Source organism: Tamandua tetradactyla, chromosome 12 (assembly GCF_023851605.1).
Source record: "Tamandua tetradactyla isolate mTamTet1 chromosome 12, mTamTet1.pri, whole genome shotgun sequence".
Taxonomy (NCBI): domain Eukaryota; kingdom Metazoa; phylum Chordata; class Mammalia; order Pilosa; family Myrmecophagidae; genus Tamandua; species Tamandua tetradactyla.
Window position 1 is genome coordinate 72,439,627 of NC_135338.1, and position 142,776 is coordinate 72,582,402.

Sequence of the window (142,776 nt, forward strand, 5' to 3'; positions counted from 1 at the left end):
AAGCAGGTGGATATTTCTTAGCAAGAATGAATGCTTTTATTTAACTTCACCATTTGGAGAATTTCTGATATTCTTGCAAGCAGTGGGGACAACCAAATAAATAAGCCGAGCCCTTGATCCTGGGGTTCACGCCTTTGAAACTTATTCCTGCAGAGGATAAGCTAACCCTACTTAAAATTAGGCCCACGAGTCACCCCCAGAGAACCTCTTTTGTTGCTTAGATGTGGCCTCTTTCTCTAAGCCAACTCAGCAGGTGGGCTCACTGCCCTCCCTCCTACATAGAACATGACTCCCAGGGGTATAAATCTCCCTGGTAATGTGGGACAGAAATCCTGGGATGAGCCAGGACCTGGTATCAAGGGATTGAGAAAGCCTTCTTGACCAAAAAGGGAAGGGAGATGAGACACAATACAGTGTCACTGGCTGAGAGATTTCAGACAGAGTTGAGAGGTTATCCTTGAGATTATTCTTATGCATTATATAGATATCTATTTTTAGTTTATGGTATATTGGAGTGGCTGGACGGAAGTACCTGAAACTGTTGAGCTGTGTTCCAGTAGCCTTGATTCTTGAAGATGATTGTATAAAGATATAACTTTTACAATGTGACTGTGTGATTGTGAAAACCTTGTGTCTGATGCTCCTTTTATCCAGGGTATGGACAGAGGAGTAAAATAATAAGTAAATAATAAGGGGAGATAACAGGTAAAGATTGCATAGATTGAAATACTGTGGGTCAATGAGAGGGAGGGGTAAGGGGTAAAGGATGCATGAGGTGTTTTTTTTTAATTTCTTTTTTCTGGAATGATACCAATGTTCTAAAAATGATCATGGTGAAGAATACGCAACAATGTGATGATATTGTGAGCCTTTGACTGTATAATATGGTTGCACTGTAAGTGTGTGGACATTTCTCAATAAAAATATTTTTAATAAAATAGAATGAATGCCTTTGTGAGGCTGCACAAATTCACTGGAACTTTGTGTTGGGGCAAACCGTGGGAGACCAGCAGTTTAAACAAGATATGCATAACACAGAAGACCAGGCCAGGCAGTTAGGACAGCCTGCCCCCTTCTCTTACTCACGGGTAAACTTGATACAAACAGTCTAGAGAGTAGTTTAGCAAAATATATCAAGATCTTAAAACGGTTCACATCCTTTGCAACATATATCTTAAGGAAACAATCCCAAGTAGAGAAAGAATCAAAATGCACAAAGATGTTCATTATGCTGAAAAATGTGAAGCCAATTAAGCATCCAGCAATAAGCGACTGGTTAAGTAAACCATTCCACGTTTTGTTAATGGAATGTAAAACATTATGCAAGATTTTAAAAGAAGTCCACACAAAGTACAATAACACAGGAAAATACATATGTTTAATAGCAGGGAAAAAAATCAGGACTCTAATCCTTTGCTCACTCTCAACATTTCATTAAATTAACAGTAAAGGGAGAAATGTATAAATGTATGAAATCACAAGCCCGAAGTGATCTATGACATCAGGAGATACGAGATTTCCACAAATGCCTGGAATTCGGAAAGCAGAGGGACGGCGGTAATGACGAATCCGAGTGGATGGGGAATGACGTCACTGAAGCGCTGGCAGAAGGGAGACCAATGGGAAGCAAGCTGTTTTATCCTCAAGAATCCCTGAAAGGTTCCTTGCTTGAAGGTTCCGCGAGTCTGCCAGAGTCCGTGGTGACCTGCCGGGCTGAAGGCAGTGCAGTTGGTTGAAAAGCTGCACATGGAGCAGGTGAGGGTGGTCCTCACCATGCCCTCAGACAGCATCACAGTGGTGTCAGACCTCAACTGCAATGTGAGGAAGTGTGACACGGTGGCAACAATGCTGTCCAGTGCAGAGAGAAGCAGTATTTCCAACATAAAATTCTATACCCAGCCTGATGATTGATCGGTGTAATGGTGGAATAAATATATTTTCAGACATGCAAAAAGCTGACCTCTTTTATATCTCTTCTTAGGAAATTACGGCAGGATGTGCTTCAGCCAAACAAAAGAATGAACCAATAAAGAGGAATCCATGTGATATAGGAAATAGGGGATCCCACTCAAGAAACTGTCCAAATTTCAGATAACTGCTGTTCACTTGACCCAGAGAGCAAGCAATCCAAATGGGGGCTGTTGGGGGTGGGGGTGGGGGGTGAGACTAGAGATGGAGATGAAATTTGTATATTATCTAGTATGTTGGTTCTAGCTTTTAGAAAATAATACTGATTGGTATTTGACAGTTCTGTTGGGTCACAGAGAACCAAGCAAAGGGACTATTCATGCCAAGGGAAAAAAAAAACTGTAAGAAGAATGTAATCATAGTACCTGACTCATAGGGAACAGCATTTTCATAGCTATAATAATGTGACCACAGACCAAAACATGATATAAAATAGTAGGATAATGAGAGAAGGAGAAATGGGGGAGTAGGGGACAGCGGGCTTGTGAAAGAGCTAAATCCTCAACTACCAAAAGAAGAAGTTAAGAGAAAATGGGGGGAACACAGCATAGCAAATTTTTAGAAGTACATGGAGATACATCATCAAAGTAGCAGCTAATGGATGAGAATTGCTTCTTCTGGGGGGTAGGGAGGGCTGAAGAATAGTGGAGCAGAAGACAACTGCTTTGCACATGGAGACTTCTAATATTATTTGATTTCTTAGAATTATGTGCACAATTTATTTTGGAAAGAGTAAAAGTTAATGTTTAAAACCTCATCCCAATTTGATCATAACTGTCAGCTCCACTGATGACTTTTCAAGGCAAGCTGACCCAGCCCCATATCACACCCCACGTAGCTCCTAAAAACAAGTAGCAAACACCATGGTTAATTTCTGGCAGTTTCCAAAGATATGACACTCTGTTTGCTCCCAAACGGATTGTCCTCACCCCTGGATCCCAGCTCCAAAGAGGACACTTTCTTTTTTTTGAGGGGGGGTGGCAATGGCTTTTTTCTTCTTTTTTCTATTATATAATATAACATATACACAAAGCAAAGAAAGAAAAGCTCCAAAATTTTCAGAGTACTCTTCAACAAGCAGTCATAGGACAGAGCCCAGAGTTTGTCATAGGCTGCCATACTTTTCCCGTCTAGCTGCATGGAGAATATAGGATGACACCTCTGTTTTTGCCTCAGACTTTCTGCCGTTTCAGAGATGCTCTTGATTTGTCGGATTCAGCACTTCAATGAAAGTTTTCCTTCCTTTTCCCCTTCATTCCCCATTGCTTGGGGTAAGGGCTTCCTACCCCAGCCCTGGGCTCCCGGCAACCATCTGTACACCTTGTGACCCTGCCCCGGGCCACAGTTGATCAAACAAGGGTGAACACCTGATGCAAGCAAAGCCAATCCAGTTCTCTCCCTGGGATATTCCTAATTGAGACTGAGAGGCAGCCAGACAGCTGGACTGTATTATTGAGTAGCAGAACACAGGAGCTGTGGGCTGGGAGATCTCCAACCCTATGGGCACGGACGGCAGAGACAGTCGGTCTGGAGAGAAGGAGAAAGACTCTGAAAGACTCTGATAAGCTGGGAGGAGCAGACACAAGGGACAGTATAGCCTCAGGTTTCTCTCAGAAACACAGAGAGAATCTAGGTTCTGGAATTGCCCTTTCCAAGGCCTTGAATTCTTTGAGCAGCTCCATTTCCTTATGAGAAAGTCCACTTTTCTGATGAAGCTACCTGGAGTTGGTTTCTGTCACTTACAGCCCAAAAAATCTTAGGTAAAAACCAACCCAGCCCAGCAGCTTGATGGACCCTTTGAATAGGGAGAGAGAGAGAGTGGGAAGTGGACACTGGACTTTTGGGGGGCCCCAGCATCTATTCCTTCTTCCCAAGAGCCTCCAGTTTCCTTTGGGTCAGGCATCTCCCCTCTCAGTGCAGAGCCTTGGCTTATGGTAGACTCAGGAGGCCTGCATTTCAATGGAAACGTAACCAGGGCCCCAGAAGCTCCTTCTGGGGGAATCTTTCCCCCTCTGTCCTGGTTTGGCCAGGGGATATACACCCAGGACTTTCTCCTGGGACTCTGAATCTTGACAAGAAGCACAGAAAGAGGTAGGGCTGCAGCTCCTTCAGTCTAGCTGGAGTGATCAGCCGGGGAGACCCCACAAGAGTTTCTGTTCCTGGAGTTCTCTGCAGTCATCCTGATATCGTCAGTTCACAGTTTGGTTTTCGTCCTTCTTTCCACGCTGGGGCCTCCTCCAAGTTCTTCCAGTAAGCTCCCCTTTTTCTTTGAGTTAGCCAAACTTGATTTCTGTTGCATGCAACCCAAGAACCCCTACTGAGCCTGGAGGGGAGAGTCCAAGAGGAGGTCGGGCTGCCCCCACACTTCTGGCAGCTCCCAAGACCACACCTCATTTGTGGGAACCGCTGGAGATGGTTCTCAACAGTGGCAGTGGCAAGGGAATCTTGTTTGGTTCGCAGGCAACGGAGGCTTTCTCAGCAGAGAAACAAGTGACTGTTAGCACATGTCCTGGATGGACTGACTCTCTAGAGCGGAGGTCGGGACCTTAAAAAAGAGGGACTAGAGATCTGATAACTTTGCTGGCAGGTCCTGGGGTTAGCAGTTTATTGTGTTCTGTGTGACTGTGACCTGATTTTACCACCAGGCTGGTGAGGCCTGCAAAGCAAAGACCACAGAGAGCAAGGAAGTTGGCTAGAGGAAGATTATATAGTGGAAAAAGATTGGCGGGAAATGAAGCAGTCTTTGTTTTCTCCCTTTTTTTCTTAGACTTCCCTATCCTTCATAACTCGCACTCTCATTGCAGTGACCGCCACACTCTCTCCCCTACAGGCAATCCCTGTTAACAACTTCGCGTGTGTCCTTACATGTTTCTTTTGCATACTTGCATAATCCTATGCAGCCCTATATCTGCAAGGACCTAAATACACACAACACAAGGCAGGACATTTTTGTTACTGTTATACACACTTTTCTGCATCTCACTTGCCTCTTAAAGACCACCCCTTCCACCCCAGAGTCAACCGGTACAGTGCCAAATCATTACTTTTATGGCAGTAGAATAGTCTGTGGTGACTGTAGCATCACTTATGTGTTGCGTGTGTACGCGTATGTGCACGCACAAGCATGCCACTCACACGATGCTGTAGTAGACATCCTTGTACTTACATGTTTCCTAATAGGGCTCTTTTATTTCTTTGGGTTAGATTCCCAGGAGTGAGGTTATTGGTCTGAAGGTTGTTGTGCATTTTTCTTGTTTTTAATAGATGCTGCTAGATTGCTTTCCACAGAGGCTGTAACACTTGCATTTCCCCCAAGTCTAAGAGGGTACATTTTCCCATAGCCCCATAGCAGAGAATATTCCAAAATATTAACAGTAGCAGTGATTGGATGTTCAGACCATGGCTGATTTTCTCCTCTTTGTTTTCTTCTAATTTTATTTTCCAGTGTTTTCCCTTTTACAATGAGGAAGGTTGCAATATATTCTCTTTTAACCAGCCCTGCCCCATGCTCAGATAGGGAGTCAACACAGCCTGTGGGTCTGGGGTCCCTGTGCAGTCTGTCCCCAAGCACCGGGCTTCTGAGCATCCCTCATGAGCCTGTCATCTCATCCCAGCAAGTGGGGGGCCCCAGAGGCTTCGGCACGGTATCCACAGATCATAAATTTCCTAGGCCAGTCCGCCGAGGCTGCCCATGGGGAAGGCACATATTGTTCTGGTGGAAAACCTTAATAGACTCAGAAGCAGACAGATCTGAGTTGAATCAGATTTTCTAGCTGGGGCTTTACCAAGTTAATTAACATCTCTGAACCTCAGCGTTGTCTATAAAATGGGATAATAGGGCAGGCCATGGTAGCAGGCAGAGTTCTCACCTGCCATGCCAGAGACCTGGGATCAATTCCCAGTGCCTGCCCATGCCAAAAAAAAGGAATAATAATGCAGCTACATCAAAAGGTTGTTAAGGGAAAAGTGCTTAATATTTATAAATGCTTCCAAAAGCTCTAGCTCATGATATACACAGTAACACTTTGTTAAATAGCACCTGCCTCATATGGCCACCATGAGACAATGTGCACCAAGGAGCTTTTCTCAGCACACAATTGGGAATCTGCAAATGCATGGTATAGGCCTTGAGCAAAATGCTCCAAGGGCTCAGTGCCCCTCCCCCAGGTTCCCTTAGCCCAGAACCCACTGTGCTCAGATGCCACTGCACCCATGTCTGGTTTTAATGTTTTCCTCTCTGCTCTTCTAGTGCCCTGGACCAGGGGCAGCTTCATGGGCTACACCCAGAAAGGACCTGTACTTGTTTGCATGTTCTGCTGCTGCCATCCTGAAATTGTTGAACAAAGGGGCCCTGTGTTTCCATTTTGCCTTGACCCTGCAAATTCTGAACCTATTTTGCCCCTCACAATGTCTGGCATTAAGTGAGCCCGCAGTATACGTATGTTAAAATGAGGTGAACCAAATAATAAATAAGATCCTGCTTCTGCCCCCTAAATGTGCATGATTTCACCGGGAAGGCAGCTAAAGGGACTTGAAAGTGAGCTAAAACCTCACCTGCAGCAGCAGTGGCTGTAAGCCTGAGCTCAGAGCCCAGCAGGAATGCTGGTCAAATTCCTTAGCCTCTCAGGGCCTCAGCTTCCTCCTCTGTAAGCCAGTGCTCAGACCACCGGTTCGGCCAGTCTCAAGATTTCCACAGTGGGCTTTCGGCAGGGAGAGGGGTGAGAGTGGGGGCAAAGAGGTGAGATTTGCGGGGAAAGGGCCGTATCCTTCTCAGTTGCATTTTGGAGCCTGGGCTTGGGCAATAAGCAACCCCGGGTTCTGAGGTTGGTTCATGAAAGGCCCCATTTTCCAGTCTCTTGGGTCCTCTGGTACACCTACATTGGCCTTACTGGGAGTACATACTTGGGGCTCTGGCATGGGTCCCCGCACCCCAAGATAGGGGGTCCTCTTGGTGGCAGGCACACAGTCTTTCCTACTCACAGAGCCTGACCAGCATAGTGAGGTGGAGAGATATTGCAGGCAGGGCCTTAGAGTGGCCACAGGGCAGCATTAGCAAATCTACAGACCCAGGAATTCCCCTGAGATGACTCTAGTCTGACCTTCCACCCTTATGTCCTGGGAGCATAATTCTCCCCAGCCTCACTGGTCCTTCAAGGCCCTTTCCCTTCTTCTTTCCTCTCCTTCTTTCAGCCTAGACAGGGCCCCTCTCCCACAGGCCTCAGAGGCATGTGACATCAGGGTGGGAGTGGTGGCGGTGATGGCACTGGATCCACAGTTGCCAGCTTGAGTTTGGCAGAAAGCAGCAGAATCTCCAAGTGATTTCCAACATTTCACAACCCCCAGTGGGCAGTGGATGGAGGCGGCCTAAGGGTATATCAACTGAAGAATGGAAGGAGGAACCGTGGTGTACAGACCCAATGGACGACCCAGGGCTGCAAGAGGGAATGAAGTTGTGAGGCTCGTAACTAGGTGAATGACACTTGAAGACAATGTTGAATGAAATGCCAGAAACAAGAAGACATATTGTTGGGCCTTACTCATATAGACGAACTATAATATACAAACTCAGGGAATTGAAGTTGAGAGCATGGGTTATCAAATTGGGGCCTATTGTAAAGGGTCCTAGCTCATAAGTTCTTACAGCAGTCACAACTATTCCAGAGTTGTAACTGTTATTTCTAAACTCTGAGATGCTGAGCTCTCTATGTATAACCTGGCCTTTCCCTGGAACTTTGGGTAGTTGTGTGACATCTGAGACTCAGAGTTAGAACTCTGAAGCTATGAAAGGCAGCATTACCCCATATAGCAACTGTTTAAAAAGTTGAAAAAGTGATCTGACTTCAACTAGAGATATGAATGAAGTTGATCTGGATAGGACTAAGGTAAATCAGAGCACAGGGTAAAAGACGATAGGAAAAAATGGTCAGTTTATTCGAATACCAAAATTACATGGAACCTTAAATAGAGAAAGAGATCTTGTTGGTTTGCATAGGTTAGTGTGATGCCCCAATACATCCCAGAGTAATTTGGGCAGAGAATAAAAAAGTATTTGCCAAGTCCCCTTGGGGAACTGGGGAGAAAGGAGGAAACATTAAACTTCCCTATCTGGGGAATTCCTGATATTCTCACAAGCAGTGGGGACAAACAATTTAATAGGCTGAGCCATCGATCTTGGGACTTGTTTCTATAAAACTTATTCCTACAAAGGAGAAGCTAAACCTATTTATAATTATGCCTAAGACTCACCCCCAGAGAACCTCTTTTGTTGCTCAGATGTGGCCTCTCTCTCTAAGCCAACTCTGCAGGTGAACTCATTGCCCTCCATCCTCTGTGGGACATGACTCCCAGGGTTGTAAACTTCCCTGGCACCTTGGGAGAGGACTCCCAGGATGAGCCTGGACCTGGCATCAAGGGATTCAGAAAGGCTTCTTGACCAAAAGGGGAAGAAAAAAATGAGACAAAAGAAAGTTTCAGTGGCTGAGATATTTCAAACAGAGTTGAGAAGCTATACTGGAAGTTATTCTTATGCATTATATAGATTTCCCTTTTAGTTTATGGTGTATTGGAGTGACTAGAGGGAAGTACCTGAAGTTATTGTATCCCAGTAGCCACGATTCTAGAAGATAATTGTATAACTCTATAGCTTTTACAATGTGATTGCATAATTGTGAAAACCTTGTGTCTGATACTTCCTTTATCCAGAGTATGGACAAATTATTTAAAAATAAGGACAGTTAATAAATAAATAATGGCGGGTAAGGGGTGAAGAAAAATTGTGTAGATTGCAATACTAGTTGGTCAATGACAGGGAAGGGTAAAAAGTATGGGATGTATGGAGTTTTTTATTTTTTTCTTTTTCTGGAGTGATAAAAATATTCTAGGAATAATCATAGTGATGAATGCACAACTATGTGATGATATTGTGAGCCACTGATTGTATACTTTGGATGGATTGTATTAAAGATATCTCAATTAAAATATTTAAAAAAAAAAAAACCTCGCAGGAATTCCAGGTTGACTTAGACTAAGACCTCATCAACTAGAACTTCAAAGACCAAGTTTTTGGGTGAAATCGTCTGATTGCATGGGCAGCCAAGGGCACTGTGAACTGCTCAGGATCTCGGAACAGGAACTTAGAGAGCTTACTGATAGAAAAAAAAAAAAGGTGGAAAATGAATTCTTTTTTTTCAATGCAGTTTGGCAGATACAATCTTTCACCTCAGAGGGTCCATTGTGGATAAAATAACAATAATATAAGGAGTTTTTGCTGATGAATACCTTGGAATAGATTGGCCTGAGCAATTCTGCTAAGAAAAGTTAGGATTTCGTTGTGCCCCTTTCTTGGGTCCCTCCCCCCTCCCCCCTAGCTTCCGACCCCATCATTACTTCCACGAATCCCTCCATCTTCCCCTCTTCTCCTTGAATCCTCCCTAGACAGGCCCTTGTTTTCCCTCAGAGCTAGAGCTCCCTAGGCTTTCCCCCTTAGGACAGGAGGGACTTGACTGTTAGGTGGTGCCTAGAAGTGACACCTGCCCCCCTCCCCCACGAATCTCCCCACAGGGGCGCCCTGAGGACAAGCAGTTTACTAAACTCAAGGGTGAGCAGGGAACTCGCATCCCGGATACAAATGAAATTTATGAATCGTGGATATCATAGGACACTGTTTTCATTTGACTTCATTCACCACTTCCTTCCTTCATATTAATTTCTCCCAACAGCCCACTTATCTTCCCTCTTGGAGCCCTGCCCACCATTACTTTCCCTGATATGTGGTATCTCTAACAGGCTAAAGCACTCAATGCTGCGATTTCTTTAGAGTTTGCCCACTCAAGCACTCACAAGTTACTCTCTGTGGCTAATCAAACGTCAAAACAACCTCCCCCCAGCAATTCGGAGGAGTTGGTGGCAGGCAGCGAGACTGAATTCCGAAGAATTGCATTCCTGGCAGCAGTGGGCAGTTTGCTTTTCCTGAGAAGCAACTGCTCTGTGGTTGCTGGGGCTTGGAATTTTTTCCTTTTTCTTTTGAAGGCAAAGAGATGGTCAGCTGGGCGGTGGTTAAATTTTTTTCTGTAACAAAATGTTGCAAGGCCTGTGAATCACAGCAGCAGCAACAGCCATTAAAGGGGAGAGACTGCCTCTAGGAGCTGGTCTCACTTCTGCCTCAAGAGAACCTTGGACAAGTCACAGCCACTCTGAACTTCTGTTTCCTCTTCTGGAATATGAAATAATTGGGTTAAATGGTCCCTCAGGTCCTTGAACCAGAGGGTGATTCGAACTTACACTGCACTTTATAGTTAGGTAACATTTCCACACTTGTTTTCTTCATTTGATGTTCACAATAACCCCATGAGTGAGCCAGAAGAGGGATTATTATCTCTATTTTATGGCAGTGAAATGGCTTGCCTGTGGTTACACATCCTGCATGTGATGGGGCTGAGCCTTCTTTATGGGCTGGTCGCCTCTTCCTGGTCCAGACTTGCCTCACCTCCTCATGTGAACAGAGCAGACTCTGCAATCTAAACCACCCCCTTTGTCTCCACATGAGAGCTTTTGTACACATCAGAGTTCAGGGACCATCCCATCCACCTCATTTTCTGCTGAAAAAAATACTGTGTCCCAGAGAAGAAGTGAAGGGGCCTCCCCAAGACCATACTGCTAAGTGTCCCACAATCTCCTGACATGTAACCCAGAGCTCCCCTTACAGGACACCTGCATCTCGGGCCTGTGCCAAGGACACATCTGAGAGCCCACAACCACCTCGCCAACCCTCGCCCTGCCTGCCATGGCACCTGGAAATGGCCCCTGGCCCTGTCTTGGGGACTGATATGCCGAGAGAGGTCACGGCAGGATAATTGGGCCCTGCTTCCCACCCCTCACTCTTCCATGTCTCTAACCCTCCATGGCTGCGGCAGCACAGCTCATCCTCGAGGAGCTCCAAGCTCTCCGAAGGCTGCAGAGGTCCAGCTCCTCCCTGCCCCAGCCTTCCCAGACTTCAGTGCCAGTGGTTTGCTCTGCTGCCACCTCCAGGCTCACCATGCAGGTCCAGCTGGCCGCAGGGCCTTAGCACGCCCTCTCTCCTCTGTCTACCTGGCAACCACCAACTCTTTTCTCAAGACTTAGCTCGGTTGTCTTCTCTCCCCAACACCTCTCTGCAGAGATAGACTCCTCCTTTTCCTATTCCCTTGATCCCTTGATAAACCTCTGTAAGAGCCGGAGGGCTCAAATATGGAGGCTGTACTTTTACCTACAAACTCTGGGAAGGCAGGGACTGGGCTTTACTACTTGGTCTCTTCAGTGCTGGGACCCCCAAGGTCAGGCTCAGTGAGGGAGAGAAGGAGGAAAGAAGGGAGGGAGGGGGTGAAGGCAGCAGGCAACTCTTACGTCCTGATAAAGGGCACAGGTCCTGGGGTCAGGCCGATCTGCACTGAAATCTGGCCCCATCATGTATCAATGTGTGATCAGAACCTCTCTGAACTTCAGTTTCCTCCTCTGCACAGTTGGGTGAGGAATGTTATGAGGATTAAAGGGGAGACACCACGGAAAGCGCCTGACACATCCATCGCACACGGTAACCGGCAGCTCATTACTACTGGGGAATTCCCTGCTGAGGTTCCATCATGAGCTCACAAGAAAGCCCCAGGGTCTCCACATGGTTTGCAGGAAGTATCCACAGGAGTCGGCCACCGCCTTCTCTGCCCTCCTGTCTTCTCCAGCCCCAGTCGGAAAACCCCTTTGTCAGGTCGCCCCAGACACAACGAAGCTGTTTTCCTTTCCCTTGTTTACACGGGGAAGACCTGGCTGCCAGGGCTGGGGCTGGGCCTCCCACTCCTTTAAGTGCAAACACTGGGTTGTGTATTTTGGGCCCCTCTGAAGGGCTGGTTCTGGTGAAATACCAGGTTTTGAAATACCTCACTCCTTGTTTGCATTCGGAAGCCCGCACACGGAAGGTCTCTCAAGGCCTGTGCTGTGGGAATGCAACATCCCTTGTTCTGTGGCCTAGGCCTGCAGGGTGGCCCGAGGTGGGAGAGGGGACCCCTACCCTTGCTGGGGAGAGGAGACAGGGGCACTTGGAGCTGCACCCAGGTGACGAGAGCTGAGTGCACGGAGAGCTCGGCCAGAGCCTGGGGTGAAAAATGAGCTGCCTCTGGTCAGATCTGCACAAACACTGGCCCCCAGCCATTCCCAGCCCCTGCCCTCCTCCATATGCCCCCACCCCCCCCCCCTTCTGCACCCAGGAGCATATGTAAAATTCTTGTCCTGCCAAGAGTCAGGCTGAGAGGATCAGACAGACCCGTTTTTGAGCTGCACCCTCTAAGAAGACGCTGTCTAGCCCAGCACTGGAGGCAGAGCTAGAGGGACTAGAGGGAGTTGGCTGGGCTGACCTCACGGACTCCGTGGGTTTCCGTGGTGGGGAGATGGCTTGATCTGTTCCTCTAGGGAAGAAGCCTCATGTCCCCAGTGGTCATTTGGGCCAGGTGCATCACACACCTGTTCACCTTTAACCTCGCAGCAGCCTCCTAAGGCGGGTGGTGCCAGGTTCCCACCACAGATGAAGAAACCGATGCTAGATCAGATTGGGCTCCTTGCCCCCTGCTGGAAGCTCCTTGAGGGCAGGGACTGGCTTGGAGGAGGGCACCGGGGCATGGGCAGGGGCTTAGAGAGAAGGTGGCTTGGAGGAAGTGGCTGTATGAGTTTTCTAGGACTGTCATAGCAACTTACCACAAACTAGGTGGCCTACAACAACAGAGATGTATTCTTTCATAGTTCTGTAGGCTAGAAGTCCAAATCAAAATGTTCTCCAAAGGCTCCAAGAGGAGAATGCTTCCTGGCTTCTTCCAGATCTTAGTAGCCCCAGGCATTCCTTGGCTTCGGCAGCACGGATGGCCTCAGCCTCTGCCTCCCTCCTCGCGGGCCTCGTCTCTCTGGCTCTGTGTCTAAATCTCTCTCACTTTTTTCTTATAAAGACACCAATCACTGGACTCCAGAGACTACTTTAAATCTGGGATGCTCTCATCTTGAGATCCTTACATCAGCAAAGACCCGAGTTCTAAATAAGGTCATATTCTGAAGTTTTGGGGTACCACTATTCAACCCACTCCACTGGTACAAAAGCAGCAAAGCGAGGCTATTTGAGTCAAGTTCAGAGGCTGGTGAGAAGTCCAGTTTGGCCAGCGAGGAAAGAGATGGGGGAGATGAGGGCTGGCAGAAGGGCTGGCAGAAGCCGACCATCCAAGACCCTCTGTCCCATCCCTCCTTATTTATCATCTTGGGGTTGCTGTGTCCAGAGACCACCTGAGAAATAGACACCCAGCAAATAATGTCTATGCAGCTTAGGTGTCTGTGCAGAGGGAGGCCCCGAGGGTCGGGAGATGGCCCCCACCCCCTCAGGGAGCACGTACAGGACTAGTGACAAGGCAGAGATGCAAATTAATTTCATGCAGCCTCCAAGGTTCTATGCCATGGAGACAGATTCCAAAGCTTATGCCCCAAAGCTCCCATGCATTTCCCACAGAAAGGCCATCTTTCCAGGCCTCCGCTCAGCACTTGTTTACTCTCAGTTTGCATATATAATCTCAACCAGCTGAGAGGCCTGGTTTTCCAGCCCCAGGCAGATTGGTAGCTTTGGTCAGAATGGGGTGGCCCAATCACAGGCAGGCACAGAGGCAGCGGGGAGGAGGCGCTGCTGGAGACCATCTAAAGAAAGAGATGGAACAGCCAAAACCAAGGAGATGAGAGCACTCAAGATGGATTGCCCACCAGAGCTGCCTTACAAAAGAGGGCTCCGGGACCAGCAGCTGGGTACCCTGGTTCTGCCATGGTCTGGGTAAGTGAGGGTGGGTAACTTACCCAGTTACCCTGTTACCTTTCCTTACCCAGTTACCTTTCCTGTTCCTCTGAGGCTCAGTTTCCCCATTTGAAAAGTGGGCCTGAGACCACCAGAGAGTGACAAAAATGAAAGGAGATGGGATAGGTGAGCCACCGACAGAGCATCTGTCAGAGGCGTCCCTTAGATCATAATCCTGCTCTTGGCATTATTTTTATGACAGAGGGACAACTCATACCCTAGAAGAGTAGTTCTCAGATGTTTCTAGACATTGGAATCACCTGAGGAGCTCCAAAAACCACTAGGCTCGGGTCTACTCCCAGAGGTTCTGGCTTAGAAGGCTGAGGATTTTTTAAAGCTCTCCAATTGATTCAGCTGTGCAGCTGGGACTGCCGACCACGGCCCGAGCAGCAGCAGTGCCCTATCCCAGTCCAGGGGCAGGCGGGGGGATCCCACCCTTCAGAATCGCAGAGAAGGGGCTCAGTCTCTGTCTGGGTACCTAGGAGCTGAAAGGAGAAGAACATATTTGAGAAAGCCTTCTGTCGAAGCAGTTAATATTTTTAAGCTTTGGCTCTTAAGGGAACCAAGTTCAATTATCTGGAAAACTCGCTTATGCAGAACTCCTCATTCCCAGGCGGCACTGGCTAAATGAGGTGTTACAATTATACAGATTGTCAAATTAGAGTCTTTGAGATTCTTCACCCAGAGCAAAAAAAAAGTGGCCCAGGGGTGTGGACTTGAAGCACATACTCACCACCCCAACTCCTTAGACAGCCAGGCCCTGGTAAGGGCTTCACCTGGGAAAGGGCTCCCTGGGGCTGTGAGGGGATTTTGCTTTGAGCCCTGGCCAGCCAGAGCTACAGGCCAGCCCCACCCCCACTCCACCCCCACCCCATCCCCACCCCGCCCTGTGGTCTTGGGTCCTTGGGACTACTGAGCCCGTTTCCTCACGAAACAGCAAGCACCCCCTTCTCCCACATCAAATAACCACATCCTGAAACACTGGGAAAACCACCCTCCCCATCCATCTTGCAGAGCGCCTGCCTCCATGTGAGTATTTTAAATGGCTTCTTTCATAAAGAATAAAAAATTGAGGGTTTGTTTCTTTCTTTTTTAGCCTATTTTTCACCAGAAGGGTAAGAAGAAGAAAACAAAAGCTGCTTTGATTATTAAAATCTCATTTGGTTCTTCAGGACCCCACGCAACCAAAACCCAGATAGGGAACATTTATCTGTGAATACTTGTGACCCAAATAAGGGAGAGAGAATGGAAAGAAAGGGCCATTTCCCAGGATCCTTCGCGGCTGTCATTGTTGGTTACTTGTTGGTTTGTGTGTTTGTTGCTTGTCTCCCCCACTGGAACAGAAGCCCCGGGACAGAAGGAACTTTGTCCATTTTTGTTCATTGCTCTAACTCCAAAACCCGGAAGAGTACTTGGCCTATCGTAGGCCTGCAATAAATATTTGTGAATAAAAACAATTCTTAAATTGGCCCTGGCATCCATTAGTTTTGAATCAAAGTTCTGGAATCATTAATTAATTAAAACAATTCCTTTTACAACATGTATCAAATATCTCCTACCTGCAGGCACTTTGTTAGATACCAAGAGGCTAAAATGATTATCAAAAACAGCCCCTACTTCCATACAGAACAAAGGATGAGGCAGAAACAGAAACGGAAGAATGACTACAAGCACATTTTGTACATGTATATACAAATACATAAACTGAATAAACAGAATTTTTCACAAGATGGAGCATGGCTCCAGCATCGGGAGGAATGAATTTGGTGGAGGGGATCAAAGGGCTTTTGTGAAGAGCTCACCTCTTTGAGGATAAGGAGGGTGTCCATGGTGGAGAAGGGCGGAAACTGGTGGGACAGAAGGACAAAGGCAGAGACAGGGGTGGGAGTGGGGGGTCGTTTAAGGGAACAGGAGCAGTTTAGGGAGCCTAGAATGTCATGGACAAGGACACGGAGAGTCGCCTATGAAGGGTGGGGGTTGGGGGGTGGAAGTGGATATTTCCTTTAGGCCAAGGGGAGCCAAGGCAGGTGACTGAGGAGAGCAGCGTCTGGGGAAGATCATCCTTCTAGCAGTGTAGGAAGCCAAAGTCAAGAGGGTAACTTCCCAAAGGGTCCAGGCGGAGCTTTTGGCATGGCTTGAGAGAGAATGGAAAGAGCCCGGGCTCTAGGCTGCCCCAGGAATGAGCCACGACAGGGGGCGGTAAGGAGGACGCAGGTATTAGGGATAGTGGGAATGCCAGACCCCAAGACAGGGGAGCTAACTGAGACAACGGGGCAGAGTTGGGGATCTGAGGTTGGGGCACTCTGGGTGGATACGGCAAGAAGGGAGAAATTCAAGGGAGAGATCCGGGGTTGGCAGTAGAGATGGGAAAAGGGGAAGGTATGGGAGGTGAGGTCACCTGGGGGAGAATGGTGACAATGAGGAGGAAAATAGGTGAGGATAGAACTCAGGGGCTTTGTGATGGAGATTCTCAATCCTGGTCACACATTGGATTCATCTAGAGAGCTTTACAATCATGCAAATGAACCCAGGACTCCATTCCACAGGTGTCTGTTTCACCTGGGCCAAAATAGGTTACCAGCTGTTCTAGTTTGCTAGCTGCCAGAATGCAATATACCAGAAACAGAATGGTTTTTAAAAAGGGGAAATTAATAAGTTGCTAGTTTACAGTACTAAGGCCCTAAAAATGTCCCAATTAAAGCGTCTATACAAATGCCCAAGTTAAGGCATCCAGGGAAAGATACCTTGGTTCAAGAAGGCCAGTGACATTCAGCGTTTCTCTCTCAGCTGGAAGGGCACATGGTGAACATGGCAGCATCTACTAGCTTCCTCTCCAGGCCTCTTGCTTCCTGACACTCCCCAGGAGGCGTTTTCCTTCTTCATCTCCAAAGGTTGCTGGCTGGTGGTCTCTGTGGTTTTCTCATCCTTTTGTCATAGTCCTGTGACTCTCTCCCCATTCTCAAAAAGGGAAGTCTCACCAAAATATCTCCTCTTTTATAGGATTCCAGTAAACTAATCAAGACCCATGTAGAAGGGGTGGAGACACATCTCCATCTAATCAAGCTTAATACCCACAAATGATTGAGTCACATCTCCGTGGAGACAACCTAATCAAGTTTTCGACCTATAGCACTGAATAGGGATTAGAAAGAACAGTTGCTCCCACAAGATTGATTAGGATTAAAACATGCTTTTCTAGGGTACATAAATCCTTTCAAACTGACACATAAGCATTGGAGTCTTTTTTGGGGGGGGGGATTGGGGGTGTGCATAGTCTGGGAATGGAACCTGGGTCTTCCTCATGGAAGACAAGCATTCTACCACTGAACCACCCCAGCACTGGGATGTTTTAAAACCCATGGTTCTCAAACTTGGCTGGTCATTGGAATCACCTGAGAGGGTTCAAAACCTTCTGATGCCTGGACCCCATGCCCAGAGATTCTAATTGAATTGGTAAGGCCTGGGCATCAGGAGATTTAAAGACTCCGTAAGGAATCTCATGCACAGTCAGAACTGAGATGCCCTGCTCTATGGGTGTATGACGGAATGCGAGTCAATGAGGAGAAAAGGAGAAGCAGCAGATCCCACAGCCTTGGAAGCCCAGGGAAGGGGCCAAGTACTGCATGAGACAAGAGGGGGCTGGCACTCAGAGGTTCAAACAGGTTCATAGCAGCCACTTGTGGAATCTCTTCCCCAACTCTGCACTCAGTGACTTCACGTTAGCAGCTTGAAATCAGCCATGGTGAGAATATGTATGCCACAGAAACCAGCAAATGCCACATATCAGGATAGAAATCTATTCACCCCCTTGAAGAACCAGTGGTTGGACATTTGCCAGCACCTACTGTCTTCAGGTTTGGCCATCAGCTAGGCAGAGTCCTGAGCTGGGGTAAGCTGAATGGAAGTCAGCCAGAAGGTAAAGGCTTCCACTGGTAACTGTAAAGGCAGCCCAGAGTATGGGACAAGGGATTACCATTTGAGGTCAGATCCATGCATCTTCTATTCTGAGACAAGCTCCATCCCAAAGGCCTCATAATTCCCAAACTGGAAATGTTTCTCCCGTGCCCTGAGCTCCAGGCCTTTGCTTCCCTCCATCCAAGAGACATTCCTGCCTCTGGCCCCCTGCTGCCCGCCAGGTGGTCCCTGCTCTGGAGGGTCCTGGAGGGACCACAGAAGCTCTAAAATCTTGCCTCAGCCCTCAAGAACCCTGTCTCACTGGAGAGAGAAGGTGCTGAAGGCAAAAAGTTAAATGTTCATGAAAGATGTGGATGGCACAATAAGTCAGAAATAAGAGCATATCACAACCTAGAACTGTCAAAGAGATGTGCCAACACAGGATGACAGCCAGCATGGAGTTGCCCCCTCAGGCTAAAGGTCAGGAAGGGCCCTTATTTTAGTTTCTCCAGCTGCTAAAACAAACACCATGCAGTGAGATGGCTAAACAACAGGAATTTATTAGCTCTAGGTTTCAGAAGCTAGAAGGCTTGCTTCCTCTCAGAGTTGGCCTCTTCTGGCTGGTTGGCAGTCTTTGGGGTTGCTTGACTTTTCCATCACATGGCAACGCATCTGGCAATGTCTTCATTCTCTTCCAGGTACTGTTGACTTTCAGCTTCTGGCTGTTCCCCATGTCTTCTCTTTCCAAGTCCAATCTCCTTTGCTTTTAAGGATTTCAGCCATATTGGCTTAAGGCCCACTCTCATTCAGTCTGGACACACCTTAACTAATAACGTCTTCAAAAGTCCTGTTTATAGATGGGTTCGCACCACAGGGTCAGGGATTAGGAGCTGAAGCTTCCTTTTGCAGAGCAGATGAATCAATCCCCAACAGCCCTGAAGAACTGGTGATGCTTAGCCAAGGAGCAGGTTAGTATGGCAAGCAGCAGAAGACGTTTGCTGCTCACTCATCCATGGTTGTCTCATAAGGGTGTGGACTGGGTTCCACAATTTTTGAATTCCCCAAAAGATGTTTCTAGGTTGATTTATACTTTAAAGATAGGAAAATCTTCCAATTAATTCACTTATATTTTCAGACTCCGATCACCTAAGTGCTTCAGGTGAGAGGTACTACTTCTCCTCCGATCCTTTTATGCACTTCCCCTGCTAGGAGTCCCTGGTAGAACTTCTGGAACATGGTCTAGTGAAAAGCCAGGGTTTTAGTTCCCTTGGTTGCTCAAGCAAATACCATGCAATGGGTTGGCCTAGAAAATGGGAATTTATCAGTTTACAGTTTTGAGGTGAGGAAAAAATCCAAATCAAGGTATCTGTCTGCACTTCATGCTGCTTTTAAAGACTCCAGTAATAGGACTAAGTCCCATCCTGATTGAGTTGGGTTGCACCTTGACTGAAGTAACCACATCCAAATGTCCTACTTATACAATGGGTTCCTACCCATTAGGACCCGTTAGGACCATTTGATGGATTAAGCTTAAAAGCATGTTTTTTCGTGGGGTACAATACAGTTCCAAATCACCATAGCCAGCATGCTTGAAGAGCTTCTGCTAAACCCCTACCCAGCCCTACCCAAATCCACCTCTCTCTATCTCCCATATACTTTTTTTCATATGGGCAGGCACTGGGAATCGAACCCAGGTCTCTGGCATGGCAGGCAAGAACTCTGCCACTGAGCCACCATTGCTCTCCCATACACATTTTTAAAAAATATTTTTATTGATAAAAGTTAAGAAACATACAAACATTCCATATATGGTATAGAATCAATGGGTCACAATGTCATCACATAATTGTGTATTTATTACCACGATCATTTTTTTGAACATTTGCATCACTCTAGAAAAAGAAAAAAGAAAAAACTCATACATGCCATACCCCTTTCCCCCCCTCCCATTGACCACAAATATTCTCATTTACCCAATTTATTTTAACCTTTGTTCCCCTATTATTTATTTCTATCCACATTTTTTACTCATCTGTCCATATCCTAGATAAAGGAGCATCAGATACAAGGTTTTCACAATCACACAGTCATATTGTAAAAGCTATGTCATTATACAATCATCTTCAAGAAACAAGGCTACTGGGAGATTCAGAGAGATTCAGAGAGAGCAACACTACAAAGCAGAGAGTCCACCAGCCAGCGATCTTTGGAGATGAAGAAGGAAGATGCCTCCCGGGGAGCTTCATGAAATAGGAAGCCAGGAGAGAAAGCGAGGAGATGATGCCGTGTTCACCATGTGCCCTTCCAGCTGAGAGAGAAACCTTGAACTTCATCGGCCTTCTTGAACCAAGGTATCTTTCCCTGGATGCCTTTGATTGGACATTTCTATAGACTATTTTAATTGGGACATTTTCTCGGCCTTAGAACGATGAAGAAACCTGGTCTCAGGGAACATATTTGAGTCATCAAGAATGTGAGCCGCTTTCAGTCACATTCACCTACGTGTGTCTTGGAGCAACTAGAAGAAAAAATGAAAAATTGTGGAACTGTAACCCATACCGAACTCTAAAATTGGTTGTATAACTACTTGTTAAAATGTACTTGGACATTTATTACTTTTTTGTAAATATGTTATTTTTCACAATAAAAAAAAGTTAAAAAAAAAAAAGAAAGAAACAAGGCTACTGGCACACAGCTCTACAGTTTCGGGCACTTTCCTCTAGTCACTCCAATATACCATAACTAAAAAGGAGATATCTATATAATGCTTAAGAATAACCTCCAGAATAACCTCTCAATTCTGAATATTTTGGCCACTGACACTTTATTTTTTTTCTCATTTCTCTCTTCTCCTTTTTGGTCAAGAAGGTTTTCTCAATTCCTTGATGCTGGGTCATGGCTCATCCCAGGATTTCTGTCCCACCTTGCCAGGGAGATTAACACCCCTGGGAGTCATGTCCCACATAGAGAGAGAGGGCAGTGAATTCACTTGTGTTGGCTCAGAGAAAGAGGCCACATCTGAGCAACAAAAGAGGTTCTCTGGGGAGACTCTTGGGCTTAATTTTAAGGTGGCTTAGGCTATCCTTTGCAGGAATGTTTCATGGGGGCAAATCCCAAGATCGAGGGCTCAGCCTATTTATTTGGTTGTCCTCACTGCTTGCGAGAATATCAGGAATTCTCCATATGGGGAAGTTAAATATTTCCCCCTTTCTCCCCATTCCCCCAAGGGGACTTTGCAAATACTTCTTTTTTCATTGTCCAAATCAGTCTGGAATTTATCGGGACATCACACTAACCTGGACAAACCAACAAAATCTCATGCCCTATTCAAGATTCCATGTGCTTATATCTCCCATACACATTTAGCTTTGATCAACAATTCCAGCTCCTTGCAAACCCCTGGCCGGACAATGACTCCAGTTGACTTCCAGACAGGTCCATCTGAAGCACTTGCACAGGAGCTATAATGACTGACACCACTTTTAACAAGGGGCATTGATAACTTGGAATGGAACCAGGAGTGAGTAATCAAGCTATAATCCAAAGCCAGGTCATCAGGAAGGCTTTTTTTATGTGTTTATTTTGCATCCCCTGATGTTAGAAACTGGCTGTACTTCTTTCTCTGGCCCTGAGATTCAAGACATCTATGAAGTGTGGTCTCAAAAAAGACCACACTGAGACGTAAACAACCCATAACTCTGAGATTCAGCATCTAGGGCTGGGAAGGAAATTTAACCTGGACCAATGCCTTGTTAAGCTAAAGAGAAAAACATATTAGGTGTAATATCAGGCAATGCCAAGCTGAATGAAGAATAAGGAATTATAGACCACAAGGCCAGGTTCTGTGCTGGGAGCTTTACCTTTGCCATCTCATTTAATTCCTTTTCAGGGGGCTACTAGATTTTCCCCATGAATTTTCCTGGGGCAGGGTAGGGCTCAGGGTAGGAGCAGGGCAATGAATCTTTTTAAATATGCATTTCAGTACTCTCCCCTCCTTTTACATTATGAAAGAGAATGCCACACCTGAGCCGACTTGCAGACAGATAAAATAGAGGGTGAACTCACTTCCATCAGGGAAGGATCCCTTGTGTTGCAAAAAGATCGTGGCTCCTTTAGGTAGCATCTTCTCAAGTGTTTGTTTACAGATCATCAAATACTTAACAGAGGGAGAGACTAAAAGCTGAAGCGTTCCAAGCCACTGCTGGTTAAGTATCAATCAGAAATTAAGACAGAACAAGACTGAAATTAGAACAATTCTTTTTCAGGACAGGTTCGTGTCCATTTTTTTTTTTTTTTTAATTTGCATGACAGGAAGCTAAGCGACGAAAGCATGTGGTTAAATGCAGGACACCTGGAGACCTTGTCTCTCGGAAGGGTATGACGCTCCTCATCTTATAAGCAGGGAACCAAGGGCTCTTAGAGAGGCTGTCAGTATCCCAGAGTCACAGGGCTGCTAAGTGCGAGCATGCAGAGAGCCAGGCTTTGATCCCAAGTGAGTTGACTCCAAATGTAAGTGCCCACAACCACAATACACACTATTGTGGGTCATGAGTGCAGGCGGAGGGCTTTTGGAGACATGGTCAATGACCACACTTTACCATACACTCAAATCCTACTCTGTTCATGTAGCTGGTAGACAGCTAGAGTAGTGGTGGATGTGGGGTCAGGCCAACGCAGTTCACACTTAGTGACCATTTACAGGGTGCCAGGCACGGTTCTAGGTTTACACTGCTCTCCTTTATGTTTATCATGTAATCGTCACCACAACCAAGTGAAGTAGATACCATCATGACCCCACTTCATTGATGAGAAAACTGATACCTAGAATGGTTAAGTACCTTGTCCAAGACATCTGGATAGTCCGTGCTGCACCCAGCTTACAGATCCAGTTTGATTCCAGAAGCCACATGCTTAACCTCTGCCCCTCCCATCCCAGCTGCAGGAGTGGAGGGCCAGCTTGCTCTCCTTGCTGCAGACTGGGCTCAGACTTCTCTTTGGGTTCCCAGATTCTGCTCTAAAGACTGAAGACAAGGAGATGAGCTTTGGGTCCAGCCCTCTCTAAGTACAGAGTCAGTTTTCCCTTGCGGTTCAGGAGTCAAAAGGGTTAACTTTCAGTTTATTCCCTTTCCAAAGGAAATTAAGCAGAGGCCCTATTTGGGAATAGGTCCTGTGCCTGAGTCACTTTGGCACTCAATTGCTTATTATTTAATTGCTGTATTGGGGAGCACAAAGTGATCTACTGCAAAGTTATTAGCAAATTCCAGTTTTAAGGAAATAATTACTGAATTCTCCCTCCCTGGGTTGAGTAATTCCTTCCAAGATGCTCAGTGACATTAAGCATTTTCACTAGGACCACTAGAAGCTCTGCAATATGCAAATAAAGTAACTCTGTAATTATCAATAAAATGCTTACTGAAGTGACAAATTTTTACTCAGCAGTGATTTGGGGAGAAAAAATGGCATCATTTGTTTCTTAAGGATCCTTTAACCTTTTTAGTTGGCATTCATTTTCTTGCTGTTTTATGGTCATTTAAAAAGACGGTGGAGCCAACAGGCCTCCCATGATGAGAAGACCCTCCTGAGATTTCCCCCTGCAACCAGCCTTGCTCCTTCTGGGGAGATATGGACAGTCCACTCTAGGTGCTGGGGAATTATGGGCACACAGCAGACTTGCCATAAAGGTCTCTGTGAGTGCTGGGAGTTTGGCTCTCTATTGGGCTCAGAACTGATCTTTCCAGATGCACAAATAGAGAGTAACCTCTCAGGCAGACAAAGCTGCTAGAATGATCCTTCTGAAACCCAGGTATGACTGTGTTGCCCCCTATTTTCAAACACTTCCTTTGGGCTCCAGTTAACAGCATGAAGTCCCAGTCTTTACCTGGCCCTCAGGGCCTTTCACAGTTAATCAGTCAGGGCATCTGGCACAATAAGGGCTCCAGCCACCTCTTCTGCAGGTTTATCCATGCTTCCCCATGCAATCTTGGCTTCTTCACCTGTAAAATCTGTATCAGTCAGTATCAGCTAAGTTATAAACAGTAACAAGCAGATCTAAAATCTCAGAACTTAATACAATCAAAACATTTATTTCTTGCTCATCTTACACATCCATCATGGGTCAACAGAGGAGTTCTGTTTATTGCCCTGGCTTTGTGAAGCAGGCTAAAGAAGCAGTCATCTTCTCAAACATTGCTGGACTGTCACTGTGCTGGAGAGAAAATGTAATGCTCTCCAAGGTGGAATGACATGTTGCTTCCTCTCAGAACTGATTGGCCAGAAATACTCACATGGCCCCACCCAACCACAAGGAGGTCAGGAAGTGAAACTCTACTTTGTACTCAGAAGGAAGAGAAGCAGAAATTCCTGATGACAATGCTAATGACTACCCAAATGCAGATTTTAAAAATCATGCAAGAATTCCCTCCCTCAGAAGGTTACTGTGAAGCCAGAAGGCTTGTAGAGAGCTTAGTATAGTGCCCAGCACATGGTAGGTGTCTAGCAAATGTGCATAATACATGCTCATCGGGTGAAGGTCACAGTATAACCTGCTGTGAGCCATAGAGCCAGTCTCTTCCCCAACCTCTCTCCTCCTTCCCTCCCCCTCTTTCTCTTTCTCTCTCCTGCAATTTGTGGTGCTCAGAGAAAGTCTTCAGTGAAGGGGTAACAAGTGTACTGAGTTTTTGTGAAGCTACAGCGTCAGAAAATGACACTCCAGGAGGAGAAATCGCTTGAGTAAAGCCAAGTGAGTCTGGAAAGTAAGATGTGCATGGAGAATACTGCAGAGACAGATTTCACCAGAGTATACTTTTTCAGGAATAGCCCTAAATTCAACAGAGGCATTTCCTCAAAAAATAATAAAAGGGCTTCGTTCTGAAACCCGAGTTAACAGAAACAATTTGCAATTCAGGAAAATTCCTTCGACATGTCCTGCATCTAATTCTTGGCTTGGAATATGTCACTGGGAAATAAGGTTGGGGTTAGATGATCAGAAACTCAGATTCCAACTGAGAATGTAGGCCTCCTGGCTCCAGCTCCAGAAGCCTCTCCATGGCCCCAGGAAAATCTCCATGCAGTGGTTGCCCTGTTTTGTTTTGTTTTGTTTTTTACGTTCTTGTTATTGCCAAAGGCTCCACTTCTGTGTGACCACATTTGCCCCTGGGATAAGTCTTTTTCTTATATTTGCATTGGTAACTGCTCAAAGTTCCACTGAGGCCTTGGAAACATGCCACCCAGATCCTCTCACACTGGCCCAATTGTTTGTGGGAAAGACTTCCCTTTTGAACTCTGGACCTTCTAGAGGAAACGGTTTCAATAGGAATAACACCAAACTCTCCTGGCCTCACAAGCTGGGCATCTGGATGGGGCTTCCAAGATATATGATTCTTTTGAAGAAAACAAATTCAATCGGTAACTGTGTTCCCCCATTTAATTTCTCATTCTACCATTGTCACTAACTTGATTCCTGACCCAGAGTGGGTCTCTGCCCTCGCTGGGCTCCCTTAGAAATCTGTAACACAATGGACTTGACCCACCTGGCCAACCCCGCCCTATGCCCTGGTCACTTCCATGGAGGAATGGGGGCCTTGCCTTGCTCCCAAGCCTGGCATAGAACAGATAGTCAAACTGTTCATTGGTTAAGAGATGACTATAAGATTTCTACTGGTGTTGATTTTCTGAGGAACCAGGACTTTTAATGTTCAATTGGTCCCACATACCTCCTGAACCTGGCTGGAGAGCTGAGAAAATATTCTCTCTCTCTCTCTCTCTCTCTCTCTCTCTCTCTCTCTCTCTCTCTCTCTCTGTTACCCACCTTTACAGATGAGGACAGAGGCACAGAGAGCAAGTGAGCTGAGCACAGTGATCCAGCATCATGGGGCATATAGTGCAGACTTGAACGTGGATGAATAATCATTTGCACAGTCAAAAGCTGTGTATTGGGAACTGATATCTGGACACCAGGGATATAAGAGTGAAGAGGACAGATGTGTTTCCTTCTTTTTAGAGCTAACATTCTTGTAGACAGACAACAAGCCAGAAAAAGGTGAATGAACAAATAAATATCACCATGTGTGATCAGAACTATGAAGAAAATATGATCAAAACTAAAGAGGAGATAGTTCAAGAAAAACTTCTCTGTGGAGGTGATGCTCAAGTCAAGCCTGGAAAGAAGAGTAAAGAGTTGGTGTCTTCTCCATTGCTCTTGGCCACCTCACCACCAATTCTCACTCAAGTGTAAATGATCAACTGCAGGCCTGAGCCTGGAAGCCGGATTTGTAAGTGGGAGGGAAGAGGGGATCTGAGGGCAGTGAGGAGACCCTAAGAGAGCTGGAGAGAGACGTACCAGGGAAGACAAAGGCTTGGAAAAGCAGAGGAGCCTTGCAGAGGCAAGATGTGGGTTGCACATCTCAAGGACTTTGCTGAAAACAGAAAGCCAGGCTCGGAGGCCTGGGGAGAGACATTCATGAGTGAAAAGGAAGGATGCGTGCCTGAGCCTCTCCAGAGACAGGCAGTGACTTGAGGCTATCAAAGCAGAAAATGAAAATCATCTGTCCCCAAGACGGGGGGTGACACAGGAGGAAGAAATCATTCCGAACCAGAGCAGAGAGAGGAAGCAACACACGGCCGGTCCCGTGAGAAGGGCAGATACCGCTGCTTCCCTTCTCACACCGGTCCCGCCTTAGCTGGTCCTGGGCACCTCCCCATCCTGTGTCCCACATTCTCCTCGGCTCGGAGGAGAATCAAAAGAAATGAGCCACATAGCAGGTGGGGTCAAGTGGGGGGCCACAGATAAGGCCTCTCTGAGGAAGCCCCACTTGAACTGAAACCTGAGGTTAAAAAGTGAGGGACAATTGTTCCTGGCAAAAGAAATAGCCTGTGCAGTGGTGTGCTGTAAGTTTCTCATAACTGAGTCTGAGGAGAAGGGGATGGTTGGTGGCGTTTGCCAGTTTCTATGGTATAAAGACTCTCCTGTGGCCTAGTGTCACTGAATGGGGGCAATGACAAGCTGGGGGAGCCAGCTCCAGCCCATTGCTGGATGTGTAAGGCCTGGGGCAGGCAGGTACCTGGCTGGTCGGAAGAACAGAGGGGCAGCCACTATGATAGGAGCCCAGCGAGGGTACCCGGGGAGGTTGCTGGGGTGGCAGGACCCCTGTAGTCCTCAGAGGGGTGGGTGGACCTTAGCCAGCAAGCAGCATGTGCATATTGTGACTGCAGGTCTCTGTTTCATCTTTCTGTTACCCTCAGAGCTCTGCAAGGTTTCATCCTGGGCTCAGAGTTCCTGGTGTTCAATAAAAGGAGAGAATTAATTCATTAGATCCTTGCAGGAGTAGTTGTGGCTTTTCAGCTGGTGAGTGGGGGGCAGGCGCTCTGTAACCAGAGATGGGATGCCCCTGTCTCCCACCCAGACCACGTACAAGCTGTTCTCCCATCGCTCCCTGCCTGGGAGGCACAGCTCAGCCACAGAGCTGGGTGAGGGTGTGGGTGGGAATTGGAGGGGCTTGGATCCCACCTTATGCCCTCCTAAGTTCTGGTCTTGGGTGCTCTCAGATTCTCTCTGCACCCATGGGGCATCTATCCTGTCCATTTTAAAGAAGGCTAGAGTAAGTGGAGGTGGGTCAGGTGATAAGAGGTTGTGAGCCGTCCCCAGCTTCAACCACCTAGTAATATCAACCATGCATGGGAAAGGGGAGGTGGAGGCTGGAAAGGGCAGGACTACTGGGGAGCAGTGGGGCCTTAGAGGCCAGGGGCCTTCCCTCCTCACCCTTCATCCTCACCCCAGACCTGCCATCCTGCACCTAGGCTATCCTAATCCTTGACAGTCCATTCTGGGAGATAAAGAAGAGGCTAGAGAGCGGGGGTGGGGGGGGGGGGTGGGGGGGGTGGAGGCTGCTGGAGAGCCTTCCCCAGGAATTAGGGAACTTAGTCCAGCCAAACTGCTCACCAGCTGAGAGGCCAGTCAGTGCCTCTGTAGGGCCCCACTCTCATCAGTACAGCAAAAGGGGTTGTGCAATGAGCTAGTAAGTTCCTTCACCTTTAGTCTGCTTAGATTCTAAGAAAGTCATGCCCCAGTGACAAAGTCCTCCAACTGGGGCAGTTTAGCAAGAGAATCTTCCGTAAAGTGATGGTTCCAGACCAGAGTCAGGGAAACCTGTAAGGTCTTCCCATCTCCAAGATTCTAAATCTTAATTTTCATCTGTATTTACTTTGGGGTATGTTTGTTTCTTAATTCTGAGCTCATTTTTTCATTATTAAAGCAAGTGCTTATTGTACATAAATCATACTGATAGTGGAGATGAAAATATTCCTGATACTATTACCCTAGAGATGTTAGCAAAATGACAAGAGTCATACCAGCCCCATCTGTGATGGTTTGAAGCAGTATGTACCCCAGAAAGACATGTTCTTAAATTTCATCCATTCCTATGTCTGTGGACCCATTGCTAAGTAGGACATTTGGATGAGGCTATGTCAGTTCAGGTGTGGCCCACCTCGTTTATGATGGGTCTTAATCCTTTTACTGGAGTCCTTTACAAGAGAATAAATACAGAGAAAGAGAGAGAATAGCTACAGAAGCAAGACGCTGAAAGCAATGGAACCCAGAAGAGAAGGGAGAGACCAGCAGACACTGCCATGTGCCTTACCATGTGGCAGAGGAGCCAAGGATTACCAGCAGTCAGTCTTCAGGAAGAAAGCATCACCTTTACGTTTAAACTGTAAGCTAATAAATTCTCATTGTTGGGCTATGGTGGCTCAGCAGACAAGAAGACTTGCCTGCCATGCCAGAGGACCCAGGTTCAATTCCCGGTGCCTGCCCATGTTAAAAAAAAAATTCTCATTGTTTAAGCCAACACATTTCATGGTATCTGCTTTAAGCAGCCTAGGAAAGTAAAACACCATCTGTGGAAGACTTGCTATGTTCTGGGTGCTCAACAATCATCTTGATTACCCCACCACAGAACTCAGTGGGGTGGAGGCAAATAAAAATTATTATCCCCATTTTATAGATGTTAAAAGTAAGGCTCAGTGGATTAAATATTTGTTCAGTAATTGAGTAATGGAATCAGTAATCAAACTCAGCAGCCCTTTGGTCCCAAAGTTCTTGTTCTGAATCTTGGTTTTCATCTGTATTTGCTTTCCTGGACCATGTTTGTTTCTTAATTCTGAGCTCATTTTTTTTTCATTATCAAAGCAAGCACTTATTGTACATAAATCATACTGATAGTGGAGATGAAAATATTGTTCTGAACCATGCTGTTTAAGACTGTGCTGTTTTTATCTTCAGTCTCCCCAGTCCATTAATGTCCTGCCTGCCCCTGCACACACACACACACACACACACACACACACACACACACACACACACACACACACACACACACACTACCTCCCCAGGCCCTCTTGGATTTCTATCATCTCATTTCATCCCCAGGATCTCCCTGGGAGATAGGTGTGTAAGGCACCCTTACAGGAGAAAGTAAGACTCTGAGAGGTTAAGTGACATCCCAAAGTCACAAGTCTGTCAATGTATGGTCCCAGATGAGCTGCTTATGAGGGAGTCACACCGTGTGCTGCCAGACACCATAGTCCAGCTCTTTACACTACTCAAGTGACCTCAGAAAAGCCGTCCCAGCCACCTTGCTGGGATCCTACCTTGCTTCCCCTGCCCCACACTCTTCCTGCCAGAGGTGTCATTCTAAAACACCAATCCAGCCATGTCCCTTCCCACTGACAATCATCCTGTGGCCTCCGTCTGTCCTCAAGACCAAAATTTCCTGGCATAGCACACCAGGCCACCAGTTCCTGGTCTCTTCTGCCCTTGTGCCTAGCTCCCCACCCCTTCTCCACTCGCACCCATCTCGGCCACACCGAATCACCTATGTCAGATCTTTCTGAAGGTTCCAGGACTCTTCCCAAATTGTCCTCAACCTGGCACACCTGTCCCATCCTTCCTCACCTGCCAGCTCCACCTGAGCTGCAGTGGCACAATGAAAAGCTGGCTTTTATGGAGCTTAGACTTTGCATCGGGGCAATGCAAATAAATAAACACTTTATTTGCTTTTTATTAACATTTCATAACACTCTGGTGATAAGCATCATTAACCCCATTTTACAGTACAGTAAGCTGAGACTTAAGACACGTTAAGAAACTTGGCTGAGGGCACACATGAGTAATGGCAGAGGTGGGTTTTGAAACATGGTTTATCTAACTCCATGTGCCACTGACTCCAGATTGCTCCATAACCCCCATGCATTTCTCTCTGATCACAACTCGTGGTGCTACACAATGCCCCGACCCACTCCCCACTCCACTGAATGCAAACTGTGTCTCTTGTACTTCTCTGCTCCCCACAAATACACATAATAAGTCCTCAATAAGTATCCGTTGAAATGAAAAATACAAATAGATGATCACATATCTCAGATTTTCCAGGGGCACCTTAAATTTCATTTCATTTTATTCTTTGCAACAAAGGTGACTTAAGAAGAACACAACTAAATGAAGACCAGAAATGTCTGTGTAAGGCTTTCCATACTAAAACATCTCACAAGCTCATTAAAAAAAAAAAAAAAAGATTTTCCCAGATACTGACTCCTGCTTTGTGACTCCAAATACACAGTTGCTGGAAGCCCGGTGAGAGGGATGCAGGCGGGTTATCAGACCTTGTCGCTTTATGAAACCACAGCAAAGTCCTTTTCTTCCACGGGGCCTTGGTGTTCCTTTGTAAAACAAATACTAGGGGTTCGACTAACTGGTCTCCAAGTTCTTTCAAGGAAGAGTGTTCTAGGCTTAGACTAGAGATATGAATAAGCTAATCTGGAAAGACTAAAGTAAATTTGAATACAGGGTAAAAGATGAGATGGTCCATATTTTAAAACTTCAAATTCTGTGTGAGATCAATGGAATAGATATTTATTTGGTGGAAAATTTACATTTAGGGTAGCACATCATCTAATTTAACTTGTATGGTCAGTTTATCTGAGCACCATAATTTCATGGAATCTTGAATAGGGCATGAGATCTTCTTGGTTTGTACAGGTTAATGTGATGCTCCAATATATTCCAGAGTAATTGGGCATGGAATAAAAAAGTATCTGCAAGGTCCACTTGGGGAACTGGGGAGAAAGGAGGAAATATTCAGCTTCCCCAACTGAGGAATTTCTGATATTCCTTGCAAGCAGTGGGGACAAAAGATTCAAGAGGCTGAGCCCTCAATCTTGCAGTTCACCTCTATAAAACTTATTCCTGCAAAGAAGAAGCTGAGCCTATTGATAATTTGCCTAAGTGTCGCCCCCAGAGAACCTCTTTTGTTGCTCAGATGTGGCCTCTCTCTCTAAGCCAAGTCCACAGATGAACTCACTGCCCTTTCCACTATGTGGGACATGACTCCCAGGGGTATAAATCATGGAACAGGACTCCTAGGATGAGCTGGGGCTGGCATCATGGGACAAAGAAAGAGGAAGAGAGAAATGAAACAAAATAAAGTTTCAGTGGCTGAGAGATTTCAAACAGAGTTGAAGGGTTATCCTGGAGGTTATCCTTATGCATTATGTGGATTCCCTTTTTAGTTTATGGTGCACTGGAGTGGCTAGATGGAAATACCTGAAACTGTTGAACTGTGTTCCAGTAGCCTTGATTCTTGAAAATGATTATATAACTATAATCATTTTACAATGTGACCGTGTGATTGTGAAAACCTTATGTCTTATGCTCCTTTTAACCAGGGTATGTTTAGATGAGTTAAAAAATGAGGACAGCTAGAATGGTCATAGCCCAAATTCCCCTAAAGATTGGGAGAAGGATCAAAGGAGAAGGAGGAGTTATAACAGAGATGACAGGATTTAACAAATGAATATGACTGCTGAATTATATCTCCTTTAGTCTCCAGTGTCTTGGAGTAGCTAGAAGGAAAAACCTGAAACTGTGGAACTGTAACCCATACTAAACTATGAAATCTGTTCTATAGCTACTGGTCATAATGTACTTTGAAATTTATTGCTTTTTTGTATATATGTTAAATTTCACAATTAAGCAAATGTTAAAAATAATAATAATTAGGGAGTGTATAAGGGGAAAAAATTGGGTAGATTGAAATATTAGTGGTCCATGAGAGGGAGGGTTAAGGGGCATGGGATGTATGGGGTTTCTCTTTTGTCTTTTTGTTTATTTCTCTGGACTGATGCAAATGTTCTAAAAATGATCGTGGTGATGAAAACACAACTGTGTGATGATATTGGGAGCCATTGACTGTACACTTTGGATGGACTGTATGTGTGTGTCGTTAGCTCAATAAAAATATTTTTTTTTAAATACTGCTCTAGGATTCCACATCAGATGGAGTCACCCACCCACCACCCCCCTGGGGAAAGCAGAGGCTTAGTCAGCTGTGCAGGGACAAGGCCAGGGGTCTGCAAGCTGAGGTCCCACCTGTAGAACAGGTCCCAGGCTGCAGACACGAGAGGGAGGGCAGGAGCACCCTTCCCTACTTTCACTGGAGATGGCCCTTTGCACCTACTATTTCTCTAGACTGCTCATTTAAAAACATTAATAATAAAAATGTTCAACAATCCCTCTGTAGAAAAAAATCAAAAAAATGTTCAACAAGCACTTATCATGTGCCAGGCATGAGGTGAAGTGTTCTTAAAAGGTTGATTTAATTCTTACCCAGCCTGATGATATGGAACTATTATCGTCCACATTGTATAGATTCAATTCCATTCACAAGTATCTATAGTGTGTGTGCCCCATGTCAAGGCACTGTTTTAGGCACTTGGGCTGCAGCAGTGAGCAAAGAGATAGACAAGAGTCCTTGGTCTCATGGAGCTGACACTCCAGGGCAGGAGACAGACAGCAAGCAACACACACGAGTTCTATGGTTTGTTTGAAGGTGAAAAATGCCAGGAAGAAAGGAAAGTGGCACTGGGAGTAGAGTGGGGGTAGCCTGCAGTATTAAATAGGGCAGCCAGGGTAGATCTTGAGAAGGTAAAGTTATTTTTTTAGGCTGTGTGGTGGGGGTCGCATTTCATTCTCTCCCATGTGAGCATCCCACTATCGCAGCACCGTTTGTTGATGTGTTTGTTTGTTAAGTGCACGGGCCAGGATTTGGACTGGCAGGCAAGCATTCTACCACTGAGCCACCCGTGCGCCCGAGGGTAAGGTTCTTCACTGAAAGTTGAGGAAGAAGAGAAACTTAGCCAAGCGGATTTACGGGAAAAGGACCTTCGGGCAGAGGGGACAGCCAGAGTGAAGGTCCAGAGGAGGGAGAGTGTCTGGAGTGGCCGGGAGAGCAGGACAGAGAGGCAAAGGGGACCGATCATGGAGGGCCAGTGAAAGTAGGGCTCGGGCTACTTGCAAAGAAATAGGGAGGCAGGGAAAGGTTTTGAGCAAAGGGGTGACCTGGTGGTAGCAGTAGAAAGGGTGAGAAGGGGTAGGTTTTGGGATCCTCCGGGAAGGTAGAGCCATCCTAATTTCCTGAGGAACCTGGTGTTTGCTTTCAAGATTTGGGATGGAAGCCCTCACTCTGTTCCTATCCTCCGGGGGCCTCGTAGGTAACCCATGGGAGGTGGGAGAGGCCACTTCAGCCTCTTTCCCAGTTAGACTGGCTGATGCCGTGGCCACCCAGAAGTGGAAAGCACCTGCTAAACTCTCCTTTCCCCAGTTGCCCCATTCCTAGTTCCTCTTGGTGTTATGCGAATGGCACCATGGTGGTAGCTCCCACTGCGCCCCCGGAAGCTGACCTCCCTGTCACCCGGCGCAGCATGCCAGCGAGGAGGAAGTGGGCAGGACTGGAAGGACAACTTCTGCCCTAGCATGCCCATCCCTACCTGGACCAAGGTGGGGGTGGGGGGCCAGGCCCGGGGAAGGGGTTTCTCTCAACATTATCGAAAGCCATTAGACATTATTAATCAAGTTACCCACTCCTTGATATTTAAAAAAAAAAATCTCTGCTTCAGCTACATTTAATTCAGCATTTAATGAGCTCCTGCAGAGTGTGTCCGCACTGAGCTGGGCGGAGTTCACACATCAGATCCTAAGACCACACCCCCTGCCTTTGCTGGAAGCAGCTCTGGCTTTTCGATGACAAGATGTGGGGATCGGAGCCCTGCCCTCTGCGGTTACCAGCTCCTGGACCGTGGGCGCTCCAGGTAATCCCCCAGGTCTCTATTGCATCATATCTAAAATAGGAACAGTGGCGTCTATCCGAGAGGATAAGGGAATATGAGTGTGGCAACTACTTCATAAACTGTAAAATGCTGCATAAAGGTCAGATGAACACTCACTGTGTAGCCGGAGAGACCCACAGGAACCCAGAGGGCAGGACACCCTGCGGTGAAGACATCAGACACAAGTAAGGGTGTCCCGGGCCCAGAGGGGGAAGTGATTCATTCTGACCAAAGGGGACAGGGAAAGCTTCACAGAAGAAAGGGCCTTCAAGAATGGTTGGAATCTCATTAGCTCAAGAAAAGAAGAAAGGGCGTTCGTGGTAAAAGGAGCAGGGGGTAGAGACCTGGGCTGTGAAAGTACCCAGCAGATGGCTACAGGAAGCCATGGAAGGGCTGTGAGCAGGGGAGCAGCGCAACCACATTCGCCTTAGCCGTCACCCTGGTTACTAGTGAAGGGTGGACTGGAATTGCTGCGGTCCAGCTGAACAATACTGACGCTTCAGCCAGCTGTACTCTCCAGAGGAAGGGTCCCCCACAGTCCGGGTTTGCACTGGGAAAGGCAGATGGAAGTGGGAAGCTGGTGAGGGTGAGAGTCTGGACCAGGCTGAGCCAGCTGGCTGCCCACACACCCTCCCCTGCAAAACTCCCTCCGCCCCCTCCAGTCCCCAGCCCCTGGGAGCCCGGAGACCTGTTTGTTTTCCTTGTAAAGAGGGGAGCCTTGCCCTTTGTGAAATTTCTGCTTGGGAAGGAGTGAAATGTCTACTTGTGCTGCAGCCTGGATTTCCAGCTATTGACACAGACTCTGACAATGAAAGCAAAGGCCAAGAGAGAGGGAGACAAGGTGGCTGATTAAAATGTTCTTCCCCGGGGTTGTTCAGCCCTGCCCTGGGAAGGCTGCCTGGAAAACCTGGGGTGGAAACCTCTCCTCCAGAGCTGCAAGCCCAGTTAGAGTCGGTGCTTTGAAAATGGTTGAGAAGTTTCTGCATTCTCCCCCACCAGCTAGTCCAGCTCCCGCATCCACTGCTTTTATCATTTTACTCCCCCACTTAATAGCCTGGGTGACTTATATGACCCTAACTTCTTCTAAGTTGAGCTTCCTGTCTCTAAAGTGGTGGCAATGACACTACCTACTTCATGGGGTTTATTTTAGGTCAAGTTCCCCCAAAGAACAGACTGAGATAGTACAGGTTTGCCAGGTTAAAGTACAGGAAACCCAATTAAATTTGCATTTCAGATAACAAATAATTTTTAAATACAAGTATGTCCCATGCAATGTTCGAATATATTTGAGTGTCCTTTATTTTAATTTGCTAAATTTGGCAGCCCTAAGATGGAAAATGTTCACATGCAGGTGGTTTATTGAGATGCTCTCTCAGGGTCAATAGCTGTCTGGGGGTGAAGGAAGGAGGATGGGACAGAGAGAGGCGGTGAACTGTGATGTAATTGCAACAAAGGCATCGGTCTATCCCGGGGAGAGCTGTGAAGCTGGGGCGGCCTTTCAGAGTTGCCTCAGCCTGAGACAAGGCGGGCACCAGGACTTTTTACCCCCATATCCCACCAGTCACTGGACATCAGCTTTCTCCCCGAAGGGGTAAGATTGCTCTCCTCTGCTAAGGGAAGTCCTAGAAGTGGGACTCAGCTCAGTGCTGTTGGCTTCCAGTTCTCTCTGCAGCTGGTGCATGGGACTCCAATCCTGAGGGGGTCTGGGCAGCAGCACACCACAGCAACCTGTTACACAGTTTGATTAGTCAATTGTGCAAACGGTTTAGCACGTGTCTGACAGTAGTCAGTGATGTGGATATCTCTAGAATAAAAGCCAGGTCACTTAGCCTGGCCCTTGAGGCCATCAATCATCCAGCTTCAAGTTTTCTATATGGCTGGTCTCCCTCAGCTTCTTTTGTGGAAAACTTTTAAAAACCAGACTTGTTGATAACTCATCTGGGAGAGGGTCCATGTTTGCACTTTCCCTCGCTGTGTGAACCAAATCTGTTGCGGCCTTCGATTCTGTTGGTCCTGATTGACCATCAAGCATGAGATTGAGTCCCAAGCCCAGACTCCTAACCACGGTCATGTGACTGGGTATTTCCTCTGTCCGCATCTGCCTCATGCCCCTCTTAGTTGGGGAGCTGCAGTTAATTAGGTTGTGGAGGGCATACTTGTCACTGGTGAAAAGGGGGTCCCTGCATGCTGGTTGTGGGGGCAGCCGAGCTCTGATTCCCGGCATCTCTGGGTTTGGTCTCCAGGCTATGGGCAAGTGTTTGGCCCTTGCTGGCTCTGGATAAGCAACCCTCCCACCCACCTACATACACACACACGCATTTGTGTCCCATGGAAAATCCCCCTGTCTCTTCCTTCTGTAAGGGCTCCAAAGGACTTCTAATCAATGCTGTCTTTCAGCTCTTAGTCCTCAGATTCCCTTTTTTCCATGTGTCCTATTGAACTGCAACATTTTTAAGTGCTGGGAACAGAGAATGGCTGGCTCTGGGCAGAAAAGGATCTGAGTTTGGATTTAGATAAAGGAGCTGATAGTCTGAACACATTGAAACAAAGCAGCTGATGCATCCTCTTTAATTTAGAATCATTAATGGTCACCGAATGCTTGCTGTGTTACTGGGTTATCCACTTAATCACAACAACCCTATAAGGAAGACGCTATTATTATGCCCATTTTACAGATGAGGAAACTGAGGATTAGCAAGAACAAGTATCTTGGCCAAGGTCCCACAGCATAAAAGTAGAACAGTCAGGGTTCCAACCCACGTTTGTCCACTAACAGAGCTTAGCTCTAAGTAACCAAATGTGCCCTTTGCTAAGCTGCATAGATCCATCCATTTGTGCACACACCTGATGGCCCTGAGTCATCGCTATTTTCCATATCACCATTCTTATGAAACAGGTAAACAGCAATGAAAGATAATGCGATGCATAATGCAAGCAAATGCCAAATCTGGCTGAGATTTGTACAGCAGGGAGATTTGCTAGAAGGAGGAATGTATCTGTTAAGGTTCAGGGACAGGGAACTATTTTAAATAGGCACACTCTAATAGAAAGAATTAATACCTTAGACACCACTGGCAGGGCTTGAGAAGTACACTGCAGGCTGCACCTCCTGCAACCACCCCTATAACTCCGCAGAACTTATCTACCAGAGAATCTGCCTCTTCTGGCAGGTAGGAGGATGGGGGAACAGAAAACCACCTCTAGAGCCCCTGACTTCAAGAACCCCTGCTGTTGCAAGATTCAGAGAGCAGGGAGCTGCTGTCACCCTTTCTGTTTTAGTTTGTTAAAGCTGCCAGAATGCAATATACCAGTAACAGAATGGTTTTTAAAAGGGGAGTTTATTAAGCTCCAAGTTTACAGTTCTAAGGCTGTGAAAATGTCCAAATTAAGGCATCCAGAGACAGATAGGGAAGATGAAGTTTGGGATTTCTCTCTCAGCTGGGAAGGCACATGGCGACGTCTGCTAACCTGGCGTTTTCTTTGTGCATCTCCAAAGGTCTCTGGCTGTGTGGGTTCTACAGCTTTTTCCAAAATCGTTCATTCTTAAAGGACTCCAGTAAGCAACCCACCTTGAATGGGTAGAAACACTTCTCCATGGAAACCACCTAATCAAAAAGTATCACCCACAATTGGGTGGGTCACATATCCATGGAAACAATCAAAAGATTCCCACCCAGCAGTATTGAAGAAAATTAAAGAACATGGCTTTTCTGGGGTACACAACAATTTCAAACCAGCACACCTCCCCACCACAAGCGTGCAACACACACATACACACACACACACACAATTTATGGTTGATATTTATGAAACTAGTGACAAGACCCTGGAACACTGGTGCAGAAAATCCCACTATCTCCACAAACATGCCCACTACTCAGAAATGGCCAGGTTAGCCAGAAGATGGTCTCTGCCTTACTGCTGCTTTCCACTCTTGCTCAGGGGCATCTAATCCTGAAGCTGTAGTCTCATCCAGAACCCTAGCAGCAAGTGAGTCTAAAGGTGTACTGCATAGTTGTCCAGGGGCTGCAGTAAAGGAAGGTACCCAGAAAGAAGGCTCAAATGGATAATGAGTGCTGATAGGGCAAGGTAATAAGTTATATGATGTATGGAAAGAGCCAGTTTCAGTTTCCTCATCTGTAAATTAGGGCCATTGAAACCTAACTTACATGTGATGATTAGATGAGATCCTATGTATGTAAGTGTTCCTTAACCTCAGCAAAATTAACAATTTAGGCTACATAATTATTTGTTGTGAGGGCTGTGCTGTGCATAATAGGATATTAAGCTGTATCCCTGTCTTCTACCCATGAGTCGCCATTACCCTTCTCCATCCCCCCTTAACCAAGTGTGATAACCAAAAATGTCTCCAGATACTGTCCAATGTCCCCTTGGGATCAAAATCACCCCCAGCTGAGAACCAATGGCCTAGCAGAGAGCAGGGCATTATTTTAATGGGACCTTCCAGGCATGAAGGAATGATGGATTGGTTGAGGCTGGGTGGTGTTGGGTAGGGTAGTGCAATGGTTATAGGCATAGACTCTGCAGCTGGACAAGACTGGTGTGATCTGTCTATCGTATGGGAGCTGTATGCCCTTGGGCAGGTCACGCCATCCCTCTGGGTCTCCATCTCTATCTCTATAAAAGGGGGACTGCCTCATAATAACTTCCAGCTTTCCCCTTCTGGGCTGCCTGGCCATTTCCCATTCAGCTCAGTAGTTCTAGTGTCAGGAGACCTGAGTTTGAGTCTGCCATCCCCCACCAACCGGTCCTGGGGGTGTAGTGAGGCACACAACCTCTCGAGTTTCACTTTCTTCTTAGACCATTTCTGCCTTGCACAAACAAATGGAATGTTGAGTTAGAGCCAAAGGACTTCCAAAGCGTCAAGTCAACACAAGGCCTTTTGATAAAAGACATCATCACGTGGAATTGCTGCAGCCCTTCTCCTTAAGCAGCGGAAAATCCTATAGTCACAGCTGAGAATTGTAATTCAGTAGTTTTAAAACTTCTTTTAAGTCCCAGAACCCTCCAAAATTTAGATAAAAATTGGAGCTATTCTGGTTGAAGTGATCCCTGCAGCCACTCTCTCTACTTCCCCTTCCCTGCCCTACTCCATCAGCTTCTGAAGGTCCAAGGCCCCTTTGAAGCATAACTTGACTACCAGACTGGTTTATGGAGAGAGCTCTTCTAAAATGTCAGAAGGCCTAATTCTGGTCGGACTGGGGACGAGCCACATAACTCTCTCTAGTCTGCGGTTTCTGTGTCCATCAAATGGACATCATTTCCCTGCTTTACATGCTGTGTCTTGCTTGTGTCTCCATAGGTATGACAACTATTTTAAGCTATGAACAGAAGACAGAAGCAAGGCCGTGTTTGCTCATACATGGCTTCATTCTGCAGATGATCAGCACTGGGTTAGTAGTCAAACAAAAAGGTGGCCTTTTAGCCTTCAAAATGAGGTTTTTTTTGTATTCTACTCCAACATCGAAATCTCAGGTGGCGTATATGCTTTATTTTCTCATTTCTTAGCATTAAAGTCCCCTAGCCCTCCTTCCGCCCACCATCTCCCCATGTTTCCAGAACCCTAGTGTCGGCCTGCAGCCAGAACTTCAGTCTTCATTACCTTCTCTTCTCTGCCTCCCAACTTTGCTCCAGCCCATCCTTCTCTGGCTGTACCTAGTACTAGGCCATGCCCCTCCCCAACAGACGCCATGCCATCCAAATTCTGTTCAGCCTACCACCTCTTAGAGCTGCGCAAAAGACTGCTTTCGTGACTATTTTCCAGTGCAATGCATGCTCCTAGAGGGTCTAGGCCCGTTGTTCCTATGTGTAGGAGCTGTCAGGGAATCCAGGACCTTGTCTAGAGCTAGCAGACCATAGATAGGTGTTATTTGAATGAATATTTAACTGCTAATTTATAGGGCAACCTTTAAAATGGCTTAAACTCTACACAAGGTAGGATCTCAAAGCTGGTGGATTTTTATTACTTTCTAATTGGGGAGGGAGCAGAGGATAGGGAAAGGAGAGTGAACTTTGGACACAGAGCTTCTTCCCTCCTGCCCACATGACATTTTCCTTCTTACATTCCAGTTTGCTCATCTGTAAATTAGGGCCATTGAAACCTAACTTACTTGTGATGATTAGACGAGATCCTATGTATGTAACCATTCCTTAACCTCAGCAAAATTAACATTTTAGGCTACATAATTATTTGTTGCGAGGGCTGTGCTGTGCGTAATAGGATATTAAACTGTATCCCTGTCTTCTACCCGTGAGTCGCCATTACCCTTCTCCCCCCCTCCCCTTAACCAGGTGTGATAACCAAAAATGTCTCCAGATATTGTCCAATGTCCCCTTGGGATCAAAATCACCCCCAGCTGAGAACCACCAGTAAATGTGAACACACTTGATCAGCTATCAGACTTTTCACTGTTATTGCACGTATGTGAGAAATGCCTATTTATAAATTCATTTATTGAAAAGACACAAAGCTGAGAGCAGATTTGGAAGTGAAAAATCAAGGCTGTCAGGTAAATATCCCCTCCCTTTCCCTTTCCCCCAGACCCAGAATCACCATCTCAGATCAGGTGTGCCTGGCCTGGGCACTGACTTATTCACCAGCTGACACAGAGTGCTCCCCTCCACTGGCCTGAATTAATTCACATAGCGTGGGCCTCCACCCTTGCAAAGTTAGATGCATTAATACCGCCAAAATATTTCTTAATCTCCTAAGCCTCTGCTTTGAATCCTTAAAAAGGAAATAAAGAAACTGCACAAATCTCTTAATTAGGACGCCCAATCACTTCAATAAATATTTACCCGGTTCAGGCATGAGGCATAGAAACCCTGCACCATTAGTCAATAGAGGTCAGCAGAGTGCACTTTGGGAGCAGCGGGATGCATTCAGCCTGGCTCTGGAGGGGGTGTGGGGAGAATATTTCTAGTTGTATGCATCTGCTAAAGGCAGATGAACAAACATATTCCATGACTTCTCCTCGTATATCTGCCACCCACAAAGTTCCAGGTGGACACGATGGGCTCACTGGAAATCATAGCCTAGTGGTCTGGCTTCCATAGCTTTCTATGGAGAGTCAGTGCGGTATCCTCTGCCAGCTGGGCCACCAAGCAAACCTAACTCTCCCTAGAATTCTCACAGGCCTCATGCTTGGCACCTTTGGCCCCATCTGGGGCTATCTTTCTCCTTCTCCACTCAGCCTCACCAAGAGCCACCCTTTCTGGGCAGCTCCCCTGATTCATCTCCCCTGCCATCCCTTCTACCCTATCCTGCTTCCCTGAGCAGAATCTATTCAGTTCTTAGGGCTTACACACAACCTGAAATTGTAGGCTATCTGGTCTTGTGTACATCCTGAAGTTGAGAGCTTCCCTTAGATTTTATTACTTACAAAGTGATCTTGCACAGAGCAGACTGTCTGTGAATTCTCTTAGGTAAGCAACCAGGTGTCATTACCCCATTTACAGACCTGGAAAACCATGAGACTGGCCCGGTATCTCACAGAGCCTCAGCCCTCCTGAGGCCCAGGATGGTGCAGCCACAACTCTGACAAGTGGATTCTTCTACCCTGAGCTTCTGGGGCGGTTCAGGGAAGGTGGGTCCCCTGGAGTGTGAAGTGGCCTCAGAGGTACCCTTCATTGGAGCCTGAAACAGGAGTGAGGATGAGGGCAGGGGTCTTGGGAAAGCAAGTTCTTAGCTCCTTTCTTCAGAAAGTAAAAGCACTCTTGGCAGGTGGCAAAACAAATAAATGAAACAAGGAAGCAGAAAGTACCCTGGTGCAGGCTGATGGGAAAGGAGTGGGTTTGGTTAGTATTTGCTCATTCACGAGCCCCTTTGTTCACTGGAACTTTTATCCATCCTTCTGAGATAAGCCCACGTTCCATCTTCCAGGAATCCCCCTCAAGAAGCCCCTTCTCACAACTCCTGTCCTCCCTCAGAACCAGACTGCTTTATGCACTCCTCAGGGCTTGTCTTCTCAGAAACTCTAGCAGGTCACTGTCTCCACTCACCTCCACATTCCCCCAGAGCTTAGCTTTTAATTTTAATTGCCCCCTCTCCTGCCCTTTCTTCCTCTTCCCTGCACCCCCCCCCCCCAAACACCCTTGGACAACAGGGATGTCCAAGGTTTTCTGAAGATGTTAATAAAGAACGGGAACTCCAAAGAAGGAGGGGAAGACCAGGTGACCTCAGGAGGGCTTTCCAGGGAGCTCAGAGTGGGGTTGCTAGGTGTTCCCACTTGGGCCTTGCCGAAGTTTGACTGCATATGTATAGAATAAGGTTGAGGCTACAGCCTGGTTCTCTGCCCTTTAGGACTAGCTTATCAGGCCCTCCTTGCCTCTGCAGGTACCCAGAAAATGTGAGAGGATTTGAATCACCTGGATGGTCGACAGCGTCACCATGGCCACCGGGGCAAACTGTTATTGATCACTTAATGTGCTAGGTTCTGTACTAAGTACATTGCATGCATTATCTCCATCGATCTTCACACCAGTCCTCTGAGGTAGACAGGATTGTTATCTCTACTTTTCAGATGAGGAAATGAAGGTTTAGCCAGATTAACTAAATCTCCCACAGGTCGCACAGCTTGAACCCAGTCAGAAAACTGGAAGGGGAGCTGAAAGATCCTGAGAGGTTCCTCCACCTCCCAGAGCCTTAGTCCCCTTCACTGAAATGAGGTGGCTCGGGATGAGCCCTCTATAGGCTCCTTCTGGGATTTCCTGGTACTTTCTAGCTTCCCATGGTCTGCGCTGTGCTATGAGCTGTCACCAACACTCCAAGAAAAGCCCAGCTGGTCGAGGCACCAGGTGTGCTGGCTAAAAGCATGGACTCTGGAGCCTCGTTGCCTGCGTTCAAATTCTCCAACAGCCACTGAAGTGACCCTAGGCGAGGCACGGTGCCACCATATGCCAGGTACCCCAACTGTAAAGTTGGGGTGATACTGATAGCACCTGCCTCATTCATTGTATGAGGGTGAAATATGTTAATATTGCCAAGTACTCAGAATGGTGTTGGGCACAGGATAAGCACTAGGTAAGAGTTTGTTAAATAAATAAAATCCCCCTCCCTCTTACTCTGTGGTGAGGTGCTTGCTGATAGAGAGGAGGCTGGGGTGGGGGTGGGGATTTTTTCCTCTTTGGACAGTCCCAACAAGAGGCTTCCGAAAATTCAAAGCCAGTGGAGGCTCTCAGGGAAGGGATGACAGGGAGAGAGTTTCTCAACCCACCCAAGGCATTGATCAGTTCCTCAAATACAAGGCCACAGCCTGGTGGCTCGCCTGAGTCAGACACCTTTAATTTCTGAGAAACCGTATATTTCTGTCTGAAGCGCTCAACAATTATTTTTACAGAACCAGAAAAGCAGTTCTTTCGGGCTGGCAGACAGCTGCCCACCAATAACCCTGCAATCCAAATTGAGGAGGAGGACCCTCCGCTCCGGAAATCCAGGCCAGGCTTTGTGTCTCACTCGGGTGACTTTTTTTTTTTAATGTGCCAGGAATTCCTCTCCCACGTGGGGTGGACTCCGAGGTACTCAATTAAGCAGCCAATGAAAAGTCAGCTCTTCGGTAGCAAATGACCCTGACACTTCTTGTAACATAAACAGTTGAAACGTTTCCAATTAGAACTGGAGACAGAGACGTTTGAACTCTTTCTCTCTACTCCCCCCCACCTTTAAAAATAATTGTCAAGCGCTTTGGACAGGGTTTTGTATACATGCTTTTAATTTTCTTTTTCTCGAACATAAAATAAATTTCTTTTTCCTCCTTCTTTTTCTTGATTTGTGGGGTGGCCTGGGTTTGAGAAGCAGAGTCATGGAGAGCCAAAAGGGGTGCTGGCCTGCTTACTAACTTCCCGCCTTCCTTCCCGCTCAGGGTTCAGGCAGCCCCGGGGTGACGTGGGGTGCAGAGAGAGTGGGAGCCAGAGTCGGCCGACCCGGGCCTGTAAAAAGCCTCCGAAAGGGCTGGCAATGAATGAATGTATGTATGTATGAGTGAATGAATGAATGAATGCCTTACCTTCAGAATATGATCCCAGGGAACCAGCTCGCGCAAGCACAGAGGGTGCAAAGCTTGGCTGTCGAGCCGGCTGCCCTGGATTCAAATCCTAACCTGTCCAGCTTGGGGCAAATTACTGAGCTTTCTCATGGTCTCTTTCTTACTCCATGAAATAATGGCCACCAGCCTGGCCGCTTCCCTCGTGAGTGAAGTGAAGATAAAGAGAATAGCAGTGCCTGCCTTCCTTGCTTTGTACCTAGTAAGCGCTTGAACGCTGTTCATTATCTCTTCGGGCTCGGTGGCGTAATCCTCCAGGCTGGCCCGAGAAGGCGGCGCTCTGCAAAAACACGTCCATTACGCAGTTGTCAAACAGTCCCAGGCCCCTCCCCTGTGCCAGGCCTGGCGCTGACGCTGGGTCTCACAGGTGACCTCGACGTGGTTCTGCCCTGTGGAGTGACCCGGCTCGTGGCGTCGTAGGAGAGACACTAATGTCCCCAGAAGCGCGGAGAGATTCAGACTCGGGAATAGCTGCTGTGCTTTTCTGCCCACTGTCTGCGTAGACCCGGTCTGGGGACCCGGAGGCTCCTTGCTGCCTGCGGGCGGGCGCCGCGGGAGCCTATTTGGAGGGAGGCAGTGAGAGGGAGGCCGGACGAGGCGCCGCGTCCCTGGCATCTTGAAGGCATTGTGTTTAATAAATCCGGGCGACACGCACAATGACTCTCTCCCCCATCTCCTCTCGGCTCCCAAATCGAGACCTGCTGTGGACCCCCGGTTTACAGGGTCTTAAAAATCCTTCCACTTTGATTAACAGCTTCAAAGAGCTCCCTTTAAAGTCTAACCCCTCCACGCCCCCCACTTCAGGCCACCCCTCCTCCATTACTCCTTCTAGATTACTGGACGACAACAAAACATTAAATGCAAATTTAAAGGGGGAAAAAACCTTCAGGCTTCCTCCTGAACGTGGGCCGTAGAAATTACCTGTTTCGGGCTTGCATAGAAGTCGGAGGATCATGGAGTAGGGTTTTGGTTTTTTTTTTTTTTCCTTTCATTTCTTCTGTCTTTACTTTTTTTTTTTTTTTGGTTTGTGTGTGTGTTTTTACCTTTTATTATTTAAATTGATACGTTTCATTACTAGGGAGAAAAATAAAATATTCCTTTGATACACAAAATCAAATTGATATTTAGCCTCTGCTTACTTTTTTATGCATGGCTCCTTTATACCACATGGTAGTGACAGATTGTTTGAGCTGGAAGGAAAAGCCATTCAAAGCTAATTAAGCAGCCATTCCAAGCACTATTTGCAAGCGGGAGGCTCAGAAGCCTCGGCATTTGTCAGCGCTCCCCCACCCCGCGTGGTTTTGACTGACAGCTCTGGCCGTAGACTGACAGCTCCCGATAGCTTCGCCAATCAGTGGCGTAGAAGGGCCTCAGCGGCCTTTGATTGGTCGTCCATGCTTTGCTCGGAGGCGGGGTCAGCGGTCACCACGTGGGGACAGGAGCGAGAAAGGGGCGGGGCGGGCAGGAAGCGGGTGCGCCCACCCGTGACGTAAGGGGGAGGGCAGAGAAGGGGGAGGGGAAAAGGAAGCGCCAAAGAGGAGCCATTTTGTGTCTAATGAATGCTGCGGCCAGATGCTCGCATCTGTCGAGCCGGGCTTTTCTCTACCCACCCCCCACCTCCTCGATGCGCGCCGCACACGTTTTATGTTTTTATTTAGGAGAATAAATAAATGAATAGAGGAGCGCAGCTCGGGGCTGACGGCCGGAGCGGGCGCGGGGAGGTTCAACTCTTAGGCGAGTGCTCATGTGTAACTCCCTGCGCACCGGCCTCCCAGCGCTCGCTTGCTCTCAGCTCCTCATTAAGATGCAAAGGCGAACCTCCCGCTCCTAATGAGGGGGAAGTATAGATCCGGGGGCGCGCTGCCGGCTCGCGCGCGCCCAGGGCCGCCTCCAAGGCGCGGGACCCAAAGTCCGCGCCGCTCGCGCCTGCCGCTGGCCCGGGGGTCCCGGCGGGTTCGCCGAGATGCTGGCTAGTGCCCGCGGGGTTCTCGGGAGGGACCGCTTCCCCCTCGGCTGTCCGGCCTGACGTAACTCCGCGCGCAGTTGATAAAGGCTCTGAGTTTTCCAGCAGACTGGCTCCCGGAGTCGAGGGGCCTGTCGGACAGCTCAGGGAGTCCCAGAGGCGCGGCGGAAGGGATGGGTCAGGGGCGCGCGACCGGTCGGGCGAGCGTATGCGCCCCCCGGGGCGTCGTGGCTGGCCTCGGAGACGCCCACGAGCTCGCACACACGTTCTTCCACAAGCTTCCGCCGGCGCTGTAATACTGACGCGGGCAGACCGAGTAAAGCGGGTTGGAACTCGGAGCTCCTAGGTCAGGGCGGTGCAGGGCCCCGCTCCAATCCCCAACTCTGCTCCCCGGACCCCGCACGCAGCGCGGAGCGGTCCCGACAAGGCTGTGGTAACTGTCCCCACGGAGGCCCGCCCTTCGCCGGGGTAGACATCCCCTCGTGGGGACAGTTGGCAAGCTGAGCAGATTGTCCGCGGGCAGCCAGGCCCTACCTTCTGCGCTACTGGCCAAGCAAGAGTTCCTCAGACTTCTCGCGGCTAGCCGCCGCACATCAAAGACGGTGTTTATTTGGCTTTCTGAAAAGAAAGGCGAAGAACAGAGAAAAGAAGCAGAGCGGAGTGGGGGTAGGGGACCGTGGGGGTAACGGAAGGAGTTATAAAGGGACACCCTCAGTTTCTAGCAAATCTTTAGGGGTGTGGGGGTGTGTGGGGCGAGGCAACTTTGGGAGCCACCATTTTATCGGTCCTAAATCTTGTGAAGTGAAAACATTAAAGTGACGAAGTGATTCTGTTTGTTTTATAGTATCTAATTGTGCTGCTTTGCAGACCTAATGAGATTAGAGGGAGGAATCGTTTACCGCCACTGCAGAATAAACTGATACATTACCACCCAGCCACAGGTTTTTAGAATTATACAGCTTGTCTTTTTTTTCTTTTGTTGTTATTTCTGTCTTCTCTCTTTCCCCCTCCCGCTAAGTAATTGTTAGTAGATCGTGGGAAAAAAAAAAGAGGACGAACAAAAATTCTAGCAGCCCAGGACTATAATATATATCTATTTATTATATGTCTTTCGGTTAATTCCTGATCTGAGGAGCGCTGTTTTTCACTCCCATGCGAAAGTCACCAGCGGGTAGGGCCTGATTGCTACTTTTCATGCATAGTTTTAGACACAAGAGGGCATTGTGACGTTGCGCCCGGCGGCGCCCAGTCGTAGGCCGGGTCGGGCAGCCCCACGTGGGGGTTCCGCGCTCCCATTGGCTAGCACCGGGCGAAGCTGCCACATTATTTTGTTACTTTTCAGTCCCTATTTGGAACTGCTCTCGCGGCAGTTCAGACCTCGTGCTCGTCCCCCTCGCCTGTCTGTGTGTGGTATCCGCAAGGTCCGGGCCACTTTTTTTTTTTTTTTGGTGTGTGTATGTTGGGTGTGTGTGTCAGGGTGTATGTGTGGGGGTTTGTCGGGGCGCGGAGAGGAGAGTCGAGCCGAGGAAGGAAGCCGCACAGCTCCTGGGTCTAGGGCTGCGTCTCCCCTCCAGCGCTCTCCAGCCTGCACACCCCGAAGCGGCCGCAGCGCCGAGCGCTCTTCGCTAGGAACTCGGCGTTCGAGCTGGGAGCAACGAGGACCCGTTTGCGGAGGCTTCTCTGCCCGCGGGAGTTAGGATGCCGGAGCAGTTGATTTGCACCTATTGAGCCCGGAGTTTCCTCCTTGGCCCTGGGAAGGGCTTGCAAGCGGCGGCGGCGGCGGCGGCAGGAGCAGACGGAACAACAGGCTCTCCTCTCCGTGGTGGTGGTGGGGGGGGGGCGTCGAAGCGCCCGCGCGGGGCTCCCGCCCTCACCCTCTGGCGCTCTCGCGGTCCCAAGCCGCCACCTCGGTGCCTGTCTCCTTCCTCTTCCTCGTCGCCGCGAGCCCCGGGCGCTGTCGCCTCTGGGATCGGACCCTCGCTCCCTGGATGCTGGGGCTGCCCCGGCGCGCCCCCCTCCTGGCGCCACGGGCTAACTGATCCGAAGGGGACTAGCGCTCGCCCCAGGAGGCAACCCCGGCCTTGGGACCCCGTGCCAGAACCTCTGGGGAGAAGACGATGTCCGCGAAGCCCCCGGCTCTGACGCGCTCGACGCAGCCGGGGGAAGGCGGCCGGCCGCAGCCCGCCGAGCCCTAGGCGCACAAAGCCCGCGCCCGCCCGCCCGGCCTCGGCGCCCGCAGACGACTTTGCCGCCTGCTCCGCAGCTCTTTGTCTCCACTTGGGGTGGGCGCCCGACTCTGGGATATCGCTGCGAGAGCGGGCTGGGGGGGCCGGGGGCGAGTTCTCGGTTTCCCGGCCGCCCCCCGCTCGGGCTCGGCTCCCCCCTCCCCCGCAGCTCCCCGGCCCGGGCTTTCGGCGCTTCCACGCTCTTGGAATCACGACCCCTCCCTGCCATGTATCCGCAAGGCAGACATCCGGTGAGTAATTGCAACTCGGTGTATTTAAGCATCTATCACGGCGGGGTAAACGAGGCAGTTTATCTGGCACCTCCATTTTGCTCGTTGCTACCTTTATGGTGTGTGTTTGTGTGTATGTATGTGTTCTCACACAAAGGGGATGGGGGGCGCCGTTGAGAGAAGAGGTTAATTCCGCCCGAGTGGCGTAGGGAGCTCCCTGTGTTAGAAGGGGAACTGTTTTTGCACTCCCCTCCCCCGCCCCCTTTCCTAAGTCTCCCAACTCGTACGTTCCCCGCCCCCCTCTTTCTTGGAATTGGGAGCCCCGTAGTGAAAAGGGTAGGAGCCCCGCGGCTGAGAAGGACTAGACCACAACCCTGTTGTGGGACTGAGTGACTTGGGGGAAGGTTTGGGGTTGCGAGGGGGCTTCTCTAATTATGAGCCGGCGCGGGTGGGGGTGGGGATGGGGGGGTGGGGAGGGAGGCGGAGGGAAGCCGCGGAGGGGCCTGGGCAGCTTTGAGCCCCGTCTGATGGCCCCGCCCCCCTCCCCTGTCTTGCCCTCCCGGGCTCCAGGCTCCCCATCAACCCGGGCAGCCGGGATTTAAATTCACGGTGGCCGAGTCCTGTGACAGAATCAAAGACGAATTCCAGTTCCTGCAAGCTCAGTATCACAGGTAAGGCTGGTGGGGACCGACCCCGGGACTGCCGGGGAGTGGGTCCGTGGCTCCAGGCGCAGCTCCGTCCGGGACCGAGGGTCTCCCGACCCCCGGGCGGAGGGGCAGCCCGGCCTCCGCCTTTTGTTTTCCCTTTCGGAGCGCGGGGCCTTAACCCTTGGCAGCCCCGCAGCCTCCCGCTCCCAGCGCCGCCCGCCCGGGCTCCCCGGGGTCGGGGTCGGGGTGGCGGACGGGCTGGGCCCGGGTCCCGGAGGTGGCGGGCTACAGCGTCCGGGTTCTGCCGCCGCCCCACCCCCACCCCTGCAAGCCTACTAATTCCACTCCCAGGGCTTGGGAAGTTTCAAGTTGTTTCATTCCCCCTAACCCCTCCCCGTGGCAGGAACCCAAATCCCCCTCCCCCGGAGGCTGCGGGATAATGGGGTAACCTCGGGGGGGGGAGGGTGGTCAGGGAAGTGGAAAAGAGGCCCTCTGAGGCCCTTGGGTTGGTGCCTCCGAGGAGGCTGTGCAGGCGCCAGGCCTGAGCCGGCTCCTTCTGCCCTCGCAGCCTCAAAGTGGAGTACGACAAGCTTGCCAACGAGAAGACAGAGATGCAGCGCCATTATGTGATGGTGAGAGGCGGCCTGGGGCCTGGGAGGGACCTGAGGAGACTCTCAAGGGAGCGTCCGGGAACCGGGTGTAATCCGAGTGCCCTCGGTGCCTGCACCGGCTTTCCTTAGCCCAGGCGGCTTGAGCTGGAGGCAGAAAAAGAAACCCGAATTCCAGCCCGGGGACTTCAGCGCTACCTTTGTGCTGTTTTCATTTGTGTTTCAAAGGCTCTCCAGAGGGCCTGTTGCCCTGTCTTGGCTAATGATAAGATAGGATTGGGTCAGCCTATCCTAGCCTCGATAAAAATCTCTTAGAGACCTCCTGGAGGTGTTAGGAAACTTCTGCCTTGCAGCCCTGGGATTTAGCCAGAGTCGGACCAGAAGCCATCTCTGCCCACCCCTTTCCTTCCCCAAAGATTTTCTGAGGAATGGAGGAGGCTTTGAAGACCTCTTTCCTGCTCTCTCTTTTTCAGGGGATCTCCCCCCCCCCCCTCCCCCGGCTGAGAATCCTTTCAGCCCTGGAGCAGTAGGTGGACTATCTCTCCTCTTTTTCCCAGCGTCAATTGCAGCTAGTTTAAATCTACAGTTTGTGAGAGGACACGGAAGGCACTTAAGAGCCGCTCCCTGCACTGCTTTCCACAGAAGAGGCCTTCGACACAGTGCTAAATAACTCTCAGGACAAGAGGGTTCCACTGTGCATACTAGCCCCTGTGAACGGAAGCTTGAATAAACAGGATATATGGCACATGCGGTGCCTGTTGGAGGGAGGGTCAGAGCTCTTACTACTATACTTATAATATTGTGTTGAGATCCGGGAGGAACACTCACCTGTTGTCAGCTCTTAAACCCCTCTACGGCTGCCTGTAGGGTTTCATTTAAAACTTCTTTAGCAAAAATGTCATAAAAGAATGAGTTGGCCAAAACTTTCTCTAGAACAACCTGAATTTGAAAAGTGGACAGATTTTTATATTTTGTTAATGGCAATTCTGTTTGCTTTTAGTACTATGAGATGTCCTATGGCTTGAACATTGAAATGCACAAGCAGGTAAGCTCTTTTTTTCCTTAAAAATGTATTAATTATAAAAAAAATACTTATGTGTACAGAATTCTTATGTCCCCTCCAGTTTGAAAATTGAGCCTAAATCTTCAACTTCCACTTCTTGACAGTGAATGGATCCAGTCTTTGGAATGCAGGGTCTGAGGTTTTGCTTATTTTTTGGACATATTGAGCTTTTAGCGTTGGAGCTTGTGAAATCAGCTCTGGTCTTGGACCTTAATGGAGGATAAAGGACCAAAGGGAAAATTGTACGTCCAGATCTGCTTTATAGACTCCTGGAAGCCCAGAGGTGTTTGGCTGCTTTTGTCTGTTTTAATGTAAAATTCTCAAAAGGAAATGCAGGAGGATTTTGGTTTTTGTTGTTGTTGTGGCAAAAATGTGATGGTCTATCTTGATAAGATTAAACTTCAAGAGCCTTAGAAGCCAGACTGAACTGTCGAAATTTAAAGGAGCGCTCGGATCTACTAACTGCTTAAAAATAAAAAGCCAGAATGAAGCACAGATCTAATGCCTTACATTTATGAGGCAGCTTTCTCATCTCTATCTTAATTTGAAGGCAGCCAGGTTCCCATTTTACAGAGAAGAAAGCTGAAGCTGAGAGGTGAAGTGACTTGCCCAGGGGCTGCTGTGCCGGGACTTGAGATGGCTGGGAGTTGAACTCAGCTTTGAAATCCTGAAGTCAAACCAGTTTTGCTAGTCACGTTGGCCTTTAATGGATATGTAAACTACCTCATGTTGTCACTATTCTAATAACAGTATACCTCAAACCCAGCAAATACAAACACCCTTTATCTTGGTACATATCAGTAACCAGTCCTGGTGCAGGCCTGGCTGTGGGAGAGGCCTGTTTGTGTATTTGTGTTAGGAGCAGAGGCTGCCTATAATTTGGCTTGGCTTGCGATTTGTGTTGACTTGGCACAGATCAATGGCGCAGTCCGGTTGTTCTTTTTAACAATTGGTGTTCTTGAAATCTCAGAAGGCTGTTGACTCATTCTGGCCTGTGGTGACCGTGACTTGAATGGATTTTCTGCTCTAAATTAACAGTCATTTACAAGGTTTAAATTTTGTTCTTGAAGGGGGCAGGGCCCAGGGCAGGTGAGAAGGGCAGGTGATCCCTGGAGCACTGGCAGATTCTGGCCTGCTGCAGGGCCTTGGTAGAGAGACGTCTGAATCTGTACTTTCCTATCCCCTCTTAGGGGATAGGAACCCCTCAGGGTTGGGTGAAGGGCAGCCAGAAAGGGGCCTGAATTTATTGAGCAATGTAGGAATCCAGCACATTTTGGCCTTTTTAGGGCTTGTTAATTCCTTAGGAAGGCTCATGGAAGCTACCATGTTTTTTCCCTTCTTGATCCACAGAGGTATAATAATAAACAGACATGCTTTGTATGTAAAGATGTGTGTCCTCACCAGGATGGACTAGAGACAGGTTCTGCCCAGCTTTAGGTGGAACTGACTGGGTCTGACTAGTCCAGTAGGAATGCATCCAGTGGAACTGGGGTCCCGGGCTTTCAAGGAACCTCGAGGTATTATGCAAGGTGCCGTCTCCTCTTCTTCTCCACCCCCCTTTATTTTATTTTTTTTTTTCCCTGAGAGCACTTAGTATCTTGGGTGTGTTTAAAGAGGGTAATTGCACCCAGGTTTAGAATTTATAGCAGCAGTTATCCTAAGAGCTTCATAATTAAGGTGTAATATGTTGTTGCACGTTGAGGTCTGCATGGGTGGTGTTCCCTCTGTGAGTGGATGGTTCTTTGGCACAAGGAATCCACCTTGGCTGGCAGAGCAAAGCTGTTCTCAAAGTCCTGGGAACACTCTGAGCTGAGGAAGAAGAGTTAAACATCTTAAACGCATTTGGTGGTAGGGTTTTTGTATAAAGAGCAGCTGTGTGCATCTGGGACTTCTGGCCACTCCCCAAACAAGGCTCTTAGGGGGAGAATGCCTGAGGTTTGGCTCCATCGTCTCGTCTAATCCTCTCAGCTGCCAGTGGTGGATAGAGGGTTTCTTTGCCCCCTTTTTATAGGTGAGGAAACTGAGGCTTCAGGGTCGAGCAGGAGGCCAAAGCTGGAACTCACACCCAAGCCTCTGGGTTCCCAGTCTGGGTGTCTTTACCCTGCTGGCCACTCACCTTTGCTTTCCTGCCTCTGAGGCTCTTGTACCTGTTTGCTTCTTCCTAGCATGAATGTGTGTGTTCTGACTGCGGGTTAGTGGCAGTCTCTAAGATGGGTGAAATCGCCCTGTGGCTGTGCAGGAACAAAGAGGCGAGGAGGTGAAGAAACCTGGGCGCTGAGAAATGCAACCCTGACCTAATGGGGCTGGCCACTCCCCAGGCTTGGGAGGGCTCTGCCGAAGAAACCCTGCCACTAATTGTAGTGTGGGTCTTGGGTGCATTTGGCGCATGGTGGTTAGGCCTGAGCAAACAAGTTTATCAGCTGACCTGTTTAGCGGTTGACTGGTGTTTTATCTGCACACACAATCAAGTGACTGGAGTGCTTGAATTATTCATGCAGTGTCCTGCCCTCTAGACTTGACTGTTCGTGTGATTACATCTGCCTGGAACAAACAGGCTGGATTCTTCATCTTTGCGCTCAGGGCTGGGGGTGGGGAGCGTCTGTACTTTATATAACAGATGATCTACGGGACTGGTACCTAGGGAAGGGTGGCGGTCCTCAGCCTGTTCTCTCTTTCACATGCACAGGCCCATTTTTCTTAAAGGCTCATGTTTTTTGGCTCTATCAGAAATGCTGATTAGCTGGAAACCTCGAGTTCTGGCAGATGGGCCCAGATACTGACCTAATGAGGTGCAGTTCAGCCCATTTTTATTTTACCGAAACGTTGAACTCACCGTGGCTGGCTCCTTCTCTGGCTGTTTCTGTCTCCCTCTCTCTCTCTCTCTCTTTTTCTAAGCTGTCAGATCCCTGAGACGTAATAAATGGTTTCTCCTCCTACTCTTCTGCCTCCTTCCCTAATTATGGTAAAGCAGAGATTACAGAATCATGGGGCTGGCCCCGGGACTTCGAGAGGTCACCTCCTTCAAGCCCCTGCCCCAGACAGAATGGCAGGGGTGGTTCAGAGAGGCAATGAGGGCTGCCCAGCACGCCAGTTCCCTTCTTGCTCCTGGAGAGGCTTTCCAATGTCAGCCGGGATAACAAAGCCAGCTTAGAAACAAGGGCTCCAGAACAACTGTCGCCTGTTGGATTTGAGGCATTGGCGCTGCGAGAAACTGGGCCAGGCTGTCTTTTCGCCATAGGGCCGTGAACGTTGATGATTTAAAAGTGGGCTTGAGGTGTTTTGATTTGGGGCAGCATCCTGCGCCAACATGATACTCCACCCGGTTCTGTAAGCTAAGCAGCCCTTCCTCTGAGTTACTTTTGGAATCTGGAGCTGGAAGAGCTCTTCACTTTCTGATCCAAACCTTTCAAGCTACAGATAAGGAAACTGAGGCCCGGAGAGGGCTGCTGATGTACCCAGAGCCATGCAGTCCCACGTGACTAGTAGAGCGGCTTACTGCAGCCTTCCCTCCCAACCCCAGCTCTTTTTTTTCTACAAGACTCAAGAAATGAAGAGTGCTCCTTTGCTGACTAATAGGATTCTGTATCTTTAATTATTACTGCCTTATTCTGCATTATCATCTGAAGAGGCTGAGGATATAGACCTGGTTAGGTTACACCAAAGTCCAGAGTACCCAATTTCAGGTTGCATAAGCATATCAGCTGAACTCTCTTTGCCCACAGTCCTGTTCCAATTTGGATTGCCCGCTATTTGCACAACTAATGATTTATGTGTGTAGTAATAAGTCAGAATGGGTCCCAGAGATAGGGTTCACGGGCAAAGTAAAGGTGGTAAAACCTGTGAACTTTTTACCTGAGAATGCAGGAAGCTGTGGAGGGTGGCCATGAACACAGGGCTGAAGTGGGACAGCCTTCTGTGCTACAAGGCGGGTGGGCTGGAAGACCTCTCGGTCCACATAGCACAGCTGGGTGTGCTGTGACCACCATGAAGGTGTGGGCTGCCAGAGGGAGCACTAGGGGGTGAGGTCACAGAGACCCTGCCAACGAGTTGAGTCTGTGTCTGAGTAGGGAGTAGGTGGGGTCACCCTCAAAGTTGAAAAGGACACAGGTCCTTATACCAGGATAAATGCCTATTCGTGTGATATCTGGGTTGAGCTTAGAAATTCCTTGGAGTATCATTTTTTCTGGCCAGAGAGTTGGTACCCAGAACCTTGCTACAATCTGGTTTCCCTCTAACCTTTCCTGCCTTGTTTCTCCCCTGCACAGACTGACCTCTCCTGTCTTCTCACTGTCCTGGGTGCATGCCTCATTCAGCTTTGGGATCTGCTATGCCATAGATCCCTTCATCTTGTCTTGTCAACTTAGAGAGAAGCCACCCACCCCTCAAGGCTGCCTTCTACCCCAGCCTTCTTTGGAACTCTTTTCTCTGACTGCTGATGGAATTACATAGAGCTGTGTGCATCTCTGATCTTGTCCTCATTCATTTGCTCATCAGAATGATCCCAGAAGATGAGCAAATGGTCTCCTTGTCCTTATTTTACAGATTAAGGAAACTGTGCCTGATGAGAACCTGGCTTCTAATTCAAAACTCTTTCCTTGAGCCCAGCCTGGATCCGGGGGCTTTTCCTAGCCCCTGAAGGGGCTTCTCTTCCTTAGATCTCTCCCTTCCCACATAAAGTGGAAGAGTCTCATTTATCTCAGAGGCTCATTTCCATTTTGTTGAAGGAGCCAGTCTAGAAATGAATTTCTGTTTCCTTTTCTTGGTAGCAGAGGCTGGGGAGGAGGGGGAGGAGGGAAGTTTGGGGGTTCTCTTAGTGGCAGAAATATGACCACGTGGTATCCCTGTGCTGGAGAATGTTCTTCTCTGTATCCCATTGTATATATAAAATTCTGGGGTGAAAGTGGGGGCAAGAAGGTGATAAAAGACTAAATCCTAGCAGAGTTTCCCCTTAGTGGTGACAGCGAATGGCCTTGATGTCCTTTCTCACAGCTCATTATCTCATTTTTGTAGCTATGGAGGAAACCCCTGGGCAGATGTTTCTGAAGCACTTAGCACGTAATAGGTGCTCAGTAAACACTTCGGTTTTTCTTTACTTAGAAGTACTCAGATTATCTAAGGTGGAGTTCTGAATCTGGAGCCCTGGGAGTAGGAAGTGGGATTTTAATTGTGGGCTGACCTTTGTCCTATAGCTGAGTGTCCAGTCTCTTCAGTAAAACGAGGTGCTTGGATTCATTCCCAAAATGGTCATTCGGGGCCTGCAATGTGCTGGGTGTGTGCTGGGGTTGGCTACACGGACAAATGGGACACCATGCCTCTCGCTCCTGCAGAGTCAGACATCTAAATAAGTAATTACAATGCAGTGAGGTAAGTGCTAGCAGGGATGAGTGTGGCAGGAGCAGCCGGGATAGAACAGCTTATTTTTCCTGGGATAGGGGGGTCAGGTCAGAGAGGACTTTACAGAAAAGCCATTACTTGAGCCAAGCCTTAAAGGTAAGGTTTGGGTTATTAGACAGAAGCAGGCAGTGGAAGCTCCTCCAGAGGTAGCAGTAGCCCTTGGAAAGCAGTGAGGTGTGTTCTGGAAACCACACGTCTTTGGAATGGGGGAGGGGAGGTGGGGTGCTACATTTGGGAAATGAGGCCAAGTGTTGACATGATGCAGCAAAGTCATCTCCGAGGCTTTTCTGCCCTCGCCCTCAGGCCTCTGCCCACCCCCCACCCCCTGCCCCGCCCCACACCAGGCTGCTGTTCCCATAAGGCTCTCCAGGGCTGGCCCGAGTCCATCCACCGCTGGGCAGGGGCAGTGGCAGGGAGGCTCCGCTGTCTGTGGCCTCCCCTGCCTGCTCCCCCACCCTAATAGACCGGTTTGAACTTTATTCCCCAAAGTGGCATTGTCTCCTTCTCATATTGGTAATTCTGTAATGACTGGTTGTGACCCGCCCCCTCCCCCATATTTAATTCTCATCAGCCCAGCTCTTCACTTTGCTAGTAATGATAGCAGCCAGCAAAATAGCTTTCAACATGCCATTGACAGTCTGGTTTAAGAGAGCACTTGAAGTAGTGCTAGACAGCTGAAAGCACCCATAATTGTGTACCAGAGTGAGAACTGTGTGCTCAAGGGCCTTGTTTTTATATGCTTAAAGGGACAATATCTTGTTTTCAACAAATGCTCTCCGAGACTCACATTCAAGATGCCTTCTTTTTCTCTCTTCCCTTTTCTCCCTTGGCTTTTGCTTTTCTTTCTCTTGCCTTTCAAGTGGGAGTTAAGGAGAAACTTGGGAAAGGGGGAATTTCCTGCAGCCTCCTAAGTAAGGACCATTTGGTGGTGTGTTTCTTTGAGACATCATCCATTCCAGGCAGCAGCCTGAGAGCCAGGGTCTCCCCGCTGAGGCTCATGAGGGCCTCCCGTATCTCAAGGAGGCCGGGGAGAGTGTCAGGCTTCATTTGCCTTGATTTTGAGGGCTTTTGTTTGCTAAGGAGGTTGTGTAGTCAGCGGGTGGGGATGGGGGGGGCGCGGCTTCCAGAGAGAGTCCATCTGAAGGTTTCAGTCCCCTGTAAGGGGATGTGGAGAAGGGCCCAGCATGCTCAAGGGTCCCCTCAGGGACTTCCAAGCCCCTTCCAAACTAGATTCCAGGAGTCCATTCCTTCTGCAGAGTTCATGGGCCCAGGAAGAGGTCCTCCTAGAGAAACCACAGGGGTGAGTGGCATGGCCATCTGTGTTCATAAATGGGGGTGCATACAGTGCTTGGTAGCCTAACCAGGAGTCCCCATCGATTCAGCCCTGAAGATTTGTCTCAGAACAAGCTCCGGTTCTCCCGTTCACCCCTGCCAACTTCACTGAGCCCGTTGTAGCTTTGAAGATGCAGCACAGCCCTTTGGAAAGAGGTTCTCTTCACCACACCGATGCCAACGTTTCACTTTGTCCATTAGATCATGGGAAGGGTGAAAAAAGAGCCAAGTTCCCATGGGTGGGGCCTGAGAGGCCAGGGGGGCTTAGCTCATGTGTCCGCAAAGGGCCTCTTCCATTCACCCATGTGAACCACCCAGCTGGAGTCCCGAGTCCTGGGGCAGCTGCTACCATCACAACCAAATAATCCTAGTTTTTGTGAGGACAAAGCATTTGAACATTTTATCTCCCAAATACTATAGATCATAGTAATATAGCTCCTTCATATTTCTGTAGTACTTGATTGTTTGCAAAGATTAGATGGTTTCATCTTAGATAATTAAAATAATGGGCAGTAGGGTCCAGGACAAATAAACACCAGGATGAAAGTATTAGAGCATGGCATGAAAGGCTTGGGGTGTGTGATGACCTCCATACATCCAGGATGCTGGGAACCTGGCACGGATTTCTGAATTTGGGTGGTGGAAGAGGTGGACTGATGAGGCTGTGAATTCTCCGAGGGTCCTGAGCCCTGCAAGATGCTTGACCCACACTGGGTGCCAGTGGGGGGGACTCCAGGAGGGTTAAGTTCCAGTTAGAGTCCTCCCTGACTGTATGTTTTTCGGAACACTCTGGGAAGGATACAAGACTTTACAGCGTTTCTGAGGGACACCTGGAGGCTGCAAAAGCTGTGATTGTAGGATGAGATGAGTGGGTATCATAAACCTTTATATTAAAATGTCTTTCATGTATCGAAACATTTTTTCATCTCAGCCTATGGACTGTTTAAGTGTGGAAGAAGAAGAAAGAAGGGAGAGGGGAGAGAGGAACGTGGGAGGGGCAAAAAAGGGGAAATAAGGAAATGGAGAAAAGCCAGGTAAAATGCTGATTTTGTCTAAGAAGGAACTGAGTGACAGGATGAGAGGGTCAGTGGCTTGCAGGTAAATTAGTCAACCTAATTAGAGAAATTACTTTTTAATTTATCTTCCCTCTAGTGGAGACCCAACTGGAGGGGTAAGTTCTTCCTGCCAATGCTGTAACATTGAAAATGTGAAGAGTGACTTGGGGGCAGTAAAGGGGACTCTCTCTCCCTGATTAGACCCCACCACCCAGCTGTTGCACCCAGCTAGCCATATGACTGAAAGGTAGAGGAGGAGGCCCTGCCAATCCCCAAATACTTCCCCTGAGAGAGCTCTCCGCAGGTCCTCCCTGACTCTAGGCCTGAAACTGATAACAAATATTGGCCCTGACACATGTTCTCCTGCTGGGAGTTGAACCTGCAGAGGGGAAGGTAGTGCAGTGCAGTCTGATGGACAAGGGTGAGAGTAAATCTTAGCTCCTACATGGAGGTGGGTGGGTACAGGGACTATAAAACTTCTCAGCCTCTGCCCAGGAGGAAGGTGGGCAGACTCGGTAGCGCAGGAGGAATAGAGATGACACCAAATGGCTGGAGCAAAGGGCTGAATGCCGGGTAGGAATAGAGTTAGGGTGAGAACAGAGAGATGGAGGAGGTGAGCCAGTTGGGACTGCTGGGTCAGTGGATGGTTTAGCTTGGCCTTAAAAACATTTATCTGCTTTTGTTCCTAGAAAGGGTCCTTTCTTCTCATCTCCCTCTCCAGTGGGAGAGGGCTATAGTCTGTTTCTTACCTTGCTTTGCCCAAGAGCAGAAGAACTAGGGAAAGACTCTTGAGGAATTTGAGGCAATGGATGGTGCTGCTTTATCTCCCTCCCCTCAATCCTTAGGACCTTACACTTCATCCTGCAGGGACAGGGGCCCTCCATGAGGCCAGACTTGAAATGGGAAGAAGCACTTGGGTTGGAGACCCAAAGAGCCGTTCTGCCCCTACCACGGTCCTCTCACAGCTGACATGACATTGGCCTCCACATCACCTGGTACTTGTGTGTGACATCAAGGAGACCAACCTACAGGGACATCTTTGGGAGGGCTATCTACAAACACCTTTCTCTCAGCCCTTTTGGGTTTTCTGTTTTCTGACTCATTAACCCACTTCTTCAGGGACCTCTGCCTGGCTCTCCCTGACCATCCTCTTGACCAGGCTCCTTTCTTAAACTCTCATCATGCTGAAGGGACATATGCCCAGAGGGTGATGAGTGGGGCAGGTTCCTGATAAGCCAGTTCTTATTGGCACCTTTGTGCCTGATAGATTCAAAGTTTTTCCACCAAAAGTCAACTGGCTGTAAAAGGGAGATACTAACAATTTGGGTGCAGCGACCCACAGACCCAGGAGCTGGAGGTGGTATTGTCCTCATAGCTGAGGTACAGGCTTTGGGGTCAAACCCAGGTTCAGGTCTTAAATCTCTGCTAACTGGCTGTGTGACTTTGGCAGGTTGTTTGACCTCTGTGAACTTTAATTTCCTCATCTGTGTAATGGGGCTAATACCTACCTGCTAGAGCAGAGCTGTCTGGTTGAAATTTCTGCAATAATGAAAATATTGTTTATCTGTGCTGCCCAGTGCAGTAGCTCCCAGCCACATGTGGCCATTGAGCACATGAAAATGTGGCTGCTGTGACTGAGGAACTGAGTTTTAAATGTAATTTTAATTAAATTTAAATAGCCATATTTGACAGTGCAGTTGCAGGCAGCGTTAATGATGATTATGTGTGATGATGCATATCAACTGCTTAGCACAGTACCTGGGCTGTAGAATGACCTCAGTGTGGTATTCTCGCAGTGGATCAGAGTCCCCAGGGTGGCCAAGACCCCAAAGAGAACGGACAAGATCCTTGGTGTGTTGTCCTAAGTAAAATTATTTGGCTCCACATGCCAACCCAGTATAGGCACCCTGAACCCCAGTTAAAGAGAGGGCCACTGAAGTGTAAAGAGGTTTTTACGATCTGCCTCAGGGTTTAAAGGTGGACCAAGGCAGTCAGAACTGGAAACTCAGGACTGCCTCACTCTTGGACCAGTGACCTTTTCTCCGCCGGGCTTTGATGGAAAGCCCCAGACGGAGCCATTAGAGCTCAGAAAGACGTGAGCCTCGGCCATGTGTATTTCTCAGCCTGACACTATTGACATTTTGGGCCAGATAATTCTTGGTTGCCAGAGTCTGTCCTGTGCACTGTAGGATGTTTCACAGCATCCCTGGTTTCTCCCCACTGCTCATCGTTGGCACTGCCCTAGTTCTGACAACCAAGACCGTCTATGAACATGCCAGGTGTCCCCTGGTTGAGAATCCCTGGTATTAGGGGTGCAGAATACTGACTTTAGAGCTGGGGTGTTCCATTATGCTGCTGACTTTGTGACAGCCCTTTGCCCTTTCTGAGCCTTGTCTTCTTCATCTGTAAAATGAAGGGTTGAAAGAGTTTGCTCAGGGCCCTTTTAGTCTATGAATTCCTATCCTATGAATTCCTGTGGGGGGTGATGATTTTGGAGGATGTCAGTTTGAGAAGGAGAAAATGGCTGATGTTTCTAAATAATTGACCTTGATTTTTATGTCTGTGCAAGCCCTGTGTAAATGCCACCAGTCCTGCCACCCTTGTCTGGAAAGAAACCTTGACATGTTACCTGGAGGTGCCAGGCCACTGGAAGGCGCATGCTCTTTGGTTGTACACTCGGTGGTGGGGTAGAGAGAATGGGGCTCTGTCTCTGACCCAGTCAGTCTGTTCCTGTTTTTTATCCCTCTCCCTACCTCGTTTTCTCTTCCTGCTACTCAGGTTACCCTGCCCTTAAAAAGTGAGAGCTAGTGTTTCATTTGTAGCACTGATCTTGCGGAAGACCCCCCAAATTTAGTGAGCTGCCTCTGCAAGAGTTATAGGACTTTTACAGCGTGTTGAGGGGCAAAGGGAGATTTGCATAATGTTCCAAGGGGGATTAGGTGGCTGGGGGTTGCCATAGCAACCCCACCGGGATGAATGGAGAATTTTTCCTCCTGGTGGGAGCTGGCAGGGAAGGTGGGGGAGGGTAAAAGGGTTATCTGAGGGGAGGGAGGGAGGGAGGGGGGTGGTGGTGCCTGGGATGAATGGGCAGTGTTGGGGGAAGGTGCAATCTGAAAATGCTCTCCCTGTTCTGTCTATACAAGTAAGCTCTTTGAGGGCCATCCCCCAGAGTGGGGGTTGGAGGCAAGAGGAGTTTAATGTGTTTGGGAACCAAGAAATTAAAGTGGACAAATATTTAAAGATTATTGGATCTTGTTAACAGGAAGCCTGGTGGGTGGAAACTGAAAGTTTGAGAAATGAAAGTCTTAGAGATCTAGAGCTGAGAAGGGGGCATGGGCTGTCATCTCGGCCACTTCCCTCCCAGGTGGTGGTATCTGCCCCCATGGCCCTGTTGAGTCATCATTGAATGCTTTGAGGACAGGGAGCTCAGTTTCACACAGAACTGACTTCATTTTTGAGAGCTCTGAGTATTATACTGGTTCCAAATCGGCCTCCTTCCTACCAGAGAAACTGAGACCCAAGTACAGGGCTGACGTGGGAGTAGAATGCACGCCTCTTGACTCTGACAGCTCTTATCAGGCTCCGTGGCCCCGTATAATTCCTGTACACGCCCCTGCTTGCCCCACCACTCAGCCTCACCATTCCCAAGTTTCCTTACACCATTGACTCTTGGAAGAAAATGTCTGAGATTTCGCGTGGACAAAGAAAGGGAAGGTGTGATTCCTTTCAGGGAAGCACATAGAAGGGGGTTACCCAGCCCTAGTACCCCCAGGCTCCCATGCATTTCAGTTGTCCTGGCTGGGGGAGGAGGAGGGCGTGTCTTCCTCTCTGCCCTGCATCCCCACCATCGTCCTTACCCTCATTGAAAGGCACAGGGACCAGGGCACAGAGTCCATCACAGGCCAGCAGGCCAGCGCCCCACTCCTTGCCCCGGAGATGGATTCTCGTGGTCACACTGAGGACTGGGCCTTTCTTGTCCCCAGTCCCCCCAGCATAAAGAATTCAGTAGGCTTCCTCTGAAGACATAAATATTTAATGACGTTGTAGTTATATATAATTTGATCAATATGTCAGTGCTAAAAGGGCCTTTACGGCGGCTCACCTATCATTGAGTAATCTGTGATGTAAACCTTCACCAGCCCCCAGAGTAGTAGGGGTCATTATCTCCCGCCACTGCTAAGTGGATTATTTATTCACCCCTTTCTAACCTATGGCGCTGCTTTCCCCCAGATCCTGCGGAGGAGATGGGATGGGGTCTTGGAACCCCACCCCAGTTTTGTCCCGTGTGTGTGTGTGTGGGGGGGGGGGGGTCTCTGGATTTCCTTTCCTCTCTCAGTACACCTACTTGCTTTATTTCGGTGCACTCCAGCTCGGCCTGAGGAGGAAGTGCCTGGCAAGGAATGCCATTTGGTAGTCAAGTAATTGAGGGCCTGTCAATTTAGAATAGCCTAGGAAATGCACTGGGATATGTTAGGTTACAATACCCAGGACACATTGTTTCGAATCTTCCTTGATTGCTGGGTGATTGTGGTGCCTGGCTGCTGGGAGGCTGCAGGGTCTGGAGCCCTGGCCTCTTCTGCACAGCCGCCCAGCTCCAGCCCCTCCCTGTGCCCTTGTGACTTTAATCCAAGATGAAGCATACTCTCTTTGAATACCCCAAGAGTCAGACAGAGAACCAAATAACACTTGATTAAAATTCAGGAACCCCCAGGCTTACCCCATCCCAGCACACGTTTCTGGAGGAATAACCTGAGGCCCAGAAACCAGGACTTATCTTTCCAAAGGTCACGTAGCATACTAGACACAGAGCTGGGATGAAAACCCATCGTTTCCACGTGGCTCTGGAGGATATGTCGTGTATCAGAAAAGGCAGGTGTCTTTTTTCCTCTTTTCATTTTTCTCATATGAATCCACAAATGAGTCCCCTAACGGTGTTCTTTCCACGACACTGCCCTGATTCTCCAAGGAAGAAATCCTTGCTTTAGAAGTGTAACCAGCACCTTAGCAGCATTAGACAGCCCCTTGCCTAATAGACACGGAATCTCAATTACTTTCCCCTAAAAGAAATGACTCACAGACTCCTTGCCTGGCTGTCTCAGGCTCACCAGCCCGCTTTTGCTTGTGAATCATAGACTCTGGACAGTAGATGCTTGACGCTCAAAGAGCTGTGTCACCGCCCTTACCTGGAAGCTCTGTGACAGTTATGTGCATTTTTGCGGATGAACAAATGTTTCTTGCTGTGACGACTGGTCTTGGGAACGAGCCCCAGCCTAGCCCTCCACCCAGTGCAGCCCTATCCCCATGACTGCAGCCATGTTGGCTTACTTCTCCTCATCTTTTAAACTCATGATGTGATGTTTTACTGAACTTTATGGAGGAAACAAATGTCACAGAAGAATTCAGAAACGCTTAGCATTCTGAAACTCTAAATTATGGCTCCTAGATCTTAAAAAGTTAACTAGATGGCCCCTTTGTTTTGTAGACAACAACAACAAAAAGTTCAGAGGAGGAAAGTGATTTACCCAAAGCTACACAGCTAGGTGGTGGCAGAGTTGGGAGTAGAAGCATGGCTTCAGAGCGCAGCCTGCTCTTTCAAGTGGCCGGTTTCTCCCTCTTGATTTTATTTGGCTGAAGTTAGAATGAAGTGTGCATTCTCTGAGCCCACAGGTACAGGTGATGGGGCAGTTAAAGCTAAATAGCTGGGAGACCGTCTCCTAGAATGCCTGCTGACTGAGTGTTGAACAGTCGGCTCAAACCACAGCAGAAGGACTAGCTGGGTATTCAAGACCCAGAAGCTGAAAGTTGCCAGGGAAAGGACCAAAAACAACCGGTTCCAGTCCCTGAGTCAGTGTCCAGAGGCAGAGGATGTTTTGAAGGAGTGGCAGATACGAATGCTAGCCTGTTTTAGAGCAATCTACTTTTAGAATGCTCAAGTACCTCAGTTTACAGCAAGATGCTTAGAGGTCCTTTAATGTTCATGCAAATGGGAGCTACTACAGCGCCTTGAACAGATTGCTCTTTAGGAAATTACTCTTGCCCCCCACTATCTTATTTTCTGTCATTTATTTGCCTAACAATCTCAGCAGAGAGGCAGGGCAGATGTTTCTCCCAGAGCCCAGTTGGTAGCACAGATTCTGAATTTCGCAGGCCCTCTGTGCCCCTTTCCCTGAACTTGTCCTCCTGTCTGTGTCTAGTAGATTAGTTCCTTCTAAGGAACAATGTTTTTCCACCAGCAAAGCTGCCTTCTTTGAACCACACTTGAAAAGAAGCTTTCAAAGGCGGCCCCAGCCTCCCCAAACAGCTTTTTCCAAAGTGCTTTCCAAAGAATAGAGCACCCACCACCCTTCCAGCTTCACTTCTGAGGACCTGCCTCAAAGGCAGCTTTACACACCAGGGTGGATGGAAGGATGGAGGGAAGGATGGAGGGTCTCAGGGACTGAGGACTTGCGTTGTTGATGACATGTTTTGCTGACTTGCCAAAAGGAATGTCCCAGTCTGTGATCTGGTTCGAACCCGTGAGTTGTGACCTGTCCCGATTGTTGCAGTCAGGGGTCTTGGTTTTTATTTTTTCTCCCTTTTTTTTGGGAACTGATGTTTCGAGCTTGTTTGAATTGGATCAAAGGCTGTTTTAACAGCTGTTCTAATCGGAAATGCTATCAGTTATTGACCTAGACAGTAGTTTTTCTTTCAAAAATATTTCTCTAAGCTCTCAAAATGTTGAAAGTTGGCTTCTTGGTAGGGAGAGGTAGGACGTTGTTTAGTGAAGTTGCTTAATTGCTGAGCATCAGTTTCTCCATCTGAAAAGATGGGTTTTTAATACTTACCTTCCTGTGAAGGCTGTTAAGAGTTCACACGTGTAGGGTGCTTGCAGTAGCTGGGTGGGTCGGTGGATATCAGCCATTCTTCTCACTGTGGTTGTTAAGAGTGGATTGGTCTGGCCAACTTTCCCTTTTCAGGAGCTTCTCCACCCCTAATCACCACCCTCTAAAACAAACACAAAAGTTAAAAAAAATTATTTAGTGAAGAGTTTTCCAGTTCGTTCTGTGACTCGCCAGTGTACCATGCCCGTTCTCAGGGCTATGCGGAGTTTGTAGAAGATTGGTAAGGCTCAATCCCTGCTACTCATTTTTGAGAAGGTCAAGAGGAGAATGCAGTTCAGCAGCAGGCGATAGCAAAATGACAGCTGAAAGGGACAGGATTTGTCTGCTCCCCCAGCTCCCAAGCCAGACCTGAGGATCCAAGGCCAGGAAAACGTGGTGTATTATAAAAAATCTCCAAGGATAAACCCCACCCCCTTTGTTCTTCTGCCCTCCCCTCATTTCCCCAGCCCTGTATAGTCCTTCCTAGTGGGGTTCTTCAAAGGCCCTTCCTGCTGAGCCTGGGCCCCAGGGAAGAAGGCCTGAACCCCACTATCAGACCAACTGGAGGAGGAAAAAGTAAACGCAAATGAGAAAGGACTCTGTTTTAGAGTAGAACACTTTCCACTTAAATAGGTTGATAATTTATACACTGATTACTTATAATATGAATGACAGATGGTCCTATTTATGTATTAATGTGTATCTAGCTTGTCTCCTTCCAGAAATATTTGAGGCAGCTTAATGATTTAAAAATTAAAGGGAATTTGGGTGAAGGAAAAATAAGAAAAAAGCAAGGGTAAGGTTAGTCCCTGAATCCATGATACATGGCAGTATAGTGCTTAAATGGGGAGTGGGGTGGCGGGGGGATGGATTTTATCCCCAGGGGACCTTTGGCAATATCTGAAGACATTTTTTGGTTGCCCTGATAGAAGATGCTTGTGGCATCTAGTGGATAGAAAGCAGGGATGTTGCTAAAGGACCTGCAATGCACAGGACAGCTTCCCCACAAAGAATTACCCATCCCAAAAATTGTCATTGGTGCCAAGGGCAAGAAATCCTGATGTGCAGTAGTACCCTTGCTCGAGTCTACCACAAATGTGGCTGTGAGTCTCTGTGTCTCAACGGGGGTGCTACTCCCCCTTCCCCAGGAGGTTTGGAAATGGGGGTTGTTACCATCACACAGTGATCATTGTCCTGGAACCTGAAGGACAGTACTTTATGCAGTTACTCCACCCACCCTGCCCCTGGAGGTGCCTGCTGGAAAACCTGGGGTCTGCTCCTGAGCATCCTGGACGTTCCAGGCACTGATCTCACAGCAGGGATCCCTGGTCCTCACCCAGGAGCCCTGATGTCAGGTACAGGCTCTTCATGATGGGGAGCCCAGCCCATTGGAGCTGGTGGCCCCGAGACTAGGGCCGCAAGAGCCCAGCGGCTCGGGGGACAGCAGCTCGGACAATGTTGTTTTGTTTTGCATTAAATCTTCCTGGCACAAGGACTTCTGATCCAGTCACATTTGATGTGTTGATAATCACAGATATTTAAAGGTGGTTGTCATGGTTTTGTCTCTGGAAGATTGCTATGTGCTAATGAGAGATCTGAAGTCAGCCCTGGGACCCTGTCCTGGCGGCTCAGGATTCAGAATGAGTTGTGAAAAGTAGTTCCGAGAGTTAGTCCTCAGTGGTTCTAAGCCTTCCTCCATACAAGAAATTAGCACCAAGTCTCTTTTTTTAAAAAATATTTTTATTGACAAATCTTCACACACATACAGTCCATATTAGCACCACTCTTGATCTGAGCTCTGAGGATGAGCCTGGGGTTCATGCAGGACACTGGTGAACAATTGATGGGGTCCTGGAGTGGGGAGAGAGAATTGATCTGCCTTCCTAAGATAATTTATGTGAGTGGTTAGGGATCTAATAAGTTCTCTAAAAGTTTCTTAGAGAAGGGAACTCTCTGCTCTAGAAATATGGTGGGATTTCAGGCTGGAGAGATTGCTATAGAATGGGGAAGCAGCAATGAAATGTGGGGCTGGAGGGACCCATCAAGTCATGCATCACTGCATGTGAGGTTGGCCCCAGAGAACCCTTTGGCATGTGCCACCAGGAGTGACCCTCCATCACCTCCTGATTTGTCTGGGAGATTAGAGTTTGTCTTACATTTGCACTGGGCCCCATGAGGCAAGATGCCACCTTGCTTTTACACTTCAGTTCCCTCTTTTTTTTTTTTTGAGGGGGCGAGAGGGGGTGCAGGGTCCAGGAATCAAAAATCCGTGCAGTTCACTCTTTTTTTTTTTTTTTTTTTTTTTTGCAGTTCACTCTTGTAGTGGGTTTTGCTGGGGTGTGGGGGTCATCTTGGTTTTGCGTTTCTTTGTTTTTAGAATTTCTAGAACTGTATTCTGGAACAAACATGTCGACCACCTCTGATAAGAAATTGGAGCTCCCCGAAATACAGGCTGACTGGTTTCAGGGGAGTCAGGGAGGGCTTCCTGACAAGAAGTGGACTAAGGGCAGAAAGGATGGAGCCGGTCATTAGGGTCTGTGGTTTTGGGGAAGTTTGCACTTCCACTTGCTGGGGACATTTTAGTAACTTGATTTATTTGCCTGAGCGTCATGCGGTCTCTTTTTCCTTTGCAGACAGAGATTGCAAAGAGACTAAACACAATTTTAGCACAGATCATGCCTTTCCTGTCACAAGAGGTAAGACTTTCTTTTATTATCTCCTTTTCTTTCCAGATCAGCCCAGTGGCTGGCTGGGTCTTGCCACAGCCCAGTCTGCCCTGTCCATTCAAACTTTGACAATAGAACTGACTGAAGTTGACAATCTGGGGATTTATAGAGCCTTCTCCAGTTGGTTCTGGGGTGGGGGTGGGGAGGCATATCAAAGGGACCGTTGTTCTTTGTTCTGGTAGAAGTGGTTCTCTGCTGCCCATCTACCTGAGGCCAGAGAGGAGGGTCCTAGTGGGTGATTGGGCCAGTATGGGGCAGTGGGTAGCCTCTGTGCCCCCCACGCCCCATCTAAACCAGCACTCCCAGCCTCTGCTTTCTTTGTGGCCCAAATTCCTGTACCTGGAAATGTCTAAGAGCAAGGAAGGCTGGCCACACAGTGAGAGGGACACACCCTGTGAGGAAGAACCCATACCCATAGCGGACCCTAGCCCCAGACAGTGTCCTTAGCAGAGGTGGAACCAGTTCGTCACATCATCTTCTAAACATACCTCCCATGAGACTCTAACTTGACATAGTGGCTGGGCTGGTGGGTGTTTTGGGGTAAGCATTCCAAGGAGGCTCCTCCGTGCAGGGCACAGACCTGGGCCCTCCCTCCCCCTCTAGAGCCCCTCAGTGGCTGGGACCACATCAGCTCCTTGCTCATGTCCTGGACCTTTGGCCCAGAGGAGTCACCAATAAATGGTTGAATTGGCATAAGAGTGGGATATGGAGACATCCTGAGGCTTGTAGCCTGTTGGGTACTACCTCTAGGTACAGGGAATGCACTAAGCTTTAGCACTTTTGTTCTCTCTACAGAAGAATTTAAAAAAAAGAACGTTTTGCTGCTTTTTCTTTCTCTTTCTACTCTCTCTACAGAAGGATTTTAAAAAAAGAACATTTTGCTGCTTTTTCTTTCTCTTTCTACTTAGACACTTTTTTTTTTCTTCCTCTGTTTTGAGATATAAATTAGGGATGTATAGATTATAGATGCATAGGTTTTCTTTCCCCTGAACTCTTTGAATGTAGGTTGCAGACATCCTGACAATTCACTGCTAACTACACTGGCTGCATCCCCTACAACAGGTCACCAACCCCCCCTGCATGATTACAATGCTGTAAACACGCTTAAATGAATTATCATTCCGTAGTATCTTATATCCAGCTCAGCTAAGGGGAGGAAGGTTTTTTGTTTGTGTGGTTGAGGCAGGTGATTGAATAATGCCGTCTTTTGGAGTTCATCTGTTTTAGAACATAAAAATACTAAGTATTAAAAGTTTTAAGAACTTAAAATACTTTTTGATTACAAAAGTAAAACATGCTCATTGAAAAAAGTTTAAAGAAATCCCCTACCACCCGTACCCTGTGTCCTCGAGGGCCATGTTTCCTGTTCTCTCTGGTGGCCTGTGCGACCTCCTGCCCCTCTGGTGCCCCTCACTCCCCCCCTACTCCCCGCGGCGCCCCCCCCCCCCATGGCGGCCTCCTAACCCCACCCTGTTCCCTCCAGCACCAGCAGCAGGTGGCACAGGCGGTGGAGCGTGCCAAGCAGGTCACCATGACGGAGCTGAACGCCATCATCGGGGTACGTGGACTCCCCAATCTGCCTCTCACCGTGTGTATAGCCCTTTTATTCCTCTCATTTACCGTAACCAGAGATCAATCCTGACCTTAGCTGGCCTCGAAGAACGGCGGCCCCAGAGCCCCAGCTTCCCCAAGCATCTCACGGGCTTGGACCCGTCTGGGACTCTCTTTCCATTGGTTTCCCAATTGCTTCCCAGTCCCCGAATTCAAGAGGTGCTGCCCTACCTCAAATCTGCTCCTACCTTTAAACTCATCTGCCCCTCCTTCCCTGGCTTTGCGGGTGTCAGGAGTCTGGAATCACCTCTGCAGCCACGGTGACCGGCCAGAGTACTCGGCCACCTCCTCATCCCTCCCCCGGGGCTCATCTGCCCTGCTGCCTCCTCTGGATAAGGTATGCCCTTCTTTGGCCACCCGAGATCAGAACCATCTCTGCTATCCTTTGGATGTGAAGTGTGCTGTGAAATTTGGGTTGGGGGCATTGCTGCCCTGTGTACTGGGCTGCCCGGCTCAGCATTAATCTGTGCCCTTGTGCGTCTCAGCAGGGCACCTGGGTGGAGCTTTCTAACCTGCTAGAACCCATCTCACCTGGGCACAGGAAAAATATCCAAGAGCGCTTTGTTGGGAGGCCCACTTCTGACCTGACCGCTTGGTGAAAACGGGAAACCAAACTCTCTATCCCGTTTGGTGCACCTGCCTGGCCTTCGTTGTTGGTGGATTTCTTGGAATCAGGCAGCATCTTTTTGCTGCTTATGGCTTTGGTTGTGTTGCTAAGGATATTTAAGATATGTACCTATAGGGGAAAATTATTTTTCGTTGTGGCTTTGAGCAAGGTTCGTACCCTTGGGGTCTACTTTCAATCCCTAAAATGAAGGGAGGTAGGCAAGATCTCTGCTTCCCAGGCCACGGAGCACCTGGATCACCGTCCCTAGGAAGCCTCTGAACAATGCAGCATCCAGGAAACTCACTCCCAAGTTCTTTTCCGTAGGTCTCACGATGGGCTTGGGAATCTGTTACTGAAATTTTGCAGAATGTTCTGAAGCATAGTCAGCCTTGGAAGTGGTGGGCTGCTTGGCCGAGGTCCCTCAGCCCTGGCATTCTGGGATCCTACTTCATCTCATTCTCTCTTTGTTCTTATGTGAGGTCGTTATTTTAAGTGGGAATTGAAGGCCACAGGTGTTTGTTCTGCTTCGTGGCATACGTGCTGATTCTCAGCATTTCAGTCCAGGGCAGAAGCCTGGAGATGGTTGTTCTAATCACAGTTCTTCCCTCTGTGACCTCGGGCAGTCCTTCTCATTCCTTGGGCTTATTTTCTTATCTGAAAAAGGGAGAGGGTTAGACCAGCTCCTCTCTCTCCGGCCTTCCCAACTCCCACTGGGTCAGAGTGACAGATAATTAGGGATTCCATGGGTTGCACCGCTGGAGCCTGTGATGGAATAGAACCCCGCCTGCTGTGTGTGGGGGTGGGGGGGGCGCAGCAAGGGGTCTGGAACCAGGAACATGAGGAGGAAGTGTGCGGACTTCTGAGCAGTGAGCGGAAATGCAGCATGCCCATACTGGGGACTCATAATATTTCAAAGTTTAAATGTTCTTCAGAGATAATCAAGCCTAGGGTTTTTCACTTAGCACTATTGACATTTTAGGCTGGATAGATCTTTATTGTAGAGGACCATCCTGTGCATTGCAGGATGTTTACCAACATCTCTGGGCTCTGCTCACTTGAGGCCAGTGGCACCGCCCCCATCCCCAGTCATGACAACCAAGTATGTCTCCAGATGTCCATGGGGGGCAAATCATCACGATTAAGAACTTCTGCCCTGCTCAATGCTCTGATTTTACAGAGGAGGCCAGAGAGAGCAAGTGGTTTATGAGTAGTTGCAAAGTTGGATTAGAAGCTGAGGACCGAGTCCCAACCCAGGACTCTTCCCCAGTCAGCCAGATCCGAGCTTGTGAGGGACCAGAAGTAGTGAGATTGTTCTGGTGACAGTGCCGGAGGAGGGTGCAGAGTGAGCTCTGTTGTCCAGGGTTGCCCCTCTTTTGGCTTCTTCCCTCCATCTCCTTCCCAGGAGTATCCTCGAGGCGTCCAGGCCAAGCTCTCCCATCCCTGCAGTGGCTTCAGTGGGCTGCCCTCTTCCCCTCTGTCTCCCTCGTTGGAGTTAGAATCCTCCTTTGAAAATGTGTGTATGTCTTCTCCCTCTCTCTCTCTCTCTCTCTATATATATATATATATTTTTTTTTTTTCAATTTTAAGAAAAGAGTAAAACCGGGAAGAAGCGCCGCTTGGATTAGCTCCACTTCCTTTAAGTAGCATTTAGGAAGCTACAAGTTAGGTCAAGGCAGCTCGAGGCAGATATTGGAATTCAATTAAAGCCAACGAGTGGGGCCTGTGACCCCCATTTTCAAGGTAATTGCTTCCCAGGCTCTGAGTGAATGTAGCCATCGCCCTGTCGTTAAGCAGGCAGCCCTCTAATCGCTGTGCCTGTCAGGGCCTCCCGGGGCAGGAATTACGGGCAGCCTGGGCATGCTCGCACTGGGGAGCCGTGCCTGACTGCACTCCAGCGAAGGAGGCCAGCTAATCTAACCAGGGCGTTCTTTATCTCCTCCTCGAGGAGAGGGGAGAGGAAGCTTGCCCGGGAAGGGGGGGGGGGGGTTGGGGCAGGGGTGTGGGGGCAGGCCAAGGGCTGAAGGGAAAGTGCGGGAATCTTGGCCCCTGCAGAAAAGGGCAGGGAAATCTTCTGGGGAGTTCTTAGCAGCAACTAGTGGCTCCCCTGTGATGTTGTTGGGTTTGCCATTCTGGAAGGAGAAGCAGCCTGACACCTTGGCCTGGGAGGTAGGAGGACTTTGGCCACATCACTTCTTTCCTCTGGACCTCAGTTTCCCCATTTATGGAAAGACGGGGAAAGGCTAGGCAGGTTTCATATGGCACATCTGCTCTGGTCAGCTGATTGTGGCCGTGTTGGGCGTCGAGTTGACAGATTCTGAGGCCACATCTTAGTTCAGCTCGAAGAATGATCAGTTATAGCTGGCTAGGGCCTAATAGCTAGTGGAATATTTATCACTTGGATTAGAGTGCTTGTAAGGTCTTCCTTCATGGTGAGAAATGCCAACATCCAAGGTGAGGTTGGTATGAGGAGAAGGGAAGCAGGAGAGGCAGAGGGAAGCCAGCCTTTCTGGCCAAGCCCCCAGTTGCCTGCTATCACCAGGGAACTCAAGAATCCACCTGAGGGTGAGAGGCTGGGAGAGTGTCTCTCTTCAGGCTGGGGCCTGGCTGCCGTAGGCTGCACTGCATGCCTTTCCTTCTCGAATGCAGATTACAGGGGACGCTTAGAGTGACAAAATCACTGAGCATGAGGTGGGAAACTCTGGCCGTAGGTCACCAGCTTGGAGAATGTCTTTCCTTCCTTAGCACATAAAAGCCCTGTATGTTATTGTGTCGACCATGTGCAGAACCCCCTTTTTACATTGGTCTGATGTCTTTGGATGGAAGTGGGGGAGTGGGCTGTCGTCCCACTTGCCCACTAACAAATTGGTCTGCATTCTCTTGGGAATTATTAGTTGAAGACATAGTCCTAAGGCATGATTTCGCTTTTTTTTTTTTTTTTAACAGGGTTGGAGGGGGGCTACAGCAACTTGTCACAAACTACAAAGGGTATTTTGAAGCCATTCCTAAGCTTCTTGCATTCACTCCAGGATGCTGATGAGCTAGGGCCATCAGTTGAGTGAATTCCACATGTGGGAGAAAGATGGGGAAGAGTGTGCTTAGAATCCGTCAGGCAGCTCTGGTGGAGATGAAAGCAGAGCTCGGTTTGAGTCCGGCTTCTGGCTGCTCCGGGCATAGTGGAATCACTTAACCTCTCCGGGCCTGTTCCCGTTCCAGAAATGGGGACAGTGAGAGTTGTGAGCATTAAAGGCTGTTGTTGAGTATGGAAGCTCAATTCTTCATGGAATTGTGGGGAAATAGAAGGGAGCAAGCGTAGGCTTGAGGCTGCTCTCCCTTTCCTTTAAGGATAGGGAGTGTTAATTTCATGCAGTTAGAAAGACCCTGTTTTTGCAACCTGATGGGGAGCCCTTGATGAGTCTTGACTCTTCACTAAGTGACAAGCCTAAGAAGTGAAGCATTAAATCAGCCAGCATAGGCATAAAGAGTAATGTGCATAACCCAATTACACAGACTCAGCAAGCCAGATCTTCCCTGGTGGCCTCTCCTGGAAGAGGAGAACATCTGAACTCAGGCCACAGGAGCTTGGCACTCACATGGAGGATGGGGTGCAGGCAATCTTCCTCAGACACACTTGTGTCCTGGCCCAGGATGTTAGAGGAGTGAGAACTGAGCACTCATGGGCGAGGCTGGTTCCAGAATCCTAGCCTCTCCTTTGGAGTTTGCCGTGGGAGGGCAATTGTCAATGTCCACGATGTAGAAATCCTGGTATTGGAAGGAATGGTAGAAACTGGTGACAGAAAGGCATAAAGCAATGAGTTCAGGGCCCTCCTCAGGCTGTGGAACTGAACCTGTAAACAGATTGAGAAGTCACCCTCCCACTTACATGTCACTCAGCACATCGTCCTCTGAAGCCAGGGGATATTTTGGAGGCCATGGCAACCCTGGAGTGGTAGAGAGAAAGGTACTCCATTTCCCAGGGAGCAGAAACATGGCCTCAGTGGCCATGACCCTGCCTGCCTGCCCGCCCAGTTCCTGGGCTGGTAATACAGCAAGCTAGCTGCCCCTGCCCCTCCAGGGAGAAAACTTGTTTCATTCTTCATTGCAACCAAAATGGTTGTTAGCAGACCCTCTGTCCAACTAGCCCTGGCATCTGCTCTCACCCTATGGAGAGCCTTGGAGGTTGGCTCGTGTGTACCTGCTTCTGGAGCCTGCTGGGCCAGTCCTGACTGCCTTCAAACCACCAAAATGGGACCTCGGGGGGATTTCTGACCCTTGAACTTGAAGATGAGAAACTCCTCACGTTTGCGTGAAAGATTCCTGCAAAGAAGATACTCCTACCTGACACACTAAGGCAGAAAACCCACCTTCGTCTTGGAGCCTCAACAGCTTTGAAAGCCATTGTGTTACAAACAGCTACTGCTGTGCTCCAGGTTTGATGCCAGTTCACTCGATGGTATTTTGGGGAAAGAGGACATCCCTTTGGTATTCCTTATCCAACTAACTGTTCTGGCTGCATCTAAGAGGTCAAAACCACCTCTGGTTCTTGGGCCTTAGAGAAGAGGCACAGAACTGGGAGACGGACAGTTGCCTTTGAACAGAGCCACACTTTACTTACTTCCTAGCCTCTCCATGTTTACCTTTTGCGACATTCTTGCTTGTTCATGCAGCAGACTATACCGAACCACATGTGGGTAGCACTGTTCAGGTTGCCAGGAAGAGTAAGTCCAAGTCCGTGCCTTCCTGGGGCTCAGTGGCCTCCAGGGTGTGACATGTAAGTTGCCAAGTATCACTTAGCTATGAAAAAAAATGAGCGTTTTATTTATAGTCCAGTCAGTATTTGCTGTTAACTGAGCAGTTTTTTTTGCCTTCACATGTGGTAATGTATATGATCCTCATGTAACCCTAAGTGATGGGCCATATTCTGATTCCCATTTTACAGATGCAGAAACTGAGGTCCAGAGAGAGAGATGGGTCGGGTGACTTTTAGCCTCATGGCTGAGAAGGGATAGAGCTGGAAGTCCACCACTGGCTCTCTGGCTCCAGAGTCTGCACTGTTAGAACCCTTAGAAGGGGTAGCTGGTTCATATCAGGAAGATGGGGAGGGGGCTTCCCAGGAGGGACATGGCATTTGAACTGGGCAAGGTGTTCAACCTGGACGGTTGGGTGGGAGAGGAGACCTTACCCACTAAGGTAAGGAGCAGGGTGTTTGGGATTATTCAACATTTTTCCATGAGTATAAATCGTCAGTCAGTTTTTTCTCTAAAAACATAATTGTCCACAGAAGAGAGTTAGCTATGTGCCCAGGCTGCACAGCGTTCAGTACAAGCCGCTTCTTTGGCATCTTTGTAACCATCCCATCCCTCCTCCTGTATATCCTTTCTTCCTCGAGATACGGTACTGGGAAAAAGTGAATAAAATACTTGAATCTTTGCTTTCTGGCATTTGACTTAGCCATCACCACTGGCAGAATTAAAGGACCAACAATAACTGGTCTAAAACCAAAGTGTCCTGCTGGAGAGTCATTTTAGAACTGGGTGTCTGTGTAGCTTCTGAGAATCCCCCCACCCCATCATGACACAGTGACCTTGGCCACACTCCATGCTGGATGGACCAAAATGTCCCATAGGATGTGTCTCAGAGAGAGTGAGACTCAGAGCATGTAGCCTCCAGGCCCCCTCTAGAAGACTTTGTGGTCCGTGTAGGATTGCATCATGGGAAACCGCCCCTTGGTTGGCTCCTCAGTAATCACAGACAAAAACGTGGCAGTGACCTCTGCTGCTCTCTCAGTTTGGGGCTTTTAAACTTCACTACCTTTGCAGACTAGCTGAAACCCACAGGTGCTACTGTGGATTAGCCTGAAACTCTTGTTTCTTCCTTCTAGCCCAGTGGACCCAAGAAATGCCCAGAGACCTTCACAAGAGGGAAGTAAAATTAAAATTAGTTAAGTAGATACTCAAAAAAAAAAAAAAAGTGCTAAGTGGTTGGTGCCTTATCCCATCTCAACTTGCCCGCTTCATTTAGTTTCCATTCAACCTCCTGAGAGATTTTTCTGTAATAAAATCTGAATCTAATCCTGACCTTGTTTAAAGTCCTTCTGGCCCGTTTTCCTATTTCCCTGCTGTGCTGGCTTGAAGGTGTTATGGATCCCAGAAAAGCCCATGTTCTTTTGTTCCATTCCTGGGGGTGCAGTCGTGCTGTGGGTGGGGCCTTCTGGTTAGGTTATTTCAATTTGAGATGTGGCCCACCCAATTCAAGGTGAGACTATATTGGAGTCCTTTATGAGAAGATAAAGAACAGAAAAAGCTGAGAGAGCATAGAAAAGAAAAGCCTCAGAGAAGCCATGAGAGGACCAACAGCAGCTCAGGAGGACGCTACAGGAACCAGAAGCTGAAAGCAACTCAAACCAGTCCAGGCACAAAGGACCAGCAGACGCTGGCCACGTGCCCTGCTATCTGCAGAGGAACCACAGATGCCTGCTGCCTGTCTTCAGAGAGAGTATCATCCTGTTGATGCCTTAACTGGGGCATTTTCATGGCCTTGAAACTGTACATTTATAAACTAATAAATCCCATTCTAAAAACCAAAAAAAAAAAAACCACCACCACCAAAAGTGGGTGTCTAGATAAAACTATTGTAGTGTCACAGCAGGGAATACTACACAGTCATTAAAAAGGATGAATCACTCTGTGCTGAGTCAGAACACTGTTAAACTAAAGTTGCATAATTTGTGTAGAAAGACATGCATTTACTAATCTGGATTTCCATAGAGGAATCTTTAGACAGATTAACAGTGGCTTCTAGGGAGAAGGATTGCAGAGTGGATTTTTTTTTTAACCTTGTAATCTATTTTTTTTTTTTTTTACAATGAGCATGTATTACTTTTGCAATAAGATATAAAAAACTACTTTTCCCATGTTTTGATTTTGTAATAAGGTGTGAAAAACTATATTTTTAAAGAAAAAATGGAGAACCTCAATTGTAAGCTCTCACCTGGGAGAAACCTGAGTCCCTTGGTAAGGAGAGGTCGGATTTCTGCACTGGATGCCTGTGATGCCAGCTCCTGGGTCCCCTTAGCTTTGTTTCTGCTGTGGGATCTCGAGGCAGATATGAGATCAGACCGCTCTGGGACCTGTGCCCTCCATCCGGTGACAGGCATCCCAGAGTCACCACTGATGGTCTTGAGGGAGGTCTTTGTTGGGCTGTGGGTGCCACCCCTTCACCCAGAGCTGAGAAACGGAACCCCCCAGTGCTAGGAGTGCAAGGGTGGCTGCGGCCTTCGGAATGGGGCTTGGTTGGCAGTCGGCAGGTTAGTTGGGGGAGGGCAGGACCTTTAATCCTTGCCTCCAAATACCTTCACCTCCAGCCAGGACCATGGGCCTTCACTGTGTTCTGAGGTCTGTTAGCAATTGCCAGAAGCCCGTTTCACATTGACCAGTGAACCCCCTTAGTCAAGAGTGAACTCTTGAAGCTTATCAGATCAGTGCTGTGTTAGCCGCCTCCATCCCCCACTGCTCTTGCTCTGGGGATCTCCTTTGCAACATTCTTTGTTTGAGGTTGGGTGGTTGACAGATCTGAGCTCAAACCCCAGTCCCTCGTGGTAGGCCTTGGCCAGCCACCAGCTGCCCACTCTGGCTTCCTAGGCATCTGTAAAATGGGCACAGTCCTGCCCTTGCTGGGAAGTTGGAAGAATTAGAGTTAATATTTGGAAAATGCCCAGGCATTCTTGCATTCTCTTAGACATTCAGCAAGCGATGGTTCCCTTGTGCTGGTTGAGAAGAAAGACGTGTGTATAGGTGAGTATTATCATAGCCAAGGCCCCTAAGAAGTATTTCAGTCCTAAGAAATAATTGGCCACTATGTTGTCTGCCCCACGATGCCCATAGGTCTTGGCACAGTGTTAGGAATGATGGAGGGCGTTCGGTTCTGACTGCTCAGGAGAGAGCCAAGGCACAGTGTTAGGAATGATGGAGGGCGTTCGGTTCTGACTGCTCAGGAGAGAGCCAAGGCCTCCCAGGCCAGTGACTTGGGTATGAGAAGGTGGGGGGGTGGGTAAGAAAAACCCCGGAGGTTAGTATTGGGTAGGGTTTCTGGGGCTCTGGAGCTACAGCAGCAAGTCCTTGACTGGGGATGGGGAGGAGACAGGAGGATTGTCATTGTCACTATTGATGATAATACCGAGCTAATAAAAGTTTTTCAACCATTGCGGACCTGTTGTAATCCATGAGTAGATGCTCGCTATGATCCTCATCACTGCATAAGCAGTCACCTGGGCCAGGTGCTGTCCTTCTATTACCTTATGATAATCCTTTGAGATAGATGCTACTTGCCCCCTTTCACAGATAAGGAAATGTGAGGGATTTGAAGGAACCTGCCCCAGGGCACATGGCTCATCAGTGTCACGGCTGGGAGTTTGAACCCTGCTGTGTGTAGTTCCAGGCCTCCACTCTTTCCATCACTCTGTTCTCTGCTGAGACATCTGATAATAGCTCTCATTCCGCTGGCCCCAGCTCTTCTTGCTCTCAAGACTTCTCTGCCACATCCTGTGCCAGCTCTGAAATCCAGGCACGGGTTTCCCAGAACTGGGGAGTCTCCCCTGGGATAGGGCCTTGGGGTGGGAGACGCTGGCTGCTAACATCGAAGAGGAGCGAACGAGGGCAAACCCCGTGACTGCTGGGGGCCTAAACACGGATTCCCCTGGCCTAGGAGGGAATCCTTTGACTGTGTGGTTTCTAAATGTATGCATTATTTATCTCTGTCTTAGAAACGTACGTTGAGAAATCTTGTCCTTGAAACTAGAGGGTGGAATGTTTGTAGACATGAACCTTGAATCTAAATTATGGTCCATTAACAGATTGTTCCTTCAGTGAGATGAGAACGTTGTCTGAGCTGGGGACAAAGGTTCTGGGAGAGTGGGGGAAGGGCGGTTCCCCCAATACCCGATGATGGAGCGAGGGGATGGCAGGAGCCCCTCCCTCGCAGGCGTGGCCTTCGTGCCTCTCCTACCCGCTCCCGCTCAGCTGTGCTCACCATCCACTTCGTTGCAGCAACAGCAGCTCCAGGCGCAGCACCTCTCCCACGCTACACACGGCCCCCCGGTGCAATTACCGCCCCACCCATCCGGCCTCCAGCCTCCAGGGATACCCCCGGTGACAGGGAGCAGCTCGGGGCTGCTGGCGCTTGGCGCCCTGGGCAGCCAGGCCCACCTGACTGTGAAGGACGAGAAGAACCACCACGAGCTTGATCACAGAGGTGAGGCCCAGGGCTGGGGGCAGGGAGGGCGGTTAGGGGGAAGCTGGGCATGGGGCCTTGGCCATAGACCCCGCAGGTGGGTAAGTGAGCACAGCAAATGTTGTCACCCTAGGACCGGGAGTTAGCAAAGGGTATGGAGCTGAGAAACCTCAGCAAATGGAAGCCATCACCCATCCCAGTCCCTGACATGTACCTTTACCCTCTGCCAGGGAGGACACTTTGTCTTTTCATCCTACAGTAGCACCCTTCCATCCTCCAGCCACACCCCTGCCCGTCATTCAAGACCCAGCCCCAGTCCTTCAAGATGCCTGGCCAAATTGAGGGCCTTTTTCAAATTCCCATGAGAATTTAAGAGTTGGGGGTCCTAAAAGTGTGCCTGGGGAATGCTTTGTGCTTGCCAAGATCATTTGTTCTCTGCGTATTTTCCTTAGCACGTGTGTCACACCAGCACAGGAGTTTTTGGAAAAGATGCACAACTGGTGCTCAAGTAAAGTCATGTTAGTTGACTGCCTTTAAGTGGACAGAGCAGCGCATAGTCCAGCAGAGAGATGATTGGGGAGCTAGGAGTCAAAGTTTGCACTCCCCATCTGCCACCCCCATTCACTTCAGCTTTCACCGCAAGGGCCCTGGAGGGGATGGTCCTCATAGGGACTGGGAGCGGTTGGCTGGGTCAGAAAAGGAAAGGGCCTGATTCCTTTGCAGACCCCTTGTTAAAAGGTGTCACCTTGCATGCTTTCCCATCAGAGAGCTTTCACCAGGACACATGGCCTGTGCAGCACGTGATTGGGCACCGGGGCATGGAGTATCCCCGTCCTGTACTGGCCTGCACCACAGGCAGTAGAAACCATGGGAATGGGGCATACGATTTTTGTCCCTATGGTAGGATGGTGCAGAGGCAGGACACAGAAGGATCAGGGAGCTAGTGCATGGCTGTGCAGATAATCAGGCTTTAGCTTCCATGGATTCATGTAAAGCAGAAAACGGTATCAATTTTAAAACAAAATCAACACTTCCAAATTCCTTTTTTCTTTTTTTACCCATAATTTTTTTAGCTTTCCCAGATCCTACAGGTGCTTTTCATAGCGTGATCTTTCCCAACCTGAGTCTGCTGAACAGGAATTTTGGTGCCCTTCTTTACAGTCAGGGAAAGCTAGGCCAGGCCCCCCCGTCGCCCCCTTTTCCCAGCTCTCGGGTGTGGCGGAGACAAGGGAAGCATTGGCATTGGGATGGTTCATTTCCAAACCGAGGAACTTGATTTGACTTCCCTGCCTGAGCTGACCCCCAGTGGCTCAGAGGGAGGCCTGCTGCCCATTTTAAAACCAGGGAACTAGGAGAACACAGAAGGCCAGCTGGTCTGAGACTGACCTCTCCCCTTTCTTTTTTGTCTTTTTGTACTGGGGGGCCTGATCCTCCTGCCGACCTGGTCTTCCTTCCCCAAAGAGAGAGAATCGAGTGCGGTAAGTGCTGGAACTTCGGTCCCCTATGTGATAGGTTTGGGTGCTGGGAGGAGAGGGGCCGTTGGGGCTCATGGCCTGGCAGCCAGCTCCCAAAACTGCAAAGCTGGCTTCTGGGTTCTCTGTTCTGCCCTGCTGGTTGAAGCCCGGGGTGGTCTGTTGTGCATTTAACTTGTGCTCAGACCTGGGAGACCTGGCTTCGGCGCTGATGTGTTGGTGATGATGTTTTCACCCCAATGGAGGAGGGGAGTGGTGTCATGAAATAGAGGTGGCTGACACCTATTGAACATGACCTCAGTTTAGGGAAAGCCCTTTATCTCTCCCGGCGTTAGGTCCATCATTTGTCAGATGAAGTACTTGGCTAAATGAGCACTAACTCCCTTTTATATGGTAGCTAATTAGCCAGAGAGACCACCTGACTGGCCCTGCGACCTCCCAGGCAGTTTATGAAGTCACCAGGCTGAACCCAGGGCTTAGGACCCGGCTGTCCTGTGTCCCAGGCCAGGGTTATACCCCAACCCCCAGGTATCCTCCTTGATTCCTCCCAATGCCTGTGGTGCCCCCTGCTTTGGGCTTTTATTCCGTTTAAGAAAGTACTAGCAAGCAGGCATTAAAGCCAAGGCCGCCTGCATGTCTGCCAGCTCTGAGATTTGTTGTAAATCTTTCTGATCACACTGAAGCTCAGAGGTGCTGTTTCAAGTGAATAAGCCTTCTGAATAAGCACAGTGGAGTCTGGATAAAAAAAAACAATCCTCTAGCGATTAGCAAAGCTATTTTATTCCTCATGACCATCCTTGTATCTTGGGCCATCTAATCTGTTAGGATGGCTTTGGTTATTACCTCGTGTTAAGTAGGACTTGGAAGGTCAGGCAGTTAACTAACCATCGTAACGGCTTCCCTGGGCAGCTCCCCTCCACCCTCCCTGCCTATCCTTCCCTGCCTTCCACCCACACTTACTTTTTTAAACTTCTATTAGGGGGCTCTCCTCTCTTCTTTTTGTGTCTGCTCCTGACTTGCTTACCTGCTCAGAAATCCAGGTTCATGTTTGAGTCCAGGAATGGCTACTTACCAAAGAAAGGAATAATTAAGCTGAAAATCCATTTTGAGTGCTGTAAGGTTCACTCTCACATGGTGGCATTTTGCTTTGCTCAGGTAGGAGGAGCCCTGGATTGGACCCTCAAGTTTTTTCCCCAACTTTGGTGGGACATTGGGTTGCTTGCTTGGCCTCTCTGGGCCTCTGTTTCTTTATCTACAACCCAAGGATAATTCTTGCCTGGTCAACCTCTCAGCTTTGTAAGACCCACTTAGAACAGGACACAAACCCTGGACAGAACCCAGCTAACGGTGACGTACTGCAAAGTAAAAGGGATGGTTGAGGCCCAGCACCCTTCCTTGACAAAACGCCTTCCTTATCGCCATTCCTGTTGGCTTTTGGCTTCATGTCCCCATCTGTGAATGCTTCCTGCTACAAGAAACCCATGGCGAGCCCAAGAGCTGAGCTCCTCATGCTGCAACGCTCCCTGACATCCATCCACATCAGGCTATAATAAAGTAGAGGGGGTACCCGTGGGTCCCTGGAGAATCGAATGGAAATGAATCAGTGAGTCCATCCTAAGGCCTGGGAGGGCAGGAGGGGTGGGCTGGCGCTCAGAGGCCAGGTCCTGGGGCCGCGTGTGTGAGGCAGTGGTGTCCAGGGCGGTAGAGACAGAAGTAATCGCCCTTTGGAAACCAGGTTGTCGGCAGATGAGTCCTATGGCAGGAAGGACAGGGCTGTGTCAGAGTGGGAGAGGGACGGGCAGAGGGGCTGGAAGCTGTCCCAGAGGGGTTAGTCTGGAGTCCAATTAGAGGTAGCTTCATTCATATTTCCTTGCCTAGCCGAAGCAATAAAAAATACTTAGTGTTTTGGCCGCCTGCCAGCCAGAGGCGGGCTGGATCGATGCCGCTAAATGCCTGACATGACTCTCCGGTAGCGGCGAGTGTTTTCAGCCTGACTGCAGGAGAAGAAAGAGCTCGCTGTTCTCCTGGGCTGTGTAATGGGTCGCATGGAGAAACCCGAGGCAGTCGCATGTCCCCCCCACCCAGCCTGAGAGGGGCAGCATGAGGGGCTGGAAGCATTTCTGCTTAGCACGGGGGTGGCCGCCACCGTTGGAGGAAATGAAATGAAATGATGGTGATTTTTTCTGCTGCTGCTTGCAGCAGCTAATTGAATTGCGGCTGGGCGTGCATCACCGCCGCTCTCACCCGGCTGTGGGGAAGGTTGAGCTGCAGTTCCATTATAACCTCCATTTTTTTTCTTCAAGGCTGATAACTCTGCCATTTTAATTTGCTCCAGGCAGAAACTTGGCAGGGAAGGGCAGCCCAGAAACTGGCTTAGGAAAGGAAATAAAGCTTTAGGGCTGGTTCCCCGCACCTTTCCCTGGGAATCCCGTCCAGCCTCATTCCCTCCCCACGACTTGCCACTGAGCCAGCACTGGTCTTGGGGAAAATGGGGAGCAGTGGAGTGGGTTCATCCAACCTGCCATAGACGCCCTCCCCTTCTGAACCGATCTCCCTTTCTGTCTGCCCTCGTGACTCCCCTCCCCACACTGCGTGAGGGTTATTGATGCACTGGTCTTTTCCTTTCCTGAAGCTGTACTGAAAGCTCCTGGAGGGCAGGGACTGTGTCTTGGCCCTTCTTCAGCCTGGCACCCAGCTGATAATGGTGGATGAGTAGGCGAGCGAAGGTCCAGTTTGAGCTCTTACAAAGGAGCAGACTTCGGCAGCATCCTGGAAGTTCTGATGTTACCCGGCTGCCAGGTGCCCCTGCTGGTAGCTCCCCCCGACCCCGCTGCCCAGCCCATGTAAAGTTGTGCTGTCCTGGCCATCAGCACCACCACGAGGGAGCTGTCCTCTTACTCGTGGCTCTCCCCTTCTTGGACAGCTCTGACCTTTGACCGACCTGTGAATGCTTTTCTTGCCTTAGATGTCAGCCCATATTTCCAAACCATTCCATCCAAAGCATTCTTGTCGTCATTTGCTTTATCATTGAAGGGAAAGCTTATTAGGCTCTTCCAGGTCTGAAAAAATTGGGTTTCTGTTGTGTTGCCTTCTGCTGGGGGACCTGGGTCCCATTTCGCAGCCTCTTGGGGTGCTTACCTAGGGGCTAGTTCCATCCGCTCATTTGCCTTTCCCCGACTTTCAGAGGGAGGGTTCAGTGGCATCGTATTTTGTTTCTAACCCTGGTATTTCTCTAGAGTTGGTAAAGCCCACACAGGGGAATAGGGTGAGCACACAAAATGCTGGTCCACTCTCAGGAAGGCCTGTTGGCAGCATGATGCTCCTTCTTCATCAACCTCCAAGTTCCTCTTAGCTGCAGAGATGAAGAACTGCTCATGGCCCAGTTTGTCAGCTCAGATTGGTCTTTCAGAACTCAGTGCAAATTCCACTTATCCCTTCTTTGAGCAAATACGCATGGCGGGCCCCACTGGTGGTATGACCCTGCCCTGGCGAGTGCAGTCTCACTGACCACAAGGCAACCTACCTGTGGCAAAATTAAGTCTTTGTTAATAGTGGCATTGCTGCAGAAGAGAATTAGGGGTGCTCCATGGGCTTCGTCTTAGGGACCTCGTCTGGGGAGTTGGGGGGAAGCTTCCCTGGCAAGGCACCATTTCAGCCGAGCTCTGCAGGACACGTCTGACTTACTATGTCCCCTGCATTTAGCCGTGTCTCTATGTGTGAAATGTTACACTCAGCCAAAGATGACTGACCCCTCATTCCCTTCTCGCTCCCAGAATAACTCGGTGTCCCCCTCGGAAAGCCTCCGGACCAGCGAGAAGCACCGGGGCTCTGCAGACTACAGCATGGAAGCCAAGAAGCGGAAAGCAGAGGAGAAGGACAGCCTGAGCCGATACGTACGTCGGGGGGTACCCTGGGTCACGCGGGGGGCTAATCTATGGCCTGAACCCTCGGTTGGGCAATGAGTCAGACACAGCAGGGGTAAGAGAAGCAACCCCACCGAGGGGGCCTGGGCAGGGTCCTGGGGGGGTCACACACCTAGGGCTTGGGGGCTGGGGGTGTGGGGGTGGGAGTGGAAGGGGAAGTGCTCCCTTCCTCAGCTGGGTTTGGGCAGAGCTGTGGGCTCTCTCCCTGAACTGGGGTGGTGGGGGGGGTGTCCCTGGTACCCTATGCCATGCTTTGCCTCAGTGGTTCTGACAGTGTATGTCATGCATTCACTCTCTCAGGCCCCACTGCCGTGGCTTTTCATCACTTTGTCATGTATACAGTGATGCCCCCTGGTTCATGAGACCCCAGTGGGAGTATGGTCCCGAGTCTGCTCTGTGCCAGGCTGTGTTGTGTGAGAGCTGGGGCAGAGGGAAGGGACCACGTGGTACTGGGGAGAAGCAGTAGCCATGGACTCTGGGTCTGTGCCAAGCCCTGTTCAGCTCCTTAGCTGTTCCGTGGCTTTGGGCATGTTACCCACATGAGGCCTCAGCTGCATTTCTGTGAGACAAGGCCAATCATTCACCTCACAAAGTGGTAGAAAAGACTGGATAAGACTAGCACACTCACTCATAAATGGTGGTGAATATGAAGTGAGCTGGAGAGAAGTTTCTGGCTTCAGAGAGACAAAGGACAGACCGGGTAAGAGGGTAGGGGTGGGGATGCTTAGAAATGTTACGACAGAGCAGTGATCAGCAAGGCTGCCGAGTGAGTGAGGGAGCTGGGGAGATGGGTAAGGAGGCACCCGCTGGAGGATGGCTGTCTTTGAGCCGGAGTGGTGCTTATTGGAGGGCAGAGGGGAATAGAGAGAACATGGACTTTGGTATTTGGCCAGGTTCACAATTCACATCCTGCCTTTCTCACTCACTGGCTGGTAGAAGGAGATAATGGCTGGGGCTCGGTGTGGGGTGGGGAGAGTGCAGCCTCTTATTGGTCATTTGGCTTCCTTCTTGATTACAGGACAGTGACGGAGATAAAAGTGATGATCTGGTGGTGGATGTTTCCAATGAGGTAAGGGCAGACCTGTGTTGCAGGGATGCTCTTGGTTTGGGTGATTTAGGACAGTTCTTCCCTGGGGTGGAAACTGCTGGGATGCAGCCTCTGGTCTGGGGCATCAGGAGGAGCAGGGCAGGGCTTTGCTGCATGGTAGCTGTGCATCCTTGGGCACCGAGGGTTTGCTAGGATGCCTTTCCGGAGGGAGACCCCAAACCTCCCAGAGTGAAGTTCCTCTGGGTCCTCCAATTCAGCTCTGTTCTCTCTCCATCCTGGGATCTTGGGGTGAGGGCTACGAGTCCCCAGAAGATGTGCCTCAGCAGTCAGAGTTGCTGGAGAAAATCTACACTAGGTCAAGAGACCAGGGACCTGGGTTTGAGTCCTGAGCTTGTGTTTGATCTTGGGCAGGTCATTTGCCCCCCCACTCAAGCCCCAGTTTCCCCATGTGTAGAGTACAAGAGTCAGACTAGATCCTTAGAACCAGTTGGCACCCACTGGGTCCCCAGATCTTTCAACCAAACCCCTTCTCCCCACCCCTGCGCCCCCTTCTTCCCATCCTCAGAGCAGGGAAGGCTCTAGTTGGAGCTTTCAGTGCATCTCTGCATCATTTGTGTTTTCAGGACCCAGCAACACCCCGGGTCAGCCCAGCACACTCCCCTCCTGAAAATGGGCTGGACAAGGCCCGTGGCTTGAAAAAGGATGCCCCCACCAGCCCTGCCTCGGTGGCCTCGTCCAGCAGCACGCCTTCCTCCAAGACCAAAGACCTTGGTCATGTATGTGGGGCCTGCGCCTGGAGCCGCAGAGGCTGGGGCAGAGAGAATTCCTTCCCAGAATGGTGCCTCAAGACCTCGTTAGGGGTGGAGCAGGGGCTGGGCAAGGTGGGATAGGGCGGAAGGCAATTTGTGCAGGGACTGGAGATGCTTATCAGCATCCAGTGGGGTGCTGATCAGAGGACAGAGGGGTGGGGTAGAGAGAACACGGACTTGGAGTTTGGCCGGGTTCAAATCGCGGCTTTACTGGCTGGGCCCTGGGCCTTGTTCATTAACATTTTGGAGCCTCGGCTCCTACGTTGGTCAGATGGAGTGATTGGGTGGCTGGTGGGCAAAAGGTTCCTAACGGGCTGGCTGGCTTCGTGTGGTGATGGGCACTGACTAGGCATCATGGCCAGCTCTGAGTGCCCAGCTCTTGGCAGGAAAGAATCTTCATGGCCCCTTGGTCTCTACATCTTCCCTTTTCAGAATGACAAATCCTCCACCCCTGGGCTCAAGTCCAACACACCAACTCCAAGGAATGATGCCCCAACCCCAGGCACCAGCACCACCCCAGGTCTCCGGTCAATGCCGGGCAAACCTCAGGGCATGGACCCGATAGGTATAATGGGTAGGCATGATAGGGCTGGATTGAGTTGGGGGGAGGTGGGAGTCTGCCTGGGCCAGGGTTGGAGGCACACAGATGGGCCAGGTTCCCCAGGGAATGCATCCAAGTTTGGGGCTCCCCCAGGGCCTGCCCTTGGGGGCTCACAGGGAGGTGTGAGGAGGAGTTGGTTGACATTGCCTGCAGGGACCACTGCTGGGGCAGGCAGATGGAAGGAGCATGCGCCAGGTCAGGACACTGAGTTCTGTTCCTGGGTATATCATGCTTCTTTGAGGCTCCCAAGCAGAGCCCTTCTCTGGGCTTCCACATCATGCTATAAAAAGAAGTGGCTGCATCTTCCAGCTGTAATCTTCTTGGGCTCTGAAGGGGATCCCGGTGGGATGGGTTCAACCCAGGAGGACTTCCTGGAACAGGCAACTCTGGAAAGCTGATGGGGCGCTGTGGGCGGGGCAGGCCCCCTATCCACTAACGCCCGCCTCCTCGCAGCCTCTGCCCTGCGCACACCCATCTCCATCACCAGCTCGTACGCAGCACCCTTTGCCATGATGAGCCACCACGAGATGAACGGCTCCCTCACCAGCCCTGGCGCCTACGCCGGCCTCCACAACATCCCCCCCCAGATGAGCGCCGCTGCCGCTGCTGCCGCCGCCGCCTATGGCCGATCGCCAATGGTGAGCTTTGGAGCTGTACGTAGACCTTTTGGCTCCTATTTTTGGGAACTGGGCAGCGAGTGGGAGCTGGTGGGGCTTAGGGGACACACCGTCCACACCGGAGGGGTCCTCGGGGTCTTGCGACCAGACAGCTACCTTGTGGAAAAAGCATATATTAAAAACACATGAGGTTTAGCTGAAAGGACGCGCACCTGGGGTCAGACAACCCTGAGCTCCACCCCTAGCTCCCTCTGCACCCGGGCAGCATGGCCCATACTGCTCATGGGATGGGAATCCCCAGATGAGTTAGGTGACCACAACCGGACAGGTGTTTGGTCAGTGGGGCTGGTTTTATAATAAATATTATTTATTGTTACCGATCATCAGTGAAGATTTGGGTTGGCCGAGAGAAAGAGAGGAGTCCTTTTTCTGGAGACAGTTGCTTTCTTTCCCACCCTTCTCTGGGATAGCCTCGTCTCCACATGACATGCCCACTGGGGAGGGAAAGAAGCGGGGCAGGGCCAGCTCTGCCTGGCAGGTCAGGGAGCACAGGAGTCGGGGTGGAGGGTCAGAGTTGGGTTGGGGGTGGGTCTGGACTGTCCCCTCAGCACTGCCACCATCCCGGGCAAAGCACTTGGCTCTCCTGGGCCCTGCTGGGTGTTTCCTCTGAAGCAGGGAGCTCTGCTCTGCTTTCTCCTGGGCACTGAAGAGGTGAAGCTATACAGGCCAGGGCTGAGCAAGTGGTAAAGGAGTAGGGGGCCAGGGATGGGGGAGCATGGTGGCGTTCCTGAGTAAGGACTGGCCTTGTCTTGATTTACAGGTTGGTTTTGACCCCCACCCCCCGATGCGGGCCACGGGCCTGCCCTCAAGCCTTGCCTCCATTCCTGGTGGAAAACCGTAAGCACTGGCTATACTTAATTGCATGCTTCCTGGGGAGGGCAAGAGAGAGCTCCCCCCACCACGCACACACGTACACATGCACACACATGTGCGTATACCCAGTGGCCATGGGTTTGCCCTGGTGGACTTCACCTTGGAGAAGATGTTGTACTCCTCTAGATGCACTAATAGGCCTGATTTCAAGCCCGGGAAATAGCTGTCTAACCATATTCCTAACTAGCCCAGGAGATCCCCTAAAAAGCAGGGACCACAGGGGAGTTGAGGATATCATCTTGAAGCCCACATTTGGGCGGCAGGAGAACAGCGGCACTTCAGACATTGAGGCCTCCTGAGCCGAATCAACGCTGAGCTCTCGCGGGCCTTGTTGCTCCCTTGGTCTCGGTCCTTCCTGCTGGAAATGCCCCCAGCACTGCCCTCAGGCGCTTCCTGTTTCTAGTCTCTCCCTCCCCTGGAGAACATGCTGCTTCTCTTGCCCTCCACCTCCTTGGGTTGTTCAGAGTAAAGGATGGGGTCACATGCAAAGCTGAGCACAGTGCCCGATACTTAACATGGTGACACATCATCAGAATCCTGAGATTCTAGCACAGCAGGCTGACCAAGCTGGCTCATCCCTGGTGCTGATGTAGACTCTATGACCATATGGTGGGGAGAAGAGCAGGTTTCCCTCCCTAATACTGCTAGTTCGTGATGGTATCAGTGGGACGGCATCTCTGGACCTTCAGTGGGGAAGGTGGTTCTGGAGGGAGGTGGGGCTCCAGCTGCGATTTAGTGGCTCAAGCAGATGCCCTCAGAGGTGCTGGGGAGCGGGGGACATGGCTTGCTTCCCTGACCGCCATAATGATAGAAGGTTTTCTCAACTGCTCCTGTGCCCCGGCCCTCTCACGGGCTCTCGGGGTGGGAGCAGGAATGGTTCAGCCATAGAGCCCCCCATGACAGGCCCAGGCATGTAGGGAAATGGCTCTACTACAAGGCAGTGGGAGATGAGGGCACTCAGTTAGAGAAGGGAAGGGCCCAGTTGGATGGACTCACAGCTAAAACTCAGGACCCGTGTGACAGTCAGTCTCCAGCCCTCCTCACCTCGCCCTAAGGCCCCAAGTCAGGTACCTGCTCTGTTGTTTTTTGTGTGGTAGGAATTTCTCTTCCTTCTCATCTAGCAGGAAAGCCAAGGCCTTCCCACTCAGTTCCCTGACCTGTCAGGCCCCTAATTTGAATTTGGGGTTCTCTATGATGTAAGGTCAGAGCAAAACCTATAAAATTAAGAGCCGATCCCTCTTTAGGATTCTTCAAGTTGGGGTAGGAAGGAAGGTGTGTGGACAAGGTGGCATGTAAGGCAGGCCTTTATCAGAGTCAGCCTATTAGGGAAATTTGTAGATTGCAAGAAAGGGCATTCCAGGGGCCCATGTGGGCTGGTGATTGGATTGGAGCAAGGGTATATAAATGAGAGCCAAAGTTAAGGTAGCAATCAGTCTGTCCCACCTGGTGGAGCCAGGCCAGGGGGGGTTGGGATTTTAGAAAGTGGACACCGAGGAGCCCTTCATAGTTCTGGGGTAAGAGATGACTTGCAGAGCTGTGCTTTCCTCAGATTTTGGGAAGCGTGAACGTAGAGGCCAGGCGTCAGTTTAGGGGATGGCGTGGGTTGAACTGGGCAGGACCTGGGTGAACCGTGAGAGGGCCGGGGGTGGCAGAAGTGACACTTCTCGCCCTTTCAGAGCATACTCTTTCCACGTGAGCGCTGATGGGCAGATGCAGCCCGTGCCCTTCCCCCACGATGCCCTGGCAGGCCCCGGCATCCCAAGACATGCCCGCCAGATCAACACACTCAGCCATGGGGAGGTGGTATGCGCCGTGACCATCAGCAACCCCACGCGGCACGTCTACACCGGTGGCAAGGGCTGTGTGAAGATCTGGGACATCAGCCAGCCAGGCAGCAAGAGCCCCATCTCCCAGCTGGATTGCTTGGTGAGAAACCCGGGGCCGTGGGCCTCCCTTATAGCCACATAGTGAACTGGGGGCTGTGCCACAGACCTGGCCTGGCTTAGCCTTGAGGTGGCTGAGCAACTTGGGGCAAGCTGGGCAACCTCTCTGGGCCTCGGTTTTGCCATCTGTAGGTGGGGGGTGGTACTGATCTCCTGAGGTTTATTAAGAAGGGTGTGAAAGACTAAAGGGTGGAAAATTCCTGTCAGGTGCTGTATTAACAGCAGGGAGGCTTTGAGCAGGGGTAGCTTAGCAGGGCCCCTTCTGTCCCCAGAACAGGGACAACTACATCCGCTCCTGCAAGCTGCTCCCTGATGGGCGCACACTCATCGTGGGTGGCGAGGCCAGCACACTCACCATCTGGGACCTGGCCTCGCCCACTCCCCGCATCAAGGCGGAGCTCACGTCCTCAGCTCCTGCCTGCTATGCTCTGGCCATCAGCCCCGATGCCAAAGTCTGCTTCTCCTGCTGCAGCGACGGGAACATTGCTGTCTGGGACCTGCACAACCAGACCCTGGTCAGGTAAGGCCAGTGGGAGGGGGCATCTGTCTTTGGGAAGTGTGCTCTGGTTCTCAGGCAGATGCCAGCCCTGCCTGGCATTGTTTGCTGTGGCCTAGCTCCTGTCTGAGGCTTTCTGGGGAGGTCAGAAAAGCGGATGATGGATGCCCAAGTGAGAAGATAGCTCAGCCTACCTTGGACAGAGAAGCAAGGGCTTCTTAAGCCCAGGGGTTTGGATTGGCTTTGTAGAGAAGGTAGTACTGGAGGTGGTTTGGAAAGGCAGAATTCAGATTAGTGGAGACGAGCAGAATGGGAGAACAGAGGGTGAAAAGGCATCAAGCCTAGAATACAGAAGCAACATAATTTGGTATTTAGACATGGGACCTGGGGAACAAAATTAGCAGTAGACATGTTATGACCTCATCCAGGTGTAGGATGCAGGTGAGAAGGATAGATGAATAAGGCAGATTGGCCCAAGGAACTGTGTCCTAAAGGCAGTGGGGCCCACTTTCTCTTTTTTCTCAACCTAAGGGAAAATTATCCAGGGCCTACCATTTGGCCTGGCCAAAGCTGCCCCAAGGCCCTAGAAGCAAAGTCCCTCTAACCCCTCTAACTCCTGAGGAAAGTAGGAGAGGAGCCAGGCGTAGCTCTACTGGAGGAGGGATCATGGATAGGTAGTGCAGTTCCTTCTGTGCCTTAGTTTATCCTCCTGCTTAGAGGTAGTACTGGCCCTCTTCCTGGGACTGCAGCCAGCTTGAGTTGGTAGTTCCCTGGGGCTCACCTCTCCTCCTTGCCTGGCCTGCATAGGCAATTCCAGGGCCACACAGACGGGGCCAGTTGCATCGACATCTCTCACGACGGCACCAAGCTGTGGACGGGGGGCCTGGACAACACTGTGCGCTCCTGGGACCTGCGGGAGGGCCGGCAGCTGCAGCAGCATGACTTCACCTCCCAGGTGCGCAGCCCGAGCCGCGTGCTCTGAGCAGCAGGCTCTTCCCCTCCCAGGTCCCAGTGTCTGGGTCAGGGCACAGAGGGGCCTCATAGGGTGGGGGTGGGCAGGGTAGGCAGTTGTTTCAGAGGAACATGGAACCCACCTGAACAATGGGGGAGGGCTTCCTGGAGGAGGCAGCAACGAAACACAGTGAACAAGGCTTTGGAGTCCGATGCACCTGTCCTCATTAATGGGTATAGTAGCTACCTCATGGGTTTTAACAGGAACATCTGATGACCCCTAAAAAAGCCTTATCCAAAAGCCTGGCTTAGAGAAATCATTCCATAAATGTCAGGTATTATTATTATTATTGCTCACTTTAATATTTGATATTATAGTATGCTACTTGCTTATCTTTTTCTTAAAGAGAGGCAGAAGTCACAGAGAAAGATGTCTGTGCCACCTCCGAGTTTGGATCTTGGCACCACCATTTGTTTTCTAGGATTCAGCAATCTCTCTGAGTCCCAATTTCTCTGTCTGTAAAGTGAGGGGGTGAAAAATGACCACCCATACCCCTGCGTTCTAAAGCCAGGTGAAGGGTCCTTGTTTTGCAAAGGATAGGTGTGGAGTAGAGAGGTGATGGGGAGGAGGGGGAGGGACACAGAGCCTCCAGGGTGACCTGAGTGGGGCCTTTGGGAACTGACTGTGCCCTTCTCCTTCCCGCCCCCCCCCCCCCACCCCCAGATCTTCTCACTGGGTTACTGCCCCACCGGCGAGTGGCTGGCCGTCGGCATGGAGAGCAGCAACGTGGAGGTGCTGCACCACACCAAGCCCGACAAGTACCAGCTGCACCTGCACGAGAGCTGCGTGCTTTCGCTCAAGTTTGCCTACTGCGGTGAGCCTTGGGTGTGGCCCAGCCTGCCAGGGGGCCCTGGAGCTGGATGCAGCCTGGCCAAATGGGTCCGCTCCCTGCCCTCATACAGAAGAGGGGCCAAGAGCATGCAGAAGGAGCAGAGCCCCAACAAGAGCCTGGAACAAGGCATCCTGATTCCCTGGCCAGTGCCCCTGTCCCCTTTGGGGCTCTCGTCTCCCCACCCTTGCCCCTCAGGCACATATAGGAAACTGAGCACTCAAAACACCAAGGTCAGAAGCAAGTTCTAGCTGGCCTGGGGCAAAGGAATGGCTCCTAAAGCAGTGCAAGCATTTCCTTCAGTGGGTTAAGGGTACAGTCTTTGACAACTGATGGCTCTGCACTCCAGTGTCTGCTCCTTTTCTGAGCAGGGCCACTTCAGTCTAACCTCACTTCTCTGAATCTCGATATGTTTTTCTCTGTAGACAGGAAATAGCTGTGGGATTAGGGGGTAGGGGGCATCAGTGAATTAAAATGCGTAGGATCATGGCAAAGTCCCTGCCCAGAGTGAGGGTCCTGGTAACTCTGGAACCAGGTTTCCAGGTTCTCAGGACTTGGCTATTTCCAAAATCTCCTAACACCTTTTCGTAGTGGAATTTGTACAGGTCAGATGCTTGGTGGCTTTAAAAAGAGTATTTTTTGTGAATGTTATCACTGCAGTTAACTCTAAATCCAACGTTTTCTTGTCCCAGCCTCTCCCATCCCTCTCCCTTGATTGCAGAGAAAGATATTCTCTGGATATCCATGTGTCTGATAATGTGTCTTGCTTGTAAAATGCCTTTTGCAAGTGGAGATTCATGCTAAGCACTGGTTAGGAGCCCACACCATGTTTCCATGGCAGCCAGCCGTGTCTGGGGCAGCTGCAGGGGTGTAGGCTGAGGTGGGTCTTGCTTGAGAGCGTGGCGGGTCACAAGCTGAGGATTCCTTTGCCTCTACCTGCAGGCAAGTGGTTTGTGAGCACTGGGAAAGACAACCTTCTCAACGCCTGGAGGACCCCTTATGGAGCCAGCATATTCCAGGTACTGCCCGCAGTCCCCATCCCCCACTTGGTTCTAGCCAGAGTCAGGTGTGGGCGTGGTGCTGGGGTGGGCACGGTGGGAGGCAGGGAAGGAGGAGCCGGGATCAGACCTGCTGCCCTGGTCCTTTCCCGGCCCCACTTGATTGCACTCTGGGGAGTGGATGGATTCTCTAAGGCACGGATTGGGGACATCAGTAAGGCACTCTCTGCTGCTGTTGGCTTCTGACCCCCTAGGGTGAGGGCTATTAAGCATAAGCTTTTGTAAGATTAATAGAGCAAAGAGGAATTCAGATGTGCTCTTTGCTCTGGCCTGTGTCTGGAGCACTCACTGGAGGTATTCTGGGCAGTTGAGCAGCTTCTTTTCAGTGCATTGTTAGCTATTCAAGTAAGTTGGCATCCCCATCTCAACAATTCAGTATAAGGAGAGAGGTGGGCAAGAAAAGAAGGGTCTAGAGAAAGACAGCGATTGAAGAGGCATTTTATAATTTTCAAGGTCTTTATACTCACACATACACACTCTGCCCCACACACACTCACATAGTCTCTCGCATACACATACTTCATACTGTCTCACACACACACTTCTCCCTCCTCCAGGCACACTTTTGTACTCACTCTCTCACACTCTCTAACACACACATACATACAGAGCCAACAAACCATTTTCTAGATTCACGTTAGAAATGGCATGTGTCCAGAGTGTCATGTGTAGAACCTTCAGAGTCCTTCTAGTTACACTGGATGCTTCGGGAATCAGTGCACATCTTTCCATTAAGTCATCAGGCTGATGACCTGGCCTGCTGTTGCCTACTCCTGGCTCAGAAATGCTTCCTGTTTTTAACTCAGAAGAGAAGCTCATCCAAAGTGTGCTATTTTGAACTTTATAACGTCAGAGATCCCTTTGAACCCTGTTAATGAGCTTTTCCTTATGGAAGTGCAGGTGGAAGGGGGAATTCTCTAGCTGAAAATGCTTCTGTGGGTTGCGTTCTTAACTCTCCCAGCCTGTCTCTGCCGGCTGGTGATCAGGGCTGGAGCAGAGGCAGGGAGAGATCTCTGTTCAGATACTGTGGGCCCGGTGCTGTGAGCTCGGAGGAAATGAAGACCTGTCTTTTTTTCTCTCCCCACACACCCACCCTGGCCATCCTGTTTCTCCTTCTCCTCTTCCATCTCCAGTCTAAAGAATCCTCGTCTGTCTTGAGCTGTGACATTTCAGCGGATGACAAGTATATTGTAACAGGCTCTGGTGACAAGAAGGCCACAGTTTACGAGGTCATCTACTAAACGAGGATTCCAACAGGGCCGTCAAACTCTGGGAGAAACAGACTCAGCTCCAGCCGTGAGACCGGCCAGGCCCCGGCCGGTGGCCAAGGAAGGGGCGTGGGTGGCCGTGCCTTCCCAGGCTCTGCACTCCCCAAGGCTGGGAGGGGACCCCCCATCGCGGTCTGGACTCCTGCGCATGGATTGATGTGTCTCGCAGACTCGGATGGACTTTTCCGCCCCTCCTCCCCCTTAACAGTCCCGGCACCTGGCACACGCTACGAGTAGATTGGTTTGGAGGCTTGAGGCTCCGGCCCCCGCACAGACACCCTCGTGAATCCCCCTCCCTTTTCTTCCCCTTCCCGCTGCCTCGCTGCCTCGTGTCGGGGACACTGGAGTGGATCACACCTCTGTGTAGGGGTAGCAGAGCTCTGTTTTTCCCGATTGTGCAGTGCGCAAGATTTGTGAAAAAATGTAAATAACAGACTCCTAACTCGGACTTGGTCAGTGGGGGAGGAGGCGCTTCCCACCGGAAACCCTAGCCGTGTATTTCGCCTGCTGTATTTGTAATCCACTCGTGGTGGTGGCTTTTTTTTTTTTTTTTTTTTAAACAGAAGTTCCCATCTGGGAAGGGGAGGAAAATGGGGAGGGGGTTGGAAAGGGGAGAAAAATCTTGGGTGGGGATGGAATTGCAGCTGGCCACCAGGTTGACCGCCAGACACCCACTGGAATGCCTGTGCGGGTTTGGGAATTTTCCAACGCATGTCAGGATTGTGCACCAGACTGACAGACAGACAGTGCTTGAAACAAGGGCCAGCCTGGGCCGAGCGGCAATAGAAACAGTCACATTTTTCTGTGGTCTCCTGCACTCTGCCTGCCTCTTGCCTTCTCTTGTGTCTTCCTCTCTCAGGTGTCTCACTTGCTTCTTTCTGTCTCTCTCTCGTGCTCATTCTCTGTTCTCAGTCTCAGTCTCTGTCTTTGGTGCACATTTGGCTACTGTAAGAGAAATGGAAGCGCAAAGGGACTCCCTCTCTGGCCCTTCTTAATCTTCGGACACAGCTTAAAGAGGAAAAAATGTTAGAGGAAAGCATAGCAACTCAGCTCAGGGAGCTACCAGAGAAAAATAGCAACTGATGTGGGTGCTTTTTTTTTTTTTTTTTTAATTTGAATAAAAATAATTAGAAGTGATACCCTTTTATAAAATGCCTTCTCCCACTTTCCTGCCTACAACCCCTTTCTCTCCCCCTAGAGGAGGGGAAAATCTGTTAACCTACAGGGTCTGGAAGGATCACCTCCCTGTCCCCTCACCACCACCACCCCCCCGCACCTGGGAGGGGGCAAAGGTCCCGTCACACTGATGGTTTCTTTCAGTCTCTTATGGGCCCAAACAGGTGACAATATTTTCTCCCACAGATACCACATTTGGGTTTTAAAATGTTCTGAGGTATTAGGATTGATTTTGTTTGTTTTGTTTCCTCTTGGTCTTTTTTTTTCTTCTTTTAAAGAAAAGCTAAAGGCCGTCGTGAGTCCTGGTAGTGGGCTCTCCAAGGATGTAGCATATGGAAGATAATTTTTATACTGCATTTTTATGGATTATTTTATAATGCGTGGTTCTGTCTGGTGAGAAGGAAGGAGGGGCTTTGGTGCACCCACCTGTCCTTCAGTGACCTGGCTGCATGGCCGAGCAGTCCCCCAACGTGGTGTGGAGGCCAGGGTGGCACCCCAGATGTCTCTGGTGGGGGAGAGGGGGGCAGAGTCTCTCTCTCTCTCTGGGTGTCACATGCTCATCTACCAGCTCTTGTGAAGACTCTTAGCCACAAGAGAGGGCGAGGGTAGAAGAAAGTTGATTCTTGGGGGAAAAAAGAAAAAAAAATGAAAAGTCATTGTAACGAGCTGTTTTTATATTTTTAAAAGTTACTATTTAAAGGTTGGTTTGATTGTTGTGTTTTAATTGCTTCCCTCCTCAGTTTGTCAGTCTTCCCCAAGAAAAGATGCGGGGTTTACTGTGAGTGTCTGTCCTGGGGCCTGGGTGATGTCTTTTGGCACCAAGACTCCCACATCCCTGGACGTGAGCTGTTCTCCTGGAAGACCCCCCCCCCCGTGCTGCCCCCACCCCTAAAAGGCCTGATCGTGCAAGACCGTTAAGAGGAGCGTTTAACACAGTCTCGCCTTATGCCCACTGCCATCTCGGCCCCTGCGAGCCACCGCCTGGGAGCAGGGACGGCCTCTGGACAGATGGACAGGACATAGTTCACCAAGGGGAGGGGTGCAGGTGGACACCAAAGTAAATGTTCAGTTGTTAATGCAAAACGGTCTGGGGAACAATTAAATGTCATGAACTTCAAATGAAACTTCAGAGTGACTGAAGCTTCTGGGTCCAAAAGCCTGTGTCACTTTTTTTTTTTTTTTTCAATCAAGCAAATTCAGGTGTTGCAAGGAAAGCCATCTCTAGGTCACTTCATTGTGGTCCTAAATGACCAGGTATGAGTACAGGGAACCCAGGTTGGTACCTTAGGGGGAGAGATGGGGGGGGGGGGATTATGGAAGAGAAGAGTAGGGTGCTGGAGTCTGCAGAAGCCCCAGGGGTCTTTTCCAGGCTTTTGGATTTCAGAGACCCAGAAGCAAAATCTCTCCTAAAACTGCAGCTGAAAGTGCTGTCCTTTCATATGGGAAATGGAACTTATCAAAAAAGGAGTGGCAGCCTCAGAATCAAGCACAGTTTCACCTTAGAAAGGACACTTAGACTCTCCGCACACAGGCGAGTCCTCTGGTTGGAGAGAGGATGGCATCTCAGACTTGGAGAGAAGAAGGTTCCAGCAGGTAGAAGGGGCCCTGAGCTGAGGCTGCAGGGCAGGTTGCAGCCCAGACATTCACTGGTTGTGCAGCCTTGAGCAAAATATTGCCCCATTGGGCCCCACTGTTTTTCCTCTTTCTAGGTCTGGGCCTTGCAGCAGAGGGTTAGAGGGCCAGGGGGCTGGCCGTGGCCGGGATAAAATTCTGTGTATGCCCAAGACTTCTCTGGGGATTGCTCATCTCAGTGCCAGGGTAGGACTGAAGCTGGAGCTCGTAGACCCCAGTTGGGTGGAAGAGGGAAATCTCTTATCGGTGAATGCCCACCTCAAGTCTTTTCCTGTTGAGAGAAAGACCAAGGTCATTTCCACTTCTGATCAGGGGAAACTAAATCTCTAAAAAGCTCTTCTACTGGGATTTCCCAGGTACTGTCAAGGATGGTGAGATGATGGAGATTCTTCACCTGCCCTGAGAAGCTCCAGGTTAAGTGTGAGGGGTGGGGATGGGGAGAAACAATGTAGCCCTTTTATTTGACCTGTGTAAGTGCTACTGGGAACACATCCATCAGCGGCAGCTGATTCTGCCTCTTGTCTGTCCTCTGTTGCTGTCCTCATGCAAGCTCCTCCTGCCACCGAGCCTCCCCCGCACTCATACTGCTTATGCTTCCTCCTTTCTGCCTCTACCCCCCCTCCCCCAAGGCTTTCCACCCTGTGCTGGCAGTATCTGGAGCTTGTTAGAAATCCAAAACCTCAGCCCCTGCCCATCCTCCCCAAGTCCTACTGAACCAGAGGCTGCATCACTGCCCATTTGTTCCTGCTGCTAGGCACCTCTAGTCTATGCGAGAGGGCCCATGCCAGGGGGAACAACCCTACACCCATTCTTAATCTCCCCAGATTGCCCCCACCTCGTGCTTACCAGTGCAACAGGAAGCCTTGTCACCATTCTAGCTTCGTTCATGTCGGCTCCTAACCAGCATTTTCCTCTCATGCAGAAATCAAGGTTCATACCAATCACACATAGCATTTGCAGCATTTCACTGTACCAGTGTCCTGGTCTGTTCACCCCACCAGACTTGTCCTCCTGGAAGACAGTGCATGAGACTCAGCAGACCAGGACTGCACCGGTGCATGAAGCGCTTTCACTAGTTTAAGGCAATCCTAACCCACTGGGCCTGATGTAGTACCTGAGTGCTCAGGGGCTCCGTAACTGAAACCCAGAGAAGCAGAATGATCTCTGGAATTCTTTTACCTTTGTTCTGCTTTTGCTCAGATCAAGGAGATCTGTTTAAGAAATGGGAGGGGGCTTGCTGTGTCAAAAGCCAGTTTTAATGGTTTGAATCCACATTGGATTATGTGCAAGAGTGCAGGTCATTCTTAGCAAGAACTGGCCAGACCTCCTCCTGGCCTCTCCCCAGGTCACTGCCCATCTGTATCCCTGCAGCTAGGCAGCCCCAACCTCATCGCAGAGACAGGGCAGTGATTATCTGGACTTGTGGCGGCTACAGGAAAGTGGCAGAGATAAAGAGATTGGAATGTGAGAGCCAGAAAGGGCCTTAGCAAGACTGTGAGAACTTGCCAACTAATGTCCTGTGTCTAAAAAAAAAAACATGGAGTATAAATATTTTTTCAAGAACACATTGTTTAACAATGAACATTATTTTTAATATAAAGTATAGTGAACAGATGTGATTAATTTTTTTTTGGTTTTTTTGGTTTTTGCATGGTTAATAGAACAATTAGACAACATTGATTTTTTTATTTTTTTATTTTTAAAAAATAAACATTCTTAACATATGATCATTCTGTTCTACATATATAATCAGTAATTCACAATATCATCACAGTTACATATTCATCATCATGATCATTTCTTAGAACATTTGCATCAATTCAGAAAAAGAAAAAGACAACAAAAAAATTCATACACACCATATCCCTTACCCCTCCCTTTCATTGATCACTAGCATTTCAATCTAAATTTATTTTAATATTTGTTCCCCCTATTATTTATTTTTATTCTGTATGTTTTACTCGTCAGTCGATAAGGTAGATAAAAGGAGCATCAGACACAAGGTTTTCACAATCGCACAGTCACATTGTGAAACCTGTATCTTTATACAATCATCTTCAAGAAACATGGCTACTGGAACACAGCTCTACATTTTCAGGCAGTTCCTTCCAGCCTCTCCATTACATCTGACTAAGAAGGTGATATCTATTTATTGTGTAAGAATAACCTCCAGGATAACCTCTCGACTCTGTTTGGAGTCTCTCAGCCATTGACACTTTGTTTTGTCTCATTTCGCTTTTCCCCCTTTCAGTCGAGGTTTTCTCAATCCCTTGATGCTGAGTCTTGGCTCATTCTAGGATTTCTGTCCCACGCTGCCAGGAAGGTCCACACCCCAAAGTGATGTCCCACGTAGAAAGGGGGAGGGCGGTAAGTTTGCTTGTTGTGTTGGCTGGAGAGAGAGGCCACATCTGAGCAACAAAAGAGGTTCTCTGGGGGTGACTCTTAGGCCTAATTTTAAGTAGGCCTGACCTATCCTTTGCAGGGTTAAGTTTCATATGAACAAACCCCAGGATTGGGGCTCAGCCTATTGCTTTGGTTGTCCCCCCTGCTTGTGAGAATATCAAGAATTCTCCACGGGGAAATTGAATTTTCCCCCTTTCTCACCATTCCCCTAAGGGTACTTTGCAAATACTTTTTTACTCACTGTTCAAATCACTCTGGGACTTATTGGGGCATCACTCTAGACAAACCTACAAAATCTTATGCCCTCCTCAAGGTTCCATGTACTCATGGTGTTCAATTAAGCTGTCCACATAAGTTATATTAGGAACTGCACTAGTCAAAATATAAATTTTGTACCAAATAAACATTTTTTTACTTTAGTCTCACACATAAGTTAAAGTTTTAAAATATTAATTACCATCTATTTTCAGCACCCCACAGTATTGACATTCCTTTGTTCTTCCTCATGCAAAAATGTTTTTAATTTGTATAATTAGTCACTATCATACACTCTAGGCATTCCTAAATTATACCATCTCAGTCTTTATCGTCTATCTTTCTAATTTCATTTGACACCATTAATTTTTCTGATAATGTGGAATGTACTCTATCTACTTCGGTACCTGTAAATAAGTCCCCTTGAACATTTTTAAGCTGGACCTTTTGTTTTTGAAGGGATATCTATATTGAGTCCCTGATTTTACAGATGGGACAATTAAAGCCCAGAAAGCAAGTGACTTACCTTGTCACAGAGCTTGAAGCAAGATTATGATGCAGCACCTGCCTCTCCCCTAAACCTTCAACACACTGTCAGGGAAGTGAGCAGGAAGCAGGAGGGAGCTTCCCAGTGGCCAGGATTAGATGATGTTTGGAGGATTAGGATCCAGAGAGAGGCCTCCTGCCCTTCTCCAACAGGATTGGTGAGCAAATTCTTCATGGAAAGAAATGGCTCATAAAAAACAGCCATGGAAACCCTCCTACTTCAAGAACATCCTAAACACAAACCATCTTGTCCATCCTTCTGTCCATCCAGCCGGCCAGTCACCCATCTACCCATCCATCCAGCCATCTGTCCTTCTATCCATTCATCCATCCTTCCTACATTTATGTAGTGAGAACGTATGTGTACCCACCATGGTCCTAGGTGCTGAGATGCAAAGACCAGTAATACACAATTCCTACCCTTAGAAGAACCACCAAGAACCACTCCAAAAGATATGTGAAGGCGCAAAACAGAAGGTGTCATAGCCAACACATTAACCTGGGCGCATAAGGCTCAGAGACTAAGTATTCCTGGAAAGAATGAGCGCTAAACTGAGACCTGAAGAAAATAAGGTTGCCATGCCAGAGAGAGGTGGGGAGAATAGTGTTCAAGGAACAGCATATGTTAAATTCAGAGTAAGGGAGGGCATGGCATTCTCGACATCCCCTCTTGTTCTTGCTCCTCTCCTGCTAGAATCAAGCTTTCTTTTTTTTTCCTAGTAGTTTTATTTTAAATTTTTAACAGTTTTATTGAGATATAGTTTATATTCTACACAATTCACCTATTTAAAGTGCACACATTTCAGTTGTGGTTAGTATATTTAAAACTGTGCAACCTTTGCCACCATCAATTATTTTTTTTGGCATGGGCAGGCTCCAGGAATCAACCCAGGTCTCTAGCATGGCAGGTGAGAATTCTGCCATTGAGCCACCATTGTGCCTCCCTGCCACCATCAATTTTTTATATTACAATATTTATATTATCCCATAAAGAAACCCCATACCCATCAGCAGTCACTCCTCATTCCCCTAATCCCTCTAGCCCTAAGCAACCACGATTTTACTTTCAATTTCTATGGATTTGCCTGCCCTGGATGTTTCATGTAAATGGAATCATACAATTTGTGGTCTTTTGTGAGTTGTTTCTTTCACTCCGCATAGCATAATGTTTTTAAGGGTCATCTATATTGTAACAGGTATCTGTACTTCATCCCTTTTAATGAATGCATTATATTCCATTGTATGGATATAACACATTTTATTAATCCATTCATCATTTGATGGACATTTGGTTTGTTTACACATCTTGGCTATTATAAATAATGCTGGAATCTAGCTTTCTTAAGTTTCATTTCTTGCTTCCTCTCCCCAGCCAGTTCCTCAAGTCTGGAAACAGTGCTGGAATCCTGGGATAAGTAAGCTGATAAAACTCAGAAAGAGGACTCTAGGCAGAAGCCAGGGTTCCAGCTAGAGCCAGCAGAGGTAGGTGATGGGGAGCTAAGTAACAATTCAGGGGCCAAGGAAATGCTTGTGATGATCCCTGAGCTCTGGATCCCCACACGATTGGCATTAGAAGACCTGGGATCTGTGTTCTGGATCACTAAACATGTTCAGTCCCTTAACTGGGTGATATGCCCATTCTAAGCTCCCTACAACACGCACACAGTTGCCTTCCTGAACTGCACATCTGTCCTCATCTTTTCCCTGCTTGGAGCCTCTCATTGCCCTGTGTACAGCACAAGGTCTAAACTCCTTAACTACTCCCCATGCTCTGGTGTTGCCTCTCTAGATTCACCCATCACTTCTCATTTCACTCCACATACAGTCTACATCACTCCAACACCCTAAATAAACAGCATTCTCACACTGTCGGTTTCGTATGTTCTTTCGGCTGTAATTGCCCTGCCTTCTCCTTTGAACTCCTACTTCAAAACTTCTTAGCTGTCACTTCTTCCAGGAAGCTTTCCCTGATGAACCTCCCCACATGCTCCCCTAGTCTAAGTTGGGTATATCTCCTGTGTGCTCTTGGCATATCCTCTTCCGATCCTATGGAGCTCATCAAGGATAGGGCCTTGTGATTATTAATGTAATGATGTCATCCTCTCTCTTGATGCCCAACTGACCCTCCTGCCAGTACTCTGAGAGCAGGGACCGTGTCTAGTACCTCCAGTGCTTAGCATATATTAGGTGCTCAGGGAACATTAGTTGAACGAATCAGTGACTATGTGATGAAGGTAATATTTCTAGAGTGCTTATTATATCCCAGTGTGCCTAGTGCTTCATAAACCTGTCTGATTTCCTACTGTAGCCATTCTATGAAGCCAGTATTATTATACTCATTTATACATGAGGGAGCAGAAATTCAGCTTGTCTAAAGTCTCACAGGTTATAGTGTTTGTATAACATTGCTGTTGGATAGATGGATGAATGGACGGATGGATTGATGGATAGATGGCAGACTGGCTGCCTCATGAGAACTCACTCAGAAGCTTGGAGAGAAATGAGCTATAGGTCGGTGAGATCAGTGATCACAGAGTGAAGAGCATGGAAGGAAGGTCAAGGGGCAGGAGCTCTCCTCCCAGCTCAGGCCTTCCCTCATATTCACTGGATCCCTTCTGTCAATGCCCAGAAAACCCCACAGTGTACTCACCCTGACTCTGACTCAGCATCCCCTCCAAAGGTGGGTCACACAGAGCAGGGGCGATGCCTCACAAGTGTGCTCTGGGGAGCTCCTGGACTGTCGGGACCAAAAGAAAGACAATGGATCTGCACTCTTGTGTCTTCTGGATATCACAGATGGAAGCTGCCCCACATGAATTACTCTGAGGCAATATATTGCATGACTTGGAAAAAGCAGGTCTGGAAATTCCATTTCTAGCAAATGGAACAGCAAACTAGTAAGGATTCCCTTTAACCATATGGACAAAGACATGCCGAATAAAATTAAAATAAAACAACCTTAAGTACATAGCCAACCTTGAAAGAAAGAAAAGGAAATCCTTTGATGTCACAAATAAAAGACTTTAAAGGCACAATGAGGAGTTGCCAAACTCAAAACAAGATCCAAAAAATACACGAGGCAAAAATTGACATAATTACAAAAAGGAATGGGATGTTTCAACTTTACCATTAACAGAAATTGGCAGGCCAAGCAGAGAATCATTTATAAGGATGGAGGTGATTTGAGCAACATGATTAACATCCTTAGGACATGGAATCCAACAACCAACTATTGATGAATACAAATTGTTTTCAAGCACATCTGGAAGACTCACAAAGTTTTAACAATCAAAATAAGAAGATAAAGAATTTGATGAAATTCAATAACCATGCATGCATGGTTTTTCTTAAAAGTACTAAATTAGGAATGAAAGAAAACTTCTTTAACAATGGATAACTATTCCAGACCTGTCACCAAATAATACAAAAAAGGTAGTTTTGAAGCATTGTTTTTAAAGTTAGCAACATAAAAGAGCATGGCTACTGCTTCTAGTCAACATTGTACTGAGGGTTCTAGCTAATGCAGTTAGACAAACAACAATAACAACAACAAACCATGGTATAATTACTGAAATAAAATAAAACTGTAATTATTTGCAGATGATAAGACTACACACATGGAAAATAGATAAACAAAACAAGTGAGAGAGTTTAGTTAAGTTCTTGGATCTACAATCAACATTTATCAATCAATAAGGTTCCCATTTATAAGCAGCAACCAGTTAGAAAATGTAATGCAAAAGCTGCAATTTTTGCAATAGCAACAAAACTACTTATGAATAAATAGCAACAAAAAGTACTTACTTATAAATAAGGCTACATAAGGCCTTTATGGAGAAACATATAAAATCATACAGTTTTTAAAATAAAAATATACTACCCCACATTAATCTATAAATACAATTTTAAACAATATTCAAATAGAACCTTTTCTATGTAATCTAGAACACTGACCTTAAAATTTATATGACGAGTAACCAATATAATTTTGAAAAAGGATTAGGAAAGAGGACTTGTCCTGCCAGATATCAGAACTTTTTGCAAAGCTATAGGAAGTAGGAACATGTGCTGTTGGTACAAACAGAGCAATGGAATGGAATAGAGTCCATAAATAGACCCACAAAGGCCGAGCACATGATTATGACATAGGTGACATTATGTATCAGTACAGACACTATTCAACAAATAGTCCGAAGACAATAAGCCATCTTTGTGAGCAAAAATATGGATCCATACCTTGTGCGTCGTACAAAAATAAATTCTAGAGGGAGAAAAGACTTTAAACTAAAGAACTTTTAGGACAAAATACTGGAGAATACCTTAGGACCCTGAGGAGGTTATATTGAATAAGACAGAAAGAACAAAGTATATAATAAAAAGGGTAAATCTGGCTATATTATATCTATTATACGTAAAACCTCTGTATAACAAAGGATACCATAAGTTAAAAAAAAATCATGGAAGCCTTTAAAGGCAATACCTTTGACTAGTGGCATACAACAGATTCTCCCAAATCAGTAGATGAAAGAAAACAACACAATAGAAAAAGGGGTAGAGGACAGAAACAGGTAATTCACAGAAGAAAAAACATAAATGGCCCATAAGCATGAAAATGCCCCATCTCACTATCAGGGAAATGCAAATAAAAACAAAATCAGGACAATCCATTCTCATTGGATTGGCAAGTTTTTTAGTTTGATAATGCCGAGCTTCCATGAGGATGAGGAATGATAAGCATTGTTAAGCACTGCTTATGGGATCATAAATTGGTTCAGCTGTTTTGTAGGCAATTTGGCAACTGTAAAGTAAAAGCACGACCCCATGACCTGGTATTTCTATTTTCAGGTATAAGCCTTAGAGAAGCTCTTATATAAGTACTTTCATTGTTTGAAGTAGCAAAAACAATTGGAAACAGCCTGTCCATCAATGGGAGAAGTGGATAAAAATAATCTATGCACTTTCATACAATGAAATTTCTATATAGGCATTAAAAAGAATAAGCTATATCTTTATGTATCAACTTGGATAAATTCCAAATCACAATGTTGTGTGAAAAGTGCAAGTTGCAAAAGAAAATATATGATACTATTTCTGTAAAGTATAAATCCACACAAAATCATTCCATATAGGAGTGTGTATGTATGCATATATATCAAAATATAAAAACATGAGTGAAAAGAATACACAACACTGCCAGGATAACATAGGGATGGAAGGAGGGAAACTAGCTATACCTATTGCATTTTTATTCAAAATGATCTGAAGTAAATGTTAAAATGTTCACATTTTTAAAGTGTGGGGTGGCTTTGTAGTATATTATTTTCAGTTCTTTTCTCCATGTTTGAAATATTTCACAGCTAAAGATTTAAAAAAGAAAACCAGAAAGATGAGGACTCCATAAGGAATCACCCCCACTGCAGTTTCTGGCAAGTGACTAAAATGGGGATCTTTGACGTGATGGGGACAGAGCCAGTGAGGCACATGCTTTTGGGCTCAGCGCATCTTCTCAGCGCATGATGCCATGGCATCTCTCCAGGACTGGGTCTTCTCTGCACCTCTCCAGGACTGGGTCTTTTCATCTGCTAAGTGAACATTGTGGAGGCTGGATGAATGATTCCTGAATCTCCATCCTGGATATTTTATGTTCCTAATAATTTTGTGGATGTCCCAGGGGCAGCTATCTCATGCAAAAACAACATGGAATAAATTAGTTTAACTTTTTTGTGTGTGAAAAATGGCAAAAATAAACAAAGAGAGAACAGTATATGAATCTCCCTGTTCCCATCACTGAGTTTCAACAGTTACCAACTTAAGGCTAGCCTTGTTTTATCAACATCCCCACCCAATTCCACCCCACCAACCCTACTCCTGGAGCATTGTGCAGTAAATTCCAGATATTACATCATTTCATTAGAAAATATTTCAATATTTGCAAAAGGTAAGGTCTATTTAAAAAATATACCCATAATACCACTAGCTCACCTAAAAAAGTTAATAATCAAATGTCCAAACTGTTTTCAACTTTCCCCAAGTGTCTCATATATTTTTTTAAATTTTCATTCAAATTAGGAACCAAATAATGCTCATCTGGGGCAACTAGTTGTTACAACTGATGTGACTTTTAGGTTTCTCCTTCATACCTCATTCTCTTTCTCTCTCATTTGTATGTCGAAGAAATGAATCATTTGCCCCTAGAGTTCCTCCGCACTCTGAATTTTGCAGATTGTTAAACTGTAGTTTGATCTTGGGGTTTGATTAGATCCACATTTGGTTTTGCAGGGGGGTGAGGCAAAAGTACTTCGTAGGTCATATTATGTCCTTCCATTAGAAAACAGATCTAGTTTTTCCTCCTTTTGTATGCTGGCAGCTACTGATGATCATTGCCTAGATTAATTCATTAGGGACTAGAAAATGGAAATATTCCAATTCTATCGCTCCTTCATCAATTTGCTTAAATTCTGCAATAAAGAGAAACTGCCCTTCATCAACTATTTGGGTATTTTGAAGGACGGTTTATATAGGAAATACCAGAGAATAAAAGCTTGATCCATTTGCTTTGTCAGTTTTCAAAATAATGAGTTAGTTCTTGAGTACCCTCAAAAGTTGACCAATGAAGTTTTTATTTTAAGTATCATTATGAACTCATGGATATAAAAATATTTTATATGCTTCAGTCAAGTGAAGTAATCTTTACTGCTTCTCGAAGCATTTTTTTGGGGGGGAAGCCTCCTCAAGATGGCTTCTAAGTCTTTTTGATGTCTTCCTAGTAGTCTTTGATAGCTTAATTGCTTTCTGGTTTAAGAAGATGATCTAGGCTCGTTTTGTACATTTTCTGTCTTAGATCTGGAGTCAGCTATTTCTCCAAGGAGCTCCTGGTTCCTTAGTGGGAAATGGTGTTGAGAGACCATAGTCTGGTCTGGTGGTGCTCTAAGTTAATGGTCAGTCATTGTTTTCAGGTCTTTTCAGTAACAGAAAATGTGTGTGTGTTTGTGTTTATGGCTTATTTTTAAGATAAAGTGCATCATGAAGCCTACTGATATTTCTAATTCAAATTTAAGAATATAGCCTTTTTACATCTCCTCATGATCTTCATTCTGAATCTCCTTTCAAAGTAGATGAACTTCTGAGTGGTTTACATCTAAGTAAAGATGAAATGCAAATATTTCCCTTGTTATCCATTTGCTACTTGCCTGTTTTCTCCAACTCAACTGTAAACTTCCTAAGGGCAGAGATCAAGTTCTGTGCATTTCTGTTTTCCTAGTTCCAGCGTACCTGTCACATGATAGGTGCTTAATAAATATTTATAGAATGCCTTAAAAAAAAAATGATGCCTTCAATGAAATGTTAGCTTTCCTTAAGTAGAGAAAGAAGTAGAAGGAATGGAATCTGAAAACCAGTTTGGAACTTTAAGTCATGCCTATCCAAGCCTATTCACCCTTCCATTAATTCAGTTAATCTAGATAAGAACATATCTAATGTCGGAGGCTGGGCGCATGGGATATAGAGATGAGTGGTCTATGCCCTCAAGGAATATGCTCATTAGTGGAGAAGACCAACCCAAGCAATTATAAAACAGGATTAAAAATAAAAAATGGCTTGGATGATGAGCTGTGGGAGTTCTCGGGAGGGAAAATCAAAGAGTTGAAGGGTGAGGAAGGGGAGGTATCTGTGAAGGCTTGACAGAGGAGGTTGCATTTGAACTGGGTGTTTAAAAAGACGAATAGGAGAAATAGGTTGAGAGAAGCAAGGAAGGCATTTTAGACAGACAGTAGTACCTGAGTTGTCTTCCCTTCTACGGTGTTGAGCTAATTTGTTCCTGGATGGGCCAGGAGGTTTGCAGATCCTGGAGCTGGGGCTGGGGCTGCTCCTGGGGCAACACTACTATTTCTCCCAGAGAGGGCTGTGGGAGGGCAGGGAGGCAAAGGAAGGGAGGAGGATAGGAGGGAGCTGACAGGCCTGGGTCATTTTGCAGAACACTGCACAGACAAGCTGCCCTTCCATGCAGAGTACTATTTGGAAACTGCTGCCAACTGCTGGGCATGTGCTGTGTAGATTGTTTGTCAATATAGGTTGCATTGCATTTCAGCTTGCTTGGGGACACACTGCCTAGTCTCTGGGAAGTCCCAAAGACAGACATTATCATCTTGACTCATCATCACCTTTTTAGAGGCACCCACCTCTGTCCCTGCCAGCACAGTCCCAGGTGTTCAGGCCCCTGAGTCCTACCCCTAACCTGGGTGGAGTTACCCTTGAAAGGAGCAGCCCCTGGGTCCACAGAATCAAAGAATCTCAGTCATTTGTCAAGTATCACCTAGTAATATTTGCCCTGGTTTAGAACCCACAAGCCTATCATGTACTTAATATCTTTTTTTCTTTAAATAAGTTAACCTTTTGAAACCTAAAGTAAGTTTTCAAAGGGGGAACTTTATATTATCCTCCTAAATAGAAAACCAGTATCTTCTACCTTATATAGTAATCTCCAGATAGCAAATGCAATGAAAACATTTCTAACTAGCCGAGCCTCAAGTTCTTCCTATTCTTCTCTATGTCAGAAAAGATGAGTCAGTGCCTGAGAGGTGTAGAAGACCCATCAGCACCCAAATTAAACTTGCTCCTTGACCTCATCAGAATGATCAAATGAGAATTAGAAAAGGAATAAACTTCCTGCTCTGTGGATGAATGGTTTTGAATGTCTCGTGATTTTAAACCATAGTTTTGGGAAACCCAGATGCAATCCAATACCTTCATTACAGATGGGGAAACTGAGGCCCTGAGCATACAAGTGACTTGGAGGCAGGACCCCTGCCAGTCTTGGTCCCTGTGGACCCCCAATGCCCACTGCTGTGCAGGACACACCATGGGCCTCCTACATATTTGCAGATGAAAAAGCAAACAGACTCCAGTCAAGACTGAAACTAAAACCCAAGTTTCTTGACTCTTAAGCGTTTTTTTGCATTGCAAACTCGAACCCCTTCCCCAGCCTCCAGCTCCCCTCCTCACCTCCCTCTTTCAGTTCTTCTTGGGGAACTCCAGGTGGTGTGGCCTGGCCTAGATCTCGCTCTTTCCATTGTACATCTAAATAGCCCCAACTGGTTCCATCCCAGCTCTAGGTGACCTGACCTGTGATGTAAAGGAGGAGGTGAGGCTGCAGCTGCATCTTCCCTCTTTGCTCCTGCCCCAGCAGTCCAGGGAGCTCAGCAGGTCACTTCTGGGCCAGCGGCCCTGCCCTGATTGCCAAGGGGTATGTGTGTGGCGGGTAGGCATGCAGAGTCAGAGCGGGTGAGCACACAGGGTGGTGTCTGGGCATGGACTGAGGGCCCAGATGCATGTGGAGGGAGGCCTTAGTTGGGTGTGATTGGGGCTCCTGTCCCTCAACATTCCTTCCCTTACTCTTCATCAAGGACACTGATCTCTGTTCCCACCTGTGGTCTCCTGAGCCAATCCTCTTGAGGCAGCCATTTGTCAGCTCCCTTCTGGGCCACTGCCCCATTTCCAGAGATCTACTCTGTGTCAGGACCCAGACTTCAGACATGAAAGGGACACTGCCCTGCCCCCAAGGAGATGCCAGTGGTGGGGGAGAAACAAGACCTGACCACAGATGACCCTAATATCCTATGGACAGTACTCCCAGGGTGTTAGAATAGGGGTGTGGAACCCCAAGGAAGGGCACCCAACCTGGCTCCAGTGGCAGTATGGCTTTCCAGAGGGTGGGAATCTAAGGAGCACCACTGAGGGATTCAAACCTATCTTGAAGGGCTCAAGGAGAAGCTGAAAGTTTAACAGAGATGGGATAATCATGGTGCGATTTGGGGGTTAGAAAATGAGCTCTGGCTGTGACCTGGAGCAGGGCTGGTGGGGGTGGGGTGGGTGCTGAGTGGGAGTGGGAGGGGCAGCATGGGCGCTGCCTAGCACTGCTGGAAAAATGTGCTGGGTGAAGGAGAAGGAACCCGAATGCCCCAACACCCCATCTACCCACCACAGGGGTGCCGAGGTAGATCCTCCCTCTGATGGCAGACCAGTCACATCTGCCTGCCCCATGACCAGGTTTCCCCCCTCCCCCAGTCCTTTTTGGTCACCTTGACCAGAGCCCATCCAGTGTGCAGGTCTGCTGCCTGCTTCGGGATGGCCATCCCGCCCCTCTCCCCACACACAAACACACAGCCAGCAGCCCTTCCCGGTGCCATGTCCCCTGCATTGCCCCAGGAGCCCTCCTGCCACCACCCTTGATTTTTTCTGGACCCAGGGCTCTCAGCCTGACTGCTTCCATCTCCCTTCAGTCCAGAGTGGTTCCCAGCTTGCCGGCCTCCCTCTCCGCAGGGGCCAGAGGACGGCCAGAGCAGGTCTGCCTGGAGCTTACTGTGCAGGCACCAGGGTGCGTTTATGCCTCAGTTTCCTCACCTGGAGCATAGGGGCAACACCAGGTCTCAGAATTCCCACCTCTGCCACTGTGGGCATAATCCCAGAGCAATCAGCTCCTTCATGTCCCCCCAGCCCCACTCCAGATATCGGGTTTCTGGGCCGCCATCCCTGCAGGGAGGGGTTCTGAAGCGCGTCCCGGCGCGCTGTGCTCGTCGCGGCCCAGCCCCCGGCGTCCCAGCGCAGCGCTCTCTGCCGTGTCGTCCGCCATTAGCGCGGCGGCGGCCCTCGCCCCTCGGCGGCCCCCGCGCCGAGCAGATGGCAGGGGAGGCGAGCGGCCGCGGCAGCTGCTGTTATCTCTCGCTGATGACACGGAGTGTAAATTTTGTTGGCAACACTCCCTCCTGCCTCTGCATGCCACCAGCTTTAATCACTGTAATTGAGTTATAATGAATGATTGTGTGTTCTCATTGTCTGAGCGAGGCACAGCCGGAGCCGGCCCGAGGGTGGGGAGTCCTCACTTCCCAGGGGAGGCGGCCCCGGCCCCCGCCGCGCCTCAGGCAATGTGCCCCCCCCCTCCACCTCCTCCCCCCCCACCCCCACGCCCCACCGCCGCGCCCCCAGATCTGCCGCGGCCCTTTCCCCGGCACCGAGGCGGCCACACACCACAGAGGGCCTCGGGTTTATTTTTTCACTTTATCATCGTTTTCAAACGACACAATGAATTCAGGAACATTGTGGAATAATTGGGAACTTCAGATAAGCAAAGAGAAAAGGACACGAAAAAAAAAAGAGAGAGAGAGAAAATGAAGAGTCACCGAAATCCTGCTCTTCAGTGATAACCCCCCGTTCACATTTTGCTGCATATTCTTCCAGACTTTTAGCGATGCAAATATAGTTACAGCTGCCGCCAACCCGCGCCCGCCAACCCCATCCCGGTGCGCCCGGGCCTGTGCTGAGTGCCTCCCACGCCTGGCCTCGCAGCTTCTGCAGGCAACTCCAGGAGGTAGGTCCGAATGACCCCATTTTACAGACGAGGCGACTGAGGCCCACAAGGGTCGAGGGGCCCGCCTCGCTCACGCCGCTCTTAAGCAGGCGGCCTGGTTTCAAAGCCATTTGCATCTGAGTCCGGCGCTCACCCCGAGAGGTATGCAAATGAATGGATTTTAAACCCCTTCTCTCCATAACTCCCCCTCCCCGACCCCCTCACCCACCCAGCCGGTGTCCAAGAGGCAAACAAAACTGGCTCTAGTTCTTCAAAGCGCCTCCTCATTACAATGTAATATAGTATTCACTCGGGGAAAGCGAGGGCCGGGAACCAGTTCTGCCTCCCCCAGGAAAGGGGCCACCAGGCCGAGGGCGGGGCCTTTTGGGACCCTCCCCGATTCACCTGGGCCTGCTGGCTGCGACCCCCTCTGAGTGGGGGCCCCTAGCTAAGTCGCTGTAAGGGAGGGGTGAGGGGAACCGCGGGGGGGGGGGGCCCGCGGCCCTGGGCTCCCCAGGCTCTGGGTGCTGCGCAGGCGCAGACGGCTGAGCGAGGCGGTGGGAGGTGCCAGTGTGACTGACTGGAGCCGCCCTCGCCCAGAGACAGCTGAGGGTGGGGAGGGAGGGTCGCCGCGGAGGGTGGGGAGGGAGGGTCGCTGCGGGTGCTGGCCCCATTACGGGTTCGGCTGCATCCCCCCGGGCTAGCTCCAGCCCTGGCTCACAGAGCGACTTGGGCAAGTCTCTTCTTGCCGGGTTTCCCTTCTGAGACTTGCTCTCTTATCTGAAATGAAGAATTTGAGGCCACGTGACTGTTTCTTCCAGGTAGCATCATTCATTTTCTGAGTGATAATAGTTATAATATTTATTATTATCATCATCATCATCATTATAGCAACTGGCACTTATTAAGTACTTAGTATGTTCTAGGCATGATGCTTCGATGCTAAGTTCCTTTTCTTTTGTGACAGAATACAGTACCTTTCTACAAAAACAAATGAAAAATCCATTTGTAAAGAGAAGTTTCAGTCCCTTAAACCCTGCTTTTAAAGCCGAGCTGTATGGAGGAGCTCACCCAGTGCTCTGCCTCAGCTCCATCTTCACCTCTGCAGATCTGGAAGGAGTGAGGTTCCTGGGTCTCCTTGTTAGAGGCAGCCCTCAAAGCAAGTCACAATGATTGTTCTCCTTGGAGTATTTCTTGGTATTTCAAGTGCTCTCTAGAGAACAGCTTGTCAGAGAGAACAATGATTATTTTTGTGAAGTATTCTGGGTAAACAACATTCTCCAGGTTTCAGGTTTTCCATTCCCTTTAACCTTCCCTTCCAATGATCGTTCCTGATTTCTAGGATCCAAAGTCCCATTTCTGCTGGCTGGTGAACCAAGAGGACCCTTCATGCCAGACTTGTGCTTCTCAGTGCTCTAGTGGGACTATGGGAAGCTGGCACAGAGAGCATGCCAGGTCCTTTCCTTTCACTATCTCATCAAGTTCTGGCTGCAACCCCAGTATCAGCTCAGTTTTACAGAAAAGGCATCTGAAGCAACAGAGAGGTTAAGTAAGCTACCTGGGGCCACACAGCTAGGTGAGTTCTGGGCACTATGGCAGTCACTGAGGGACAAGTGAGACATACATAGCCTCTGTCCTCCAGAAACAGCCCCAGTTTCTGACAAACGTTAGGGCTCCCACTGACAGCTGACCTCTCCCCATGCATCACACCCACAAACTCACACCCCACAGGTGTGTACATACACACGTAGACACACACATTGTTCTTTGTGGCTTGGTGGCTTCCTTCTCCATTGCACACTGTCTGGTGCTGGACTTGTCCATCTGGACCTCACTGGCTGAAGAGGAGGACTCTTCCTTCCTCTAGCTAGGAGACCATGAAGGTCTTTGTATTGTGGGGCCTTTGGAGACTCAGACATTCGTCTTGAACTTGAGAGCTATAGGCAAAATGCACAACTCGGGTGACTCCTATAACCACTGATGGTCACCTAGACATTGCCCGGAAGCTGCTTTTAAGCCATGGCCTACCCATGCTTCTGCATAGGGGAAGGTATTTTTGCATGAAGCTAGAGATACCCTCTTTAAGAGTTCCTCTGATGACAAATGTTAAGTGACCTCTTATCTGTTGATTTTTCTGGAATCTGCAGCCTAACCACAGACTCTCTCTCTGGTTTCCATAGAATCATTAGCTGATAGAGCTGAAAGGGACCTCAGAGAGTCCCTTCACCTTCTGCCAAGTGGTAGGACTTTAATCCTTACAGCTACTTAGGGAGGGAGCTACTATCTTCCACAATTTACAGATGACACAGCTGGGACAGATAGGTAAGCTGCCCAAGGTCTTAGAGTGGGGTCTGAACAAGGCCTCCAGTGTGCTGGCTTGTCTGTCCCTGCCTTTGTGCCTCCTCTAGAGCATGCTGGGAAGCGCCCTCTTGCCTGGCCCTGCCAGTATGCCCTTGCCGATCAAGTACTCCGCCAAGCAGGCAGTGCCACTCTGGGTCAGGCTGACCTGGGCCCAGCTGCGCGGGAGGAGGCCCAGGAGGCAGCCACCGCAGCTGCTGCCCAGTGATGCGCCTCCCTCCTGGTGGGCTTTGCCACCAACAGCCTTGCCCAGAGGAAGCGGGAGGGGAGTCAGGGCCCCACATTTAGGAGAAATCAGTAGATAAAAGGAAGTGGGGCTGGAGCTGGTGAAAAAACTGGCCCAGAAACTTCAGAAATGAAGGAAAGCCAGGCAGACACAGCCTCCTAATTTCAAGAAAGCAGAATGCAAAACCAGTCCAAGAAAACAGCCCCAGTTTCCCATGGGCACAAACCTTGAAAATGGTTTTGAGGCGTCCCAAAATGGAGTGTGGATAACCCGGAGACCAGAATTTCAGCATCCAGAGAGGTCTAGCACGGCTTGCATCTGACTAAAAGGCTTGGAGGGGCAGGTGAACTCCAGGGTAGGTCAAGCCAGGTGAGCAGAGGCTGGTGGGAAAAGCCAGGGGGAACAAGAGGGCTTACTTCTAGCCTGTTTGGAGGAAGGAGCGCCCAGAAAGAACAGAACACCCTACTTTGGCAGGTGACGAGCCAGAGGCTTGGATTCTGCTTAGCATCTCTAACCTGGGAAGGGCACCACAGACAGGGCTGAGCAGGTCGGAAAGCAGAGTGGCCAAAACTCAGGTGCAGACAGCTGGTAAACCTGGCTTTGGGTCTCAGCTCTCCTATTTATAACATTCCACATTATGGGAAGATTCTAGAGCCAGATTTCTGGGCCATCCTGGGGACCTTGGGTAAGGAAGGTGCTTCATCTCTATATGCCTTGGTTTTACATTTGTAGAAGAGAGTTAATCCTTATGTTCATCTCAGGGAGCTGTTGTGAGGAGCAAGTTGTTAAAATATATAAAGTGCTTAGAAAAGTGCCTGGCTTCTACTAATTAATCAATGAATATTCATTATTATCATTTTAATGGCTTAATTTTTCAAATGTAAAAAGGGCAATAGAATTGCTAGGGGGATTCCTAACTCTGACTCTGCTTTGTGATGACCTGTGCTAATCGGTTCATGCTCACTAGAGAAGTGACTGCCATAGGTGGTTAAGAGCACAGCCTCAGGACCCTGAATGCCTGTATTCAAATCTGGTTCCTTCTCCTATTGGCTGTGTGACCTTGGTCAAGTTACTTAACCTCTGTGTGCTTCAGCTACCCACCTGTAAACCAGAGATAGATTAAAAAATAAATAAATAAATAAAACCCTCTTTCATAGGGTTAAATGAATGAACACGTGTAAAGCACTTGGCAGAAAGCACAGTAAGTGCTCAATCAATGATGAAGAGGAAAAAAGATGGAGGCAATTGTTTTATCTGTGTCCTAGTCTCCAGAGCCCTGAAGGATCTCCTGGCTATGAGTAAAGACCCCTGAGTCCTTTGAGGATTGGGAGACACTGGCTTTCCTCTGTTACCCTCCCAACCCCTTAACTCCTCATCCCCATCCTCAGGATTTAGTCCCATTCTCCCTTTAGCTACCAGAGCCCAGACAGTCAGTTTTCAGAGGGGAGCAATGATCTTCTTGAAAACAGGGGCCATGTCTCATTCATCTCGCATCCCCAGGGCCCAGGATGGGGCCTGGGACAGTCAGGAGAGGATGGGAAGGTGAGTATTGCTGAGCCCTGCCTAGAACTCACTCCTGCCTGGGAATTCTACTTAGCCTCTCAATTTCCATCAGCTGCCTTGCAAGGGCAGCGGTTTATGCCCACTTTACAGATGAGGCCCAGAGAGGTTAGCTGAGTTGTGCTGCTCTGCCTCTCACCTAGATCTTGCTGCCCCTCTCAGCGGCTGGTGCCTTTAGGAGAGGTTGGGGTGGTGGAGATGGGAGCGCAGGACGCTCGGTGGGGTTCGGTAGGACCAGCATGCGAAGCAGGGGGCTGGGAGGTGTCAGGTGGGTCCCCCAGAAGGCACTAGAGTCTGCTGGGCCCTGCCATACTCCGAAAGTTCTTGCGGGCTCAGTCCCCCAGTGTCACTGTCCCTACACCAAAGCTCACTCACCAGTGAAGGCTTTTTTTTTAATTTTTAAATTTTTATTTTTTGGTAATAAATTTTAGGTCCTGAGGATTCCTCTATTAGCCACATTAGTTATCCATCAGTGTTAGCTTTGTGTTTTCTTCATTTTATCCACTTTCCCATGGATAGGTTTCCCTAAGATCTAAAGATGAGATGAATTAGCAACAAAGATTAAAAAAAAATCATTTGGCTTTTCACAGAGAAATTAATGGACGCAGAGGGGGAAACATACTCATAGCTTAACTCAGGGGGTGGAGTGGAGACAAGGGTTGCTTTGGGGGTAGGGGGCAGGAGGAACCCTAGGTGAGACAGGTCAGCCAGGCCAGATCCTCTTGTTTCTGAACCTTGGCCAAGGGCTGGGTCTGGGGGCCTCTGATCTTTTCCAGGCACACTGGGAGAGCACAGCTGGTTTGCTTTGCAGGCTGTGCTTCCAACCTGGAGAGAGCAAGAAGCACAGGCTACAGCAGAAATCATGAGTGAGAAGTTGGATGCCACAGGGCTGGCAGAGCTGGAAGTCGCCCTCAGCCTGCTCCATAAAGCTGCTTAAGTACTTGGGATGAGGGACCCTGGAGGGGGCCCAAGCAGAGAGTGGGGAGAATGAGGAGGGTGGGGCAAGGGAGGGAGGCACAAGCCCTTCCCCAGAAAAGACGTTTCCTTTCTCTACGCTTCGATCAACAGCCTGCCCAGAATTGTCAGGGAAGAAACGCTTTTATAGTAAAAACTTCCAGATGTGCAATATTCTTAACATTTTGCAATGCATTTTTACTTCTGTGGCTCACTTGACCCTCAGGGCTCTGTGGTGGAGCACTTCTCTCTTTAACAAGAGGAAGAATATGAGGCTCTGAGAGGTCAAGTGATTTCCTCAAAGCTACACAGTTGGACCAGGTAAGCCTGGAATTCCCAGATCTTGAACTTGCTTCTCTGCCCAGCTGGGACCTTGTCCAGGCAGGTCCTGAGCCCTGGCTGATCCACAGAGGACTGTAGGAAGAGCTCTCCAGTGGCTTCTACAAGCCCCTCCCCTGATGGAGACTGACAAAGAGGGCTTATTATCTATGTTGGGACACTAAAAGTTTCTGGTCATAGAAACTTCTAGATCACAAAGCACCAGCAGCTAAAAGGGCAGGCCAGATTCTCAAGTCACTGCCCCATGCCCCTTAGTGCTTACAGATGAAAACCAATCTCAGAAGCCCTCACTGTGCCCCCCAAAGCTTTACAAGAACTAGCCTCTGGCTACTTCTCAACCTCAGTTCAGCCACATTGACTTCCCAAAGCTTGTCAAGCTTTGCCTCGGGGCCTCTGTCCACTCTGATCCCTCGGGCTGGAATTGCCCTTCCCCCGTAACCCTGTGGCTTGCTGCTGGCAGCCTGCTGGTCCCTGGGCCTGGCTGTAAATTACTTCCCCCCTCCCTGCGTGACAGCCCCACCTCCTCTCACCACTGGCCATCCCCTCACCACTTTGTTTCTTCATCATATCCCTCATCCTCACTGGACTTTATTTGATTATTGTCTGTCTCCTCTACAAGTACCAGGAGGACAGGAACTCTGTTTTGTTCCCTGGAACAGTGCCCGGCTGACAGTGGGCACCTGATAAATATTTATGGAATAAATACCCAAGGCCAAGTTCCCTGTAAGACATCAGCTGTGCCTTTTCTCCCTGGAAATAATTTGATGGTGGGCGTGGCAAGGCAGGGCACAGGGAGGCAGGGGAGAGTGAAAGAGCAGCACAAGCACCCGCCCCACCGACTCTGGGGTTTGCAGTGTCTACACCTGCACAGGGCCTGGCCTTGTGTGTCTTAGCCCTGTGGATGCAGCTCAGCCAACAAACCTCTACACACTGTGCCCACGCCTAACCCTGCTGAGGTCATGTCGGGCTCTCAGCCCGTGCCACCCCACCACTCAGGGGGCCTCCCTGTCTCCTTCCTCTCAGAGCCTCCAGTCCACAGTCCACCACCTGCATGGGGGCCACAGCACTCCATCCAGGGACCTGACCATGCCACCCTCCCTGCCTGGGAAGCAGGTCCTAATGTCTGACCATAAACTGGCTTTGAAGGCAGACCTGAGATTAAATCCTGACCCCTCGGCATAGGCTGGAGGCCGTTGGGCAAGTTCCTGGACTTCTCTGAGCCTCATCATCCATCTGTCAGATGCGGGAAAGAGATAGGATCTATTCTTGGCTCCACACTGAGTGCTATTATCATTACCTTTACCATCTGTAAAATGGGGATAAATATAATACCCTCGCATGATGGCTTGAGGAGTAAATGAGCTGAAGCATTTTAAATGCCAGGCGTGGGGACTGGCACACAGTGGGTGTGCCCATTATCTTAGTCTGTGGCTGTTTCCCGGAATTGTTTGGCTGGAAACACAGTGTAGGAGAGAGAGCGGGAAGGGGCTTCTAGAAGAGGGAGGGAGGGGTGGGCAAGGTGTCATTTAATAACCCTGCATGGTTTAAAGCCAGCTCTGAGGATCAGTCCCAGGGTAGGCCAAAGTGAAACTGTCCATTTGCAGAGGCTGCCTGCAGAGATCCTCCTCCCCTGCCTGCCTGCTCTCGTCCCCACATGCTAAGGCTGCCCAGGGCCCTCCTGGACCCTCCTTGCTGCCTGTCCTCTAGGCCACCCTGGCAATTTGTGCAGACTCCCACATAACAATGGTCTGCTAACAGGGTCTCAGACCTGCATGCCTCCTTGGCTAACACGCATCTCAGTGCATGGGAAAGGAGGGCTAGAGGGTTGGAGAAACTGCAGGGAACCATGGCTTGGCCTGGGATCTGGGCTCAGGGGTTCCTGTTTCTTCAAGCAGTGGGGATGGCTCCTGCCAAGTGCAAGGAGGATATCTGAACTCTGGGCCCTGGGATGGCTGACCCTGTTTGGAGGAGGCACCTACCACATCCTTCGCTGATGCAGTGGGCCTCTGAGACCCCAGCTTGCCTGCACTGACCCCTACAGCTCAAGCGTTCCCCATCAGGCTGGGTGAGTGTCCTCGTGAGCTTCTGAGGCTGTCTTCCTTGGGTCAGTTTGCTGGTCGATAGTGTCTGTCTGTTCTCTGGTGTGACTGCATGCCTGGGGGTGTGTGTTGATTTGTGCCTGTGAGTGCAAGCCGTGGCTGTGCCTGTGTCTGGATGTATGCGAGTGAGTTTGTGTGTTGCTGTGTACGGCCCCTGGATTGTGCCCCCATGTGTCTGTCTCTGTGTGGGGCTTTCTTTCATGTCTGTGACTTTAAAAACAATCCAACCAAATCCGCATGCCTTTGCCAGCTTCCCCTGCCCTGCCGCCAAGCAAACGAACCCAATAACACGTTCAGAAGAGCAGCTGGAAAGCTCAGGCAGGTCTTTTCTCTTTAAAGGTAAGTTCCAGGGGGATGAACACTACAGAGGAATTGTCCCGGAGATAGCTGGCTGGTGGCCAATTCGTCTTGTAAAAAAGATCCCCAGTGCCTGTGGAGCCAAGATGAAACAATTCTTTGGAATTAACCAAGCTAATTTTGACGAGCAAACATTTTGCTACAATGAAAGTTTTTACTGTAGCACATAAAAGTCAAAACAACACCCAGTCCCCTTGGGGGAGACAGGCAGGCGGGTAGGAAGAAAAACAGTGTGCACACAAGCTCTAACTAATCATTCCGAAATCAAAAGTGCACAGCTGCTGCCAAATTAAATGTGACTAAAAATACCCGTAGAGAGGCGCTGCTTAAGGGCAGCACCCAGAAGCTGTTGATTCTCTGGCTTACTTAAGGAATCCCAAACCCCAGGCTCCTCGGCACAAACCATTTTGCTCCAAAGAAGAACACAGCCAGACAGAAAGAGCATCGTTTTCTGGGTCTTTCCTCCAGCCTGGGCCTAGGAGACATTACCTGGCCAGAGCAGGAAAGGCAGCTGCCATTTCTCTGCTGCTTGGTCATCTCTCCGAAGCCAGCCCCACTGTTCCCTACCTTTTCCACGACTGTGGTCACCTCCACACCTCTCTTCCTGCTGGGCTCCTCTCGGGGACTCTCCTTTGCCCATCTCTCACCCTTGCCCATATTTCCAACCAAGATTGAGTCTCACTGCCTCCAGGTGGTCCTTTATGATGACTTGTTGATCTTGGGTTTCCCCTGTGTTTCATGCTTCACATGATCACTGTACTTTTCAGTGTGCCCCATGACAAATGCCTCCAATTTTGGTGGAAGCAACTGCTTTTGGTGGGCAAGGATTTGTACTGAGCACTGGTTGTGTATGGGGGTGGGATGGGGCAATGGGAAATGAACTGGGTCTGGGAAGGCTGTCCTTATGGAGCATGAAAGATGTCACTTAAAGCCAACAAGCATTTACTGAACTACTTGGTATTTGGAACTGTGCTGGACTCCGAGGGTGCCATCATGCCTCAGATGCGGTTCTGGTCTTCCAGGAGCTTACCTTCTAACTCAAGGAGGGGTAGATCTGCATGTAGTTAGCTACACAAATCTTCCTGTGATTATAAAGGTAAAAAGATATACATGGGAGCCAAGTTCTACTTCAAACAGTCAGGGCAGCCTTCTTGGAAGAAGTGACACTTGAACTGGCCTTGAAGGACCCTGACAGGAGGAAGGGTGCTATGAATTGTTCTTCCTGGGTGATCTGATCATCCTGGATCTTTACGGACACCACAAGACTTTCAAGAGCAGGACTTGTTTTATCCTACACAGGCACAACTCCCAAAACACATCATCCATTTGGGGGATGCTCTTCAACATGGATGCTCACTGAATCCTTGGAAATTGAGTAATTTACAGAAAAATCTAGTAGAAGAGTAGAAATAACCTTTATCTCTAAAGTCCTTTTTTGAAGGGCTTTACATATACCATTCCATGGTTTTCTGGCCTCCATGGTTTCTGATGAGAAATCTGCCATTAATCTTATTGGTGATCCCTTCAATGTGATGAGTCACTTCGCTCTTGCTGCTTTAAAAATCCTCTCTCTCTGAATTTTGAAAATTTCCCTATAATGTATCTTTGTTACAGATCTCTTAGAGTCTATCTTGCTTGAAGTTCCTTGAGCTTCCTGGATGTGCATATTCCTATTTTTCATCAAATTTTGGAAGTTTTCATCATTTTCCCATCATTTCTTAACATACTTTTTTAAACATGCTTTCTCTCTGTTGACCTTCTGGGACTCCAGTGATGCTTTTGTTGGCATGCTTGGTGGTATAACATAGGTCCCTCAGGCTCTGTCCATTTTTCTTTATTATTTTTTTCTTTCTGTTCCTCACACTGGATAATTTCAATTGTCTTGTGTTCAAGTTCGCTGGTCCTTTATTCTGCCTGTTCAAATCTACTATTGAATCCATTTAATGAATTTTTCACTTCTGATTACTATACTTTGCAGCTATAAAATTTCTATTTGGTTCCTTTTTTATAATTTCTCTCTATTTTGTTTAGACAGTGTTTCTCTAATTTCCTCTAGTTCTTTTGTAGATTGATTCATTTAGCTCATTGAACATATTGAACTAAATTCTTTGACTAATAGTTCCAATATATGATTTTCCTCAGGGATGACTTCTGGCAAATTCTTTTTTTCCCTGCGAATATGCCATACTTTCCTGGTTTTTGCGTGTTTGTAGTTTTTTCTTGAGAACTGAGTATTCTGATTATTATGCTGTTATAACTCTGGGAATCTAGTTCTCCCACTCTTCTTGGATTGCTAGGTTTTTGTTGTTGTTGTTGTTTTGAGGCCTGGAGCCATACATTTGTGACCTTTACAATCTATTTTTACTCCTGAATGGGGAATGGAAGGAGGAAAAAAAGATTAAAAGAAAGAAAGAAAGAGGCACGGCCTCTTTAAGACTCTTCTGAAGGGGATTAGAACAATGACTTCTGCCAGAGCAGACTTTCAGCAATCTGAAACAGCTGATCAAAAGCTATGCAGGCAATCAGACCACACAACACGCACCCCTTCCTGGATTTTGGAGGACTAGGTCCGTATAGCCCACCGTGCCACCAGCAAGCTGCACTGGAAGCCTGGGCTGCAGTCACCACTGCTGCCTGCCACATGGCTGGGGGCTGGAGGCTGGAGCTGCTGCACAGAGTGTGAAATTCACCAACATTTACCACAGTTTGCCTGCCTCTTCCTCAGTTCTTTCCTGGGGGCTGCGCAGCATTTCACTGGACTCCAGAGTTTCAAAATAGTTAATTCAGAACAGTTCATACCAGAACAATAGCTGTTTTGGCAGAGGGACAGATTCCTGGCGCTTCCTACTCTATCATCTTCCTCTAATCTCTCTGATGTCTTTTCAGAGGGTAGGGCTGTGTGGTAGGTTGATGCATAGGTGTGGGAGTCAGACAGGGGCTGCTTTGAATCCTGTTTCCTCTATTTGCTATGGGTGGGGGTATAAAGTGGGCAAATTCAGGACCCTCTCTGGACCTTAGCTTCTCCATATATAAAACAGATATCAGAGTATCTATTACGTATTTCATCAAGTAGATGGCTTTGTTATTATTATTATCCTTTCTGTGCGTTAGGACATTTCTGGCTGCAGATAACAAAATACCCAAACAAAGCCAAAGCCAACACATTCATGTATGATTTCACTTGACAAGGTGGGTGGTTTCAGGGATGGTGCAGCAATTCAACAGTGTCAGTAAGGGTCCAGGTTCTCTCATCTTCTTGCACTACCATCCTCAACACATGTGGCTTCATGGTCACAAAAGATTTGGTTTGCTACATACAATTAGGGGGTAGAGGCCTCAGTGTCCTCAGCAGAAACAGGAAACAGCAGTGACCCAGGTGACCTTTAAGGCTTCTTCCAGTCATGGATGGACCCTGTGCCTAGCAAGGAGTAAAGTAGAGGTCCCCCTGGATTCAAATCCAAGCTCTTCCACTTACAAGCGTGTGACCTCTGTCCACAGTGCCTAACTTCTCTGAGCCTGAGTTTTCTCATCTATAACGTATGGATTATAAGGTTGTTATGGGGGTCCCTTGAAATAATGCATGTAAAGCCCTTAACAATGCCTGTGCCATGTCTTGCACACTGGTAAGTGCTGGGAAAAGGAGGGTAGTATAGCTATTTCATGTCATTCTCACTGCACCCTCATGATTAGGATCCCCCGTCCATCACCCTTTTTCCAGGTGAGGCTCAGGGTGGCAAGGGGATTTGTCCAAGGTCTGGCCATCCATGAAAGCTAAGGTGGAAGGAGAATCTATGTCTTCTGACCCTGGAGCCCCTGTCCTTTCTACTTCATTCCATTCCAGTATGGAGGGATATGATGCAGCAAGGATGGAGTGAAAAACCCATACGTGGGAAAAAAAAAACATATATATATATATATATATACACACACACACATATAGTTGGCCCGTGCCAAGACCTCAGCAAAATTATAAATAATAGTAATAGCTGGTCTACTTTTGCATTTATTATCTTGATCCTTAAATGACTCCAAAATGTAATTGTTTTTATCTCTATGCTATAAATGACGGTGTAAGGTACAGAGAGGCAAATGTACTCCAGGCCACACACCTGCATTTAGTCCTTGATTTATCAGGCTCTAGGCTTGGCCCTTTCCAGGCTGCGGTAGTTCAGGTCGGCTGTATACTCTCTGGGTCTCCCCTGGACCCCCAAGCCTCCTTTCCCCTTTCCACCTGTTCCTGGGGGCACTAAAGCCAGCCCCCTCCCCGACCCGGGTGATTTCAATGTGCAGTCAGAGTTGAGAACCAGTGGCCCTTAGTTCTTTTCCTTCCCCGGTAAGAAATCCCATATAGTGAACAGCAGAGGGAAATCTCCAAAATCAGAAACAGAACTCATGTCCAGGCCTTGCTGGTCTCCCTCCAACTTGTCCAATAAATCCTTGACCCTAAATTGCCCCCAGTAAGGGGCAGGGTTGAGAACGCTGAGCTCGACCTCACCTGCTACTTTGGGGAAGGAAACGGCGTGAGCCAGAACCACTCCCTTCCACCAGGAGGGGTGTTTCTCAGACTGGGGGAGACCACTTGCCTCGGATTTTCCCAGAAGCTTGCTAAAATGCAGATTCCCAGCCCCCCCCCCCCCAGGGCAGAACTGCTAAATCCCAGTATCTGAGGTTGCGCTGGGGCCACCTCGTGTGGTGCAGTGGGTCTGTCCGGGCATCAGAGGAGCAGGGCTTGAGTCCTGGCTCGGGCCCTGACTTGCTGAGTCACCCTGGGTGGGTCTGGCTTCTCGGCTGTGACCTTCCCACCTCATGGGGGCCTGGTGAAAAGTAACCGAAATGACGTCTAGACTTAGCAGACGCTAAAGCACTATGTGCGTGGGTTGATCATCAGTACAATTTTTGTGCTTGCTTTTATTTTTGTTCCGGTCACTTGCATTCTGCTGGTCACGCCGTGGCCTGATAGCTCAGTGAATAAATGCACGTGGATTGTAGGAGGGCTGAGAATCCCCGCAGCTGCCAGCGAGAACAGTCTCAGTCATGCTCAGGGCGGGGTGCGGGGCGAGAGCTGCACCTCTATAAATGTGCCAGTGTCACATTTGGCTCCTCTATCAGACAGGGATAATGAGTGTGGCTTTGTCATTACAAGGGGATATCCTGAGGCTCAAATGAAGCCTGGGCTTTGATGAAATCATGGCAAGAAGGAAGAGGTAGGTAAGGGAAATGGGAGGGGTTTTTGAGCACCCGCTATGCGTTTACAGCTCATAGAACTACTTGGCATTTTCTACATGGTATTGCATCAACGTCTCAGACCCAGTGTCATCTCCAGGGGAGACACACCTTCCTGAGTGTGAACCCCCAGTCTGCCACTGCTGCCTGAGTGACCTTGGACAGGTCATTATTCTGTCTGAGCCTCCAATTTCTCATCTGGAGCTTCGGATGATGAGGACACTGGGTCTGACAATTTGATGCAATGGCATGTAGGAAACATCAAGTGCTATGAATTAGGAACGCATTGCAAGTGCTGGAAAATCTTCCGTTTCCCCCACCTGTCCCTGTGGGACTGCACTACATTCCGCCCCAGCCCCAAGCGCTTGAGTTATCCTTGCTGCTGTGACTTCTGAGTTCTGCCTGCTGGGGGAGAACCCAGACCTGCTGTTCCCCACCCCTCCCCTTCCCCTCTGCTGCTGGGGAGAATGAGAACATCTGAAGTCAATAGGTTTCTAACAATGCAGGGTTTCAAAGAAACACAAAGATCAAAGGCAGAGGTGGTCAAAGAAGCCAAAGTCAGATCACCCCCAGATTAAAGCAAGGAGCCGCTCCAGCAGGCTGAGGTCCCCAGGGGGCCTGCTGGTGCCCAAGAAGCTTTGGCCACCCAGGAATCCCAGCACCCATCAGCTCTGCAGACAGGCAGACAGACATACAGTGTCCCACAGGGCAGGGCAGGGAAGCCCTGAGGGAGAGGGAGAGGGAGAGAGGCAGAGATAGAGAGAGAGACACATGCAGAGAGAAAGACAGGCATACAGAGCAAAGCAGAGAGCACCGGGAGAGGGAGGGATGGAGGGTAGGCACACGGAAACACATAGAGAAAGAGACAGAGAGGAAAACAGAGGGAGAAATAAGGAGTAAAGCAGCATGAAAATCAAAGACAAAGCCCGAGATACAAAGTGAGGCAGAGAAAGAGATGGAGAGTGTCAGAGGGAGGCAGTGGCCAAGGAACCTCTGATGAGCGCAGGGACAGCTTTCCTTCTGAAGTCTGCTCACCTTGGCCTGCAGCCGGGAAGCTCAGTCTGCCCTGGTTTCCCTCCACAGGGAGGCTGGCCTGGTTTCTAGATGAAAAGCTGAGCCCGCTGGGACTGTCTGCTCCCTTTGCTTCAGGTGTAGTCTTAAGAGGAAAATGGCTTCTCCACAAACAGGTTCGAGGGGGTTCCCCAGGTCCTCTGACCCTTTAGGGGCTGGAAGTCCCCCCAGAGGGCATGATCAGGGTGGCATTGTCCATGGGTACCCACATTCCCGGTCCTCCCACCACCTCCTGCATTTCCCCCCTCCCTGCTACTCATCTGAACCGAGCCTGGGGGAATGCCTGCCTGCCAAGCCAGGCTCCTCCTCCTCCAGGAGGCCCTCTTGGACTACTGGCCCCCAGGGATTTCTTGGAAAGTCTTTTGCCTGAGATGCCATTTCACATTCAATGACACAGTATTTGCGTCCTAAATGCCATGTGTGTAAGTTCTCTGTTCCTATCTCTCCTTGAGGATGGAAAATCCTCTACTCTTTCCTTTCTCCTCAACCGCCGCATGGCACATGCACAGAAAGGCATCTGTGGGGTTTTGAAATGTGTCACTTTGATTCATATAGAGTTCATTATTTTTTCCCAAATTCTCCATATGAATGACTTTACCTGGTCCTCAGTTTGGAGAGCATGGAGGAGAGGAAAAAGAGGCCCAGGTGGGCAGCTTGCAGAGCTCACAGAGCTGGGGGGAGAACCCGGCTCCTGGCCCAGCCTGCTCTCCCTGCAGCCCCCTACTCTCCAGTTGCTCTTCTTGATCCTTGTAAGACAAAAACTAGGCCTGCATGGGGGAAAGGGGAGGGAGGGCGAAGTCGGCAGAGAAGATTATTACACCTTGCGGACCTGGTTCAGACATATGAACCCCATCTGCACGGGCCCTGCAACTTGGTTCCACTTGCTCTCTCACTTCCCTTTCTCAGTGAGTCAATATCTGCTCAGCTCCCCCCACCCTTGCTTCTACCCCTGCCAGGTGCATTCTCTTATTCTCCCCCTCCTCCCCCTCCCCACCCCACCCCCTCCTTAAGGGCTGGCTCAGCTTGGCCAAAGCAAGACACATGGCCACACATCACCTCTAGGGGCTGGGGAATGCATTCCTGCCACGTGCCTGGAAGGAGTGAAGGCTGGGGCATTTGTAAGCAGCCCGAAGCTCCCCATGAGGTTGTAGCAGTGGTCCCTTCCTGCCCCCCCCACCACCCTATGCTGAACTGTTTCAGGGGTGGGATCCTCTGGTGTCTGTCTCTGTGATCCCAAACACCAGCACAGCATTTGTCACACAGTGGATGCTTGCTTGGGAAATGTTGAGCAGGTGAATGAGTCCAGGCCAAAGGCAGGTATTCCCACAGCTTCCAACTGCTCAGGCCACCCCCTGCCATGAAGATGATGATGACAACACATTTAAAACGGGACTGAACAAACCACTGACAGCAACACTTCTAGCACCCACAACAACCCTATGCCACCAGGTAACCAATGCGGAATCAGACGTGGGGGCTCAGGGACTCGTTTGGGGTCACACAGCTGGTAAGGGGGGAGCAGCCACGTTCAGATGCAGGTGAAATCTGACTAGGATCCTGGCTCTTGGGCTCTCTGCTGAGCCTCCCGAGCTGGAGGCCAAATGTGAGTTACGGGGGCTGCCAGTCAGCAAGTTTCATTTCATGCCCCGCCCACTCCTTGCTCGGGCTCCTTGCAGATAAAGTGAGGACTCGAGTTCCAGGGGCTGTGCCCTCCCTCCTCCGATCGATTGTGGAGGATCACCCAGCAAAGGTTAAAGGGCTTCAGAGATCTTGCAGCCCAGGGTGGGAGGGTTGGGGTGGGTGAGAAGCAGACATATGACCTTCCGTGTGGGGTGGGGGTGGGTGCTCCATTGACTGCTAAGTGGGATGGGGCTGCTGAGCTCTTGGGGAAAGTGACTGGAGAAGGCTCCTGGACTTCCTGGAGGAAGGGAGGGACGGGGGAGTCGGAAGGGAGGTGGGCTAGGCTGTGTGGGTTGGCTGGGGGACAGGAGGGATGAGGAGGGTGCGGGCTGTGCCTGTAGGAGACTGGCCAGCTGGAGAGGAGAACAAGAGGACGTTCTAGCAAGTTCCCTTTGTAGTTCCCCTCTTGCAAGTGGATGTCTTTAATTTATTAAGGGACTGATTTTAAATCATCCTCCCTGTCTCCCTGCTCACCCTCCCTCCTCCACTGCCTATATTTCCTTTGACCATAATTTTTTTTTTAATGACAGTTTAGAAAACGAGCAAATCTTTGGTGACACTTTTATCGCCTCTGGAATACTTTTAATAAGAGGTTTCAGTAGATTGCGTTCTGGGAAAGGAGGGATGGTAGCACCATCTACCCAGGCAGAGCTATCCCCTTTGTTCGAGCCTTGCAGCCAGAGTGCCACCTCCCTCCACCCCAGTTCTCCAGAGAAAGCCCCTGCTGGGTCCCCAGATCCCAGGGTGCCAGCCCCCGGCTGACACCTGCTCACCACGTGACCTCAGGCACATCCCTTCCCTTCTCCCTCCCTCTCATCTTCTCATCCATAAAGTCTTGTGTGTGCAAGGGATAATTAGTGCAGGCCTATTAATAATGCTTAAATGTAATTAGCTGCTGACATCTTGTGCCACACCTAGTTACTTAGCCTGGAAAATCAGGCCCAAGAATATTTCTCAAACTAAAAATGGAGCCAGCACCACTGGATTCAGAAGGCTGTATCCAATCACTCATCAATCAATAGGAAATACACCCTGCAGACCTCTCTTAGCGGACGCCCTGTGTTAGATGCTGGGGAAACAGGAAGGCAATCACAGCATCTAAAACATGACACCTGCTTCAAGGGCTTTCACCTGAGTTGGAGACAAGAAAAGGCTGCCTGGAATGAGGTTGTGGCAGAGAGAAGGCCTCAGAGGGCCAGTATGGGACAGGGCAGGCCAGGAGAAGGATCCTCAGAAAGGGGAGGTTTAAGGAAATGTTATATGAGATGGATTGAGATGGGGAGGCCAGTGGGATCTGTCAAGTTCAAGAGTGAAGGGAAGGGCTGGTTAGCAAACCAACAGCAAGGCCTGGAAATAAGAGGCATTTAAAGGGAAATCAACACGATTGGAGGCTGGCTGGATACAGGGTTTTGGCCCCAGCATCATGGGAGAGTGGGGCACCACAAAGAAAAGCAACCCTGGGAGATGTGAGTCAATCACTGGGTGACTTATAAAATGATTCTGTTCATTTAAAAAGATACAGAGGGAAAAATGAGTTTTGTGTTCTTTGAGAATCACATTGTCAAGGGCAATCGAAATGTAATTTTCTTCTAATTGATTTATGGTAAGAGGAAGAGGATTGTAAATTAACTGAGTGAGAAAGTAACTTGGGCACTCAGGGATACCAACTTAATTTATTGAGCACCTGCTATGTGCTTTTCTTTGTGCCTGGCATGTTTAGGAGCTCAAAGAACTTAGTACTGGGGTTGGTTTTGCAAATCTGAACTATTATGCCATTTATCTTTGTTATTGGGAGGCTATCGTCATGACAATGGGTGAAAAATGAATGTTTAGGGCATGGAAAACAATAGTAGCTACCAGTTATTGAGTTCTTAACTAAGAACCAGGCACTGTTCTAAGAGTTTTGCATGGATTAATTTATTTAATGCCACCAAATACTCTAGAAGGTAGGTACTATTGTTATCATCCTTATTTTATAAATGAGGAAACAGAGGCACAGAGAGGTTGAGTGACTTGCTCAAGGTCACACAGTAAGAGTCAATTCAGGGTTTGAAGCTGGTAGCCTGGCTCTAGCACCCAGGCCTTTAACTACCCTCTGACTGCAGGGTCTTTTCTATTTCTGACCCAGAAGAGGAGTCATGAGGACAATAGGCAGTGGAGGTGACTGGAGAAGTCTCGAAAAGGTTCCCTAAGACCATATCCCCTCTTTAAGGAGTGGGACTATTCTAGGGGGACTGATATGAAGGCTGGGCTATCGATTTCTGATTATGCAAAGATGGAGGAGAAGATCATGGGGGCTTTTCCCTGCCGTTCTCCAGTGGCTCCAGGGCTGAGGCTTTCCTGGCCTAGAAGCTGAACTGATGTGAAGAAACAGAGGACTGGAGAGGCGTCTTAGTTTCCTAGGGCTGCTATAACAAAGTACCAAAGACGGAGTGGCTTAAAACAAGAGAGATTTATTCTCTTACAGTTTTGGAGCCCAAAAGGTCAAGACCAAGGTGTTAGGAGGGCTGTGTTTCCTCTGAAGGTTCTAGGAAAGAACCCTTCCTTGCCTCTTCCTAGCTTCCGGTGTTTGCCAGCAAGCCTTGGCACCCCTTGACTTGTAGCTGCATCACTTTATTCTCTGCCTCCATCTTCATATGGACTTCTCTCCAGTGTCTGCCTGTCTTTCTGTCCAAATTCCCTCTTTCTGTATGGACACCAGTCACATTAGATTTAAGACTCACCCTAATTGTGTTGGACTTAACTAATCATATTTTCAAAGACCCTATTCCCAAGTAAGGTTATATTTGGGGGTACCAGGGGTTAGGACTGCAACATATCTTTCTGGGGGCACAATTCAACCCATAACAAGAGGAAAGACTTCAACAGTTCTGGTCAAGCTGGCCTTAAAGACAGTTAAACTGAATGAGAGATGGTATTTATTCCTGGCTTGTTTCTCTTTAAATTTTGTTCTAAGTGTATTTGAACAAACTTGGATGTTGGGGAAAGAAGGACACAGGAGTATGACTCTGTAGCTTTGCTGCACAGTGTCTGTGGATGGCAAGCAAATCACTGAACTCTGGTTTCCTGGTCAAGAAAATGCCGCAAAGAATTCCGTCTCAGAAGGCCCCAAGCCCAGAATCATGTATGTTTAGCTCCTTGCCTGGATTTGGCCTCCCATAATTGGTAGCTATTATTATTATTATGGCTATAACTATAGATCATTAATTTACAGTTTAAAAATGCTTCACCTACTTCATTTTGCACTGGTGTTTTATGGAAGAATTAAAATTTTATAGGACATTCTCATAATTGGCTAATCCAGTGTCATCCTTGCTTCTTCCAAGTACTCAACAGATAGGCAATCATAGATGCTCCTTCTACCTGGTGACACCCACCCCAACTGCATCTATTTTCTACCATCTGGTGAAGGCTGACTCTGTGCCAGGCACTGTCACGGGTGCTTTGTGTGTATTATCTGCAGTCATCTCAACAGCCCTACCGGCAGGTATTGTTTCCCCTACCTTGCAGATGAGGAAGCAGAGGCTCAGAGAGGTTAAATGGGGGGCCCAACGTCACAAAGCTGGAAGATGTTGGGCTGGGGCGCAGAGTGAGGAGTGTTTGTCCCTCGAGGCCATGGGACCTCCAGATGGTAGGCAGATCCAGGGCATAAGGAATTCTCAAGGATGGAGCTGGCCTTGCAATGAAGGAGAGAGTGCCCAGTTAAAGGCTGTCCCATGGACGATATGTCCTCTCCAGTATTGCCTCCCATTTGGAGGTGAGCAGCAGCTCCAAGAAATCTTGAGTCACCAGCCAGGAGGACTCTGGGAGCACTCTGGCCTGCCCAAGGCCTCCAGCTGCCTCACCACGCCAAGTGCCTAATACAGACAAGGGATGCTAATTCCTCCTCTGGAATCCTCGCGTTGCCAGTCTCCCTGGCTCCCATCCTGGGATTATCTGCCCTGCATTCAAGGGACCAGAAGTGATGCTGGGAACAGAGCCACAACAATCCCTCCCCCAAGGCTTTGAATTTGCAAGTCCCTCTCACATGCCGCGTGACATCTGAGCCAATGAGGAGGCAGTGTCTCTGCAGATAAGAGCGCAGGCTCTGGAGACACACTGACTTGGGCTCAGGTCTCCAACCCATCCTTCCTTGCCATATGACTTTGGGCAAGTCACTGCATCACACAAAGCCTTGGTTTCCTCACCTGAAGAATGGAGTAATATCTCATGGGGACCTTTATAAAGGCTAAATGATGTGGTGCATATATATATACACATATATGACTGTGTATTATTTCCTATATGTAAAATTTCATTTAACCCTCATAATTCCCATAAATGAATAAATAACTGGATATATAATAATTCTTTAACTTAATATTAACTAAGCCTTGCCACACCCAAAGGCAGATAATAAGAACTATTATTTACTAAGTCAAATTCTTTGCATTATATTCTACTTTGTTCTGAATGTTGACCATCCGATCACTCACCAGATCATAAGCTCTGTGAGGGCAGGACCATGTCCATTTTGCTCGGCACTCTGAGCATGTGGCAATGAGGCTGGCCTATATTAGGGACTAAATAAATCTTTGCTGTTGAGTAAATTATCTTGTTTAATCCTCACAATAGCCCTTTGAAGTAGGGCCTATTATTAGCCCCATTTTACAGATGAAGAAACAATGGGTCAGGGAGGTGAACAAGGTTGCACAGCTAGTAAGTAGTGGGATTGGAATTCAAACACAGATTCCTGATGTACAGATCTGTACTCCTGCCAGGGAGTAATATTTCTTCTGGGCATGTCGAAGATTAGAACCTGGGCTCCTGGTCTGACAGCCGTGAACCCTGCCCCATCACATCCAAGATGGGAGGTGGGGTGTCCTGAAGCCCAGCCACACCTCTCTTGGGAACACCCAAGATGAAAGCTCACAGACTTGGAGGACAACCGTGCCCTCTGCATCAGGTCCCCAGAAGGTAAGATTGTGGATGGCGCACGTTTTCTGTGTGGCCTCTACAGGAGGGAGTCCTGCCATATTGGGGGCGTCTATCACTTCGCCTCTTCAGGACAAAGAACAGCTGTGAGCTGGGGCCACCAAGGTGGGACCTTGGCCTCCTACCTGGCAGGTCTCACGCTCCCTGGAGCCTGGAGGAAGCCGAGACTCTGTAGGCTTTGCAGAGAGGAGCCCTTAAGCAGCAGCACAGCCCAGGCCGGCTGTAAGCACTGGGGGTTCCCTCGTCTGTGGTCAGGCAAACCCATTTCTCAAGAGCACAGGAGGAGCTAACAGGAGGTCTCCTGGAAAGAGAAGCTGGTCAGTTCCTCTCCAGCTGTCACTGAGCACTGATCGGGCCCCATGCTGCCTCACCTAATGGGCCCCAGACTCCAACAGAATACCTGTTATTAGTCCCGGGCTTGAGTGGGCTGAAATCAGTGGTTGAAGATCACCCAGCTTGTTGGGAACTTAAGTCCACACCTGTCTGTCTCTGAGTCCTGTGCTCAGGAGCCTCCTTCAACCTCAATCTGAAAATTTGTGGTCAGGTGGGTGTTATACTGCAAGGGGCCCACTGCGCTGGGGCATCCTCTCACGGCTGTGCCCGGAAATCCTCCCTGATTCCTTGGGGGAGGCAGGTGAGTCCCACTGGGGGCAAGAAGAGGTGGGAAGGAGGCTGGGAGAGCAGGTTCTGGTGGGAACTGGGGAGGTGGGAGTGCATGTGCAAGTGTGAATGTGTGTGAGAGTATAAGGAGGACACTGGATTGGGTTTTCAGAAACATGGTTCTATTCCCAGCCCTGGTACAAAGAGGACAGGAGACCTTGGGGCGTCACTTTTCCTCCTGGGGCTTCTGCACATCAAGAAGGCTGCTAAGGAGCCGTCTGAGGCCCGGCCAGTGACATGCCACCTTGCTCATTTCTAACCCCAACAGAGGCAGAAATGCCGAAACCTGCCTACCGAGGTCCTGTCTTGGCTCTACAGCTTAGAAACTTGAGACTGTGGACAGGCAACTTAACCTCTCTGTGCTCCCAGGCCTCGGCTATAAAACTGGGCTGGGAATGGCCATCATAGAGGATTCCTGGAGTTAATGTATGCAAATAAGGAAGTGTTCAGTGAATGGGGACTATTATTATCACTACCATTCAAATCCTTTATCCACAATCCTGAGATCCCAAATGCTCTGCACACCAAAAGCATTGGGTAATTCATTTGCCAATTATCTTCAGTCTTTATTTATTTCACGGACTGTGAATATTCATTAGCTTTCCTGCAGAAATATTAATGCATTTGATTACACAACTCTGCCCCAGATCATGCTGGGTGATACAAAATATGTGGTGTTTCCACCGTATTCCATTTCTGAAATCCAAAAAGCATTCTGTATCCTGAAACAAGACGGTCCCAAGGAATCTGGATAGGGGATTATGGACCTGAGCTCTCTCTTTTAATTCTTCCAGTAACTCTGAAAAGTAGACAAACTTTCCTCCCATCGTACAGGTAGAGACACTGAGGCTTAGAGGAGCAGAAGATCCTGTCCTAGATGACATGGCTAGTAAGTGGCAGAGCGAGGTTGGAGCCCCCGTCTCTGGCTGCAGCTTCAACACATGTCTCTTCTGTAACTCTCCTAGGCTGTCAGGCCTCTGAGGACCCCAAGGACCCACCATGTCTGGTTCAAGTCTGTCCTTCAGGGCATGAAGCACCCCACCAGGCACTCAGGGCCTGCCTAGCCAATGTCCACTGAATGGACAGACGCATGAGTGAGCAGAAGACACAGAGGACATCTTTCCCTTGGATGGTTGAGCAACTCCCAGAAGAAGTTCAGAGAAAGCAAGTGACCTTAGAGAGGACTGGCAGAACTGGGGAGTTTCCCATTCTCCAAGGTGCCTGCTAAGGTGCCCGTGCCCAAGTTGGAGTCAGGTCAACTCACTTGCAGCAGGAACCTGAGCAGGACCCTTGACCTGTCTCAGCTGTCATTTCCTTATCTGCTCAGCAAGGGTGATAATGGTTCTATCCCAGATGGCCACTGTACAAGGCAGGGTTTGGGGCAGTTGAACCTGCTGCCATATCTCCTTGAACCTGTCCATCCTATATGCTGGGGTCCCCCAGTTTCTCCTCTCACTCAGAAGCCAGGACCTAGCCCCTACTGAATAGGCTTATCCAGCTATCCCTATGCAAGACCCTCTCTGCCGCACCCACCCCAATTCTACTGTAGAAATAAAACATCCATCAACTTTCATTTGCCTAATAAGCCGCAGTCTTCTTTCTTCTGCGTGATTAACCAGATAGAATCCCGTGAGCTCCTATCACAGGCTCTGGGTGATTGCCATGGAAGGTGTGAATGGAGCAGCCCTGTGCTAGTATATGGAGTTTTTCCTTCCTTTTGCTGCTCTCCCCACACTCATGCTTTCTTTTTCAAATAAAAAATGACCATGTGGTTCCATTATGCTCCCTGTGCAGTAGCAATCATTCTGGAGAAATTGATTGTGACTCTGTTAATGACTGTTTGGTCGGATGTCAATATAGTAGGGAACAATTTACCCTGTCCTGGCTGCTGCAGCCAGAGCAAGGATGGATTACAGGGAGAGAGGGATGGGATGGACACAAGGAGGGGGGTGGTGTTCATTAACACGGTAATTTCTTGCTCACCCGTCCCTTGCTGGTTGGGTGTCTGGAAGGGATGAGGTCATTTCTCTCTACCTGCTTTGGTATCTCCATTCCTGGATCTCAGGGTGGGGACCTTGTTCTCTACCCATGCCTCTGCCCTCGTAACACCAGAAGGGCTGTGTGCAGACATGAGAGAGCAGAAGATCAAGTCAAGGTCATAGTCAACTCTGCCCTACCTAGGGCTGTGTGACCTTGGACCACGCACTCACCCTCTCTGAGGAGATTTCCGCATCTGTGAAATGAGCACAGCAAAATACTCTGCCTCATCAGGTCACTGTAAGGCCAGAGGCAGATACTCCTTCTCTTTGCTCCTTCCTTGATCATAGAGTCTGGATGGTTCAGGTCCTGTAGGAGAGTGCAGACCCCTTTCCAGCCCCAAGTAGTAGTGATTAGTCTAAGCCAACCAACTAGTCACTGGGTAAGGAGAGACCACGTGATGCAATTCTGGCTACAAGGCAAAGTCTACTCGGGCTTCTGGAAAGAAATGACTCATTTCTTCTTGCTTGTAGCCTTTGGACACAACTGGGAGGGAGAGTGATGGTTGGAGCTACAGCAACCATCTTGCAAGCATGAAGGGACATATCTGAGGACTAAAGCCAACTCCCTGAGGATGGCAGAGAGGAAAAAATGAGAGAGCCTGGGTCCTTGATAACATCATGGAGCAGCTGAATTAACCAAACTTGAACCTTCTTATCCTTAACTTCCTCTTAAGATAATACATTTTCATCATTATCATTATGTTTAGCTAATCTGTCTTCTATTACATGCAGCCCAGTGTATCCTGGTGGATCCAAGGCCTCAAGGAGAAAACGCAGGTAGGAGTTCTTTGTAAATGGGAAAGTTCTGGTCCAATTTAAGCAATGGTGTTTTTCTTTTAAGAGTCCTAATTCGAATTTCAATGCTGTTGACCATTAGAATCTGGACATGATCTGGCCTAACTGAAAAGCTGGTAGAGCAAACAAGAAATTGGTTGTGGGGTGGGTAAAAGTGCCTCTTGGGAGAACCCTCACCTAGGAAAGAAGGAAGCTCACCCAATGACTAAGTCTTAGCTTTTTGCCTTCTGAATGTCTGGAGCCTGTCCTTGGTTTCTTCCCAGCTTGGTTCCCATGGACTCATGTCTGGGTCCTCAGGGGTGGTTGGCAAGCATTCTATAAGTAAAACTCGGATGACCTGGTACAGCAACTGTTCAGTTTTGGGAACCCTCTGTCAGAGCAGTTCTTTCCTCCTTCTGCACAAACAGTTGACAATGCTGCTCCAGGGGACTCTGGGGTCAAGGCAGGGGCCTGGGGCAGCAGCAGCAGCACCCGGCAGAGGTAGGAGTCCTGCTCAGCAAATGCACAGGTCCTTAGCAGCCATGGCAGTGGAACCTGGAGAGGTCAAGGAGCAGAGCCTGAGGTGAGTTGAGTGCAGGTAGTATATTTGGGAGGTGATCCCCAGAAGCAAGAGTGAGGTAGCTGGAAGGTGAGACAGGCAGGAGGAAACACAGTGGAAAGGGGCACAATCCAGGTCGCTGCTTTGGCAGTGGGAGCTCAGTGCTGATGAGACCTTTGAGCCGTGTGCGGGAACGCCTCTTGGGGTTTTCTGCCAAGGTGCCCAGGACGCTGGAAATCTGAGCTTTTATCCACTTGCTCCCATCACCAGCCCTGGGAACCTTAATGCCCCACTTCTACCCTCTCTTCTGGGCTATGGTTGCCATGTGCCCACAGGCCCAGGGAGTTTCCCAGGGGAGGGAGAAGACTCTGAGGAACAGCGTCCAGTGGCTTTGAATTGGGAGGCCGGCAGCCCACGGAGGGTCTGAGGCTCTGAATACATGTGTCTCAGCTGGGCTGAGCACAGGCGAGCCACGCAGATGTGACGTGGGTACCAGAGGTGCTTCCCACAGAACCTGACCAAACTTGCTCATGGGCATATGTGAGAAACTTCCTGGGGAGGCCCAGAGACACCTGGTGACCTCACAGAGGGTTGGGCAGTGCCTCGGAAGGTGGGAGTAAGAACTAGTGGGTTGTCTCACCATTCTTCATGGCCCAGGGAGTTAGGCCTGGAGAAGGTTCCCAAGGGGACTTGACACTTCCCTGAGCCCTGCCTCCTTCCTCCCAGCCTCAGTGGTCTCCTAAGGGGACGCAGGGTGCTTCTGAAGCTGAGGGAGGGCCCTGACCACTCAGAACCTTCCAGGTGGAGTGATTTTTATGGGAGGGATTAGAGACTGTCGTAATATTTAAAAATTGATTCTTCTAATTGCAAATCAATAGAACTAATTTGCACCCTCATTGGGTTTGTTTTGTTGTAAAGTGATTGGGGGCCCTGAAGGGCTCACTGCAAGAGGAGGGCTTTAGGTGGGCCGAAAGCAAACATAGTTCAAACCAACACTTGTGGGTGGCAAGGATGGAGTGGCTGTGGGCTCCTCTGCTTTCTCCATAGGTCCCAACTCAGATGAGCAGGGCCACCACTGGGTGAATGGCGGGGGATGGGGGTGGGGGGCTAAAACTAAAACAAAAACTCAGGTGGGAAGGGCTGGCTGCCGAGCTGCCCCTTCTGGCCCTGATGGCTCCTGATGGAAAGTTCGGCCCTAGAGTAAAATGCGCCATCTTCTCTGGGTTTCCCTCAGCAGTGATGATGAGCCTGGCGATTCATTCATCCAGCCCTTAAGACCCAACTGCTTCCTGAGCATCTGCTCTATGTCTGGCCCTGCATGGCCACTGGAGATTCAATGGGGGACAAAAGACAGATAGCTTCTAACCTCACGAAGACACTGGCATTAAATGACATCATCGATCAGGATTTGGCTGCCTAGAACTGAATCCCCTCTGGCTGTGCCGAAAAGGATTTGTCTTGGGGTAGTAAATGGACTTGAGAATTTCTTGGAAACCTGGGCTTTAGGCTGAGCTCCAGGGTTGACTCCTAAGAACCAGGTCACTGAAAATGTTCTTTTCCTGCAATTCAAGAAGCCATCACCCCAGTGCAGGTCCTAGAACCCCAAAGCCTCTGCTCCTGAAGATCCACCCCAGCAGAACGGAAGCTGCGTGCTGGTGTCTCTCCCTTCTTGGCTCAGTCCTGCATTTAAGTTTCAGGGAGTACATCTGGGGGAACACAAATCACCTGGGGGGCTCTGGCAGCAAGGGAGGCCAGGTGTGGCTTTGAGCTCTCCAGAGGGGCTGCTGGGAGGGGGAGGAGTGGAGATGGCCCACACGTGAGCACATCCACACCTTCCAACACAGAACAAATTACACAATTTATTGATTAAATGCCTTTGGGATAAGCATTTCATAGTGAAAGCGGAGGGAATTATCAAAAGGAACTTGATCAAACTATTGGCAAGAACAAGAGGAAATAGAGAGTGAATGCAGGTGGGAAGACCATTAACGGACCTTCTGGCAATAACCCCCTCGCGTCCCAAAGGCATGGCCACCGTGGCCATGGGAACTCAGCTGTGCTTCTCCCCTCCCTGCCCCCAGGCCCACATGCGGTCCCCACTGTGTCCCCTGACTTGGCAGAGTGAGACGCTGGTGATGTTAAATTCTCCTCAGATCACAGGTCCAAGACCCCTACTCAGACAGTCCCGGTGCCCACCCAGGGCCCACCCATCTTCCCAGAGCTCCCCAGACAGGCCGTGTGGGGCCCAGGGAATGAGCTGCGCCATCGGCTCAGGCCACCAGTCCTGCCTGCCTCTGACCCTTTCTGGAGTAAGCTCATCTCCTGCGGTCAGGGGAGTGACCCAGCCACTGTACAGGCACACGACCCCATGCCTGCACCCAGCGCTCAGTGAAGCTGGTCCCGGGGCTCATCGATGCTAGATTCTTCATAAAAATCCCATTCCCCAGCTCTACTGAATCATAATCTCTTTGGTGGGAACAGGGAATTTTCTGCAGACATCCTGGTGCACCCACTACTGAGGCCCGCTGTTCTAAGCAGACGGGCTAGAAGGGGCCACACGGGTAATGACGAGGGGACTGGCGTCACAGCCCTGTTTTCCCACCTACTCTGAATCTAGTTGTCTTTCTGGGTCAGGATGCTTGTCTCAGTTTCCTAACCTGAAGAATGGGGGCAACGCTGCCGCCTGCTTCGGCGGTTTGCTGTGGCTGTGAAATCACATCTGCAAAGCGTCCATCTCCGGGGGAGCTGTTTAAAAACCTTGTGGGCCTGGGTGAATGTGCTGCTCCCAGAGGCAGAGTCCAACAACCGCCAGTCATGAAAAGAAAATTCATTCTTTACTCAAGTTTCCGGAAAGACGTTAAAAGGGATCTCGATACATTAGCCCACAGCACCACTTCCTTCTTTCTCTCCCTCCCACTTGCCTCGTGCTCCCCTGGATGCCAAAACCCCGATAACCTAACCCCCTTAAACCTCTCTCCACCCAGGCCAGGGGCTGTCTTTTCCCTACTTCCTCTCTCCCAACGTGGTGTCTTGTACAGTTGGAGTTCGTGCTATCCGTCCCCCAAAGAAGCGGCCCCCCTCAGGAGAAAGAAGGGGGTGCCGTGAGGATAGTGGTGCGCCGGGTGGGGGCAGGAAGAGCCAGTGAATCTGCTCACCTTCCGGGCCGTCTGTCTTGTCTGTCACACCAGCCACCACCACTTCAGCAGGACAGACAGAAGCGATGGTTTTCAGACTTCCTACGGATCCATGCCGGGAGGGGCATTCATTCTCTGCTGGGGGCTGAAAGCTGTCTGCTCCTTCCGTCGCTCCTCCCTGCCCCCCTTCTCTCCCCCCTTCCCTCTTTTGCTTATAACCTTTCACTCAAAACATATAGGCTGCTGGGTGGGTTTTCTCTTTTTTCACAATCACTTATTTTAACTGTAACATTTGTTTTTTAATTATAAAGGCAATACATGCTCGTGCAAAAACTTTCAAATAGGGTAGGTGAGCATGAGGTCAAAAACCAAAAAGTGTCCTTCTGAGGGTTAGTTTCTTTGCCTGTGAAACAGGGAGAATCACAGCCCAGAAAGGGCTGAGAGAATGAGGTGTCACTTGCTGCCCCCCACCCCCCACCCCCACCCCCCCCCCCCGCCTGAGCTGGGGGATTGGCTGCTGAGCTCCTCTCATTCTGCTGAAGGGGTAGGGGGCTCATGGAGAGGGAGGGAAGGGCTGACTCTGGGTGGGGTGTGTGGGTGTGCAGGGATGTGGGTGTCAGGACCGGCCTGTCCTTGGCCAAGTGTGATATGGGCTGAGTGTGTTCCCCTGTCCCTAGCCTGTGCTCCTGGCATCCACCCCTCCAGCCTCCTTCCTTCTTTCGGAGCCCCTGATGGGACCCCACCATGCCCTGCTGTCTCAGGGCAGGCAGAACGGAGTGCGTCCCAGCCGGGCCTGCTGCAGGGGCTGAGGGGAGGCTGGAGGGAGTGTGGGGGGAGGGGAGAGGAGGAGGCTGGGCCCTGAAGGCTTCCTGGGGCTGGGGTAAGGTTCTTGAGGCTGGAAGGGGTGTGCTCCAAGCCACCTGAACACCAAACACAGGGGCTTTTGAAGAACTCAGGCCAGTTACAGATTCTCAGCTTCCCTGTTTTAGGATTTATGTATTCATTCATTCAGTGGATTGTTCATTCAGCAGATTCTTACTAATACCCGCCTATACTGTTCCAGGTACTGAAAGCACAGCAGTGAACAAAAGAAACAAAATTCCTGCTCTCGTGGGGCTTCCACTTTAGAGGGGGAGACAGACAATAAACAAGATAAAGTAGGGCATGTCCTATGCTGGAGTATGATGAGCGCTATGGAGAGAATGGAGCAGTGAACGGATATACGAGTGGTGGGGATTGGTTTTTTTAAAGGAGTGGCAGGAAAGTCCTCTTTGAAGTTATGTCATGGGGTACAGACCTGAGAGATGTGGGGATGGGAGCCGTGTGGATATGTGGAGAAGGATTATTCTGGTCAACAGAGCGAGTGCAAAGGCCCTGAGGCAGGAGTGTGCCTGGCTTGTCTAGGAAACAGTGACAAGGCCAGAGGAGCTGGAGCAGAGAGAGTAAGGCAGAGAGAAGCAGGGGATGAGGTCACAGAGGAACAGGCTCCAGACCGCATACAGCTTTGTAGGTAGTACACTAAAGACTCTACCTTTGCTTCTGAGAACAGTGGAGATTTCCGGCAGAGGCATGCCAGGATCATGTTTATGTTTTAACAGGATTGCAGGGGCTGCTGAGTAGAGCCTGGACTGTAGGGGCAAGGGTGGAAATAGGGAGACCACTTAGGGGGCCCCTGCAAATGTCTAGGTGGCAGGTGATAGGGGTGTGCACCAGGTGGTGGCCGCAGGAGGAACGTGGTCAGAAGGTGGAGCTGGCTGCACTTGCTGGCAGGTGGGCCGAGGGGCTCTTAAGCAGTGGTGCTGCTCATACCTGTGCTGCAGGACTGTGCTCCAGGAGACAGTCCACTTAGAAGGTGCTCCAGTCTGCCCTGGGGTGGCGGGGGTCGCTGGCTGGAGCTGGGCCAGTGGGAGGGCCAGGTGTCAGGGCTGAGATCCA

At 49.0% G+C, this 142,776-nt stretch overlaps 1 protein-coding gene across 4 annotated transcripts; it reads left to right on the forward strand.

Annotated features, from left to right (window-relative positions):
- Positions 1 to 47,144: 47,144 nt before the first annotated feature.
- TLE3 (TLE family member 3, transcriptional corepressor) lies at positions 47,145 to 97,360 on the forward strand. 4 transcript variants are annotated; one of them, XM_077123919.1, is made up of 20 exons: positions 47,145 to 48,365; positions 48,915 to 49,015; positions 49,560 to 49,623; positions 50,600 to 50,644; positions 67,937 to 67,999; positions 69,513 to 69,587; positions 79,289 to 79,493; positions 80,934 to 80,950; positions 84,718 to 84,837; positions 85,886 to 85,936; positions 86,539 to 86,691; positions 87,157 to 87,298; positions 87,779 to 87,978; positions 88,763 to 88,839; positions 90,552 to 90,801; positions 91,091 to 91,338; positions 92,122 to 92,269; positions 92,990 to 93,140; positions 94,098 to 94,174; positions 95,347 to 97,360. In XM_077123919.1, exons 1-20 carry the CDS (start codon positions 48,342 to 48,344, stop codon positions 95,452 to 95,454), a joined length of 2,319 nt encoding a protein of 772 aa, XP_076980034.1. In that variant the 5' UTR covers positions 47,145 to 48,341; the 3' UTR covers positions 95,455 to 97,360. The 4 variants fall into 4 exon arrangements, with proteins under 4 accessions (XP_076980034.1, XP_076980036.1, XP_076980035.1 ...); XM_077123921.1 differs by having other exon boundaries at positions 87,779 to 87,963; XM_077123920.1 differs by having other exon boundaries at positions 87,157 to 87,289.
- Positions 97,361 to 142,776: the final 45,416 nt, after the last annotated feature.

Bases quoted from the DNA above. Each gene is read 5' to 3' on its own strand.
- TLE3 (XM_077123919.1), top strand. From the start codon at position 48,342: ATGTATCCGCAAGGCAGACATCCG. The intron at 88,840-90,551 runs GTAAGCACTGGC...TCGCCCTTTCAG, and splicing joins TCCATTCCTGGTGGAAAACC to AGCATACTCTTTCCACGTGA. The intron at 93,141-94,097 runs GTGAGCCTTGGG...CTCTACCTGCAG, and splicing joins GCTCAAGTTTGCCTACTGCG to GCAAGTGGTTTGTGAGCACT.